The sequence below is a fragment of the Panthera uncia genome, chromosome E1 (assembly GCF_023721935.1).
Source record: "Panthera uncia isolate 11264 chromosome E1, Puncia_PCG_1.0, whole genome shotgun sequence".
Lineage (NCBI taxonomy): Eukaryota > Metazoa > Chordata > Mammalia > Carnivora > Felidae > Panthera > Panthera uncia.
In genome coordinates this window covers 14,736,935-14,874,805 of record NC_064814.1, presented here as the reverse complement: position 1 = coordinate 14,874,805, position 137,871 = coordinate 14,736,935, and the positions used below count along the sequence as shown (strand labels likewise).

The 137,871-nt window shown below is 49.6% G+C and overlaps 2 protein-coding genes and 1 long non-coding RNA gene across 13 annotated transcripts in view; 2 read left to right on the top strand and 1 right to left on the bottom strand.

Moving 5' to 3' along the window:
• KANSL1 (KAT8 regulatory NSL complex subunit 1) overlaps positions 1-33,602 on the top strand; it is a 176,702-nt gene extending 143,100 nt beyond the window's left edge. For 4 of the 5 annotated variants that reach the window (XM_049637560.1, XM_049637562.1, XM_049637559.1 and 1 more), the window contains 11 exons: positions 803-912; positions 1,743-1,938; positions 19,615-19,786; positions 25,837-26,019; positions 26,540-26,728; positions 27,061-27,209; positions 30,685-30,806; positions 31,397-31,454; positions 31,704-31,816; positions 32,693-32,945; positions 33,315-33,602. In XM_049637560.1, the coding sequence (XP_049493517.1) occupies positions 803-912; positions 1,743-1,938; positions 19,615-19,786; positions 25,837-26,019; positions 26,540-26,728; positions 27,061-27,209; positions 30,685-30,806; positions 31,397-31,454; positions 31,704-31,816; positions 32,693-32,945; positions 33,315-33,542 (1,773 nt within the window). In that variant the 3' untranslated portion in view covers positions 33,543-33,602. The remainder of the gene's footprint in view (positions 1-802; positions 913-1,742; positions 1,939-19,614; positions 19,787-25,836; positions 26,020-26,539; positions 26,729-27,060; positions 27,210-30,684; positions 30,807-31,396; positions 31,455-31,703; positions 31,817-32,692; positions 32,946-33,314) is intronic. The other variant, XM_049637563.1, reaches the window with a different exon arrangement.
• Positions 33,603-39,908: 6,306 nt separating this feature from the next.
• MAPT (microtubule associated protein tau) lies at positions 39,909-135,274 on the bottom strand. 7 transcript variants are annotated; one of them, XM_049637611.1, is made up of 13 exons: positions 135,129-135,274; positions 85,811-85,969; positions 81,353-81,439; positions 74,891-74,956; positions 69,330-70,433; positions 66,607-66,662; positions 63,816-64,013; positions 62,677-62,809; positions 58,536-58,801; positions 48,737-48,829; positions 45,288-45,369; positions 43,753-43,865; positions 39,909-40,629 (listed from the first exon to the last, which is right to left on the bottom strand). In XM_049637611.1, exons 2-13 carry the CDS (start codon positions 85,950-85,952, stop codon positions 40,414-40,416), a joined length of 2,556 nt encoding a protein of 851 aa, XP_049493568.1. In that variant the 5' UTR covers positions 85,953-85,969; positions 135,129-135,274; the 3' UTR covers positions 39,909-40,413. The 7 variants fall into 7 exon arrangements, with proteins under 7 accessions (XP_049493568.1, XP_049493562.1, XP_049493564.1 ...); XM_049637605.1 differs by lacking the exons at positions 63,816-64,013; positions 69,330-70,433 and adding an exon at positions 78,741-78,827 and having other exon boundaries at positions 135,129-135,270; XM_049637607.1 differs by lacking the exons at positions 48,737-48,829; positions 63,816-64,013; positions 69,330-70,433 and adding an exon at positions 78,741-78,827 and having other exon boundaries at positions 135,129-135,270.
• Positions 108,871-112,822, top strand: LOC125927351 (uncharacterized). Its single transcript, XR_007459309.1, has 2 exons — positions 108,871-109,436; positions 112,424-112,822. It is a non-coding gene; the product is annotated as an uncharacterized LOC125927351 (long non-coding RNA).
• Positions 135,275-137,871: the final 2,597 nt, after the last annotated feature.

Below are 137,871 nucleotides of genomic sequence, written 5' to 3'. Positions count from 1 at the left end.
ATGTATATGTATATGTATATGTATATGTATATGTATATGTATATGTAGGCATGAAAAAATAGGCTGTTCGCAGCAGTTATCTGTAGGTCATGTGATTATTGATGACTTGTGCTTTTTCTTCAGATTTTTTTTTTTATTTAAAAAAAAACGTTTATTTATTTTTGAGACAGAGAGAGACAGAGTATGAACAGGGGAGGGGCAGAGAGAGAGGGAGACACAGAATCTGAAACAGGCTCCAGGCTCTGAGCTGTCAGCACAAAGCCCGACGCGGGGCTTGAACTCACGGACTGTGAGATCATGACCTGAGCCAAAGTCGGACGCATAACCGACCAAGCCACCCAGGCACCCCCAGATTTTTATAAGAAAGATAAATTTGTTTTAGGACCCCTGGGTGGCTCAGTTGGTTGGACATCTGACTCTTGATTTTGGTTCAGCTCACGATCCCATGGTTGTGGAACCTGCTTGGGATTCTCTCCTCCCTCCTGACCCTTAGTTGAAGACTCTTGTTACTATGTAATTATTTTGCTAAGCTTCTGTTCCATGGAATCATTAAGTCATTTCCTCCTCAGTAGGCACTTACTATTAGTCTGTTAAAATATTTTGGTTCCTTACCCTTCTTCACCCCAAGCAAAAGCCAGTTCTCTTAGTTAATTTTCCTTTTTCCTCATTCATACGAGTTTTTTTAGGTTGATATCAGAAATTTTAGATGTTTCATTTAAGTGATGAAATGGTGCTGCTTTACATTCTGGATACTGTTGGTTAAATGTTATAATGTATTTTTAACTTTCTTCTCCTTATTTAGATCGAGTCTGTTTCTCAGCCACTGGAAAACCATGGTGCCTCTGGTCATTCAGAGTCATTGTCTACTAAGTCATGTGGAGCATTGAGACCTGTCAATGGCGTTATTAACACGTAAGTTTTGTGTCTACTTCCTGTGCTCAGTAGGCTCGTAAATGATGAATTTGGGACTCTTAGTTATCCCTAGCCAGGACTAACCCTGGTTTAAAGTCAGAAACCTTATTGCTTAATAATATTGTGCATGCATCTTACAGTAGCAAGTATATTTTAATTAGCATATTAATGTGTTTCCCTTTTACTTACTGTAGCCTAAAATTAACTCACCATGGAGAAAAAAGAAAAGGTCCTACAGTTATTGTGAGTCGTTATGGTTGGTCCTAGTCTTGGTAGAATTCTTCAGAAGCGTGTACATAAAATCTTTTACTCTAGGACAGATTAGATCCCTAAAGGCTGTGTTTGTAAATCTGTATTTATGAAAGTTGAAGGAATCCCTCTACAAGTGAACAATGTGTATACATCCCTGAAAGTCGAATTTTATAGAAGAACTATTTCTTAGGCAGCCCATTAACATTTGCAGGATTAATCATTTTCTTACCACTTGCAGTTTTTCTACAGCTAATTCTTCATTCATGCTTCTGTTGTAGAAGAGAACTTTATCACTTGGAACCTGAATTTGTCACTTACTGACTTACACTATTCAGACATGATGTTGTTGTCCACCAAGAGTCTTAAAGATCAGCACAGACACTGCATGCGCGTGCACATGCACACATACACACTCACTCACTTAGATTAGCAGATACCAGCATCAAGAAGTGATGTGCATCTGTCCTAGAACTTGTTTGTGTCTGTGAACATGTGTAAGCAGAGGAGGTTGAAACGGTATCAAAGGCTTTGTTTCCTTGTCTTCTGAGACGTGAATATTCTTCCTTCCCCTTGTATAGTCTTCAGCCTATCTTGGCAGACCACATTCCAGGTGACATCTCTGATGCTGAGGAACAATTACAAAAAAAGCAAAGACTGAATCTAGTTTCTTCATCAACTGATGGCACCTGTGTGGCAGCCCGAACACGTCCTGTACTGAGCTGTAAGAAACGAAGGCTTGTTCGACCCAACAGCATCGTTCCTCTTTCCAGGAAGGTCAGTACCGGTGAGACTTGGTCATTGTTAAACAGTGAGCCAGATGCTCAGATAGAATTATTAGTCTTTTGCCAACTTTGGTTCATTTAACTAGTGTTTTCCAAACTTCGCTAACCCCCAAGTTTCCTGGGGAGCTTGACAAAATACTGGGTTCTGAAGTTGCTCCTGGGACCCTTGTTCTCAGAAAAACAACTCCTAGATGGTTCTTCAGCCAGATTTGGAAACCACTGACTTGAACTTGTTAATAGAAATGGGGAAGAAGAGGTTTAAGTGCTGCCATCAACACTTTGAAGGAGGGTAACGTGCTTCCTACTTGTCCTGTTATCACTGAAAATGGCTTGCTTTCCTTTCAAATAAGAGTCTCTCTTAAAATTTTTACATTGATGTGACTAAATGAATGGAGGTCAGTTAAAAGTGTAGGAAACTTTTGATTGCTGCCTCTTCAAATAGCACACACAGTTGGACTTAATTCCAAAACTGATGAAATAATACTTCAGTAAAATTCATACCATGCAGTGGTTAAGAGCATTACCTTTAAAGAGGATAAACTTGGGTTTGAATCATGTCACTGCTATTTAATAGCTTTGTGATTTGGAGCACGTTTACCACCCCCACACTCCTCTCCCCGTATCCTTCCCTTCGCCCCAGGCCTCAGTGACCTCTTCGGGTGGTTTGAGGGTTAAATGAAATGTATGTAACTTGCTCATTGGGATGTCTGGCTGATACGTTCCTGGTACAGAGTGGCTGTTACTGTTAGCACTTGTGTTGTTCACTCATTCAACAAATATTATTGAGCTCCTACAGTGAGCGGGGTCTGTTCTATGCTCTGGGAATACAACACTAAACAAAAACAGATAAAAATGTTTGCCCTCCTGAAATACTCGAGTGGGTAGAAACAAAATAATAAATTAGGTATAATGGTAAGTCCTATAGCGTTAAGTGCCGGGGAGAAAAATGCAACAGATGAAGGGAAACAGGGACTGCCCAGGAGCTCCGAAGGAAGGGGGCCTGGAGGCCTTGCAAGGGGAAGGAAGAGACGGGGAAGGAGTGACTGGTGAAGTGGAAGGAAACTGAAGGGAGTAAGGCACATGGAAGACGAATGAAGAACGTGGGTCAGTGAGGAACAAGCGGGTGGTGTGTGAGGTGCCGCAGGCAGGCCCAGCACAGGAAAGGTGCAAAGTGACCATCGTGTATGGCAGGGTTAGGGTTGTTTGAGGTCCGTGTGAGCTGTCCTGCTAACGGGAGGAGAGCGAAATTCTGCTTGGAGTGGAGTGGGTTCAGGAGAGAAAGGGGGCAAGGAGTTGAGATGTATTCAAAACATTAAAGAGAACTAAATGCTTCAGTTGAGAAACGTTCTAGATAACTCTATTGCTCTATAGGAGAGCGGAGAAATCGCTTATTTGAAGGGAAATGTTAAGATAGAGCTAACTATTACAATACTCTTGCTGATGAGAAAAGTGGTAACATAGAAGAGGGGAGAGAATTGTCAGAACCATTACTGGTTAGACAGCGGATTACCGGTGCTTGGCTTGTTTTGTTATAGTGTGCAGTTGGACCGGATAACCTTGCCTTTATCTTTTTTGTTTGTTTTTAAGGAAAGTACAGTAAAAATTAACTATCAGATTGTACCATTTTTCTCATGTCTGTTCCTTAGAATGCCTGCATTACCAAAATAACAGAAAAGAGAAGGGTATTTGGCAAGTTTCTCACATTGACATTTGTGGTCTCAATTTTTTATGAATAGACCTATAAGTCAGAATTTTTTTCTCAGAGGTTAAAGAGTTGATATTGAGAAAGCAAGAAAACTGTATATTACTGTCAAGTGTAAGAAAGTAGTTTTTGATCATGTCTCTATGCTTTTGACAACAAAAAAACCTCAACCAAACAAAACCAAAAAAAATCTCAAGGGGTAGTAGTGTCCTTTCTTGGGGCAGTTTGCTAGTCTCACTGTGTCATGACATCTAGGGATTTTGTAAAAATTTTCTGTGGTGTAGGGTGGCATCCTGGATTCTTTTTTATCTGTATGGTAGCAAACCTTCCCTGCTCTTGACAATAGCTTCTGGTCCATGCCTAAAATCAAATGTACTTGTGAAGAGACATACAAAGCATACTAAAAGACCCTTTGATTCCAGCACCAGTTTCTATTTCTTTTTCTTTCTTCTTCTTCTTCTTCTTCCTCCTCCTCTTCCTCCTCTCCTCCTCCTCCTCTTCCTCCTTCTTTTTTAGTGTTTATTTTTGAGACAGAGCATGAGTGGGGGAGGGGCAGAGAAAGAGGGAGACCCAGAATCCAAAGCAGGCTCTAGCTGTCAGCACAGAGCCTGATGCGGGACTTGAACTATAAGATCATGACCTGAGCAGAAGTCAGATGTTTAACCGACTGAGCCACCCAGATGCTCCCAAGCGTCAGTTTCTAAAACACAGTCATCCTGACCTGCAAAAGTAAGCTACATGGTAAATAAGACAAAAGAAACCAGTTGAGTTCAGGAAATAAACCATTTGCTGGTTATAGCAGAAATACTGGAGTTCTGCCAGTGTTGGAGGCAAAGGCCATTCTGTCTTGATTGCTCACTATGTCTCCTTGCTTGGTGATATTTGCTGTTGAGCAGACATCTTGTCTTTTACCATTTTGAGGTGCTGGATTTGCCAAGCAAATTTATTCAGCACTGTGTTGAATCCCCACTGTGCTCCAGGTATTCTTGTGGTTTCACTGGTGAACAAAGTGCTTGCCTTCATGGAGCTTACTTTCTAATGACAGAGCCTAGATAGCAAAGAAGGTAACAGATAAGCCATTCTCTGATATTAGTAAACAGCATTGAGTTCATACTTACTGTAATAAGATTTGCTTCCAAGGTTTTTTTAAAAAGAATTTTAATAAAACAGGAACTACATCTCTCTGGATTAACTCAAATTACCCTTGTTATTGCCCTTCCCACCACATTTCTACCTACTCAGGATAGATGGTTACTAGTATATCTACAAGTAGAGAATGTAAAAAACACATGTTTAATGTCAATGTTACTGGCTTATCTACATATTTTAAATTATCTCTAGTGCACGCTAGAACCAAATATAAAACTCACTTTAGGGAACTCATTCAGTTTTACAGAGCAGTCATCTTAGTTGAATCACAGCTGGAATTTTATTCTATCAAGTTTTACCAGCATTTCTGAAATTACAATATATCTTGTAGCTGAGATGTACTTTTAGTGTAGTAGCACATTTCTTTTTGCCTCTAAAAGTCTGTTTTTATGTCATTAGTATCTTAAATTCGGTGACTACAACAAAGGATTTAGTAAGATGAACTTGTTGGAAATAAACAGGAATGAAATCTGTCAGTAAATAATGAAAGGCTTTAAATGACGAAACTGTTGACTTTAGGTTAGAGTTTTGAGCAGTGAAGTATCATAAGCTATTTTTTTTTTTTTTTGTAAAAGATAAATGTACAGATAGTTTATGTTTGGAGTAGATTGGCGGTAAGAGAGACTGGAGTCCGAAAGAAAGAAAGACTAGTGACAATAGTAACCCTAGTGGAAGTAATAGTCTGAAGGCTCCAAAGCTCTTACGATGCAATAGTTTTGAAAACTAGTCCTAAGGAAGAATCACTAGGGTGTTATGAGTATCAGAGTTGGGAGGGCAGAGAGCTTTGAGATTGGGAGAGTGGGGTTATCTTCCATGGAAATCTGTAAAGCCTGAGGAGAATGTGGAGGTTATTTCCTATTATCGTGATTTTATTGTAATATTAGTACATATGATAACAAGTTGCCCTTAATTGCTATTTATTATGTATTTCATCACTTTTGGGGGTCTGGTATGGTAGATGTTAGCAATTAGGCCAGTGAAGAAACACTCAAGTGGCAAATTTTTATAACATGTTATCACTATGTTTATTTCTTATCCTGCTGCTTCTATGAGGTATAGTTATAGCTCAATCTAAAACATTAGTTTCTAATATACTGAAATTTCAAATCAGTAAAAGTTTTAAAAGAAATGTGGGGCCAATATAGGGTTGCTTTTTATTTTGTTAGGTAAAGTTATTTTGTATATTAAGTATATCACAGTACAGATAGTATTTTTTTAATGCTTATTTACTTATTTTGAGAGAGCTTGTGCACATGAGCTAGGGAGAGGGAGAGGGAGAGGGAGAGGGGGAGAGAGAGAGAGAGAGAGAGAGAGAGAGAGAGAGAGAGAGAGAGAGAATGAGAATGAATCAATCCCAAGCAGGCTCTACACTCAGCATGGAGCCCAATGCAGGGCTCAATCTCATAACAGTGAGATCATGACCTAAGCCGACATCAAGAGTTGGACACTTAACTGACGGAGCCACCCAGGGGTCCCAGTACGAATAGTATTATAAAAAAAAATAACATGCCTTGAGATTTTTGGATTGGCCTTAATAGCATTTCTTTTTGATCTCTTTTTTGAGATCAATACAACTTTTTTTAATTCCAGTATAGCTAACATACAATGTTATCTTAGTTTCAGGTAAACGATATAGTGATGTAACAATTCCATACATCACCCAGTGGTCATCATGACAAGTACCCTCCTTGATCCCTGTCACCCATTTCACCCATTCCACCACCCACCTCCCCTTTGGTAACCATCAGTTCTGTATAGTTAAGAATCTGTTTCTTGGTGTGTCTCTGGTTTGTTTCTTAAATTCGACATATGAGTGAAATCATATGGTATTTGTCTTTCTCTGACTCATTTCACTTATTAGGATTATACTCTCTAGCTCCATCCATGTTGTTGCAAATGGCAAGATTTCTTTTTTTTATAGTTGAGTAATATTCCACATGCATGTGTGCGTGTGTGTGTGTACTTACCACTTCTTTATCCGTTCATCTGTCAGTGGACATTTGGGCTGCTTCCATAATTTGGCTATTGTAAATAATGCTGCTATAAACACAGGGGTAGCATTTCTTATCAGATGATTTGGCAGTGTTCTGGTGTGATTTTGGAATTTTATAGTCTGTTGGAGGATAATTATGTAGGAATGTTCGCTCTGGGTTTTATTTTAAAGTTGTATTCTTTAAAGTGGTCCTCTACCACTTCCTCGTGTATCACACTTGAGGACATAACAGGACATCACATATCAGTAGGACATTCTCTTAAGGCCTAGTGTCGTGACATTTGTGGATGAGAACTAAAGAACTAAAGTGATTATGAGTTTGTATTAAAAGTGAGTAATTTGGTATCAAAGAAAATATGTTCTTTATTGACAGGGGCTTCTTGTGATAAATTTTGGAAGCCTAACTTTTCAATACTAGTTGAACTTTTGGGCAGGAGCAAGAGTGCCTTATGGAAAATTGTAGTTTATTATAAAACACACACAAAATAAACTTTGAAAGGCTGAGATAAAATACATAGATGTTGAAGCTCTGATATTTTATTTGTAAACTGTCCTCAAGCTAAAAGAATTTTTTTCAGTGCTTGAACTAATACTCTGATTAACAGAATGATGAGTAGAGAGCTTTGGTACTAGAATTTTTCATGTGCACTGCATTGAGTTTCTAATGGAAATTCCTTCAGAGAGAATTAATATAATTTATAGTATTAAAGGAACAGAATTTCTCCATGTACGTAAGTATCTTATCTCTTCATTCAATTCTTACATATTTCCTACATTCATGTTATTTTGTGATGCAAATGAGATCTTTTCTGTTAGTGTTATTTCATGAGTGCTGTTGAGTTTTGTAATTGAACACTTCTATGAACTCTGTGTTCTGGTTGATTATTTTAATTTTCTACATAGTCTATCTGTCACCAGCAAGCAATGTGATACCTCTTTATACACTTCTTACTCCTTTTCCTTGACTAGATACACTTCAGAATAGTGTTAAGAAATGGTTGTAGTGAGGCATGTCATTCCTTTTAGAAGTTCACTATTAACTTTGATGTAGGGTAGCTTCTTAAAATGAATTTGGATACTTTGCCATTTGCTATGCTCTGGAAAACTTGAACGCATTTTTCTGGGAAGTATCAGTTTCTTTAAAATTTGTTGGAACTTAAGTCAAAAACCATCTGAGACTAACACCTATTTATTGTACAGAAAATTGTCCATCTATCAGATTTTTCAAATAAAGCCATACAGAATTTTATAGAAAGCATTCTTAATTTTTAAATCCTTGTTACCTGTGGTTATGTCCATTTCTCAGTCTTAATTATATTTGTCTTCTCTTTCTTCATTAATCCTGTCAGCAGTTTTCCTGTTTTATTGGTCATTTCAAAGATCAGTTATTTGCTGGTAATTTCTTCTTCCTGTGGTCTTGATTTTTTTTCCCCCCTCCTCTCTGCCTTTATTCAAATGCTTGATTAATTTATTTTCTGTTCTTCTGTAATAATAAAAGCACTTAACTTTTTGAATTTTCTTCTGAGTGTAGTTTTTGGATGGCATTCCACAGCCTTTGATGTGTGAAGTGTTCTTTTTGCTATTTGTAAGTTGCCATTGAGTTTTTGCGTTTTTTTTCCCCAAGAGTTACAAATTGAGTTTCCAAATTCTAAATGGTTTTTCTTTTTCAACCTTGTGTTATTTAATTACTAATTTTTATAGCATTTGGTTACAGTATGGTTTGTATAGTTTCTGCTTGTATTTGTAGTCTATTATGTTGATTTTTGTTTTAATGTCATTAGTGTCTAGTGTGGAGTTCTCTGCAGTCATATCTTAGTGATTTATGGCTTCTATCTCCAGTAGTTTTTGCCTTACATTCTACTTTCCGTGATACTAATGTTATGTAGTATGGGATTTTTCTACCCCATTTACTTTTAAACATTTGTTTTCTGTGTGTTTTTTGAAACATCATAAAAGCAGATTTAGGTGGTGGCATTTTTTTTTTTTTTTTAATCTCAAAAAAGTCTTTGGTTTTAATGGAGATTTTATTAAATAGAAAAGTTTTCCATTTTATATTCAGTTTTAAAACTGGATTTAAAGGCTTATTTAGGTTTATTTTGGCTTATTTTGATTGTAACATTTCATTGTTTATTGATAGTCCTCTTTATACCTTAATATACCCATTTATTGAGTTCTTAATTTGAATTTGTAGTTCTTCAGGATTAGAACAAGTTTGACCATGTTTCAGGTTCTTAGCTCACAACCTTTGTCCCTTAAAACTGTTCCACTGTCTTTTGGCAGTGGGGGTGATTATTTGTTTTGTTTTGGCACAGAGTTCAGATGATCTTATTGTCATTCTTTTATATTGGTAACCAGTTCTGCTCTGTACTGTCCAGTATGGTAGCTACCGTAGCCATATGTAACTACTTAAAATGAAGATAAAACATGTGGCACAGCCACATTGCAAGTGTTCAGTAGTCACATGTGACTAGCCGCTACCATCTTTAAGTCACATAAATATTGAACGTTTCCATCATTGCAAAACCGCAATGGATATTGCTGCGGTTTTTTTTTTATCTCACTCTATCAAGTTTTCTTCTATTATAGCTTTGGTTTGTGGTCCGCCTGAGTTTACAGGTACAAACTGAAGTATTCCAGTTATCTCTGTATTATTTTCTGTCCTGTTTGTTTAGCTCTTACTACTTGCTCCTCAGTGTAATCATTAAATTAAACGTGGGAAGTGATTGGACTAGTTTGGATGCACATAATAAGTATTCAGATGTTAGCTGTTAACATTTCTGTCATTGTTTTCATCTCTTTGGTTCTCCCATAGTGTAAAGAAAGAAAGAAAAGTTTATTGCTCACGTCCCGTTTTAATTCTCCAGATCGTCAGTCTGACCTATAGTACCTCTTAGGTAGGTTCTAGTTCTGCTACCAAGGGTGGTTAAGATTTATTTTTTCTTTTCAGATTTTATATTTCCTTTTTATGTCATCTTATTGCCTTTCATCTTCCCTGTTTCCATGCCATAGAGCCTGTGTTGTCTTTGACTCTGTTGGAGATGTGGGAAGTTTGATTAATTGTTTCACCAAACTTGTGTAATAGTTTTCCAGGGGTGTGTTTTTTCTGAATTTCTCGGATTTGTTTCCTTTTCCCTTGTTCTGCAGTATTCTACTCATAGTCCCCATGCTGAGGATTTTTTTTCTTTCATTATTCTTAAAAAATGAGTCAGTTTATCCAGACTTTGTGTTTATGACTAGAAAAATTTAGTAGCTGGGTGTGTTTCCCATCCTAGTTCTGGAAGCTAGAAGTTTGAAATCAAGGTGGCAGCCCTTGCTACCTCTGAAGGCTCTCTAAAGAAGAATCCTTTCTTGCCACTTCCTGCTTCTAGTGGTTACTAGCAGTCCTTAGCATTCCTTGGCTTGTGGCAGCATATCTCTTATCTCTGCATTTGTCTTTACACAATCATTTTCCTGGTGTGCCTGTGTCTTTGTGTTTTCACATGGTCTTTTTTTTTTATGTTAATTTATTTATTTTGAGAGAGTGAGTGAGAGGGTGTGAGTAGGGGAGAGGCAGAGAGGGAGAGAAAAAATCTCAAGCAGGCTCCGCACTGTCAGTGCAGAACCTGACGTGGGGCTCGATCCCATAAACCATGAGATAATGACCTGAGCTGAAATTAAGAGTCGGATGCCACCCAGGCATTCCCACATAGTCTTATTAAAGACACCAGTTGTTGGATTTAAGACTAATTCAGTATTACTTCATGTTAAACTAATCACATTTGCAAAATCCTGTTTACAAATAAGGTCACATTCTGTGGTTCTGGTTGGGCATGAATATTGATTGGGATGGGGTCTGGGGGTGGGGGGCACTATTCTACTCAGTACACTGGCCATTGGGCCTTGTCTCTGCTACTCATGTGATGGTTGAATCTTTTTCTCAATTCTAAATCTGGAAAGGTGTTATTACTAATTCAATTCCTGGGTTTCAGCAACTTTTCATACTTAGCATACCTGTGCTGTAGTTGGAAATAGTTGGACTTCATTTTACTCCCACTGCCAATTTTCTGGAACTCTTCTGCACCACTGAATTTATTGTGTGAAGAATTTCAATTCCCTGAGTATGGAAAAATTTACCAGATTTAATGTCCTCCTTCCCTATTTTTTTTTTTTTTAATTCTGTAAAGTACAAAGAATGATGTAACAAACATCTGTGTACATAACCACCTTAAATGTTACTAAGCTTGACTTTTTTTCTTTTTTTTAATATTTAAAAGAAAAATACAATAAACATTAATGTTTCTTTTATTTTCTGTCATCTCCTCTACCTGCTTCCTTCCTCAGAGGTAACCATTATCATGAATTTGGTATGTATACTCCCAGTTCAGGCACTTAGGTTTTTACTACACATCTGTGTATCCATGAGCAAAATGCAGTATGTATTGTTTAGTTTAATGTTCACAAAAAAATTTATATAAATACCATCATGGTGTACATATTCTGCAACTTGGTGGGTTTTTTAAAATTCACTGTTGTCTTCTCAAGATCTCCGTGTTGGTAGGCATAATTTCAGTTCGTCTTTTGTAGAGTCCACATTTCCTTAAAAAAGACAGTGTTTGGGCGTGAGTATATCCATAACCTGTTCGTTAACTTCACAGCTCTAAATTTAACTTCTAGTTTGGGCTTAATCATTGTGTTCGTATCTTCTGGGTCCTTTGGTCTGCTTTCTATTTGTCTTTGCAATATATTTGGTATGTAATATTGTATAAGTTTAAGATACACAACATGTTGATTTGATCATTGCTATTGCAGTGTGCCTGCCAGTTGTAGCCTTAGCTAACATCTCCATCATGTCACACAATGATCATTTCTTCCTTGTGGTGGGAATAATTAAGATCTAGTCTCTTAGCACATTTGATGTTTATAATACAGTAGTGTTGTCTCCATAATCACTATACTGTGTATTAGATCTCCAGGGCTTCTTTATCTAGTAAAATACAAATTTATACTTTTAAACAACTTCTCTTATTTCCCTACCTCCCATTTCTTCTTCTTCCTCCTCCTCTTTTTTAATGCCTATATATTGATACAGTTCCAGGATGACTGGTTAGGTACATACAAGTTCATGGTTGTTATTTCTTCTTTGCCATCTTTCCTTTCATCATTATATTGTTCCCCTTTTGGTCTCTTAACAATGCTTTTACTTTAAATAGGGATCTTGGGGGGCGCCTGGGTGGCTCAGTCGGTTGGGCGTCCAACTTCGACTCAGGTCACGATCTCACGGTCCGTGGGTTTGAGCCCCGCGTCGGGCTCTGGGCTGATGGCTCAGAGCCTGGAGCCTGCTTCCGATTCTGTGTCTCCCTCTCTCTCTCTGCCCCTCCCCCGTTCATGCTCTGTCTCTCTCTGTCTCAAAAATAAATAAACGTTAAAAAATAGATAGATAGATAGATAGATAGATAGATAGGGATCTTGGTAAGTACTTGCTAGATACACCTTTTCCCATCTCTTTGTTTTCACTTTTTCTGTGTCTGTTTGTTTTTGATGTGTTTTTAAGAGGTGAATTAAACATTTGCATTTACTCTGATTACTATTATATTTGGAATCTTTCTTCCATAATTTTTTTTTAAGTCTTCTCTTTGCCTTGTTTTTATGCCTTTTCTGCTGTTGGGTTACTTGAATCTTCATTTCTTGCTACTTTGGAACAAGAGGACTTTAGAACTCCTCTATTTATGTCTGTATTTTCAAGTTTTTATTTAAATTCTAGTTGGCTAAAGTATAGTGTAATATTGGTTTCAGGAGTAGAATTTAGTAGTTCATCACTTACATATAACACCCAGCACTCATCACAAATGCCCTCCTAATACCCGTCCTCCACCCATAGAATGCCTCTTTTTAAAACATCTTTTTTTCTCATCTATTATTGATCTTTAATATTTTACCTTGAATTTCAACCCCACCCAAATCAGTCATCTGTAAATTCATACTTAGCATTTACCAACACATTTGCCATTCTTATTTGTTCTGGAGCTTCTTACGTCCCACTCTATCCTTCTTGCTGAGCGCCTCCTTTAGTAGCCTTCCAGCAGCAGTCTAGGAGTTGTAAAGCCAGTCTTTATTTTGTGTCTGAATGTATACATATGTGTGTTTGTTTGTTGCTGTTTTTTAAAAAAAATTTTTTTAATGTTTGTTTATTTTTGAGAGAGAGCAAGCTAGTGCAAGCGGGGGAGGGGCGAAGAGAGAGGGAGACACAGAATACAAAGCGCCCTCCAGGCTCTAGGCTGTCAGCACAGAGCCTGATGTGAGGTTCAAACCCACGAACCGCAAGATCTTGACTGGAGTTGGAAGTTGGACACTTAACTAAGCCACTCATGTGCCCCTACATATGTGTATTTGTAAATATATACAGTTATAAATTGCCTTTATTCTTGAGTGATGGTTTAACTGCATGTAAAATTTTTATATTCAGCAGTTTGAAGATACTTCATTTCCTTCCAGTATTTATTGTTGATGAAAATTCTGATGTCAGTTTGTCCTTCTTTTATAGTTTATCTGTACCTTCTCTCTAGTAATTTAAATTCCCCAACTCCCTACTTTCAGTTTTGTTTTTATGTTTTGCAGTATTAAGGGTATATTTAGATGTATGAATTAGTTTTTAGCCACTTAAGGTCTTAGCTTACACCCTCATTCTCAGTTCTTGTCTGTTCTTGTCTGTCTTGAGTTTTGAAAATTTGAAAATTGTTAATTTCTTTAAACTTTTCCTCTCTTTTTTAATACGGTATTGTATTATTAGATTGTCGTAGATCTTGCCATTCTCTCTTTGTACACTTCCCATTTCCATCTCTCTGGCTTGTTGTGTTTTATTTCTCTCGTCTTCTGGGACTCTTCCGCCTAGTCATCAGCGTTCTCTCCAGCTGTATTTACTTTACTATCGAACCTGTCAGTTTGGATTTTTTTGTATTTTGTTTTTTTACTTGAGTGTGTGCTTTTCATTCAGAATTTGTGGTTACTTTCAGAAACATCCTTTTTTTTTTTTATCATTTCCTGTTCTTTTATGATGTTTATTCCTTCCTTTATCTCTTTGAACAACTTTAATATACTTATTTTAAAATCGCTTTCAAATTATTCCATTTCCAGGGGCACCTGGCTGGCTCAGTCAGTAGAGCATTCAGCTCTTGATCTCAGGGTTGTGAGTTGGAACTCCATGTTGGATGCAGAAATTACTTTTAAGAAAATCCATTTTTAGCTTGTTGAGGACAGATTCTCCGCATTTTTGCATCTGCTGACTGCATCACATCAGTCTGTTTTGTATGATTTGTAATCTTTCACAGTGAGCTCATCTGGGGCAAGGGTTAAGGAAGGCATGTTTTCTGTAGGAGTCTTGTGTTATCCCTGGACTGTGGAAGTGTCCTTAACGCACAGTTTTCCATTGGTCATCTTTTCCTTTTTTTTTTTTTTTTTTTCTTTTTCTTTTTTTTAATTCATTTGGAAATAATCCTGTTTGCTACACAGTAAGCTGTCATATATTCTTTGGTCTAGTTCTCTTGTTTAACTTTTCTGTATCTTAATTACTGTAACTTTAAAATACTTTTAATATGTGGTAGGGCAAATTACTCCCCTCTATCTTTGCTTATCAGAAATTCTATGGGGACTTTTCCCTTTATAAGCATATATTCTTTCAGTTGCAGTTTTTAAGGTTATTTAACTCTTGTTTGCCTTTCTCCTTCCCCACCAAAACCTTACTGAGTTTAAAATTATAGGTTAATTTATAGATTATTAATAGCTGTAAAAGTTAAGCTTTGTGTTTACGGGGCGCCTTGGTGGTTCAGTCGTTTGAGCATCCGACTTCAGCTGAGGTCATGATCTAGCAGTTCGTGCGTTCAGGCCCCACATCGGGCTCGCTGATGTCAGCCTGTCAGCGTGGAGCCTGCTTCAGATCTGCTATCCCCCTCTCTCTGCCCCTCCCCTGCTTGTGATCTCTCAAAATAAATAAATAATAATTTAAAAACTTTGTGTTTACAGGTTTTAAGCTTAGCCAGAGTATTTTTTATTGTTACAATCAAGAATAGAATCTTTTTTTTTCACTTACATGTTTCTAAATAACAGCCATTTTTAAGAAGACCTGAGGTGAGAGGAATGACAGTGGAACTAATAGAAGAGCCAAGTGCAAAGGCCTGTGATTTAGAATTTTGCCTGCCATATTGAGAAAACAGCAAAGCAGTCAGAGGAACTGAGCAAGGAGAGAAGTGGGAAACAAAAGGAAATGCGGTCAGAGAGGCAATAGAGGTGACAGATGGTATAAAGCTTTTGTGTGCACCATCGCAAGAACTTTGGCTCTTATTCCTCATGAAATGACGAGCCTTTGGAGCATTTTGAGCTGAGGACTGGTAAGCCAAGGTTACACCTACTACTGTATTTTGATCAGTTGGAAGGAGGGGCAAGCAGAAAGACCAGTTAGAAGTTATTTAAGAAATTCATATAACAGGGGAGCCTGGGTGGCTCAGTCGGTTAAGCATCAGACTTTGACTCAGGTCATGATCTCACGGTTCATGAGTTTGAGCCCCACGTCAGGCTCTGTGCTGACAACTCAGAGCCTGGAGCCTGCTTTTGGATTCTATATCTCCACCCCTTTCTGCTCTCCCTCGGCCCCCCACCCCTCTCTCAAAAATAAACAAACATTTTTTAAAAGTTTACAATTCATATGAGAACAGATATTGGCTTAGATCAGGGTGATTGCAATTGAGATGGTATATAAAGCAGTTGGATTCTGGATACATTTAGAAGATGGAGACCGTAGGATTACATCATGATTGGATAATGGGGTTTAGTAAAAGAAGGGAGTTTAGGATGAGTCCAAAGATTTAGGACTGAGCAGCAAAAGATTGGGAAGAGTAGGAGCTCAGTTTTGAACTGAGGTGCCTGTATAATAGCTGTGAAGGTATTGAGTGAGCAGTTACATACACGAATAAAATTGTGTTAATTGGTTTACTAATATTGAATAATCTTGATATTCAGAAATCTCCACCTGGTCATTTATATTTGTTGTTTTCTTTAATTTCTCTCTCTTTTTTTTTTTTAAGTATTAAAATACTCTTTTTTTTATGTTTATTTTATTTTTGAGAGAGAGAACAGGGAAGGGGCAGAGAGACAGGGACACAGAGAATCTGAAGCAGGCTCTGTACTGAGAGCAGAGAAGCCAGTGTGGGGCTTGAACTCGTGAACCATGAGAATGTACCTGAGCAGAAGTCAGACGCTTAGCTGACTGAGCCACTCAGACGCCCCTTAAAATTTGTTTTCTTATTGTAAAATATACATTGTGATTAAAAAAAGAAAAACATAAATAGGTTCATGCATATAATTTAGCATCTTATTTCTTTATGAATGTGGGTCTTTGTGTAGTTAATAAGCGTATCTGTAGGATAAATTCTAGCTGTGCATTTATGCAAAGCATGTGTGAATGAAGTAATTTTATTTTTTATTTTTTTAAATTTACATCCAAATTAGCATATAGTGCAACAATCATTTCAGGAGTAGATTCCTTAGTGCCCCTTAACCCATTTAGCCCATTCCCTCTCCCACCCCCTCTCCAGTAACCTTCTGTTTGTTCTCCATATTTGTGAGTCTCTTCTGTTGTGTCCTCCTCCCTGTTTTTATATTATATTTGTTTCCCTTCCCTTATGTTCATCTGTTTTGTCTTTTAAAGTCCTCATATGAGTGAAGTCATATGATTTTTTTGTCTTTCTAATTTCACTTAGCATAATACCCTCCAGTTCCATCCACGTAGTTGCAAATGGCAAGATTTCATTCTTTTCAATTGCTGAGTAATACTCCATTGTATATATATATACCACCTCTTTATCCATTCATCCGTCGATGGACATTTGGGCTCTTTCCATACTTTGGCTGTTGTTGATAGTGCTGCTATAAACATGGGGGTGCATGTGCCGCTTCAAAACAGCAAACCTATATCCCTTGGATAAATACCTACTAGTGCAATTGCTGGGTCCTAGGGTAGTTCTATTTTTAGTTTTTTGAGGAACCTCCATCCTGTTTTCAGAGTCCAGAGTACTCACCCTTACACAGTGGTCCATACTGTTTTCCAGAGTGGCTGCACCAGCTTGCATTCCCATGAATGAAGTAATTTTAAAGTTGTCCAAACCGTCCTTCAAAAGAGTTCAAAGTTTATCTTTCAATAAATTGTATTAAAGATGTTTTTTATACTTCTAGCTTGTGTTTATTAATATTTTACTTCGCAGGTTTTCGTTCAAAAGTGAGATTGATGTTTAAATTACATATGTGCACAAAACTTGAGTCAAATTTTTGTTAGAATTTTATTTTTCTCAAAGGACAATAGAATTCTGATTTCTTTATGTCAGTATCAGCCATTTTAATTGAATAGAAGATTGTCTCTTCTTTAATGTTCTTAAAGACTTCACCAAGGAAATACACTTGTCTGAGCCTCTACCTTTTTATAGGCGTGAGTATGGTATTCCCTTGTTAGATGGAATACAAAAATATGTAACATTTAAACATTATGGAAATGCGTAAGTGTGCACACATATTACATATACACACATGGTTTCCAGATTTTCACTTAACTAGTGCTTTTTTGAGTTCTTATACATATGCATTTATTCCTTTTTCTCTTCGTTAATCCAGTCTTATAGTTAATCCGTCTGTTCCTGTCCACCCCACCCTTCAGGTGGATTTAGGAAGGAAAAAAAAGGAAAGCTCCCAAAGAACAGCTCTTCAATTTGCTGTTTCTAGCATGTATTTCCTCTTTTGGCAATTTCAGCTTTGATTTAATCTTTTAGTGTTACTTTGTTATCCTTGCTATATTCTTTTTACTCTATACCTCACCTATTAGCTGTTGGTTGACTCAAGGGTGAACTGTAGCCATAAAATGAAATGTTCATTTTTCATATAGAGAGCTAATTGGTGTTGTGTGTTAGTTTATGAGGGAAAAAACATACCTCCATTTTAAGACTTGTTATTTTGATTTTGGTATCTTTTTCTCATGTCTTTTTAATGTTTTAAGTTTTGGTACAATTTTTAGATCCTAACTAATTACCTAAATCCTCCCATTCATCCACAGTGTGGTGTGTGGTTTTTGTCTCTGCCAACATATACTCTCTCTCTTTACCTCTTTATCTCTTCCAAAAGCCAACCCTGATTAAACAGAGTGCAAGGGATATTTTTTCCCAAAACAGTACCAGTTAATGTTGTCTACACAGTAGTATCATGCTTGGTTGGTATAATTCCCTTTCAGTGGCATCTGCAGCTTATTATTCTTTTACTTTCGTGCAAGTTACCCAGTCTTACCTTCACAGCCCCTTTTGTTGTTGTTTTTAAAAAAGTTTTTTTAATGCTTATTTCTGAGACAGAGACAGACACGAGTGGGGGAGGGGCAGAGAGAGAGAGAGACACACACACACACAGAATTTGAAGCAGGCTCCAGACTCTGAGCTGCCAGCACACAGCCCAATGCGGGACGCAAACTCCTCAACCGTGAGATAATGACCTGAGCTGAAGTCGGACGCTCAACCGACTGAGCCACCCAAGTGCCCCCACAGCCCCTTGTTTGCATACCACCCATCTACATGGTTGCAAGAAGGGGAGGCGGTTGGGGAATGTTGATGAAGACCACATTGTTCTCATATTTATCTTTCTCCTATACATGTCTGTAAAGGCAAATAGCTTTCGAGAGATGTCTATGTAGTGACGCCTGAGTGACTGCGTAGGTTGAGCATCGACTTCAGCTCAGGTCATGATCTCATGGTTCACGGGTTCAAGCCCCGTGTTGGGCTTTGCACTGATAGCGAGGAGCCTGCTTCAGAGTCTCTGTCTTCCCCTCTCTCTGTGCCCCTCCCCTGCTTGTTCTCGTTCTCAAAAATAAACATTAAAAAAAAAAAAAAAAAAGATGTTTGTCCTGAACCTAAATGCAGCTCTTACAGTTGTTACAGCCTTTTTGCTAACAGAATTTTGATGCTACCCTTGCTCAGAGCATCTCTTCTCATGGTGCTGTTCCACAGGCAAGTCCTTTTCTTCTAGGACTCTATGCTGCCCAAATGACTTTTCATAGATCATGATTTGGCATATGCTGGAGTTGTTCACCCTGATACGAGAGCCTAGGGATCCTGCATTCAGCATGACCTAAATTTTTCTCAGAGCTTAAAATTGTTTAACCCCCGCCTTTTTAAAACAGAATTAAGTCTTTTGAAGATTTAGATTTCATTTCGCTGTGGACTTAGCAGGAGAGGTTATTTCTTATCCTACCCATGTGTGTACAAAGGAAGTTTAATGGAAATAATTTTTGTCCCCGTGGATTTAATAATCTGACACAAAGACTCTGGGTGTCAACACTCACCATACCAAATTTATTTTCATTATTTAGGCACGGACTTTAAAACAGTAGGTCTTAGGTTGGGTTAAATAAAGTAGCTAATGAGTTCTGTGTAGTCCTGGAAAACTTGTCACTTGGTTTGAGACTACCTAAAGTCTTCAGAAGGAGTTGTGAAAAGCACAGGAGACCGTGTGATTGGTTATTCAGGCCCTTAGGTGGATGAAATTGCTGAAGAAAGCAAGTCATGTCCAGTAGCTTTAAGCTCACAAGTTTGGCACCTGGATGAGCACTTAGGGCTGCAAATAATTGGATTTCATCATTGAAGAAGAAACAAGTTCATTACTTTGAAGGTTAGGGTGCAAAAAAGGGAATCTTCTAACAAACGAATCAAACTTCTGTTAGTAGTGTCATACAGGTATCTAGAAAGTGTCTTTTGAATCTTTGGGATAATGAGTGAGAGCTGGGTTTGTATCAGACAACGAATTGTGTTTCGTTTGGCTTTTCGCAGGTTCACCGGAACAGCACAATGCGCTCTGGCTGTGACGTGAACCCCTCCTGTGCGCTGTGTGGCTCAGGCAGCACCGTCACCGTGCCCCCGGAAATTCACTACGAAGCCCCTCTGTTGGAACGCCTTTCCCAATTGGACTCTTGTGTTCACCCAGTTCTAGCATTTCCAGATGGTAAGAAAGGCCACAGAATACAAAGTTTTCTTGAGACTTACAGGATTCGAGTGAAAGAAAGTCAGCCAACATCCTGGTACAACCCGCGTGCCATCCAGAGAATCCATTTCACTCACCAGAGTCCCTTAGAATTTTTGCAAATAGGGTGCAGCAGATCTGCCAGGCCAGAATGTGCTACTGAAAGATTGTACCTTGCCAGGAGAGAGATTTCCCCCCAGCCTTTCAAGTGGCTGTGGGTGGGCCTAAGGACAGTTGCTTCCAGCCACAAGCAGCCTGGTCCATCGTCTGTGTGTGCCGTGGTGTAAGTAGGAAGGGCAGCACTCTTTTGAGAGAATGTCTTCCTGCTGGGGCTGTGTGTATCACTGCGCTTACATGACTGGCTTTCCGGGGTGTGTGTACGTAAAGAGAAGGAACCGTCTTTTATCCCCACTCTGTCCTTCATAACACCCAAAGGTAGTCTGTACAAGTTTTTGAGAGGAGGGTAATTGAAATAGGAGTCTGAGGAATAAGAATTAGTGTGGGATTTTAAGATTTACTTGGTGGTATGAAAAAAAAAGAAGCGTTTAGCATGAATGGTTTATAAACATTTACTTAAAGGGACAGGTGCTAAATAATTTAGACTTTGCAGGACACACTTCCTCTGTATAGCCTGGGTTGCAACTATATGACTGCCACTATAGCACAAAAGCAGCGTTGACAATATGTAAACAAATGGGCATGACTGTGTATCAATAAAACCTTATTTATTAAAAATAAGCATGACTGATCGCTATCCTAGAGAATGCCCTCTTCTATTTAATAGTTGGTCAAACATTGGTTTACTATAATCCCCTTTTCTTTATGTGTTCTTCAAATGACTGAATTATTTTTTGGCTACCTAAATCCTGTAACTACTCCAGGCCATGTTATCAGAACTCCCTTGACTGTAAGGGCATGATCTAATACTCCTGTTACGATAGGACTTCTAATAAGAGTAGAAATGTTTAGAAAACTTGAATCATATGGCTTGCAAGCTAGGCAGGGTTTTATTTAGGTCAGGAGTGGTAGAGCAGTAAATAAACTTTAGAACACAGTGAGTAGAAAACACTAACACGTCTTCCTGTGTACTTCAGACTCCAGGGTCATTGGCTTTTACCTTCTCTTGCATTTGGATTATAGCCCATGTAACTGAAGATTTTATTTGTGTAGCATTTTATGGCTTACAAAGCACCTTTCTCATACTAGTTTTATCTGCTTCTCACACTAATCCTGTAAAGTGCTAACTTCAGTTTGAGAGATCAAGAAACAGGCTTAGAAAGGTTGTACTTTATCTCTTTCAGACTAAATGGCTAATGAGTTTAGATGGTTCTAGAATTCAAACTTGGGTCATCTGTTGCCTGTCCTTTGTTTCACTATGTAACATGCTTCTTCCTAGCTGGGTTATTAAGAGAAATCAGGTTTCTGCCCATTTCTAGATTCTAACTGCAGACAGAGCCACCAGGAAGACCTAGGAATGTTTCTTGGGTTACTGTCTCAGGATTCACAGTACTGAATTGTATTGTCTCATATGTGAGTAAGGAAGCCTGAAGTCCATAGTTATATTATGGTTCCGGTTAGGCCTCTTCCATACTCCCTGCGTACCAGCTTATAAACATGGTGATCTTTCTTTGTCAACAGTATTACCATATACAGTTGTGAATTTCCTTCCCATCCCCCAATCACATGTACTCAATTGCGTGATGTCTCCTGTTCAGTCAACATCTCTACTTGGAGGAACCCATTCCCTTTCGACACTTTCTTTTCCTTCTGACTGGTTCATATCTATAGATCTGAGTGCTGCCCTTGCACTTCCTACTCCATCCCATTTCAAGCAACTGGAGGTAGCATTGAGGGAGAAAGACCTTTCTCTGGTCTTTAGCATCTTCGCTTTCCTGCCTGCCTTTAAATGCTTTTTCGATCTCTTTTTCTCCCTGTCTCACACAACTCCTAACCATGACATTGGAGTTTAGACAAGAGAGATAGTCATTAAGTCTCCTTAGGAGCCTGTAAAGAGGATGTGTGAACATATTTGCCTATGGATGAATTAGACTTTCTGTGGGTTGACCTGGGGGACTCCGTTAGCATTTCTAATGTTGTTCCTGTTGGGATATTTTTGCTTTGATCCAAACAAATAGCATGGTAAAGTTTTCAGGGCCACAGATATGCCCAACTCTAAAGGGCACCATTATTCTATGTGAAAGCACCTCCAAGATTCCCCGTATATCATTGTGTAGAATAATAAGTAACTGTGAAGACTTAGCAGCCGGCCTAATACTGTGAGGGTCAAACATACATGCACCAGACCTGACCTCTGGGCCACCCTTTTACAGCCTGTTGTCTAGAAGCTACTTAGAGATGGCAGGCTTTTCAAGCAGTCTTAGTAATGTTTCCGCACCAGTTTCTTTGTAGTTAGGTTGGGAACCACCTGCACCTCTTCATTTTAGACTTGTCTCCCTTGTTGACCACACCTCCAACATTCCCATTAAGTGTGGTTAGGGATGATAGAATTCTTGTCACCCCACTTAATCAAGCCAGTTAATCCTTAGCTTGAAATGTAGAGGATGTACAAACCCTTGGAGGAAAGAATGTTAACTTGAGTTTGGGCTTCATAAGAGCACCACCTGCTGGCCAGATGATCTATGCTGTTGTGAGAGAGCTTACTAAGACTCTGTGTACAAGGCTACCGCAGTTTTACCAGCAGGAGGAGGAAGGGAGTATTACAAAACAACCCTAGAAAATGTGCTTGAGAAAATGGTGGATAGTAATGAGCAAAACAGTTAAGTGAATCCTGGAATGTCAGACCCTGGCAAGCGTAAAGTCAAAGTCTTTTTTATTTTGTCTGAGGAAATAGTAGCTTAAAATGGTATTCATTTCCTTCTATTTCTTATTTCCTGTCTTAACACTTCTGTTTTCCTGTTGTTGACCTAATCAAGTATCTGCACCCTCTTCTCTTCATCACAGAAGAATTACCTGTACAGGTACAAAATGTGTGAAGTCCTCTGGCCAAATGAGTCCCTGTTGTATTCTCTTCTGTTTCATACCCTTTCCTTGCTCACTTTCAGGTCCTGCATATCTAATCCATTTCAGGGCTTCAGCTTTACATGGATCCTAGCTGTTGTTACTTAACCACTTAGAGCATGAACTAAGACCATCAATCCCTAAGAGATCATTTTTGTTCATTGACTGGGGGATTTAACTGACTTCCTGTTCACTCTTATATGAAAGCAGTTAACACACAGTAAACGTCTAGCAAAGTATAGCAGCCTGAGTTCTTCCAGCAGTTTGTTGTTATCCCTAACTGCCGGTGCAGTCGGGTTGGTTATAGGGGAAATTGCTCTGGATTCTGCTTAATACTTCAACCCTGGGGCACAGGTTGGTATTCTCCCATTGCAGCAGCTTCTACTTCAGAGCATTTAAGTGAGGGAAGGGGATTAGGTGTGGAACTGAGGTGTCTGACATAACATGTTAAGAGCTGAGAGACTCTGGGGGCGCCTGGGTGGCTCAGTTGGTTAAGTATCTGACTTCAGCTCGGGTCATGATCTCACAGTTCCTGAGATCGAGCCCTGCACTGGGCTCTGCGCTGACAGCCTGGAGCCTGCCTCAGATTCTGTGTCTCCCTCTCTCTTTGCCCCTCCCTGGCTCACGTGCTCACTTGCTCGCTCGCTCGCTCGCTCTCTCTCTCTCTCTTGCGTTCTCTCAAAAATGAATAAACACTAAAAAAAAAAAAAAAAAAAAAGCCCGTAGTCATTCTGGTCTAGCGGTAACAAATTCCTCTCCTGTGCTTACTCAAATGGATTCATAGCAGTTTTCTGGGTTTAACTAAGTCCTTTTTTGAGATGGATCCGAGGTCTTGGGATACAGTAGGAAAGAGTATTCTGATTGTTTAGCTTTTGTCTGCAGCAGAGGAGGGGAGAGCTAGAGCATGTGTGCTGGGATGTCACCTGCCCGGCTCTAGGCCTGCTGCCTCTTCTCACAGATGAAGCTAAACGCAGCCAAGTGGTAGGTTCTTGTTTTTGCCTTCTAACTCGGTGTTGGAATTAGGACCTGACTCCAGGCCTGCTTATTTCCAGTCTGTTGCTGTTTGCATTATAAATCAGGTTGCTCGTTTTCCTACCTCCTTTTATCCTGGCTTAATTTTCAGGTTTGGGAGAGCAATGACTAGGGAAAGTAAAAGGAAAAAATGAAATCACAAGGCTTTTGTTGTCCCATCATATAGACTTTGCCAATTCTTCTGTTGACAAAGGGGTGTCCTGGGATATAGAGGAAGTGTTTTCCCCTTTCTGGGGCCTTTATGCATTCCAGTTCAGCTCAGCTTTCAGAATGCCTCTAGACAATGCTTTATTTCCTACACACCCTTTCCCTAACCATTCTGAATTAGAGTAAAAAATATTTGCCGCTATTACCTTAACTCAGTTCTTGATCGTTTATTAATAGGAAATTTTTTGTTTAAACATTTGACCTTTTTTGGGAAGGCAGGGGGAATCAAACCATTTTATTGAGGGGCTTGAGGGAGGAGTGGAAGGGCTGGGAACACCATGACAGCCAATGTCCTTGGCCTGGTTGGGATCTCCCCAACTTTGAAATTGCTGAAAGCTGATCTGTGTCTTTTAACGGTTGGAGTAGGTGAGTTTTTAAGTGTGGGAAAGAATGATTATGCAAAAAAGTTTCAGAAGACAGCACTGTCCTCACAGACTGTATCTCATTACTTGGACGTATAGCAAATACTTATTATCTTTAAAAACTTCAGTAGTTTTCCTAATCTGTTTGGCTGCTATTAACACATTCCACCTCAGAATTAAATCTCTCCATTCCCTGGGCCAAAGAATAGTCTCATGGTGTAGTGGCTAAGAGTGTGGGCTTTAGGGTTATACAAACCTAAGTTTGAATGTCGGTTAACTAATACTAAAGTGTGTAACCTTGAACAGTTAATTCACCTTTCTGAACCTGTTTTGTCTTTTAAAAAGGAGCTTAACGGTGCTTACATCAAAATGAAATACATATTTTAAATTAACTCTTAGGTATAAGACCTCTAAAATGAAAACTGCCAAACCCTGCTGAGAGAGAATTAAAGAAAACTAAATAGATAGATACACCACATTGATGGCTTGAAAGGCTTGGAATTGATGGCAGACAGAAGGCATTTCTCCCCAAATTGACCTATAGAGTCAGTGTAATACCACAATGAGGTTTTTTGTTTTTTGGGTTTTTTTGCAAAGCTTAAAAGAAAAAGCGACTGCCTGCTATTGAGGAAGAATAAGATTCCATCTTGTCTGCAACACTGGGTGTTAGAATATAGTGAAGTAATAGCTTTAAAGGTCTGAGAGAAAAATGGTTTTAGTTCTGGAAATATTTTTTCTAAAGAAATTACTCAAAGCCCCATTGTTAGGAAAATTTAAAAAATGAAACTAAGAAAACGGAAAGGTATGAGAAATGGTGAATCAGAAAATGGTAAAAAATCACAGTTAAGCTTAAGAGATTTATGATACTGAATATTAACTAATCAGGTAAAAAAATAGATCATCCCTAGGTGAGAGGTGAGGAGCTAGGGAGGAAGGAGGGTATAGTACTCAGTAGACAATAAATCTTTCTTGAATGAATATGTCCTGAATAACTGTGTTGGTAGGATCAGGCTTTAATGTTTTAGTCTCCAGGAGGATAGAAACGGGATGCTTATCAGTCTTTCACACCAGTAGTTTAACAAACTTAGCACAGAGTACGTGAACAAGGAAAACTCCATCCATGTAACAGAAGGTGTAGATGGGGTGTTCATTTAACTTGAAAATAAAAGGCAAAAGTGACTTGCTTGTGAGGAAAAGAAACAACCTTCAGTAAAGTTCCGGTCAACAGACCTTCCGTATGACAGTGCTTTTGCCCCGCTGGGTCATCGTGCCGCTCGGCACATAAAAGCAGGGTGTGCTGTAGATCCCTGCCCACTGGAGAGCCAGGGGTACTGGTGAGCACACCTCTCTTCTTGAGACGAGCCCAGAGGCCAGGTGTCTGGACTAACCCGCAGTGTTTCGTGTTCCTTACAGATGTTCCCACAAGCCTGCACTTCCAGAGCATGCTGAAATCTCAGTGGCAGAACAAGCCTTTTGACAAAATCAAACCTCCCAAAAAGTTTTCACTTAAGCACAGAGCACCCATGCCAGGCAGCCTGCCGGATCCAACTCGTAAAGACAGGCACAAGTTGGTCAACTCCTTCCTAACAACAGCCAGTAAGTTTCAGGGCACCAGAGAGTCTTCCTCCAGTTACTTCTCTATTCCTTTTATATTCTTTTATAAAGAATTACTTTAGAATTCTTTATAAACGTTACTGTTTTGCTATGGCAGTGTGTCGGGGTTGGGAGAGGCAACTGACCGATACAAATTCAGCTCACAGTCTACTTCTGCCTGTCTCGGATGTTCTCAGATGGACTCTGAAAGCTATTCCAGACACCATGCATCTCGGGACAGGACCCAGAGTGCTCGAGGAACAGCTAGCAGTGGCATGGCATTGGGTCCATGTGTGGGCAGGCCGTCTTCTGTAGCTGGTGTCAGATTTCTCTGGTTGAGGGCCCTGTGGGCTGCCTGGCCTATCCTGGCCATTGTGCTGTTTGCTAGAAGCTTCGGTCCCAGAGGACTCTCCCGCTGCCCTGAGTGTCCATCATTGGCCTAGAGAGAACTCAAGAGCTTGGAACTCAAATAAGAAAAGATTGAGAGAAGATTTCACAGCTCTTTTTCTGTTCCCCTCTTCAGAGCTGTCCCATCACCAAACCCGGCCTGACAGGACCCACAGGCAGCACTTAGACGATGTGGGGGCCGTGCCTATGGTGGAGCGAGTGACAGCGCCCAAAGCAGAGCGCTTGCTCAACCCACCGCCACCTGTGCACGACCCAAACCACAGCAAAATGAGATTGCGAGACCATTCATCTGAGAGAAGTGAAGGTAGGGCCAGGCCCGGCACCTCTACCTGCATTTGCATCTGCTCAGGGCTTTCTGGGGCAGCCTGGGCATCTCTCAATTGCCCCCAGCTTTGTCCTTCACTTTCTAGGAAGGCAGAGTAGAGGGACCCGACTGCTTCTAAGTGCAGGTCACTTCTAACTGCTACAGCAACCTCTGCCCGGTCCCCTACCTCCCGTCAACCAGTTTGCTTCACCTTTTTATCCTCTAGGCTTAGAATGCATTTTTGCTTTTATGAATTGCTGGCATTTGTAACTTGTGCTGGAAATAGAGCCGTTTGAGGTAGCCACGTATTCCTTTTTTGTTGACTTCTGCAGTGTTGAAGCATCACACGGACATGAGCAGTTCCAACTACTTGGCGGCCACCCAACATCCACCGCACAGTCCCCTGGTGCGACAGCTCTCCACCTCATCGGACACCTCGGCACCCACCAGCTCTAGCCCACAGGTTACGGCCAGCACGTCTGTAAGTACCTTGGGCTCGGCTGCACAGTCCCTCCGCAGCCACGGTTCACCGAGTGGCTCGCTCTGGAGGACGAGGTAGAAGGTGGGATTTGGGGGGAACTCGGCTCGCCGTGATGTGCCATTTTTTGTCAAAGTAGTGGTATTTGACCTGTTTTCCTTGAGTTGTTTCTCATAGTAGGAAGCTTGATGCTGAGACAGACTCTGAAGGCGGTCTGGGCCTATTATTCCAGGTCTGTGGGGCTGGGTTTCAGATGAGACTCCGCCGGGCCGCGGCTCTAATCCTCTGGGTCCGAGAAGTTCCCACGAGAGGAGGAATGGAGGACAGACACTTAGGAGCGTTGGAGGCACTTCATTTCCTTGTTTTCGTTCTGCTGGGGGGGGGTGGGGGAGCTGGAGCACTGAGAACCAGCCCTGACGTTAGGGTTCCTGGAAGGGAGGGAGAAGGCAGAGCCTCGCTTCTCAGGCCCCAGAGCAGAACTACAGGTGCAGTGGGCCCTGCCTGCAGTCCTTCCTATGGTGCGCGCAGGGCGGCGGGCAGCTCTTCTGGCGCCACGCTCTGTCCCGAGTGCTGCTCGCACGGCCGTTGCAGACACAGTCCCGCTGATTGCTTTCTGATACTTGAATTCCTCGGTGTGGGCCTCCTGGAACACCTGCACCTGTAGTTGCTCTCTGCCTGCTGAAGTTCCCTTTAGGTGGTAGTTACAATAGTAATGGTGATAGTAATAATAAAATGCTGCAACTACGACGTTTGTTGTGTCGGTTCTGCCTGCTTTACCTGTGTTACCTCATTCGGTTCTGATCGTGCCCTTTGAGATGTAAGTGTAGGCAGGGAAACTGAGGCTCTCTAAGGTTAATAAGTAAATTGCATAAAGTGAGGCAACTTGTGAGGCTTACAAATGCAGTTCAAACCGAGGCAGTCTGACCGCTCAGCCAGCTCTTAAGTGCAAGCCTGAGGCCAGGTGTCGCGGAGGTACCCTGTGTGGGTGCTTTGGATCCCCTTTAGAGTGGACATCAAGAAACTCCCAAGCCCACAAAACGGGCTCCTGTTGTTCTGTCTTTGCTCTTAAAAGTCAGACAATCTTTTCCGAATGACCTCTTCGTTCCTCCCTTCTTCACCTCCTACACCCACAAGTGTTGTCTAAATAGGTAAGTGGTATCTTAACCACGAACTCCATTATCCTTCAGAGGGTCTCAGACCACCAGAGGATTTCAAAGACAGAGAGTCTGTCTCTGATTCTCAAGTTTGAACTCTTGACCAGTTCTTGGGGGGACTTCAGTGTTCACTCACCCGGCCAGCCCTCCTGTGTCTGGAGGATGTTAACTTAGGCCTGGATCACTTGACAGTTTTTCTTCTTATTTATTGAGTACACATTTTGTATCTGTGCTCACCCTTAAGGCTGTCACTGCCCAATGTTTTCAAAGAATATGGATTTATTCGTAGTAAGAAGAATAGTAGGCCAGATCCTGAAAATGAGGTAGAGAAGCTAGACGACACTGGACAAAGTTGGGGGCGGGGAGGGCTGGGGTAGGTACGGCAGTGCTTTCCAAAAGCCGGTGTATACCTCAGTATCACCTCAGTGGTCAAAAAAGGAAATCTCTGAAGATTCTGATTTGATAGAGGAGGGGCCCCAGACCCGCATCCCCCTTTTTGCCTGGTAACGCACTCCTCCCTCTTGCTTCTGAGGAACCGCTTTCCATCCCCATCACCCGTTCTGCACCACTGGCTCTAAACGGGAGACAGTAGTTAAGTCAGACCAAGTGAGTGCCTGGCGGAGGAGGGCACTCAAGCCTGTTGAACCATTTTTGTTTTTTCATAGTAGAAAGCCTGATAACAAGACAGACTCCAAGGGTGCTGTCTTGGGCCCACTCCCATCTTTTTCCCTTGAAGCTACTAATAACAGGCCCACAAGATTCAGGGAATATACACACCTGTTTCCACCAGCTTCACATTCATTCTTGACCAAGATTTAGGGAAAACAATCTCTTGAGGCTTCCTTAAGGTACACTTCTTGTAGTGGGATGCGTAATTTTAAAAGAGATGGGACGGTGGCAGAGGGTTTTGAGCATGAAGTCACTAATCCTTAGCTGCAGAACTCAGCCAGGCAAGATTTACAAAAGTCTTCGAACATCCTGGTTAACCAGTTACCCTAAATTTGTGAGGCAAATGACAGTTTGTTCTCATTTGATAGAGAAGGATGTTGAGGTGAAAAGACATCGTGGTAACCTGAGATCATAGGTGACCGCAGCCAAAATCCTGGCGCGGAGAACACTGCCTTTCACCACATTCTCTGAATGTCCCGAGATGATGGGATGAATCCATCCTGTATCGCTCTCCAGGAACAGAGTAGTAGACGGGTTAGTTGTAGGGAACAGCTTCTTCCTCATCTTGCTGTTCGCTAACCCCTTCCCTCTGAGCTGACCACACTTGGGGCTTGGGTTTGAGTGCAGCCTCTCGGGTGTTTCCAGCTGTATTGTCACCACGGCAGCGTGTGTGGCATCCTGCCGTTTGCCTCCGGCCCCTCTCGGCTGCCGGTGTCTGTTTCAGGGTGGGGTGTTTGTTATCTGGGCCCAAGCAGCTGGTGGACTTTTTCCTCCATGGAAGAAACCAGGTTTTCCGGCTCCCTGCTTTACTCCTGCCCTGGCCTCCAGGCTGCTGCGGGTGCCCACCTCCTCCTCTGAGAGTGGATCCCTGTTAGTCTTCTTTCTTCCTGAGAGTTTGATCTTCTCAGCCTCCTGGAGAAGCAAATCTCCATTCTCCAAGAAACTGTGGAGCCAGGTCCTCTTCCTCCATTTTCCTCCATTCAGCTCCACTGGTAGAGCTAGAAAGCTCTCCACCCTTCCCCAAGAATAACAGCCAGAAAGAAGGGGAAACCACTTAGGCTGAGCAGATGGTGGGTACAGACTTAGCTGAAGAGTTCAGATCTATGAGGAGGAAGGGCTGTCGTGATGTCCAAGGTTAGAGGATCTGTTGAGCTGGACCTGTCCTTTGAGGTCTTTTCCCGATAAGGGAACTCGCATTTCTAACCTGAAGAGTCCCCACTAGGCCCAGTTAAGCATTAGGAGCCACTATGGGTCTGAGTGACAGATAAGCGGGGGAAACAGAAAGGACGACTTTAAAGGAAGGGGATAAAGGTGTATACAGAGGAGTCAGAACCTCAGCACTAGGTTCGAGGCCCCAGGATGCCCACCCTGTAAAATTCAGCTGAAGTCTTTTTCCACGTGAGCCCATAAAGGAAGAGGGTGACCAGTGAGACTTGTGAGCTGGAGGTGCTCCTCAGGGCCACCTTGCGTTTCTCCTGAGGACCTTGTAGTGGCAGACCACCTCCTTGGTGTAGACGGTGGCTGCTGCAGGGCCGGCCCCCACCCAAGGACCAGGTGCCTGGGGGCTGGTGATCCAATAATGTTTGAAGTCTTAGGTGTATGATTTGCTGTTTGCAAAATTGCGCCTCCCTTTTAAACTTACCTTTGTCTTACAGCAGCCAGTGAGGAGGAGAAGGGGAGAGAGCTCATTCGACATTAACAACATTGTCATCCCGATGTCTGTTGCTGCAACAACTCGTGTAGAGAAACTACAATACAAGGAAATCCTTACCCCCAGGTAGGGGCCCTAGATAATTGGCTCCTCTCCCTGTTCTTCCTGTTCTTGGCCTTTTCCCCTTTTTGTCACAGACCTTGGGGTTCTAGCCTTAGGTTTTGCCTTCTCCTTAAGAGAAAGTCTTAACCTGATAGGAGTGAAATTGTTTCTATATACAGTTCTCTATTATATGAGCACCAGCCAGACCACAGGCCACAAACTGGCTGCAGCTATGTTTATTTGACAGCACTGAAGAGTTCGTTGTCGGCATCAAAGCAGGATTTCACGTATGAATCTTTGTTTCTAGCCTTTGTTGACAACTCAGAAATTGGGCAGCCCCGTACAGGCACTCTCACAGAGTGGCAGTCAGCTGGGACTGAATAGCGGTGGTCCCCTCTAAACAGTCCCTTTGCTTGAGTTTGTCACAGTCTCCCAGCCTGTGTCCTGTTGGGGCATTGGAGTGTGGAGCCTCTTTCAGAGGCCTTGGGGGCTACCAAGGCCGAGCCGTGAGAGGGCAGGGTCGTTCACAGGCGCCCAGCTCTCGTTCTTGCACAGACACACTAATTCTGCCCTGGTTGCCTAGCCCTCACAATTGTCCCTTCTTGATTTTGCAGCTGGCGGGAGGTCGATCTTCGGTCTCTGAAGGGGAGTCCTGACGAGGAGAATGAAGAGGTAACAGCATGGTCGTTCTCTGTTAGGAGATGCGCGCGCATGTGCGCACACACACACACACACACACACACGGGTGCACACATCCCAAGTGCCTCAAGACCCATGGGTGTCAACTGCAAGCTCATTGCATTCCTGTCCGGATGGGGAAGAGCCTAGTAAGGGCTGGGGTTTGTTCTAGAATTGATCCACCCATACTTAAACTCGGCTTCCTGGAGGGGAGAGGGGATCAGTGAAGCTTTTCTCTCGCAGGTCGAGGATCTATCTGATGCAGCCTTCGCCGCCCTACATGCCAAGTGTGAGGAGATGGAGAGGGCTCGGTGGCTGTGGACCACAAGTGTGCCACCCCAGCGGCGGGGCAGCAGGTGACGGGGCAGGCTCAGGCGGCCAGGCCTGTGAAGGGAGGGTGGGCAGGGAGTTGGCCGCTGTGTCTGTGGAACTGCCACTGCCCCACAGGCGCTCTGCATACTCCTCCACTGGCAGTGGCCCTGAGCGCAGAAGTTCCTGGTGTTTGGTGGAACTGAGAGGGCACGTGGTCCCGTGGCTGGGTCCTTGCTGAGTGCCGGACGACTGTCCAGTTGTGGCAAACTTTCATGCTCTCCTGGGCTCCGGGCGCCAGCTGTCTGTGGCATTAGGATCGCTTCTCGGCCTTTTGGCTAAGGTCGAGTGTAGTGTCTGTGGCATGAGGAGGCCATTTGCGGGTCGTGGTGACTTAACCAGAGGAGCTTTGGAGGCCTCACCCAGGGTAACCTTCCTTAGGACGGTGGAACGGGGGGTGGTGGTCGTGCATGAAAGAACTGACCCATCCTGTCTCCATTTATTGTAAACAGTGGCAGAAGCCCTCAGGATTCTCAGGTAGAAAGATTTAGGGCTCTTGTTTTTGCCTTTTTTCCCTTGACTACAGTTTTCAAAGTCTAGACTGATTTCCCTTTCCTGGGAATTCACTGGGCACTGTGCCAGAGAGTAGCCCCTGGCATTGTTCAGCCGTGGCCTTCTCTTGGGATGATGGGCACACAGGGCTCTTACGACTGTCCTGTGTGCCCCCTCCGCCCACCCCGCCCCCTACACGGTGGTGGGAGGAAACGAGAGGACGTGTGGTTTCTGGGAAAGAACCATTGGGTGTCCATCTACCTCGGCTCCTCTGGTTGGGATGCCCTTTTCATGCCTCCTCCCCATCCGCCCAAGATAGACCGTCATCCCCCATTACCCAGGCACTCAGATTTGCACTCGTTGGTGTACAGGTCTTACAGGTCATCAGATGGCCGGACGACCCCTCAGCTGGGCAGTGCCAACCCCTCCACCCCCCAGCCCGCCTCCCCTGATGTCAGTAGTAGCCACTCTTTGTCGGAGTTCTCCCACGGTCAGTCCCCGAGGAGCCCCATTAGCCCGGAACTGCACTCGGCGCCCCTCACCCCTGTGGCTCGGGATGCTCTACGACACCTGGCCAGTGAAGACACCCGCTGTTCCACACCGGAGCTGGGGCTGGATGAACAGGTGAGGGACACACGGCCTTTGCGTGGGGGTTGGCGGGGGGGGGGGGGGGGGGGGATAGAGCAGGGGAGGGGGACAGCCCCTGCTGAAGATGGGTCTGCGTCATAGGACTCCCCTCCCCATTTTATTTTATTTTATTTTATTTATTTATTTTTACTCCCCTCCCCATTTTAAAGGGGACAAGGGGCTGCACTTGAAATTGATCTTCTGAAGGTGCCGTGGAACTGCCTGCTCTGTAAGGGCTCTTCCTGGACCGCTCCAGGAAGTCTGGAGATGGGTCACGGACTTGAATCCACGCGTCTCGGGCCAGGGCCTTGGGGCGGAACGTAGTCTGGAACCGGCTTCTCACCGTGGCGGTTTGTCTCCCCACAGTCCGTCCAGCCGTGGGAACGGCGAACCTTCCCCTTGGCGTCCAGTCCCCAGGCGGAGTGTGAGGAGCAACTGGATGCACAGGAACGGGCGGCCCGCTGTACTCGGCGCACCTCAGGCAGCAAGACTGGCCGAGAGGCAGAGGTGGCCCCCACCTCGCCCCCCGTTGTCCCCCTCAAGAGTCGGCATTTGGCGACAGCAGTCACAGCTCCGCGTCCAACTCACAGATGAGCGGGATACGAGAATCTAAACAGACTCACTAACTATTGGCATTAAAGCTTCAGAAATCTCTGCGTTTGATATTCAAACATCATATGCCGGAAATTTTCACAGTTTTTAGTGAATTTAAGGAATTTAGATTCTACTTTGGTATTTTTGTTTTGTTTTGATTTTTGTTTTGTTTGGTTTTGGTTTCCATGTTTTGTCGTCACACACCTGAGCACTTCCTCCAGTTGGCAAACAGAAGTTCAGGATAAGACCCTGCTGGCCTGGTCCTGGCACATCCTCCGCACTGTTGAATCACTGGACTTAGCGATGTTAGGTGACCGCCCCCCCCCCCCCCCCGCCCCCGCCCCGCACCTGTGGACAGGGTGGGACAGCCACGTGGGCATGGCAGGCTCCCCGCTCAGCGTTGCCGCCTGAGGTCAGGGTAGGGGGAGAACAGCACGCTCTGGACTCTCACCCTTTCTCCTCTCCTCTCCTCCCATCGGCGGCCCGGCCCAGCTCTGGCCCTCCTGGCCGGGTCCCCCTTGGCCATCTGTGCTAGGGCACCCCCACACCCACCAGAGCCTCTTGGCCATAACCGCCACCTGTTCCGAACTCTCAGTCGACAGAACGGCTTCCCTTTGTCGCCCAGATCTTGGAGACCTAGTCTGGGTTTCCGCTGCGTTTGGTCCTCTCTGTTTTGACTCCTTCACTGCAGTAACGTGACTGCGGCTGCTCAGGTCCCTGCCCCGCCCCTTGCGCTCCCTCTCTGCTCCCCGATGCCACCCGCGCACCCACACACACCAGGCCTTCCACCCGGATGTTTTTACCAACTGTGTCCCCTGTCTGTGAAGGTGGGGTTAGGGCTACTTCCATTCCCACTCGCCTGCAAACTGGGGGGTCAGGGACACGAGCAGTCATCTCCCCTCTAGGATTCTGTCGTCGTGGATTCATTTGGTCCCATTTCCCCCACACGCACTTCCCTGTTGGTGTCCGGCCTTTCCTCTCCCACACTCCCCTTGCCTGTGGAACGTTGTCTGGTCCTAGCTGTGGTTCCCATCACTCCCTCATCACCCCCCTTGGTCAACCTCGTGCCTGTCTCATGTATGATCACATCACCAAAAGGGGGGGCAATAAGAACTTCTTTATTTTTATTTTATTTTTTTTTTTTTGTTGTTGCCATTTTGTAATCGTATAAAAATAGTAGACAAACTGCTTAATGGTTGGGGTTTTTTCACAATTTTCAACATTAGTGATTTTTTTTGATTCTGTTTGCAAGTTAAAGGGTTTGTCATTGTTTCTTTAAAAACAATAATGCACCATATCCCTATGCATAAAGTGCTTCTTCTATTTATAAGGTTGAAAATTCTGAATAACCCTTTTAGCATTGTTAAAAAAAAAAAAACAAAAACAAAAATGGAAAAAAAAAACCTTGTATTTTGTAAATATTTTCTTTTCCTGCTTTGAGCTGTGTATTGGCAGCGAAACATGTAGCTGTCTTTGTTCTATAGAAATGCTTTTCTTCAGAGAAGCTGATCTTTGTTAATGTCTTGATTCTGTTCGCAAAGCACAGACTAGTGCTTAAAAAAAAAAAAGGAAGGAAAAATGGAAAAAAATAAAAAAAAAAGTTACAGAACGTTGTGTTGCCAGGCCTTTGTTGACATTGGACCGGGTCCACGTCGGGGGTGGCAGCTTAGGACCCTGTCCCACTGGAGCAGTTAGTTCTCTGGGTCACTGGACTTGCTCTGAACCTTGGGAAGTCTCCGTTCTGTCCTTGGGCACCTGGCAGGGCCACCTGATGGCCACCAGGGAGAGGATGGAGTCGGGGTGGGGGGGCAGTAAGGGGTGCCCAGGGTGTAGGGGGCTCTGTGTAGATAAATTTTTTGTTGGTGTAAGCAGTTGGTCGTTGCCTCTTGATGCTCCTTCTCTAGTGAGGCCAGCAGTACGACACCTTAGAACTGTTCTGAATTGCTCTCAGGGAGATCCCACCTCTCACTGCTTTTTCTGGTGTTGGGGTCTGTGAGAATGTACATACTTCGTAGCATCGTTCTTCTGAGGAGCCTACGGGCTGGGTTTTGTATGTACGAGAGAAAGACGCCGGCAGGCCTCATTCCCTTTTTCCACGGTAGTCATCTGGCGATGAGCGCCGAGTCGTGAGGTAGCCTTTCTCTCTGGCCGCCCTGTTCCTGCGTCTGTGGCTGCACTTAAGACCTTCTCTGCTTAAGCTTCTGCCCGCAGTGGCTAGAGTGAGCACAAGGGGGAAAGCAGAGAAAACCGGTATTTTGAAACTTTGTATGAAAATTGAAGGGCTCCTTCTTAGGACCTTGACCTAATTACTAAAGAACAGGAATTGATATGGCTACTGTTTGGTATTTGTTTTCTTTGTGGCATTGCTAGGGGCTATCTGCTATCTCCGTGTAGCAGACTCCTTCCCCAATCTAATGAGGACCCAAAGGAGAGAGGAATGCGGCTCCGGAAGCCTGGAAGGAATCGAAGCCTTGGCTTGGCGGGCCTAGTGTTCTGCTCCAGCCCCGGGCCACTGGGAGCAAACGAGACCTACACCTGCTGCAGCCGTGGCCCCTCTGAATATGCCGGTGTGGGTCTTAACAGACTCTGGAGTTGGAGTGCAGCCTTGTGAGCCCCTTACAAGGGTACTGGCCTTTCTTTGAGTTGGATCGGGACGGACTCCCAGCACCAGAGTCAGAATCGAGTGGAAATGAACGAGTCTTGAGAACTCTTCCTGCACCTGCAGGCCCCAGAGAGAGATTTTAGCAACCTTGACATTTCCTGCTGGGAGCGAAGTTCTCTAAGGTTGGGAAAGGACTTGCACATCGTACATCCTGAATCATTTTCTTGTCCTTTGAATCCATGCACGGAGACCTTACTTAATCAGTAATAACTTTATTTCCAAATTCACTTTTACAGCAACAATCAGTGTAAATCGTTTGTTAAAACACACAATACACCATATGGACGTTCACAGACAGGAAGCTAAGCTAAGATGGTTTCATGTCCCTCCCCCCACCCTCAAAATTACCAAAGAAATCATGGGACTTGCGAGTGCCAGAGATTGTCCTGCCCAACACTGCAAATTCACGGGGCTAAGTCCATTAGGAGGGGGGGACTCTGGGCCGGTGCCCAGGGTAACCCTTTTCAGAGCTGAAGAGAAACCAGAAGTCTCGAAGCCACAGGTCTGCAGGTGCGACGAGCTGACCACCTCCACCTCCACCCTCATCCCCACCCGATGGCCTGACTTGGGGACAAAGACGAAAGAGGGGGGAAGGAAGAAGGAAGAGCTCTCAGCGGCCGCTAGCACAGGCTGCACGTCCGCAGCAGGTGGGAAAGGTGGCGCGGAGGCTCCGGCGGCTTAGATGGAAGGATGCCGGGGTCTGCGGTAGGCGGGGCTGTGGGCCCGGGGACCCCCGTGAGGGGGCAGCTCTGTCTCCAGACTCCTCCCCAAGCCTCGCTGCCTGCCCCTGGCGGGGAAGGAGACGGGGCCGGCTGGCGGGACCCCAGGGACCTCTAGCAAACGTGGGTGGTCCGAAGAAAAGGGTTACTCGGTGGTTGCTGCCCTCCAAGACTTCCCTCTGCCCATGGTAACTATCTTACAGGTTCCTCCCCCCTCCCCCCAGAAGCACGACAAGCAATCGCAAGCAGGATACAGTCTCCGCGTTGAAGTCCGTTTAAATAGAACTACGGATAAGTGAGTGGAGAGCTTGAAGGAACCAGGCGCGCAGCACAGCCCACCCAGGGGACGCGGACTGGACGTGGGGGGAACGGGGGTGGTCGAGAGTGCCCAGCCTGGTGGTGGCGGGGGGAGGGGGGGATTGTCCTCATTGAAGGTCACAAGCCAGCATCCCTTTGCAATCTCCCTGCCGCACTGACCTGGTCACCCTAGACCGTGATCTCTAGGCCGACCCCAGCAGTCCCCACCCGCCCCCCTCCCCGACGAGGGAGATCCCGGAGCCCTCTGAGCAAGGCCCTCAGGATAAGGTAGGGCAAGTGCAGACAGAGGCGCAGCCGGAGTCCGTGGCAACGCTGCGGGGCCGCGTCTCTAAGAGCTACCAACTTCGAACCACAGTTCCCTTCCCTTCCTCAGAACCCTTCTAAGCAGCTGGGACTCCAAGCGGCAGAGAGCCTCACGGCGGGTTAGTTCTGGGCCCAGATGACTCCTTGCACGGAAAGCTCGAGCTGCAAACGAAGCCGCCAGCCCTAGAGAGGCGGCCCTGGACGCCCACCAGCCCGCAGGGGTGCCTTAAACGGTGCCCAAACCGGAAGTGGCAGAACTGGGCCTGAGGTCGCTGAATTTCTTTAAAATGGCGATTTTCCACAAAGGCTGTCTCCTCTCCCCGTGGCAGCAGACGGGGCTTGTGCAAGGTCGGCGGGGGTCCCCACCAAGGCTCTGGGAACGGCGTCTCCTGACTTGTCACCCTGCTGCAGTCAGGCAGCGCGGGCCCCCGGGGCTCATCCGGGGCGGCCAGTCCATCCAAGCCCTGCTGTGGCTGGAGGGCGCTTGGTGGGGAGGCTGGGGCTCCCCTTCCGGGGGGACAGCTTGCAGTGGGACCCCAGGCCTCTCCCTGGCTGGTCCTGGGTTCCTTTCTCTTGTGACACAGGGTGTCGTAAGACCCTCGTGGCTGCTGGGGGCTTCTGGCTGTGACCGGAGAGGGCCATCTCCTCGCTGCAGACCAGGCCGGCCACAAGATCCACCTCTCTCTGCCCCCACAAAGGGAAGTCCCAGCGGGGCGGCAAGGGGGCGCCGTAGCTTCTGCCCCAGGATCCTGTCCCAGTCCTGTGCTCTGGGCCTTCCTCCAAGCTGAAGGTTCTCCAATGTCAGAACCTGGTCCCAGATGCCCCGGAAGCCTTTCAGATCAGGAGGCTGTGACCGGGTAGAGCCACGCCGGCCACCCGGAGCCAAGCCCCCCGTGTGGGAGGGAGAGACATCTAGGACCCCCGTGGGGTGGGTTAGAAACCTCTTCACAAGCATTTCAAGATACATGCGTCCTTTTTTTTTTTTTTTTAACCTTTTCATTATCAAAGTCACTCTGGTGAATCCAAGCATAAACAGACAAATCGGACTACAACGCGACAGGGTGCAGACGGGGAGGGAAAGGTGACGTCTATGTATATGTTCAGCTGCTCCAGCAGGACAGACAGCACTGCTTCCAGCTGGGCCGGGGGGCGGGGGGGGGGGGAACCATTTCCGAGGGGCGTGCTCCCCTCCCGGGGTATGCAGGGCTGAGCGCTGGCGGGGCTCTCGGAGAGGCTGGCAGTCACAAGCTCGGGTGGAATCGGGGCACAGAGTGTGGCCCTGCCCCAGGGGCCTCGCCTGCCTGACCTGCTGCCGCCTCTGGACCCAGGACGGCCGACCTGCTGCCAGCTCAACTCAGGAAGGGGACCAGGCCTTCTGGGAGGAAAAGGCTCTCCAAGTAGAAACAAGGCCAAAACATCCCGGGTCATTGCTGAGCCCACCCTGGCTCACGTCTGCGAGGAGAGGTGGGGGGTAAGGGACGGAGTACGGTCATCAGGTTCATCGTGAGGGGACACACCGGTTGGGTGAGTTATAACTTAAACCAAGGGACCGAGATCTCACCTTGTGCCTGGGTTTTGCCTTCGCTCAGACACCCCTTTATTTGAGAGCAGGTGCCTCCTGCGTCTGAACAACGTCCAGTGCTGAGAAAGGGGCGTGGTGAGGCTGGGAACTCGGGACAGTGTGACATCGTGAGGGGGACAGGCAGTGACTGGGCTCCGCACAGCAGACACATGGGCATGGTGGGGGGAGGGAGGACAGGTGGCTGCAGTGGCCACGGGAGGGACAGGAGGCTCAGGACCCACCTCCCAGACCCCAGCACGCTCCAGGGATGCCAGAGGCCCAGGCTTGGGAACAGGCGGATGCCCCCAAGAGGCACGAGTCCTTACAAAGAGAACTGGTTTAGCCCTAAAGTCCCAGAACTGTGAGGTGGCCAAAATCGTGGCTGCAGTTCCAACCTTCAGAACTCAGTAAAACAGGGTTTCCGTGGGGCCCCCACCCTGCGGGGAGGGAGAAAGAGGCCAGCGCTCGGGACGTCAAGGTCAGTCTTCTCCGAGGAAGCGATCCACAGGGTGCCCCCCTCCCGCCAACCGACCACCTCCTCCCGCCAACCGGAGCCTTTCTCCCACGGGCCGCCCGCGGGGACGGTGGCACACGGGCCCCGCGGCGGACCCCGGGCCACCGAGCACAGGGAGGCCGCCTGGCGCGAGCGAGCTGTGGGCGGCCGAGGCGGTCTGCCCTTCCCGCTGTCCTTCCAGGCAGAGAGCAGTGGCTCCCCGCCCACCCCCCATCACCCACTCCCACACTGTCCCTTCTGCCCTCTCCCTCCCCCCCTTCCCCTGCCTCAGCCTCTCCGGGGCTCCTCCCCCAACCCCCACCACAAAGTTGACATCCGCCCCCCGCGGCTCCCACACGGCACCCGGTTTCAAATCCGTTGCTGCTGCCGCTGCCTCTGTGACACCCCCAGGACAGGGCGGAGCAGGGGCGCCCGCAGTCCCTTGAGATAACCCAGAAGCAGCTCGCAGAGCCTCTCCTCCCTCTTCTAGGCGGAGGGGGAAAAAAAAAGAATCAAAAGTAATTGCCCAAGGAAATGGTGGGTGTGGTCGTCTTTTTAAATGTTTTTAAAAATATTTTATTATCGCCAGCCCACCCATCAATTTGGAAAGCTGGAATTTGCTCTTTTTCCCGTCACTGATTTTGAAGTCCCGAGCCAGGGCCGAGCGACAAAAGCAGGTTAAAGTGATTAACCGATTAACCGATCTGTGAGGAGCAGCTGGGGGAGGGCAGAGGGCGAAGGGCCAGATCATTATTCTTTTTTTTTCCACACTCTCTCTCTTCTCTCCACGATTACTGACCGCCCCGGGGGCCTGATCACAAACCCTGCTTGGCCAGGGAAGCGGACACTTCGTCGGCTAGCGTGGCGAGCTGGGGCGAGTCTACCATGTCGATGCTGCCCGTGGAGGACACGTTGCTGAGGTGCCGCGGAGACGTGTCCCCCGACACCACGGGCGACTTGTACACGATCTCCGCCCCGTGGTCTGTCTTGGCTTTGGCGTTCTCGCGGAAGGTCAGCTTGTGGGTTTCGATCTGCGAGAGAGGAGGTAGTTGGGGGGGGAGGGGAGGAGGGGTGGATTAAGCCATAGGAAGGGGAGCAAGCCCTGCCTGCCCCCCCCCCCCCCACCACCGGGGGCTGCGGGGACCGTGGTCTGGTCTGGCCACCGTCCCGGAGTGAACACCTGCACGCGGGTCCTCCAGCGCCTGCCTGCCAGCCACCCGCGTCCCTTCTCCAGACACAGTGAGCATCGCTCGTTTCCTGTGCACCCTTGCAGAGATAGCCCACACGTGTGGGATAGAAATGTATATTTAATAGGCGCTTCACACGTTGGTTCTTAGACTTAATACCTTCCGTTACCAGTACTTGCTTCCCTGATGCTTGTTGAGGGCTGTGTGGTACTTCATCACCACGCACCAAAATGTATCTATTCCCCTATCGATGGAAACTCAGGGTGTTCTAGCATGTGCTATCACAAATGACGCCGTGTATGAATATAGCCCTGTGTGCACGTCATTTCACACACGTGTAACCGTATCCTAGGAGCGGAATGGCTGGTAGGTCAAAAGACATGTGCGTTTTATCTTAATAGATATCATCAAACTGCATGGGGCGCCTGGGTGGCTCAGTCATTAAGCATCTGACTTCGGCTCAAGTCATGAGCTCACAGTCCATGAGTTCGAGTCACACATGGGGTGAGCTCGAGCCCCGCTCCGGGTAACACATGAGCCCGGGGGAGGCCCCGCTTCTCTCTCTCTCTGCCCCTCGCTTACTGGTGCCCTCTCTCTAAAAAAAAATATTACCCAATTGCAAAGTAAAGCATGAGGGAGAAGCTGGAGATGATTAAGGGACATCCCCAGAGTCACTGCCGTCCAGCCGTGAGCCACACACACTCCTCCCCTTCGCCTTTGACTGAGGGCTTTGGAGGTGGCAGCAAAGCGTGAACCGCCCTGGAAGGTGTGCTAGAAACGATGGTGCCATAAAGTCCTTTTTCAAGGAGAGAAACAATGACCGGGCCAGGAGTCCAGAGGCACTTAGCTCCAGAGGATGCCCACGACACTCAGAAAGCCTGTGTCACAGATGTGAGCAGTTCATAAGAGCTCCTGACGAGCCCGGAAGTGGCAGACAGGAATTCTCTCCTTTTTTGGGGTCCTGAGACCTTTGTGCATCTGGCGAAGCCAGAAAGATGGACACAAGCGGGCATGCGCTCAGCGACCCACAAGCGTTCTGCACAAACTCGGGAGTCCGTGGACCCCGGCTGAGAAGCCCCCGTTGCGGTGGGGGTGGGGGGGGGGGGCTTGGACGTGGCTATAAGTCCCCAAATCTCCCAAACTGAAGGGCGCTCTGGAGACGGGGGTCCTGCACTCCACCGCTTGTTAGAGCTTCCTGCCCATCACGGAGGAAGTGGGGGACTAGATAGGCAGGGACACTCTGGGGTCAGGACAGTGTCTTCTGAGTGGTGGGCAGGGCCAGGCCCACCCTTTCTCAGCCAGCACAGAGGTGAGTTAAAACAGAAGTTCACACTCTGGCTTGACTCTAAGTCACGTTCTTAGCTGGTTACAAAGTACCAGGAAGCTTCCAGAACACCATCTCCTTTGGGTTTCAGCACCACCCAGGGATGTGGATATTTCGGTCCCAAGTGCTGAGAGCACTTGCCCGGCCTGCCCAGGTCCCACCTCCAAGCAGAGTCAAGCCCAGAGCTTTGCTCAGGACATAGAAGCTTCCAGAGACAGGCAGAGACCTTCCTTCACCCAGGGAATTGCCAATGCCCAGGCCTTAAACCAGGGAGGCGGTCAGGTGACAGAAGCTAGAAGAGCCACCGGGCTTTTGCAGAGAACCTTCTCCACAACCTCAGAGAACTGGGCCCTGCCTCACTTCCCTTGAAGCGCGCGCGGCCTCCCGGCCCCTCTTTTACCAGGGACCAGGCACTGAGATGATATTTCTGCACCTTGGAAGCCCAGTCTGGGGAACCGGGTCCACCCTGCTGTCCGGGGTGGGGGTGGGGGGGTGACAGGGGGTGCTGCGGGGAGCCAGAGAGCGCAAGGCCATCCAAGGGCCTGAGTACCCCGCCCTCCGCGCCCCGGCCTTCGGGGAGCTCGTCTGTGGTCAGGTTTGTCCTGAGGTCTCAGTCTGCGGCCTCTGCTTGAAGTAAGACCACACCAGCCAGTGCTTCTCCAGAACCGCCCCCTTGGGCTTCGGCCTCACACGCGGCACGGGGCCTGTCCGTTCAGAATGAACGGTGTGACGGCTGCCACTTCCAACCAGCTGGGCCACTTTGGCCAGTGCCCCTTCTCACGCTGGGTCGGGTCTCAGAGTCTGTGCCCATTCTGGGACGCCCCTTCTCCTTCCACCACCCCTCTGTCAGCTGCTGGGGGGCACTGCAAACTGGAAAATGAGCCACTTCCAGAAGTTCACGGCCGCTGGAGTGGGTGGGAACCCCCCAGAGAGCGCTTTGGCTGTGTTTCTGCAGAAAAGAAGTACGGCCCTAAGACCACATCCTGTGATGCGCCCGGAGGGAGCCTGCTCAGGGCCACAAGCCCTGGCTTCCCCTTCCCCCAGCTCCCACGGCGAGACCCGAGGACTCCAGACCGCCCGGATCGCCGAGGCCCGGGGTCCAGCAGCCGTCCCCGTGGACGATTCTGTGACCGACAGGCAGGGGCTCTGCGGGAATCTGGATTTCAGCATCACCGTTTTGCTCTGGCTGCCTGGTGACCCACTTACAAAATCAGGTTACGCTCCCTTTACTCGCTCTGGTGCGCTGGGGCTGGCTTTGGGGATGGATGGCCACTTCCTTCCGTGGACGCTTGCCAACCACAGGGCCGACCGCCGTCACGGAGGACAGCGGCGCTCACCTTTCCGGGCATGAAAGCATCACCTGGGGGCTTTACAAACTCCAGGTGCCCAGGCTGCACCTGAGACCAATCAGAATCTCCAGGTGGGGTCTGGGCATCAAATCTGGCAAGGCTCCCAGGTGACAGCAATGGCCGGCGAAGGTGGCTCACCCGATGAGTCCTGGGGGTCGCTGAGAATCCACAGGAAGCCAATTAGTTCAGGCCCCTCAGCTTTCCTTCTCTGGAAAACCGGACCGGGTTCGTGCACCCCACTCCATTAACAGCCGTGTCTAAATGCAGCCTCCTCCCCACCCCGCCCCCTTGTACCTTTTTATTCCCTCCACCAGGGACGTGGGTGATGTTATCCAGGGACCCGATCTTCGACTGGACTCTGTCCTTGAAGTCCAGCTTCTCAGATTTTACCTCCACCTGGCCGCCTCCTGGAACACAACACACACGGGGGCACCAGGCCTTGAAGGAGGGCCAAGCAAGCCATTCCAAGTAGACCCCAATCCTTCGGAGTAGACGAGACGGTCCTTCATTTAGAAGGTAGTCTGGGCCCAGGTAAGAGCCCTTCCCAAGGGCTGGACAACAGTTTGCTCTCTAACCAAGGTGTGCCTCAGTATTGGCTCAACAAATCCTTCCTCCTTCGTTCATGCAAAGGTCAATGACAACTCAGGGTAGGAGAAAAGATTCTAAATTCTAAAGTGGTCGGCTTCCAAAGAGTGAAGTCTCTCTCGGTCAACATCCTGTAAAGCCACAGCCCTGCAAGGCCTCGGAACGAAACTAAATGGCAAAATGCACCCTAACGAAGGAAGGGCCCTGGCCCCTCCCCCTCCTCGGACACTAGGTGCCGCACCCGAGAGCGTGGGAGCCGCGGCCAGAGAGGGAGACAGACAGACATCCTTCCCTTCTGGGGAAGGATAAGGCCGCCCAAGAAAGCTGCTCATGGCGGGAATGGTGGCACAGCTGAGGGACGGTTTTCGCTGGGAGAGACCAGACTCCCACAACAAGTGTAAGGAAGCCGGAACGGGATGAGAGACGATCCGGACTACGTCTCTGCCGGCCCTGTCTCCCCACAGGAACGCTTCAGCAAGTACGGATTCAGCTCCGAACCGGGCCCACGGCAGAAGTCCCCACTCTGGACCCCCGGACAGGAGTTAGAATCTAGATCTACGCTGGCCGCCTCCTGGAACAGTGCGGTAGCCACCAGCCCCATGCGGCTACTTAAATTTTAATTAGGTACAATTAGCTCATTTTGTCCACTGCGCTGGCCACATTTTCAGGGCTCAGTAGCCACGTGTGGTTGGGGGCCACCACACCGGACGGAGCAGGTCTAGAACATTTCCATCAGCGCAGAGAGATCTCCAGATAGCTCTGATTTTCTTGTGGTGTGGGAAGGGGAGCGGGGAGGGAAGCATGGCAGAGCTCCAACGGCATTTACTGTCGAAACAAAGTCACGGCCGGAGCTTGGCAATGGCTGGCGCAGGCGGTGACGTGTCCCCTGTGTGGGCTGGGAACCAAACTGGAACATCCACAAGCCAGCCTTCGGGAGCCAGATCAGGCCTGTCCCCGGCTCTAGAGGCTCTGCGCAGCCTGCTTGGAGAACCAGGTTGGGGCTTAGGACCCCCCCCCCCCCCCCCGCCCCCCCCACCTCGTCATGTTGGCTGGGCCAGCATGGCGCCCTGCTCAGGAGTGAGATGGGACAGCCACCCCTCCCAGGGCCCAGCAAGTTCCACCTTCGATGCTCCCCTCGTCAGCCCATCCCATCAATCCTTCCCAGCCACTTCAGGAGAAGGCACCACCCAGTCCCGTCCCGCACCTCCCCCCGCCGACCTTCCCCCGCCTTCTGCAAGGGCTACCTGGCTTATGATGGATGTTGCCTAGCGAGCCACACTTGGAGGTCACCTTGCTCAGGTCCACTGGTTTGTACACTATTTGCACCTGGAGGCGGGAGAGGACGAGGGAGAGACAGAGAATAAAACAGGATGATTTAATTACGGGTGTAACCCCACGAAGAGCAGCCGTGTAAGTCCAGGCCCTGCTTAGATGGTGTTTCCTGTCCGCCGCGAGGAAGGCACCCGGTCATGGTGGGAAAATGTGTTGTTGGACTTCCGCCAGCCCTGCCCCAGGGGAGGTGGGTCTTCAGAGAATGACTGTGGGATTGAAGTGCCCTCGGTCCCACAGGGGGAAAACAGGGATATTTGTCACTGTGCAGGGCCCACACCGTTCGTTTAAAAGAGTCACTGTTTCCTGAGCTGAAAGTGACACTGCATTCGGTGGGGACAAAGAAAGGAGGGATCCATAGGATCCATTTGTACCGCACTTGGACAATCTTGTTGGACAAGCCAGAAAGCCACATCTGCTGGTCCTCAAAGAGGAGCGGGCAGAGTGGGGTCGGTGGGGGTGCTTCCTCCCAGGAGAGGCTCCCACAAAGCCCAGCACCGCAGCAAGTGTGGGGACCTTCGACAAGCAGCACCCACAGCGGTTTGGCAGCTTGGAGGTAAGAGCCAGCTGGCACCTGGACAACACAGCGTCCTAGACATTTCGGTTCTCGAGCTCAAGGAGCAAAGCGACAGCAGGAGACGGGCAGACGGCACAGAGGACCCAGCAGGTCAGTCCCCGAGAGATGGAGCACAGCTCAGACACACACAGGGCTCAGAACCGGCCCGGGGCCCAGCACGCAGCTTGGCCACACTGCCCACTGCCCACCCTCCCGAGGGGAATGACAGCCACTGAGCGCCCCACCGATCTCAGCCCAAGAACCGACTCCCTGGAGGGGATCCCCCACAGGGACCCCCGCATCGGCAGATGGGTTTTCTGGAGGAAGCCTCTAGAAAGCCGTGTCTGTGAGGGGGTCCCTGGATGGTCACTGAGGGACACTTCCCAGGGCCTCCAGCAACCACCCGTGTGAGGCCACAAGAGGCCAGTCACCACGGAGTGGGAGCCCGGAGTTACCCAGGAGAGAGATGGCCTCCAGCCAGAGAGCCAGACCAAAAAGGAGGGAGATCTACTTCTGTCTAAATCACCTGGAACAATTCCAAATGATTTTAGTTAATTAAAATCATGCTGGCGTTTGCCACTTCTTGATGGAGAGTTGACCGAGGCCAACAGGCGCCCTTGGCCTGTGTCTGTGGAGTGAGGCAAGGGGAGCGCCCAGGTGTGGCAGCCGGCGCCCGTGCAGGTGGACGGGAGGGGGGTGAACGGTCCTGAGGGAACAGGGTCTGGGAGACAGCGCGCTGAGAGGCAGGGAAGGGGCCACGGGAGCTCCTCTTCGCACGAGAGAGAGGGAAGTAAATTCTGTGACCCAGACTTCCCTCTTTCCCCTCAGCCCGGATGAGGTAACCTGGGGAGAGGAGGGTGTGCAGAAGGAGGCAGAGGGGACAGGACTGCCTGAGGGTAGGAGCCAGGGCAGGGGCGGCAGGAGGAGTGGAGGCCCGGGGAGGGAGGAGGCCAGGCCTGGAGTGGAGCCCAGAGCCCGCGGGAGGCAGGGAGGATCCCAAGGTGGACAAGGGAGCTGGGCCTGCCAGCTGGGACATCCCCTCCAGGCTAGGGAAGGGAGGGCCACAAGCCAGAGGCCGGAGGGCCCAGGCCAGGGGTCTAGCACCCCCAAAACACCTGGCTCAAGTGCCCAGAACCCCCAGCCGCCTTCCACCAGGAGAAGAGCTTTCTGTGAACGTTCCTACTGCAAACCAGCAGTGGCCACGCTCCAAGGACAATGCTCAGGGCCAGCCTGAGATATCCCGCGGCTCTTTGCCAGGTCACATAGGTTAGCCGGAGGGGGGCAGAGAGGGCGGGAGCACAGGAGGTGCCCTCGAGGAAGTCCCCTCATGTCCTGGGCACTGCCATCAGCAGTGGGAATGTACCGTCTGCCCAGAGCTCATGCCTGAAGCTACCTCTGGACCCCACAGCCCAGGGCCCACCAGCACAGCCTCCTGCCGGCCGACCAGACAGGAGTTAAACCAGAGAACAGGCCTCGCCCCTCCGGCCAGAGCCAGGGTCTGCAATAGTGATACCAGAGATCCAGGCAGAGCTAACACAGCAACCAGCACTCTGCGCGGAGCCCACGGTTGTGGGTCAGGGTGGGGGGTGGTCCCCACACCTTCCCCTTCCTTCTGGTAGCAGCGGGACAGGAGAGCAGGGTTGGGGACACAGAGGAAAACGCTGAGCAGACACTGGTGAGGAAGCGTTACGGAAGCGCCATGCAGCTCAGGGCGGGAGACAGACTCACATTGCAAGAATAAACCTCGGGGCTGGGCGCAGAGGTGCGGGCCCAGGCTGGGCACGTTCTGGAGAGACAGCCCGCCTGGGGCTACCACTGTCCCCTGCCCCCTGCCACCCTCCTGGCTGCCAGCCAGGAGCAAGGCACCTGCTCTCAGAAACCGTCCCCCCAGCCGGGGGTGGACCTCAAAGGGGCTCGACCCTCCCACTTTGATGCGTTTAAATGTGGTTTCCAGTCAACCCAGAGGCTGGGGTAGGGGCCGCAGAGAAGGGGGGCCCGGCCGCGGGAGGCCCAGTCCGTACCCACGGTGAGTGACCATGGACTGGCCGGGAGGGGAACAGCAGAGCTGATGGAGTGGGTAGGTGAGAGGTGAGGATGCCAGCCCCAAACCTCAGGGACTCCCCCACTAGGGACACCAGGCGTCCCCACGACATTTGGAGGGAGCCTAATGTAAAAGGGTCCAAGGCAGCATTTCTCTGTCAACTCCCAAGCGCCGCAGGCAGGGTCCCCTGTGCAATTTGGGGGCTATTTTTCCCCTGAAGTCTCTGCCAGGAGAGGGGCCGGTTTTACACCTGAGCCGAGTCTTGGGGATCTGCTCGTCCCTGGCAGATGCAGGAGACAAACACGAGCAGGGACTGGACTTTTCCTGCTCTGAGTGAGGACAGCAACACATCGCGTCTGCTCCTCAGAACGGACGTGCCAGCCGTCCACAGGGCTGTCCGTCCACGGGGGACGAGGGGACAGAGCCCAGTCTCAGACGCTGCCCCTTTCCTCCCAACCTCAAACGGGCGGCGGGGCTCCCAGGAGCCCGTGCCGGACGGTGGAGGGGGTGGACCCCGGGTATTATGCCGTGAGGACCTGGCCTCCAGGTTTGGGCCAGAGAGAGGCTCAGCCATCCTCCTGTTCTGCAGAGGCCGGGGTCCCACCCCTCCTAGAACCGTGGACACGGGTGCAGGGAGCCTGGGGGGCACAGACTCTGCCCCCGAGGACGGTTTATTCTCTGCAATGTCTCGCAAGTGTATATTCTCATGCCGCTTGTTACAAACCAGAACCACGGAACGGGCCCAGGGAAAGTGTGACGATACTCACACTGCCGCCTCCTGGCACGTGTTTGATATTATCCTTTGAGCCACACTTGGACTGGACGTTGCTAAGATCCAGCTTCTTATTAATTATCTGCACCTTTGACAGCCAGAAAAAAGGATGAATGTCACATCAGGCCCAGACGCACCTGCTCTGCCCTGACACACTCCGCTTCCTGCCTTGAGGGCGGGGACCAGGCTCCAGGCGGAGGGCAGGAGGTCTGAGTCACAGCTTCCAGGCAGCCCCCCCCAGGAAGGCGGTTCCGGAACCGTGAGTGACTGCGGGCAGGGCCGGGCTCCACCTCACCGAGCTGGGTTTGCAAAGCACAGCCACCGGGAGGCAGCTCTTCCCTTCACCAAAGGGCTGCACCACGGAGGCCCCCCAGAGGGCACATCTGAGGCCTGGAAAGTGTAGCTGAGCGGCCGCCAGGCTGGGCCGGAGCGAGGTGTGCCCGATGACGTGTTTAAATGAATGAATAAAAAGCGCCATCTGTGTCCTCATTCGCACACCCACCAGGCCCGCCAGAACGTCCGCGAGACCTTTCTGTGGCTGTGCTCAAGCCTGTGGGCACTGCAATTACATACAGATAGATCTCCCTCTATTTTAATCCCAGACCCCACCCAGACCTAGAATTAGAATCTCGGTCTCCCCTTGGTGCTTCGGCCGCACGGCGAGGTTTGGGGATCGCTGCCATCACGGGGAAGAGACACAGATGACTCTGGAGAAGACAGATCCAGACACCCCTCCAGGTGAGGGCTTTGCCACCTGGAAGGCAGGGTAGGTGCCTGACCTTCTATCCATCGGCTCGCCCTTGTCCACAAGGCCGCCAGGGGCTTAAAGGGAAGCGGGCACATGTTCCTGAGGAGCTGTGGTCCAGAAAGCTGTGGTCCCCCTGTGTTTCTAAGAGGCTTCTCTCTCCAGGCACCAGGGAGGCGGTGCGGGGATATCACTGTTTTAGCGGTGATTTTTTACCCGATTTGTCTAACAACGGAAATGCACAGACGACCGCGGCACAGAGGAGAGCTGAAAAACCTCCTGGTTACCTCTGCTGGGGCTGGGCGACCTCTTTATCACAGGTGTCTTGCCCCACAGGTGCTCCCTGCTTGTAAACTGTGCCTTAGTTTCCCATTCATCGCTGATAACAGCGGCCAACTGGATTTCCCCATTAAGAGCCAGCGTTGCTCTCTGAAATTGTGGCAATGGCACCGAGATCTCAGTGTGGCCAGGCGGGGGCCGTTGCTCCAGAGATGCAGGATCCGTGAGGACGGCTGTGGCTGGGGGTCGGAGCCCTGGCCCGGCTCCTGCGGGTAGAAGGGTCCCAAACTCTGACCCAGGAGCCACAGTCAGCCATCAAGGGTGCCACAGGTCCTCGCAAAATGGGGAAATGAGGACGTGATAGCAAAATTTTGTCCATCCTACTTTTTGGTGTGAAAATGGCCTTTCCTTTATTAACTTATTAGTTATTAAGTTACATTGATAGTAGGCCATATTTAGCATTTTGAGATGTCCTTAGCCTGACGGAATAAAGACAGAGTAATCTTCTCTCGGACCCCATCCCTTTTTTTTTTTCCCTTCGTTTTACTGGTCTGGATCTAAAAACCTGGTAAGCATATATCTAACCCCCCCATTTTTTCTTTCCTTCTTTTAAAATTTTTAATGTTTATTTTTTGAGAGAGAGAAAGAGACAGCACGAGCAGGGGAGGGGCAGAGAGAGAGGGAGACACAGAATCCGAAGCAGGCTCCAGGCTCTGAGCTCTCAGCACAGAGCCCAGCGTGGGGATCTCACTCACAGACTGTGAGATCATGACTTGAGCTGAAGTCAGACACTCAACCCACTGAGCCACCCAGGTGCCCCCTAACCTCCCTTTTTCATTTTCTTTTATGTTCCTTTAAAATAAAAAGCTATGGGGGAGCCTAGGTGGCTCAGTGGGTTGAGTGTCCGGGTCTTGATTTCAGCTCTGGTCATGATCCCAGGGTCGTGGGATTGAGCCCTGCCTCAGTGTGGACCCTGCTTGGGATCCTTGGGATTCTCTCTCTCCTTCTCTCTCTGCCCTTCTCCCCTACTCTCATGTTCTCTCTCTCTCTCTCTCTCAAAATATAAAAATAAATAAAATAAAAAGCTATGTATTTTTCATTAGAAAAGTAACATAACATTATGATTTTGAAAAATAGTTTAAACAAAGCAAAAAACGGTTTTCCTGCCACCCTACCACAACCACAATTTCATTTTGTGATATTCCCTTGAAGTCACACATATATAAATAAAACTACCATCATGTACATATAAATGGTGGTAATTACATACAATAATGTATCTTGCTTTATCAAGTAACATCATCTCCTAAGCATCTGCCTTGTCTACAGTCATCAGAAGGATTATTCTGGGCACCTGGGTGGCTCAGCCGGTTAAGCGTCTCACTTCCACTCAGGTCATGATCTCACGGTTCATGGGTCCGAGCCCTGCGTCAGGCTCCATGCTGACAGCTCAGAGCCTGGAGCTGCTTTGGATTGATTCTATGTCTCCCTCTCTCTCTGCCCCTTCCCCGCCTGTGCTGTCTCTCTCTCTCTCTCTCTGTGTCTCAAAAATAAGTAAATATTTAAAAAACTTTGTTACGAAATAATAGGTCCTATTCCATTTTGTGATATCTGTGTGATCAGACATTTGTATCGATTCCATTTTAAATAGCAGAAACAGCCTCACCACAAATATCCTTCTGCAAGGAGCTCTTTCCATATTATGGATTATTTCATAGCAGAGTCCCAGAAGTAGAATTTCTGGGTCAAAGTAATAAATACTCTAAAAATTCTCCGTACACCTCTGCAAGCAGCTTCCTGAAGGGGCTGGATCACTCTACCCTGTGAGCACCGCTGAGAAAGTCCGTTTCACTGCACAGCTCCCAGCATCAGGCATGTAAAGAATCGGTTTGCTTTCTTTGACTTAAATAAATGGGGTTGCATCGTTGGCTTATTCTGCATTTTTTTTTTTATTACAGAGTTGCTCCTTTGCCCCCCTTTTGCTCATAGGTGACTTTTTTCCTACAAATGTTTACATCTTTATATATTCAAAGTCTTCCTTTGTCTTCTCTTCTCTGTTGTTTGTTTTAAAGTATACGTATTTTGAGGAGACAGAGCACTGTGAGCAGGGGAGGGGCAGAGAGAGAAGGAGACAGAATCCCAAGCAGGCTCCGCCCTGTCAGTGCAGAGCCCGATGTGGGGCTCGAACTCTGGAACCGTGAGATCATGGCCTGAGATCACGAGTGGGACGTGCAACTGACTGAGCCACCCAGGTGCCCCTCTTCTGTGTTTTTAAATGTAAACACCACCCTCATCTGGGGTGAACGGGTTGGGAGAATATCTAACTCCACCTCATCCTTCGCACCTGCCGTGCCCCTTAGTGACGAGGAGGCCATTGGAGGCCCCGGGAGGTTAAGTAACCTTCTCAACTCAGTGGTACAACCACAGGCTACCTACCTTCGTGACAACAAAGTTTCGCCCCAGCGGTCCTTAAGCCGGGGTTCTCATACACCAAGTACAAACAACACTCTCTTGTGAGCCTCAAAATTCTCTCCTGCCAGCAAGGGGCTGCAGGGACAGTGCCTCGGCCCCGGCCTGTGCTGGGGCAGCAAATGGAACAGGCTTTCTCACACTGCTTCTTAAGGAGCTACCGCTGCCCTCTGCATAGTATCTTTGAATCCCGTCGGGCCACCCTCAGATTTTAAGGAGTGGGACATGAACTCCTTCTGTGGGGATCATTTTTTACTCATCACTTTCCACTGGATAAGTCCCAGAAGCAGGCTTTGCCTTTCACAAAGGAATTGGAGCTGTTTAGTATTAGAAAACACACGCAAACACACGAAATAGTAGAACAACAAAATTAAAAGGATAATGGTAAAAGAAGCAGAGGTCATCAGGACTGACAATTAGACATCATTACATTTAACTCTGAGCTTCCTGGAAGCCAAAGCAAAAAGGGAAACTCGATGGGCTACCTAACTCTCCTTATCTGACAATAAAAACCAGTTTTTCAAGGAAGATAACATTATTTTCTGAACTAATCCATTTAAAGAAATTCATCAAATGAAGCAAGTGACATTAAGCAATAATAAGATCTGCAATATACACACAATTTTTTTTTAATGTGGCTTTTTCTTATTCCAGTCCCACACCAAAAGAAAAAAAGGGCAGCAAGTTTTTTTTGTGGGATTTGGCAATAGACGAAGCAGACCTGAATTACTGTTAGTCGTCAAATTAAGTCAACACCCTTTACAGAATGTTAGATTTACGGAAGGGGGATAAAACAGTTGGCATTACGAAACTGAAATCCTGAAACTTAATTTCTCAGCTAGAACAATATGTGTGATATTGACCCTCAGCCCTGGGCAGACACTGAAAATCCTCATCAAAGGACAGAACAATGTTTTCGAGGCTCCAAATTTTGATCTCGGGGACTCACAGTCAAGGGAGAATTTCCTGTGGTCAGGGTTTGATCCTAGAGGAGAGGCTGGGGTGGAGGGTGACTAAAGGACATGAAGCTGTCTCAAACCCTCACTGGGCCTTGATCTGATTCTGTCTGAGCTCAGAGCTCTCAAGATGCTCCAGATGGCCCAGTCCTCCCCCAGGAGCTCCCAGGCTGGCCCAGTGTCCACTGGCTGTCCCCGGAAAGGCCTGTCTCCAGCATGGCCTGGTGCTTGCTGGGCCCATCTTGGCTCCACTAGGGTCAACATACCCAGTGCATCTTTAAAATGATGGGATTTATACAAGATTGTTCAGAAAGATGCCATGTGCAGGGGGAGATGCCCAGAAGGTCAGGAAATTGCAGGGCTGTCCCAGGGGAGGGTCCCAGCCCTGTTCTGCAGGACCTGGCACCCTAGCTCAGGTTTAGCTTAGTTATAGCTGGTCCTGACCCGGGAGAGGCAGACTACCCCAGGTACAAATTGACTTAATTTACTCCATGTAAAGGTCTGACATGTCTGTTTTTTTAAAAAAAAAAAAAAAATTTTTTTTAAAAAAAAAAATTTTTTTTTAAACATTTGTTCATTTTTTGAGAGAGAGAGTGAGACACAGAGTATGAGCTGGGGAGGGGCAGAGAGAGAGGGAGACAGAATCTGAAGCAGGCTCCAGGCTCTCAGCTGTCAGCACAGAGCCCGAGGTGGGGCCCGAACCCACGAACTGTGAGATGATGACCTGAGCCGAAGTCGGACGCTTAACGGACTGAGCCCTTGCGCCCCTAGACGTATCTGCTTTTTAAAATGAGAACTGGGACTTTGTCACTGAATATAATGAATTTTAAAGATACAGACTTCAGTTCTCCAGGATGGAGACAGACACAGTATTCTGTCGTCATCTTGTGGTTGCCTGGAATATTGCAGCCCAAGGCTTGCAAGGCCCTTCAGCTCCTGCAGGTTTCGGTCCTGCCTGGCCGATCCCAGCCACTGGCCTGAACATCCTCAGAGAACGTGACTTTAGCTCCATCTGCTCAGAACCAACCAGACCACCCCATGTTTGGGCCCCCGTGCCCTTTTCCTGCCATGACTTTGTAATCCTTTCCCACCCTTGGCAGCCACGGGCACTGCCTTGGTTCTCCGGAGCAGGCAGCCTTGGCCCTGAGTGAGCTCCTCCTCTCCCACCCTGGGCGGTCCCTGGGGCCCCTGTGCTTCCCACTGACACAGAAGGGCTGCTGAGGGCTCTCCTCGGTGTTGCCTTAACCTTGCTGGGCCCTCACCCGCCCGGTTATTCAACTCTGATTCTCCCAACCTCAGTCCCCAGGACCCACTGACCATGGAGCCTGAGGCTGGCTCCCTGCGGGCAGTGCCCTCCTCCTCCTCTGTCCTCTCCTGTCCTGTCAGGGCAAACTCCCAGCTGGTTCACCGAAGACCCAGCAGGGACCTCCCTCTATCGGCTGGCAACCCCCCTTAGCTCTTGTGTAAAGGAACAAAACTCCAGCCTAAACCCATGTGCCCCTGGCCACCCCAGCCCTGTCACTTCTAGTTTTATTCTGCTTTTGGTCTGAACATCTCCAGGGTGTAGTTTCTCACTGTCTTCCTTCGGCCCATGTGCCTGGCACTCAAAGACCAACGATGGTTCCAAAACGGGCCTGTCCTGTCTTTTCTGACTTGCTGGTGACATATCACATTGCGGGGGACAGTCCATAACACAGGTGACCCTCAGTGATGCTGGTCAAGTGACCCTCAGTGTGGTGACATTCAACCCTCACACCCTCAGTGGTGTGGGTTTAATTTAATTCCTGGTATTTAAAAATTTCCCCTTTCAGTTACATGGACTTTCTATGTCCTTCTGTTTTTCTTTTAATGTGGGCTGGGACAAACAGGGCTGGGACAAACCCAGGGCGGGGCCGCAGGACACAGGGGCTGGCCTGGGTGCGGAACGAGCCTACCGAGGCAGGTGGAGGGAATATGAAAACAGACAGGGTCAGGACTGAAAGGAAAAACCAGCCATCAGATCCAGGGTGCACAGGAGACCCTAGTAGTGGGGGTTGAGGCCAGAGGCCTGCAGGTTAAGAATCTGGGGACACTGGGCCTCAGCTTGCACATTGGGAACATCTGGGGAGACTCCCCAGGAGATTCTAATGGGGCGGGGGAAGGCTCTGGCACCAAGATTTTTCAAACAACCGACCCTCCAGCCCTCAGGTGATCCTCTGGCAGTCAGGCGGATGGGCTGCTCCCCCAGGGAGCTGTATGCTTGTCTGCGTGGCTGGCCTGCCTTCCCTTCTCCCCCAGCCCCTGGTGGATTCAGCTGGTTCTGTTAAAGTGGCCAAGTGCTTAACTGCGATTTCAAAAATAATTTCGTTCTGGGGCGACTGGGTGGCTCAGTCCATGGAGTGTCCGACTTCAGCTCAGGTCACGATCTCACAGTCCGTGAGTTTGAGCCCCATGTCTGGCTCTGCGCGGACAGCTCAGAGCCTGGAACCTGCTTCAGATTCTGTGTCTCCCTCTCTCTCTGCCTCTCCCGGGCCTGTGCTCTCACGCACACGCTCTCAATAAATAAACGTTAAAAAAAATAATTCCATTCCGGACTCTTCAAGCAATACCTGCTCACAACAGCAAATCGTGAACACAGAGCAAAGTACAGAGCAGTAAACAGGTGTTTTGCATTTTTTTTCCAACCACTGATTTACATCAATCCTCTGCGGTTTTCAGTCTCTGCAGATTTACAAACTGAACCCTTTACCTCCTCCTTCGGTGTGAGCATCTATGCAGGGAGCTGCGTTGTTCTTCAGACTCACAGCGCTGACCTTTTTGCAGCGTAAACACCCACAGAACTTGCTGCATGCAGGACACTGTGGGACGCCACAGGGCCCCCAAAGGTCTCAAGGAGACCTCAGGAGACCTGCAGTCGGGGCCTTTTAAAGGCCTTCTCCGTGGATCCCATGTGCCTTCTTCTTTCCTGTTTCTTTTCCCTTCATTTCCCCGGGAGATTAGTGTTGCTCTTTGTCATGGCTGAAGGTTTCTTTGTTTCAGAAAAATTTCCGGGTTTTCCATGGGATTTAAGAGAAGCTGTTACTCCTCCCTTTGCCACTTTCCTGCCTCCTCCCCCAAAGAGTCCTGGATAGTTGCCCTCTCCCCTTTAACCCTTCGGTAGACGTGGACAGCTTGGTGCCTGCGCCCCAAATTGGGAGCATTTCCACCCTGAGCATCGGTCGCTGGCTCCCTTCCACTAGACTCCTCTTCCCCCACAGACGGGGCAGTCCTGGGTGCAAGGGGCAGATTCCGGCCCTGGAAGGGTCTCCAGTGGGACGTGCTCAGCCCCGGCCCCGAGTTCTCTGCAGAGCTGCTGGAGCCAGGCCAGGAGCACCCACGCTTTCCAAGCCGATGTCGGAGGAACTCAGGGCTGGTGGGGGTGCAGCCTGAGCTGGTGGGGGTACAGCCTGGGCTGATGCAGGTGCAGCCTGGGGCCAGCAGGAAGAGGTGAGTGCTGCTGTGTGACAGCCCTCAGGCTGGAGATGCTGATGGTGACAGTTGCTCTCTTGCAGTGATGAGTCATTGTGAGATGCTGGTCACAGCCACCATCTTCTTGTAGGTGCAGGACTGGCCGTGTGGGTGTTTTGTTTTTCCTTTTTCAAAGCGAGGAGCAAACGGTCACTTTATGCCGTGAGAACAGGGCACACACACCAGACGCTGTCGGCGCTGAGGGGCCTGTGCGACCACCAGTGGCCAACACCCCACCACCTCGGAAACACTGTTCCTGCAGATCCCTCTGCCGAGAACCTCCCGGAGGGGCCAACTTCAAGTCAACACCCCGGCTGCCCCAGCTTCCAGCCCCTTCTGGAAGGAGATGGGCATCTTTACAAGGAGCAGCCAAGGCAAACACTGCAGAAAAGTAAACACGGGAAGTAAACAAGGCCAACTCTGTGGACCAAAGACCAGTGGCCATGAGACCCAGGGCTTTAAGCGGGGAGGCACCCAGGCCTCCCGACTGGGCAGGACTCTACAGCCCCGGGATGGGAAAGGCCAGGGGGAGGCCCTCAGGCTCCATGGGGACCAAGGCACAGGGTTTCAATTAAGGCACCAACATGGACAGAAAGCCCTGAGACGCCCTCCCCTCACGGTGACCCAGACGCCAGCCAAGAGCGATAAATAACGTCAATACTGCAAAGGCTCCCGCAGTGGGGGAGGCGCATGGTTCTAACTAAAAGGGAAACATTGGTTCCGGATGCCGTAATGCTCCCCCAGCACAGCCAGAGGCTCATCGCCCCCAAGACGGCCCAAGCCCAGGAGGCCAAACACATCTGTGCTCCTAAGAGCGGAGTCGTGGTCCTCTGTCCCCCATACATGCCACCTCTTCTTCCTTCTCCACTCCCCTTCCTGGTGCTGGAGGGGGAGACAGGCTGTTACGGGCCGACCCGTGTCCCCCAAAATTCATATGCTGATGTCTTAACTCACAGTGCCTCAGAATGCGACTGTATTTGGAGATGACGTCTTTAAAGAGATGGGCCCCTATCCAGTATGACTGGTGTCCTTCCAGGAAGGAGAGACTGGGACACAGAGGCACCAGAGAAAAGACCACGTGAGGACACAAGAAGGCGGCCATCCACCAGCCAAGCAGAGACCTCATAAAACACCGGTCCTGCTGATAACCTTGATCTTGGTATTCTGGCCTCCAGAACTGTGAGGAAATAAACCTCTGTTATATAAGCTGCCCAGCCTGTGGTATTTTCTACATCAGCCTTAGGACACTCATACAATGGGGGGCAGGGACATGAAGAGGAGGAAGGGGGTCCAGGTCAGTCCCTATCTCCCACCACCTCACGCCCTTGGATGCTCACGTCTCTCCACCTTTAGGAAACCCAAATATTTCATGAGCGCCCACTGGCTCTGAAGAATTGCTTGTTCCAAATGGCACTCCAAATTTCCTCAGAACTGAGGATTTGAGAGAAACCTAACCTAACGTCTAACGGATGCCAGAGGCACTCACCTGTAGACTGCTTGCATCATGTTCTAAATATAAGGTTGGGGAACCTCTGCGGGTGCCTCCACTTTGAGAACCCCCAGGCTTTACCCCATGGAGAGACAACCAACCCTGTCATCTCAGATACTGTCCCGTCAGCACAGACCCAAACAGGAAAGGAAAGAACCAGTACTTTCCCTCCCCTGAGCAGGGAGAGCACTCACGGCTTGGTGGGGACGCCCAAACAGAATGGAACCATGACGTGCCGTCTTTCGTTGAAGAGATCCGGGAGGGATTGGGGTGCCATGTGAGGTGAGAGTCACTGTGGGGGGCACCCACACACCTTCTCCTGGTTGTCCTGGGACGGGCACACACCCAGCCGGCCTCTGAGCGCCCTTACCTTCCCGCCTCCTGGCTGGTGCTTCAGGTTTTCGGTGGAGCCGATCTTGGATCTGACATTCTTCAGGTCTGGCATGGGGACGGGGGCCGTCTGCAGGCGGCTCTTGGCTGAAGATGGCGACTTGGGTGGAGTGCGGACCACCGCCACCTTCTTGGGCTCCCGGGTCGGCGGGGTCGGCAGGGACGGGGTGCGGGAGCGGCTGCCGGGGGTGCCCGGGGAGCCGGGGCTGCTGTAGCCGCTGCGATCCCCAGATTTCCCAGATTCACCTGGAGAGAGAGGAGGGGGTGAGCCCAGTGCTTGGGGTGGGTGGGAGCCAGCAAAGGCCCGGGGAGGGGGGGCTGCCTGTCCTGAGGGCCCACTCCCAGACTCAGAGCCAGTTAGGCAGGTGGGAACAAGGCCAGAAGCTCAGCTAAACCAGCAGGAGGCTGTCCTTGCTCTCATTTCTAGAGAAATGTCTCTTCCTCTGGGCCTTGTTGCTTAGGGACCGAGATTCCCTGTTTCCCAGAGAAGCAAGAGAGTGGTCACCAAGGACCACCCAGTAGCCTTCCCCGAGGGGACCATCTCTGCCCCACGGCCCTGGAGTCAAGAGATAGATTCCAACACGCTGTGTGGTCCCAGACAAGTCATGTTCCCTCTCAGAGCTCAGGGGCCTCGACTCAAACAGGGAGAGAATTATAATGCCGCAGTGAGGGGCGCCAGGCACGGATGCCTGTAGATGTGCTTTGTAAAACTAGCACAATTCTACATGGCCCTTCCCTGAGTAAGGGTGACACGGTGACAGGACCAGGGGGGTGCCCTTGTCTGGGTCTATTAGACCCTTTGCCCACTGGGTGGCGTCTAAGCTGTTCAGCAAGTTCAAAGCCTCTATCCCAGCAGGCCCCTGTGCACACTCCCTGACTCCTCTGTGGTGAGTGGGGTCGACGAATGTACGCCTGCTTCGTGGCCACCCGTCTCTAGCTCTCCAGACAAGCCACGCTGCCTCGTGCCGCCGTGCCCTCCCCAACAGCTCCTTCCCCCGCTGCGCCCATGCACGGTGATCCTTGCACCTTTGCAAACTTTTAGGAAGGCTGCTGGGACTGTTCTCTCCCCGACAGACTCAGTCCCGGGCTCCCTAGCAGCTTCCCCCCTGCACTTCCCATGCCCCTGTCCATTCCATAGTTACTATTCCCCCTGCCCCATGAAGCAGTGTTTCTGCAAGTGTGGCCCAGGGGCCCCTGCATCAGAACGTCCAGAGCCTCGAGTCAGAAATGAGACCCGTAGGATGCAGGTCCCTGGGCCTGTCCAGACCTGGCATGACGGAGCCTCCTGGGCTGAAGGCCTGCACTATGGGTTCTTCCCAAGCTCCCAGGAGAATTCCTTCTTCTTCTTCTTCTTCTTTTTTTTTAATGTTTAGTTATTTTTGAGAGACAGAGAGAGCCCCCACTCGTGGGGGAGGGGCAGAGAGAGGGAAACAGAATCCGAAGCAGGCTCCAGGCTCTGAGCTGTCAGCACAGGGCCACACATGGGGCTTGAACTCGTGAACCACGAGATCATGACCTGAACTGAAGTGGGACGCTCAACCCAGTGAGCCACCCACCCAGGTGTCCCCCAAGCTCCCTGGGGACTCCTGAGCACAATGGAGTCTGACAGCCACGGGGCTGAATGCTGTGCCGGTGTGAGGGCCCGGCTCCCCTCAGCTTTGGGGGTGTCTGGGCTCTACGGCCGCCTCCAAGCTTCCCAGATCCCTTGGCCCCTTGCGCCAGGAACCTTCTGTACCAAACAGGGACCTGTAAGCTCCAGCCTGGAGAAGGATGGCTCTTGGTTGGAAGCACCATGTGGCAGCAAAAAGGCGACTTCTCCCATCAAAAGGACAGCCACCCCCATTTTTTTTAGTTTGAATTTCCACATCTGTTGGATGTTCCTAATGTCGTCAAGCTTTGGCAACAGGACAGATGAAGCTTTTTTTTTTCTCCTTTTCCACATGGGGAAACAACAGACAGGGACTCCGCTCCAGGTTCAGCCCCCTGCCCTGCCCCCCGCCCCCCAACCCGGCCTCCAGGCACACAGGCTGATCACTGGGCTTGGTGTTAGTTACAAACCCTTTCTGCGCCACGTAATTGCACATTGACCGTGAGCAAGCCACTCAGCCTCCTAAGCCTGTATTCCCATCTGGAAAATGGGGAGAGCGGTCACAGCCCACAGTGCTGATTTGAAGGCTGGATGTAGTAACAGCGGGGAGTGTTTAATACATGTGTGTTTAATAAATGCCCTCAGGAATTTCACACCTAAACCTTGGTCCAAGCTTCCAGCACCCACCAGCAGCTGGAGACACATGCTCCCTGCCCCCACCAAAGCCTCAGCTGGAGTAAACGAGAACACGCAGGAATAAAAAGGCCCATCAGACAGACACGTCTGCATATGCCACACACGAGGAGCAGGAGCTCTGACGGTTCTGCATTCAGGTTCAACGTGTGAAACGCACGTTTCAGAAGCAGGTCCTCTCCCCTCCGCTCTAATAACCTAAGCCAGCAAATGGCCACACACGAAAAGCAAAGTGCCCCACGGGGCACTCAAAGCGGCCTCAGAATTACCTCGCTCAGATTTTGCCCCTGCAGGGGGTGGTTTTCTCTGCACTTGCTTGGTAGCTTAAAAAGAAAAATCCACAGGAAGCCTCATTATAATGAAGCTTAAACAGGGCCTCAGTGAGCTCTTCATGCTGTAGGCACCAGCCATGCCCAGCCAGGCCAGACGGCGGAAGCGAGCCGGGCAGGGAATGTGTTCAGGGAGCAGGGGTCCCCACTGGCAGGAGACAGGGCGAGGTGGCCCGCAGGGGAGATGTGCGCACCAGGAAGCTGCCACCCAAAAGCAGGTAAGACCCGAAGAGAAATGCATGTTCCCAGCTGTGTGAGTCAACTAGTTTAAGGCCAAGTAAAGAAAAGCAGGATCAAAATCACTTTCAAAATCCAAACACAATTCTGTGAATTACCCTTGTTATCAAATGAATTACATCCAAGGAGAAACAACCAATGCGTGTTAATGAGCAGCCGTCCTCTTAGGCACCACCCCAGGGCAAAGCAGGCAAACACCACAGCAAAAACACACACACACACACCGAGGGCTCCGAGCTCCCTGCCTGGGCCAGCGCAGGGCAGAGAGACCACTGACCAGTCCAGGCCTCTCGAGACCCGTACAACATCCACAGGCCCCTGAGCACCTCCCTAAAGCCAACACAGGCCAGATGCCCCTTGAATTGTGCAGAATCCAAACCCAGTTGCCTGGGACAGACCCCCGGGGGCTGGGGGAGAGGGGGGCTCAGCCTGGCTGTCTCCCATCCCCCAAAGAAGGCAACTCTACACTTTATAGCACCACTAGGAGCAGAATCGCTCCCTGCCTGGTTCCCCAAACTAACTGGGTTTACTCACACGGGCACAGGGGATCGGGCAGCAGGCAGGTGCACTGCCAAAGGGCCCACCCCCAGCAAGTTCAAGTGTAAAAGGGCCACACCCAATGTGAGGTCACCCATAGTGGGCTATCCAACCTACCCAGAGACACGGAGCCACACGTCTCACTAGGGGGCTGAAAAACACCTCCTGGGGGCCTGGGACTTGGGGGTTAGAGAACCTTAGCCAATCTCCTTTCCTGCCACTGTTTTATTTTTTTAATTTTTTTTGATGTTTATTCATTTTTTGGTAGAGACAGAGCGTGAGTGCAGGAGGGGCAGAGAGAGAGGGAGACACAGAATCCGAAGCAGGCTCCAGGCTCTGAACTGACAGCACAGAGCCCGACGCGGGGCTCGAACTCACAAACCGCGAGATCATGACCTGAACCGAAGTCGGACGCCCAGCCGACCGAGCCACCCAGGTGTCCCATCGTGCCACTGTTAATCACACGGCTGCATTCTCCTCATGCTTAAAGTGAGCTGCTTAGACTTATTCATGCAAATTCTTAGGGTCTTGATTTCTTCACTGATCAAAAGTGGGGATTCAATGATCTACCTCGGAAAATTGTCAAAAGGATTACAAAGAAAATGAGCATCTGGCGGTTAGTGAACTGTAGGTGCCCGTCAGCTACCAGAAGTGGCTAACTGTCAGGGGCCTTCGGAGAGGAGGAGGGCACATGCTGACAGCTGCCCCTGACGTGGATTCCAGAATGTTCTTCTTACCGGTGCCCGGTGGGGTCTTTGGGGAGGGCGTGGTTTTCGCTGGAATCCTGGTGGCATTGGCCTGGCCTTTCTGGCCTGGAGGGGCCGCTCCCCGGGGTGTGGCGATCTTCGTTCCAGCTTTACCGTCCGCCCCCTGTGAACCGAAGCACGGCACAGTGGTTTTTACGATCGGGGAAGGTTACTATCACCTAGAGTCAGTGCCAGTCCCACTCAACCTCCTCGATTCAAAATGAGGCTAAGATCCAAAATGACCCTTCGCCTACTAGGATGCGACAAATGTCTTCTGCAGTCTCATGGGTTTGCCGGTACACCAACCCACAGCCCCACACAAATGCCACATGCCCTGACTACTATTTTCCACAACAGGCATCAGCATGAGTTGTGCTAATGTGTTCTATAAAAAACACAACAGGGCTTATAGTGAGGATCAAGCTCTTTATCCACCCAGGGCCCATCATGGGCAGGACACTCCTATATGGACAGCCACTTTCTGATTCTCCGTAGGGATTTATTTATCTGACTGATGGTGGTTGGTTTCACCAGAGAGCCGCGGAGACACCGATGAACCTGACCTCGAGCGCTAACAGAGCTAAGTCATTGTTTTCTTCTCTCCCAAACAGCCCTCAGGTTTCAGTGACTCCTGAGTGTGCTGAGAGCCTTTGGCAGGGTGAACACCAGCACCAATCAGCCCACCGGCCAAAGGTCGAGAGCCCCCAGGCACAGCCTGCTGACTGCGGGCAGTTACTGGCTTTGACCTTGACACATAACGCAAACTCAAAAAAGAAACGGACATTCACCAAAGACCACAAGACGGTTCAGCAGAGGAGTGACCTTGTGGGACAGGCATTGCTGTGTCCAACCCAAATGCGGGCAATCTGGAAGCTCTCTCCGGTGCCAAAGGGCGGGGATTTTCAAATCAGGGTCCCATGGGGTGCTGTGGGGGCTGCTCTGAGGGACTAACGGAAGCGGAGAAAAATGGTGCCACGCCCCCCTTTCCCCTTTCAACCAGACTTGTCTTTGCTCTACACGGTGCTTCCAGGTAAGAGTTTATCCGAAGGAAGGTCTTTGTGGCTAAAAACAACACACATCTGAAAACCGTATGAGAGCAGCCTGATTCTTTTCAAAGGCGGTTTCCTTACCTTGACTTTCATCTCCTTTGCTCCAGAACTGCCAGTTCGGGGTGTGACAGAAGAGACGTGTTTAGGAGAGGAAGATGACTCTGGGCACACGGCAGGGCTGGAGGGTTTGATCAAAGGGTCTGAGCTACCAGGAGTGGGGCGTTTGGGGCTAAGGCAAGGCCTATTTTTCAGGGTTTTAGCAGAGGAAGGTGTGGATGTCTTAAACATAAACATAAATAAAATCAAAATAAAAGTCAGCACATAGGGGAGGGGAACAAACTGAAAAAGGACAGTAACTAAAAATAAACATGGCAGGTCATGGTTTAAAGCAGTGATCTCCAAACTGTGTGGATCACGTACCCTTATCCACCCTTCTCGTCCCTAAGAACAGAAAGCGGCCACACACCCTAACGTCCTCATACTTATTTATCGATGAAATATGTATACTATGATGCCAACATAGGATGTACATTAAAAAACTTATGTATGACAGAACTTTTAAACGAGAAGAGGAGAAAAAAAACTCAATGGAAGTTCTAGAATGTTCTTTAGCCCATTGGATCTTCTTGGGCCGCCCCCCACCACCCCCACTTTGGAGACCACTGGTTTAAAGGTGTTTCATGCCCAAAGAGTTAATGGAGATTGCCAAAGCATATGATTCTTAGGGTGTTTTTCAAGAAAACATCCCCAATGTGTCATAGGTCAGAAGGGCCCCACTTTCTGCTAAATTCCAGGTGAGGAACTCATGCCGGCCTGCTAACCCTTGGCCGCCTTCTGCCACACTGAGAGTATCATGCTTGCTAAAATCACGATTGTGCTTGCTCCAAGTCTTAAAGATTCTGTCTCATACCTCAGGTCACACACACACACACACACACACACACACACTTTCTGATTAACGTCTCAAACAAAACGTATCTTAACACTATCTGGCGAATCTTCATCTGGCCAGTGTTCACTCTTGAACACACTCTACCTAAGGATACAGCCTGGTCAGTCGAGCAGATGACCTCACGGACGGAGCTGCCCCTTGGAGGAGAGGGAAACTGATTGACGATTGCTTGTCCTAACTGGCTCTGGGGTACTCTGACTGGGAAGCTTGGTCGCCTGGAGGAGGTGAGCTGGGAGGAGGAGGGGTCACACCTTCAGGCATAAAACCCAGAGGCCTAGTCCAGATGTGTTTCAGAGAGGAAGTCAGAACTACCAAGCAGGGTCCTGACCACAGACCTCATTAGGCTTCTCGGTTGTGTTTCCTCATTGGCCTTGGACCCCCATCCCCCCAAATGGCTGAGGCCCTCTGTGCCAGCCAGCCATGGTGAGGAGGCGGCCTGAGGGGTGGGGAAAGGTGTGGGGGGAGGGACACAGGCTGAGGTCCTGGAGCTGGTGACAAGGAAGGTTGCGGGTGAGTACTCCTCCTTCTCCAGCTGCACAAGCCCCCTTCTGCCAACAGCACTCCCCACCTGGCCAAGGTTCCCGAAAGAACTGACCCTTCGGTGTCCAGGGTGGGGATGTCTTACCCAAGTGTGCAAATGCATGAAGAAAGGAACGCATGCACGCATGAGGCTGGGATTCCCCTAATGTGCATCACGACTGCCTAAGAGCTACGGCCTAGGGCAGCACCCAGCTGCCTCATCAGGGGGTCTGGTGATGGCAAACCCTGACTTCCTACAGGGCAGGCAAAACACATGCCACCCAACTCCCAGGGCTACACTCGGCATCTGAAGACCCCATCGAGGCTCTGGGACAAGTTAGGACTCAGACGCTTCAGGCAGAATTTATACTGGAAATTTTAGATGCCTTTAAGAAAACTAAGTCTTCACCCAGAGCCACAGGGGGATTTTCCTGGGGAAACCTTACTGTCCAGTGACAGGAGAATTTTCCAGGATGCAAAGTCATTAAGGGAGGAAACTACAACTGACAGAAAGCCCTGAGAAAGCCAGCATGGCCGTGGATGCATTTTTGGTGGTAGCAGGAGCTTCATTCACGGTTCCTCGGGTTGGTTTCTGAAGACCGACCAAAGCTTACGTCAAACTGGCCCCATGGCAAGATTTCAAGATGGCGTCTACTGCACCACGAGTCCACTTAGCATTTAGGGCGTGTATCCGGTTTCCCTCTTCGACTATCCTTCCCAGCATCCGTCAGCCCCTCCTGGCACTCCACACCAACCAACCAACCCATCTGCTTAGAGTTCTGAAAGCATGCATCATTTCCTCATGCTTCCGGGTTTTGCTGTGCTGTTCCCACTCCTCAGAATGCTGCTCCCACCTCTGCCTCGGCAACCCTCCTTTACCTTTCCTTCACGGCCTACCTCACTGGTCCTCTTTTCTTGGGCTTTTCCAGAACCCTCCACCTTAGGTGAGAGGTCACTTCCTTGATCAACACTCCCTCAGCCACCTGAGTAAATGATATTCTCTATACACCTTAAATATGTGTGTGTGTGTGTGTGTGTGTGTGTGTACATATATGTTTGCTGATCCTAGATTTGCAGTGGGTAGTGTAAGATTCAAACTTTACTGCAGAAAATTCAAATGTATCTTCGTTTACTGTGAACATCGCATTTCAATTCTGCTAATGGCGTTGCAGTTAGGAGCTCTTACTCATGAACCTGCCGACCGCCCTTCCCTGGCAGAAGCATCAAAATGGATAAATGCTGGACCTTGAAAAGTTTGCATGAAACTACAAAGCACTTTTAATGACAGTCATCCTTCAGCGGCAGATGCTCTGTACGTGTTACATATACAAATTAATTCAGACAAGCATGGCTTCTCGATAAACTGGATGTTGGCAGAGGCTCACGGTTTCATCAGCTTACCTTGGCTTTTTTGTCATCAGCTCCCGTCCCATCTCTGCCTTTACTGACCATGCGAGCTGATAAGATACAAAATGAGAATGTAAGTTACCCCCATTTGCACAGCTCCCAGAAAGAGCCGGACGTAGTCAACGCTGATTTCTCGGGATCAGTGCCACGTGTTTGGTTCAGCTGGGCTTGGTGGGCATTCAGTTGATTTTCTTTCCCCTTCAATCTGCCTCTCGTTGTTAGTATCAACACAGCGCACTGGGGTCATTGCTTGGAGCAGGCTGGCCGAGGGTGGGGACATGCAGAGGGGGCGCAGTGAAAACTTGTTCCAGGCACACGCGGACACGGGGGCAATCAGGATCGGAGACAGCGCAGACCCATCTCACGGGCTCCTTTCCTGTCTTAGCCGGGGTCAACCTCCTCCAGCGGGGACCACCTCCATGCCAAGGAGGGGCATGTGGAGGCCCCAGGGCCACAGATGGGGAAGCTCAGCTATGCTCCGACCCCCACACACTCATGCTGTCACCCAAGGGTCAGGATAAGTGAGTTGTCTGCCCAGAGCCTGTCCCTCACTAATGGAGGCTACAGTCGCCAGCCCCAGCTGCCCCCTGACAAGCCCACTCCACACCAGCCCGGGAAGGTCTTACTGCCACCTACAGGCCCTCCCAAGGGGAGGAAAATTTCCATTGTCCAATGGAAATCCTTGCCATTTTCCCAAATTAGCTACAAACTAGTTACTGTCGAACATCTTAGCAGATCATCTCTGGAGTTTGGAAACAAACCACTGCCGGCTTCTGTGTGTAAAAGCCGCACCCCTTGGTGAAACCACACGTCCACCAGCACCATCTCTAACCCATCTTTTCCTTCGGTTGACGTTCTTTGTTGACAGTTGATGATAGATTTTCATCTTTGGTTTCAATATCATAGTCCCCCTGCCAAAAGGTCAATGGGGTCTCTTGGAGGTTCACACTGGCTACTGGAGCCTGGATTTCTAGAGTGACCCGAACCGATGATCTAGCCCAGAGATGTGCACAACGTACTGCTCAGCAGCACCACTGGGACAGGTTGAAAAAACACAGATTCCTGGGCCCACCCAAGACTAGTAAGCTTAAGGCGGGGCTTAGGAATATTCGTTTTTATAAGAGACCCAGGTAGACCGGATTCACATCTTTTGCCCAAATCAACCACGGCCACCATGTCACAACAAAAGCAGCTGCTAGATATGCACTTCCCAAATTGGGTGCTACTGAACGGGTCCTCTTCCAGGAGATGTTAGCAGGTGGGATCACATAAATTTGGGAAATCCATACTCTGTATCTTTCTCAGAGGGTCATAATGTGCAACTGAGTATTAAAGGTTCTGACAAGTCCTGCAGCAGCAAACCTCGCTTCACTTGGCTTAGTCTGTTTTTCCCAGACTAATTGGACCATGGAACTCTTTTTCCCCTGGATACATCTATCGATAGCCAGTGTTCATAAAACACCATTTCAGCAAACGCTCTTATAATCTGCCGCATCACAGGTATTTGTCCCCTAGTATTTTGGAATTTAGGATATTTTAAAATAAGATATATGATTTCTTTTTTTGGTCTTCAACTTTAACACAGGTTCCTTTATCTACAACATTTCTAAGTTCTCTTGACAAGTAAAATCTAATAAAAATCGAATAGAAGTTTGCAATGGATGGCTCAAGTAACACCCATTTCTGAGCCCTCCAAACACGCGAGAGGTCCTAAAGGTATGAATGCGCCCAACTTGTAGCCTGGAGGCCTCCTCTGGCCTCCTCGTCTTCCTGACAGGACACATAGACCCCAACATGGGGGAACCTCCCCTCCCACCTCTCCGGCTCCCCAAGGGCTGCTCTGGTAGAGTGGGCTGGGGCTGAGGCCCCTGCAATCCCAGCACAGGGTTCCCTGGGCTCTGCTGAGGGCGGGGGAGGAAGAGAAGATTCGGGACAGGGTTCCCGGCACAGGTTGTTTCTGCTCATTGTCTCCCCTGCCACAAGGCGGGGCGGGTAGAGGTGGGGGCTGTTAAACCGAAGGCTCAGCACAGGCTCTCGGCTGCCCCCAAATCCTCATACGTGTGTCGTGTGCTGTATGTGATGTGTTGTCTGCTGACAAGAGCAGCACAGGCCAGGCTCACGGCCTCTGTGCCTCTGGGCTCAGAGAACCTTCCAGAAGGTGCTGTGCTGACCAGGGAAGAGTGTGACGTGCACAGCAGACCCGCCCGGATTGTGAATGTGGCTCTGTCACTTACTGCTTGGTGGCCCTCAGCAAGTTACGTTCCCTCTCTGAGCCTCACTTTCCTCATTTGCAGAGCGGGGCTCCTTATGCCCCCTTGGAAGGGCTGGGAGGGTTCTAGACAATGAATTTAGGGCACATAAGTGAACCGGCTGTTATCCGCCCTGGGGAGGGCGGCACGCTGACCAGCTGGGGGCTGGAGGACCGTTGTAATTCAAGTGGCCAGAGAAACGAAAGGGGCGGAAAGCGCTGGGCGGGTGTTGGTGACATGCAACATGGCGGGCAAGCGTGAGAGCAGCACGTGCTACCAGAGCCTGAGGGGCAGGAGGAGGCCACGGGAGGGTGCGCAGCAGTGCCCGGCTGGTCGGTTGAGTGGTTCTCTCTGGGAACCTCGGAAGCAGCAGGACTCAAGGAAGGGCCAGAAGCTTGGTGGCAGTGCCCGCAGACTGGGTGGCACACGAGGTCACCAGGAAGGAGCGAAGGAGCCCAAGACACAGACCTTTGAGTTGAGGGACCCGGCTGATGGGCTTCCCTGGCAGAACAGCTGCAGGCTGCTTTTCGGACGGTTCTGGAAGGTCCGACTTTTTTGTGTCCTCTCCCTCAGAAGGGCCCTGGGGCTCTTCCTCCTCTCCAGGGGGGCCGGGAAGTGCAGCCCCTTCCAAATCCACCTCTGAATGTGCCTGTTCCTTCTGCACGTTGGCTTTGATTTCCACGTGGAAGGTGAACCCGGGGGGCGTGTCCTGCCCTTCCGCCGTGGGCCCTGCACCGGGCCCGGGGGGCTCTGAGGCCTCGATCTCTGTGGAAACTTGGGAGAGGAAATCGACAGGGAGGCGGATGGCACCCTCAGCTGCGAAGCCGGACAAGCCAGTGGCTCCTCTGGAAACTGTCTGGGGGGGTGGCCCGCCTCGGACTGGGGAGCTCTGCAGACCTGGGGCGACGTGGGAGCGAGGGGAGTCCTGGGGCGAGGACTCGTCCACATCGCGGTCTTCATCGACATCCTTGCCCCCCCGCCTCTCTTTGCCATGGTCCCCCTTCAGAGGTGGCCCCTCCTGGTGCAGATCTCCCACAAGCTGGTACTCCAGTGGTTCCACGTCATGACGACTTCCCTCTGTGTCCTCTGGTTCTGTCCCTGAAGGCTGGTGTGTGGCCTCCCTTGGGCCATGAGGCAGGATGGGGGCCCCGGGCACGTGCTGGCGGGGCAGACCTGGGGTGCCCAGGTCGGCGGCCTCACCTCTCTGGTGCCCTGGCTCCCCAAGGAGGATCTCCTGCACAACCTTGACACTCCCAGGCTCCGTCTGGAGATACCCAGGGGAGGCGGGCTTCGGAAAGGCCAGACCCTCCTCGACTCCATCCCCTGGTTTTGGTCCCCACTCCTGGTGGGGCTCCTGAGGGCCACCTGTTGGCGAAGGCGGTTGGCAGACGGGATGATGCTGGGAATGGTGGGAGACCACTAGGACAGGGGCCTCTGGCTGTTTCTCCCCCACAGGCAGCACAGAGGCCCCGGAAGCTTCTCTGCCGTGGTCAGGCTGATCCTGAGAGCTAAACACATTGGCCAAGGGCCTCGAAGGTACCTCCCTCTGCTGGCTGGAAACTCTCAACTCCTCTGGGTTTGAAGAGGCAGCAATGGCAAATGGTTGGCAAGGATGCATTAATTGTTTAAGAGAAGGAACGCGCTCTTGAAATAAGAAAAGGACGTTTAAACAGCATCACGAGGCCAACTAACAAAGAACGAGGAATGCGGGCTCTGGGCTCATCTTTGTTGTTTTCCTTTGCTCAGAATGAAAGCTCTATTGGCTTACCTAACACTGACTCATTGGGTGACACTGGGTGAGCACCTCCCCTCTCTGCGCCTCAGTTTTCTCATCTGCAATAGGGGTGCTGGACCTGGTGACCTCTACGGCCCCGCTGGCACCAGCATTATCCCTCTGTCGCCGGCTCTGGGTGGCCTCGGAGCACGTCAGCATCCAGGGCTGCCTTGTGCTGAATCCACTAGGCCACAGAAGCTTCTCCTTCTCTCCAGGGACACTGAGCTTCCTGAAGATTCTGGCCTCTAGACAGGACCTGGCTTGAGTGCCCCAAGGATCTCTTTTTCCTCCCTCTCTCTGTGTTTCCCCTTTTTGCAAAATGAAACCAGCGGGTGCCCCTAAACCAACCCAGCCTCAAGCTCCACGCTCTGATAGATTTGGAAAATCCAGAATTTATCATCGTCAGGAACCGTAAGTTTCCTATACACAGAAGCACAATTCAGATTTATCTGGCTCATGGGTCAAGTACGGGCCTTTTGCATAAGGTGCAGCAGACCACTGTGGCCGTAAAGGGTCCTGCGTGACAAAGACATTGCCAGCCCACGAGACCACCGCATTCACATGGTCACACAGCTGGCAGTTGGTGGAGGTCACGTCACCCTTTGTGGCTCATCCCGGTGGCGTTCACGCGAACCCTCCTTAAAGAACCTGACCGTGTACTAAGGACAGGAGAGTCATGCTCTGTGGTACTCCTAATAAACATCCTTTTTTTTTTTTTTAATTCCCACCCTTTAATCCTCCCATCTGGTTCCAGCAGGACAAGCCATACAATTCCTCTAAACGAAACCTAGAACGCCAAAGATTCGGGGGACTGGAAGAGCTGAGGGGAGGGTGGTGGAGAATACATGTGCACACACAGGTGTGCGGTTGTGGACGCACAGCTAACACATGCCCGCCTTCTCTCCCCACCCGGGCAGAGTCTGTAGCTGCCTGTTGGCTCGCCTCCACCCCCACCCTGACACCAGGGCCTCGTGATCACGATCTCATTCATTTCCTGTTCCTGCCATCAACCACGGTGCCTGCCACATAGCGATGACCAACAACGGAATGCTGCCTGGTGAACTGCTGTCAGGAAAATAGGCTCATTTCTGCTTTCTGCAGGGTCTGCAGCACCTCACTGGGACCGTTGGTCAGCCGCTGGGAAGAAGAGCCCAAATGACAGAGACGCAGGGACCAGACAACCTGAGCAGGTGCCTCAGCACCATGGCTTCTCAGCAACCAACCAGCTCAACAGACCAGAGGCCGAGGCAGATGCTAGTCTTTACACCTCCTAGACGAGCCATGCATCCTTGCCTTCTGGAAAAAGCTTTCCTCCCAGAGCTTTCTAGAAGTTGCTCTCGGTCAGGACGTTACTGTACTCTAACAGACTGTAAGACCTGGAATGACCTTCATTAAAAAAGAGACAAAGGAGGGGGGTGCCTGGGTGGCTCAGTCGGTTGCACGTCTGACTCTTGGTTTCCGCCCAGGTCACGATCTCATGGTTCATGGGATTGAGCCCCGAATCGGGCTCCGTGCTGACAGTGCTTGGAGCCTGCTTGGGAGTCTCTCTCTCTCTCTCTCTCTCTCCCCCTCTATCTCTGACCTTCCCCCATTCACGTGCTCTCTCTCTCAAAATAAATGAATAAACATTAAAAAAATAGAAAAAGGCCCCCAAACATAAATAGTGAACACGTCTTGAAAAGTCATCAATATTTGATTGTACCGTGTGTGCGTATTGACTGAACCGATCATCGTGCAACTTATATTTCTGGAGGAAGGAGTGAGGCTGGGAGAATATTCTATTCAGTTCCTAGAATACTATGAAGTGCTCAGTCAGTAATAAACATAGCAATCATCTTGCAGCGGGGGGGGGGGCGGGGGGGGGTCCAAGGTAAACAATATTGGGCAAACAGTGTGCAGGCCTCAGGACTCTGGATAAACTTTCCCCCCACATCCCTGTCAGGAGGCCTGGTCTTCATGACACAGGAGAAAGGTCTACCCCTCCGTGTGACAGGACGTGGTAAGGCCTTCCTTTATCTGACACTCTGCTTCCTGAAGTGCCATCCTAAAACGTCCTTGTCTGGCAGGTATTCATGAACATGGGCTACCAGAGGCCTTCTTTCTGCAGCAGAAACTGCAAGGATAAGATGTAATAACTATGCTTTTGTTAGATGGCTCTTTCTAAATCTGAAAATGGACTACAGGCCTTTAGCAAATAAAGTGTGTTTGTGGATCACGAGCATGTCCGATTTCGCTGGAGGGAACAGGGCTCATCAATTTGGACCAGCAGTCCTAATCAAGTCCTCCTTAGGATCAGAGGTAGAAACCACGTTTTCCAGATCTGGTGCCAACTTCCCACTGCAAATGTCTACCTGGTGTTCATCTTCATAGCTACATGATTCTAGGCCACTGCTGGGAAAAAATGTAAAAATTGAGTGAGCACAGGGGCACCTGAGTGGCTCAGTTGGTTAAACATCTCACTTTGGCTCAGGTCATGACCTCACGGTTCATGGGTTTGAGCCCTGTGTCGAGCTCTATGCTGACAGCTCAGAGCCTGGAGCCTGCTTCAGATTCTGTGTCTCCTTCTCTCTGCCCCTCCCCCCCTTCTCACACTCTGTCTGTCTCTCTCTCAAAAATAAATCAACATTTAAAAATTTTTTTAAAAAATTTGAGTGAGCATGAAAACAAAGTTTCCACAAAAGATGTTGGCCTGATCTTTTCATCGCATGGAATATGTTGCAGGGACATGAAGACCTAGCCTGTAATAAATACTTGTAGAAAAAACTCAAATCCACTTCTATGGAAATAAATGGTCATTTCCAGTGGTTATAAAAGCCTCTCATTTCACCTAAGCTTGAAAATCATGACCTGAAAGAAACAGGTGGCAGGGTTCTAGTTATTTAACACACAGACTGGGGTTCTTCCTTACACTGATTATCCCTTCTAATATTTTCTGAAGCTCTCTGTGAGTCTAAGAGTGAAAACACACCTCTCCATGCTATGCGAAATGAGGTTAGCCCACTATGGGGCAATGAACGGGCGCCTGGGTGGCTCAGGGGGTTAAGTGTCCGACTTTGGCTCAGATCATGATATCATGGCTCGTGGGTTCAAGCTCTGTGCTGACAGCTCGACCCTGGAGCCCACCAGAGCCCGGAGCCTGCTTCAGATTCTGTCTTTCTCTGCCCCTCCCCTGCTCATGCATACTAGTATTCTCTCTCAAAAATAAATGCACATTAAAAAAAAAAAAACAACAACAACCCTCAATGAAACACTTCTTTGGGCCCAGAGTCTTCCTAAAGCCAGATGGCCCCAATGCCAGCACTAGATGTTGGACAAATCCCGTATCACTTTCTGGAGAGAAAAAAAGTGTCTTTCTAGCTCTCTGGCAGTCTAGAAAGTTCCACATGATACAGTAGACTCTCCAGTTCATCGATGCAGCAGGTGATAGAAAATGAACCTAGTGCCATATTATATCAGAGGTCTCTATTTCCTGAGATAAGGAATTTTTTCTTTTTAAGTTTTTTTTAATGTTTATTTATCTTCGAGAGAGAGAGAGATAGAGAGTGAGTGGGGGCAGAGAGAGAGGGAGACACAGAATCTGAAGTAGGCTCCAGGCTCTGAGCTGTCAGCACAGATCCCGATGTGGGCTCGAACTCACAGACCGAGAGATCATAACCTGAGCTGAAGTTGGATGCTTAACCCACTGAGCCACCCAGGCACCCTGATAAGGAATCTTTAATATAAAATTAAGTTCTTAAAACATTTGGGCTAAATGATTACAGAAAGTTGGTTTCCTTGAACACAGTTTTGGTCCCTGAGAAGAAAATCATAATAAGGTCTGAATGTTGCACAGGAGAAAGTTAAAAAGAAATTGCTTGGTGGAGATATGGTTGAGGCCTTGCTCCTGGGACAGGGCCAGAGGGCAGCCTGAGGAGAAAATCACCTATCATTCACATGTGAGTTTCTGTTGGACACTCTTTCTTGACTCCCCAGGCTGGACAGGGCCAGCCTCTCTCAGGACACTAAATACCTTAGGAATAACTCAGAAACAGTGTTAGGAAAAAAAAAAAAAAACCAGAGGTGTGTGTGTGTGTGTGTGTGTGTGTGTGTCTAGAGTTCTTTCTATGTCTGATTAGCCCATCTTTGATAAGAACCTCCTGGACCCATGAATTAGGGCCCAGGTGCGAGTTTTCTTTGCAGGGTAGAACCCATCTGAATGCTGCCATCTCCCTTCTCCTGACCCCCAGGTTGTGGCAGGCGATTCTAGCCCACTGACCTTGAGTCACATGTCCGGCAGCTTGGTCTTCCAGGTTGGGGGTGTCTCCAATGCCTGCTTCTTCAGCTGGTTTATGTGTCAACAAATGAAGAAGATATAAGCAAAAACAGTTATTGCTTGCCAGAAACCAAGTTCTTTGCATCTTCCAGTATTTTTCTGAAAACATTCAGGAAAGGCACATCTTACAAGTAAGTACCAAGGGGCTGAACCTCTGGCTTTTTGCAAATATTATTGCTGGGGATGTCTACAAAAGCAGGTTACTAAATGAACCCCACCGTACCCACACACTTTGCAGGTGACCATGATCCTGTAGGAAAGACCTTCTCCACAGTGGGCCCAGGGTCCCGAGTGCCCCACTCAACAAAGACACGCAGGGTGGGTGAGGTCAGAGAAGCAGTTTACTGCTCAACCATCACCACGGGAACCACCACCGAACGGCAGGTGCACTCCCAGCCCCAGCCAGTGCTCTGGGGGCGCTCAGGGTGCAGGAAAGCACTAGGCGTGCGCTGTGGAGTCAGGCTGGGGTTCGCATCCAGGCACCGCCATTTACTTAACCTCTCGGAGCCTCTGTTTCCTCACCTAGACCCCCAAGGTGATGAAAACGGCTTGTCTCGGAGGACGACGGTGAAAACGAGAATTTGAATGACTATGTTTAGTGAGATGCCGGGCGTATGGGAAGTGCCCCACAGCTGTGCAGGTTCTTTTCTCCAAACTACTGGGCAAACCCCTGTAACCACCTGCCAGGAGTAGTTGCCACCTTGTTAGGAGGAGGCCGAGAGTAAGCAGCGTCTAGGGTGTCTTGGGCTCACCCCAAATGAAGAAGATCACATCATCAACAGTGACAAAATCAGTAAGCTTTACTGCAATGCCAATTTCTGCGCAGTGAAAAATCAGGACATTGCTCCAGGACAACAGATACAATTGTGTAGAAGAGAGTTTATAAAGCACGTTGGTGCACACATTGACGTGCACTTGCCTCATGATGCCAGAAGAACCAACATGCATGCCCTGATGGATGGAGACAGGGAAACCACCACCCCTAAGAAATGCCTACAAGTTGCTGGCTGGGCCACGAGTCTTTTCTCCCAGACCTGAGATGGTTACGATTTCATGCCTAAAACAGAAATGCCAAGTCACCAGCTCAGGCCTGCCGTGGAGGGCATGGAGGAGGGAAAAGAAAGATTCTCTGGGTCGCTGGACAGCTGCACGATGGCCTTATAAACACCTGGCCCGCTGGCTGTCCCAGAACAGCGGCTGTGAGGGCCGTGAGGGGACTGGCAGTGGGCTCCCCAACCACCAGATCATAAACACGACCTTGCTCTGGGGCCCCCGCAAGCTGACACTGTGCCACCCACGAGGTCAAACAGTGACAGCTTCAAGCACAGATTTTGTCTGAGTTTCTGACGAGGCTGCGGTAGAAAGGTTCAGAGTGACAGCAGGTCCAGCTAAGTGGCATAGAGTCCTGGAGACGGAGAACACGGGGAAGGGGGTGGGGGACACATGGGAATGACATCACTGCCGTGGCACTGGGAGGTCACTGCACTCACACGCGGGTGCAGAATTGCAATATCCTGGCCCCGGTGCGTGTCAGACACTGGAGGCTGCTGATAACCCTGACGCCCCCTCACTCCCCAGTTCCCAGCAAGGGAGGTGCTCAGAGAGGCCAAAGGGAGGAGGTAGGGTGTGTGGCCGTGGCTGGACCATCACATCACTACACGGGCTTTCCGCATCCCTGAAGCCCCAAGAGGCAGGGGTTCCCATCCCAGCAAGGCAAGGATTCCTGCTGTGGGGCGGCCACACTGCATCCCCAGTAGGCCTCAAAGGAGAAGTTTCAAGAATGTAAGACACCTAACCAAGGACGAAACTAGGTTACACATCATCCAGGTCAACAGCTGAAAAAAAGCCCCCCGAATCTAAATCCTCCCTATCTCGTTGAGGATGTAAAGGGTGGAGAGGGTGGCTTGGGAGCTTAGAGGACGGGCTGCATGGCCACCACCCACCTCAGCCCCAAAGGGAGGGTTTCAAGGCAACACCCGGAGACACTTGGTGCGTATCCCCTGTGGTTAGTGACACGGCGGACCGCTGTCAGAATCCCACCTGGGAAAACCAGAGGAGAGATGGGCTGGCCCCGCTTTGGGGGCGGAGCGAAGGGTGTGGCTGCAGCCCTGTGGTCAGTCTGCACACCCCAAGTTTGCTTGGGCAAAGCATGCCCTTGTGTTTCCCACGGACCCGATATGGACACAGGGAGGCAGCAGCGTGGAGGCGCCTTGGACCATGGCCGGTGGGCTGCCCATAGAAACAAGCCAACTTCAGCAGAAGGCTGGAGGGGATCTGCAGATTCCAAGGGGCTGAAGAGAGCAAAGTGCCTGCTGGAATCAAGGGCAGAGGGAGGGACTTTTGGGGGATGACTGGGATGGAGGAGTCTGGAAGGATTCCAAACAGGTGCCCACAAAAGAAAGAGTCGACGTTAAACGCTGCAGAGAGCGTGAAGCCGTGCCCAGTAGTGCTGATCCAGGACGAACTTTCCTGCCTCCCGTCCCCTCCATCTCCCCAGCCCCAAAGTGGGGGGCTGCAACCCTGAATGAGCTTGGGCTACTGGATGGGACCAGACATTCTAACCGGCACTCGCAAACTGTGTTTTGCGACGAGACTAAGGTACTTTTGATCGCCTAGCAGTGATGAAAAAGTCAGAAGCGGGCTACAGTTTTCACCCTGGAGGGGAAGGGCTCTCCCACTGAGTAAACTATACAGGCACAGGGGTGGGGGTGGGGTACAAAAATCAGGTTATCCAAGAGCTCATCGTTGTTCAGCCTTCAAACGACCTTCACTGTCAAGGACGAGGGCCATCCAGCTTCAAGAACATGCCTCCATCCATCTCAGAAGACCAACTCACAAAGCAGAAACAGTTCTGACGAGTGGAGGGAGGGGCGGTTGCCGCTGGACCTCTGCATGGGGGTTCTCAACGAATGGAGCCCCGAGAAAAAGCTGCAGTTTCCCAAAAAGCTGCCGTGAGCACCGTCTTCAGGAAGGAAACAAGACTCCTGTCTGGGGACGTTTTCCCCATTCTCCAGTGCTGGTGACATCCTGTCTGGAACTCTTCTGCACATCTTCTTCAGTGCCCTCCCAATCCAGAAGCCAACAGCTGAGCGTTTACATAAGCGCAAAGAACGCTACCAGAAGGGGACGGCGGCCAGAGCTCTGGGCTGAGCGAGCCGTTTCCTAAGGGTCCCAGGGGGCTGGAGGCCACCACCATTTCTGGTAGGTGCCCTGTCTGCGCGACCCCCATCATCTGTGCTGACAGGACAGTCTCGTCACGCCTCTTCGATGCAGATACGTTGAAAAAGCTAGTTCTAGAAATGGATGCTAGGTCACACTGCTGAGCTCCCTAGGGGCTGTCCCATTAAGATCCTCCAAAGGCGTGGGTCAGTCATGAGACCTTGCCACACGCTTGGGTGCCCCAGGCGGTAAACTGTCTGTTAGGAGGTGACCCTGTCACTGGGCAGAGCCCCAGCAGGAAGGTGGACTGAGCCCAGGGGTGATCTGCCACCAGCCTGCCTCGGAGGACCCTGCAGAGAGCTTGGAGCTGTTGTGCCGGCTGAGATGGAGGGAGAAGCTGGACGGAATCCAGAAGATCCTCCCTCCTCTGGGAGGCTGGCGGGCAGCCACGGAAGCCATCGGCCATCAAGGCACCAAGATTGGAATGACCCAAGATTCCCAGAAACCGGGAGTCCTCCCACGTTGCTGCCTCGCTGGGAGACAGCATAACCCCTATTCGCACCCACTCCTCCTTGCAGGGCGGCCGGGCACCCGGCCAGGGCCGCCTCCACCCAGCCATGAGAGTCACCCTCACCTGTGGTTCCTTCTGGGATCTCCGTGTGGGGCTGAGCGGCCGCCTGCTCGCCGGGGGCTCCCTCATCCACTAAGGGCGCTGTCGCGTCTGGAAACCGAGAGTCGCCTTAAGGAGGCTAGGAAAGCCAGGCCAAGCCCCTCACCTTACTTCTCGAGTGGGAGCAGGCAGGGGCGGGGAGGCAGGAGGGGACTCGGCGGCATGCAAAAAGCAACACCACAAAGCAACACCCAGAGCCGCGCCCCTGCCTGATGTTTCCCCAGGAAGCACATGAATATCTTGCTTGGTGGCACCGCCTCATGAGATGCCCAGGCCATCTGCCGGGGACAGCCCCGGTGTGGACGCTGCAGCAGAAGAGACTGCCGGGGACGGGCCCAGGTGTTTTAAAGAGGAAATGTCTAAAATCAGATGGCCGTGAGGCTTTGAGCAAGACCTTTGCCTTTTGGGCCTCAGTTTCCTCATCTGCAAAATGGGAATATCATTGCCAGGTGACCTTCAAGTTCTCGTCCAGCTCTAAGCCCCCTGTCCTGTGAGTCCGTGACTCATGGTTAAAAGCACAGACTCCCCCAGGTGGCAATGAACAGGCTGGTCCCGTCCAGAGCTGGGTGCTTGACAATAGGCTTAACAGATGGTCCACCTGCAGAGCAGAGGCCACAGGTAAAAACCCACCACCAGGAGCTGCTGTCAGCCTCTCATCAAGGTGAGCACCTTCCAATTCAGCACTCCTCCCCAAGCAGTGCCCTGGCATACGCCCAGGCTGTTCCAGGCAGACATAAGGAGTTGTCAGCTTTGAAAGCTTTCCAAGAGTCCGAGTCAATTTAGTCAAATGGAATCCATTTTAATCACGGTCGTCTCGGGAGCAGGCAGAGCCGCCTGGCCAAGCCCAGCCCCAGCAGAGTCCCCTTCCTCGTGGGGAGGGAGTGGAAACTCTCGGGGCCCACACATGTACAGGATCCAGAGTGCAGCAAGCCTTGGTTGGAAGATTCTTCCAGAATAATGTTGATGGGGCCACTGACAACCATGATTTAGGAGGCTGCTATGAAGTCTGGCATTAGTGTTTGATGACCTCAGGGAGGTAGCAACTTGCAAAACTGTCCTAACCAGATCAGCGGGAAATGTCTTGCATCAGCAGCTCTAAGAAGGAGCACAAAGAGCCCTTGGCCTGGGTATTCTCTTCACTGGGCTGAGAACCGGGGGGGGGGGGGGGGGGGGGGGGGGGGGCAGGGCCACACCTACTTTCTCCCCCACAGATGGTCCCTTACACCAAGCAATTGACAGGCACTTTCTCAATTCATTCAAAGGTGGACACTTGGGGAGATGCCAGGACACGTTCTCGTCTTGTGACAGCCTCCAAAGTCATGGGCAGAGCCAGGAGGAGGAGAGTACTGAGAAGAGAACCATGAACCTCCCTGGGGATGAATGGGGGGGGGGGGGGGGGGGGAATGGAAGGGCAGATACCTCAGACTGGTTACTTAAGAGCCATTCTCAATGCCCTTATCCCTTGATTTCTCCTACTTATGAGTCTGGAAAGCAACACGCTCCATGTTCCGGCCTCCCCCTTATAGCCAGGCGTGGCCATGAGACTCAGCTCTGGCCAATGAGACATAAGCAGAAGTCGGCTAGGCGGGGCTTGCAGGAAAACTGCTTTCCTAATAAAAAGGAAACACATTTGATTTCAGGGCCCTTTTAGCCATGCTTTGCTACTTTCCTCTTGCTTGGAAGGCAGATGTGATGCTTGGAAGTGCAGCAGCCATCTTGTAACCACGAGGCAATAATCCAACCATTACAGATGGCAGAAGATAAAGACAGAAGAGCACTGATCACGCTGGAGACCTGCTGCCATCCAGACATGTTATTAAGTGAGACCAACAAACCTCTTCATATCTGGGCCCCGGCTAGTTTGGTTTTCCATTACCTAAAACCAAATGCAGTGTTGACTGACTCAGAAGGGAAGCAAGAAAAGGTGGTCAAAATCAGGACCAAGGAGCTCTTCAGGAAATACATGAGGAGCTTTGTAATAACCTAGACACCAAACGTCTAGAGAGGACAGGTCAGAAGGCGTGCTGGAATGCACACCTCGGCCAAGGTCCAGAGCCCTGGACCATGCCGAGAGCCCAAGAAATGAAGGATACTAAACCAGATCAGTCCCAAAGTATGAGCTTGGAGATGTGCACTGACCCGTCCCCTCTCTCACCCAAATGGCTGCACTGGGACCTGGTGGCTCATGAGAGAAGAGCAAGGGGGGCAGGGGCTTCTGAAGGAGTGTGGGGTGGGGGGACAGCTGCCACGGAGCAGGGGCTTTGTGGAGCTCTGCTCAGGCCCCGCTCGGCCACAGACCCAGCCTCTCCAAACGCGGCTGCCTCGAAGCACACACACGATGAAGGTGCCCAAACACGGCACTGGAGAGCGAGGCACCAAAGCAGGGCTTGGCTCCCGTGACATTCCCGGGCCTGAGCCCATCCTGCAAAGCACCGAACAAGCATGGCCATCAGCCAGCGGGAGAGGCAGCAGCGGACGCAGCCGGGAAGGGTGGCACGCGGGGCTCAAAGCACGGCTAAGCACAGGCTGGAGGCACGGAGGAGCTGTCTCAGTGAGGCAAGGAGAGGAGGGCCCACCTTCTGCCGTCGGCGTGCTCTTAGCATCCGAGGTTTCAGAGCCCGGTTCCTCAGATCCATCATCAGCGGGGGTCTGCAGGGGAGACTCTGGAACATACACAATGAGCCCCTCAGAACGGCTGCCGCTCCCCACCCCTCCTTCCGCCTGCAGGAGGAAATGGGGAGCAGTGTCTTTCGGAGCCGAAAACCACCCAGCGCGGGACCCAGATGGATGGGGCGTGGCCACGTGATAAAGTCACAAGGGGGACCAACCCCACCCCCATCCCGACAGGACGGGTGTCCCCACAGCAGGGTCATCAGGCCAAGATGCAGGTGCTCGTTCCCGGACAAGAGGAGAAACTGCCTTTTAATCAGCCCGCGGTTTCAGCAGAGACTCGGCTCTCATGCCGACAAAAGGGCAGCCGACACTAGGAAGCCCGCTGCTGCGTCTTTCCTGACCGAGAGAGGCTCATGGGAGAGCGCAACCCTTCATCGACGACAGGTAGAACGCCTGGAAACCCACTCCGATCCAACTCCTTCCTCTGAAAAGGGCAGACGCAGTGCCTTCTAACTGGACGTCGGATCGTGTGTCTGGACTTCACCCAGCTCGTTTCCTAGAAAGATCTCCAAGTACTGACCAGCAGGACTGGAGTCGCACCTGAAACGTCAGCCACAGTTACCTACGGAGACAACTGCCCTTTCAGAATCCGAAGCCAAGGAGGCTCTGGTGGAGCCCGGGAAAGCCACTCCACCTGGGGGTGAGGGCAGGGTCTGCGGGGCTGCCCTGTGTACAAAGCAGAACCCCAAGACGAGAAAGGGCAAGCGGTGTGCCACTGCACTGAGAGATCCAACACCCACTGCTAAAATGCCGCCAATGGATACCCAGCCCTGGGGGCGACCATCCGGCCAAAGAAGGACTAATTCTAAACAGATTTCCAGCACACGCACAGCTCCCTGGTCCTGGGGCTTACACAAACCTGCAAACTGCCTCAAGAAGGCTTTGGACAAATGGCGAGAAAGCATCTGCAGACTGTGTGCTGGGTCTTGTTATTACTAACCAGGCTTGACTGTCAGAGCACAAGAGCATATGGAGAGCGCCCCAAGCATGCTTGTCCCCCTAGCAGCCCCTCCCCCACTCTGTCCTGGGGCCTGCCATCCTTATCATTTGAATTAGCCTTATTAAATTTCTTGGAGGGACAGAAAGAAGGAGGAAGAAGCCTTTTCCGAACGTCTTATCTGGAAGATCTAACAAGTTAACCCTTAAACACCTTTTAATTCCTTAGGGTGCATTCCTCTATCAGTTAACCACCTGTCACCTCACCCACCTGGAAGCTCTTGGCTGTATCCAGTCCTTGTCCAACTTTGAGCCTCCACATAGATACTCTTTGTTCTAGTATTTTCTACGTGGTTTCTTGTCATGATTCCAAATAGTCTGTCACGTATCTAAAATGTTGCTAGTAAAGTGACACAGCTTCTGCCAAGTTATACCGCTCACGCCCCATATAGAAATACCTCCTAAATCCTTAGAAGCAAGAACAAATTTGATGGGAGTGATGGAAATCTCTTAAGTATCACTTGCTTTCTTGGGAAGTATACTCTTTAGGTAAGCAAACTATCTACAAATGTTTCCCTTTCACAGCAGTGACAAAAAGGCTAGCAACTTAAAATCTGCACACACACACACACACACACACATATCATATATCATATATCATATATCATATATCATATATCATATATTTGTTTTAGCACAGAACTTCTGATCGTGTTTTATGTTAAAGAATTGAGCAGTTTTAGCAAACATACCTTAGACAACTCTGAGACACAAAATAACTTGTAAACTCGTTCTAACTTTACAAATTGAATTTCATTTCTCCCCCCAAAAATATGAATGGTAAAAAACACTTTTTTTTCCTTTTTTTTTTAACGAACTTTTTACTTAAGAACAGTTTTAGATTTATAGAAAAAAAAATTGCAAAGCTACTACAGAGAATATACCCCACACCAAGTTTCCCCAGTTATTAACATCCTATACTATTAGGTATATTTGTGGCAACACTGTATGTATTTTAAATTTAATTTTTAATACCAGCCTACCCTAAACAGAATGTCACTGGCGTAATTCACACCAAGCAGAATTCTAAGTTGGATTCCATCCATGAGGGTTTAATAACGGAAGTTCCAAGGGGACCTGACTGAGTGACAAGGGGCAAAACAGATGACAAGGAGCTAAAGACATCCCTCTGATGGGGCAGCACCGCATATCAGCCCTTGACCTCAGAGAGGAAACTCCGCTTGTCATCTGTCAACCGGGGAAAGTGACATCTGCCCTCAGCAGTTGTGAGCATTGCCTGAGACACTGGTGGTGAAGGCCTTTGCAATCCTAGAGTTCTAGAAAAATGCCCCAATTACCATTTTAAGGAAGTTCCCTTATAAGCAGGGTGGTCATAAACTTTATTACCCAAATTGGGACACTTGACTGTGGAAGCGGCAATGGTCATCATGACCCAGAACAGAGACTTGCACGTGGATGTGTGGGCTCAGGTCCTCAGAAGAAGGAGCTCTCAGGGCCCCAATGAGGGGGTCAAGGGGTCAGGGGATCAGGGGATCAGGGAACAAGGCAAATGCTGGCTCCCACCCCAAGCTGCCTCAGCCAGGTAGGGCTGCAGGGAGAAAGCAGAGTGCCACTAACCTTTGGGATCGAGGTCCTGGGGGCCAGTACCCTTCATTCCATATGGCTGGGGTCGGGGTGGGGAGAGAAAACGGAAAGGAGCTGTAGAGCCACGGGGGTGGAGGGGGACAGCAGGGGAAAGAAAATCAAGGCAAGAAGGGAAAGAGGGAAGGAGGAAAAGGAGACCGTGGGAGAGGAGGAGATGGGGTGCGGGGGTGGGGGGAACGGAGTCGGGGACAAAGGGAGGAAGGGCACCCAGCAGGACTCAAAGGAGAAAGCAGATTTCCTCACTGCCCTCCATGGGAGCTGCACCTTAGCAGCTCTGGCTGGAGCCAGGCTATGGCCTGGGAGAGGTAAGGACGAACATTTCTCACCACCATTTGGAGCCTGACACCCAGAGGGCAGATCTGGCCCCCTGGGACACTTGGCTGGTGTGGGTATTTCCCCCCACTCCCCTCCCCCAGCACCTGGGGCTGGGAGGCCCCAAGAAGGCCAGAGGGCAGCCTCTGAGCTCCCCAGGACAGTATATCCACTCTTCCTTTACCAGCCAGGAGCCCACCTGTCTGATTCCCAGGTTTCTCTGACTCCTACGCTCTCTGCTTCAACAGAGAGACAGAAGTCGCCTTTGAAACCAGGCCCCACAATGAGTCCTGCGAGCAGGGACTATCATTCCTCGTGCTCCCCCAACCCAGGGGTCCTCCTGGTGACCCTACCTCCTGCAGGGAACCTTCCCAGACAGATGCACCCAGAAGAGCACCCTTCCCACTTTGGAGCCCCACCGCCTCCAGCCACTGCTCCACACCTCAGGGTGCAAAGTATTTTTTATTATTTTTAGCACTGAAAGAGAATAGCAGGCTGTTTGCTATTTTGTCTCCTCAGGAATGGGTCTGGAGGGCAGGAATGGAGGTCTTCTTACACTGGGTATCACTTGGCAATGACAGAGAGGACAGCATGAGAAGCAGGAGAGAGGGCTTGGTGCCCTCCATGGGACTCCCCAAACTCCGTGGACATGAAACACAGGTGTTTGGTGGGGGAGAGGAGGAGGTCGAGAAAACTTGGCCCAAAGACTGTATTATAGAATATCTAGGGATTTAGGGGCGCCCGGGTGGCTCAGTCGGTTAAGGGCCCGGCTCAGGTCACGATCTCACAGTTCATCAGTTCAAGCCCTGTGTCGGGCTCTGCGCTGACAGCAAGGAGCCTGCGTGGCATTCTCTCCTTCTCCCTCTCTCTTTATGCCCCTCCCCGACTTGTGCACTCTTGCGCTCTCTCTCTGAAAATAAATAACTAAACTTAAAAATAAAACAAAGAATATTTAGAGGTTTAGAGGATCCAGTTTGTTAGTATAGGTACAGCAGGAATCTCAGCGCTGACCTTGCTGAAAGAGGGCCCAGACAGGCTCTTAAGGAGGAGATAAAAATAACATACAAAGCCCAGTATTTTTCATGTTCATGAATGCTGCTGATCTAAAGGTGAATAGATTGGGCTAAAGACTCAAGAGAGCACCGGGTATAAATCAGACTGACAGGCCCCTTGCAATCTTGGTCATGCCACTGTCCACACACGTGTCAGACTCTTCTTTGGAAGGGTACATTTTCAAACGGCCTCACATTTTGAGTTATCTTGGCCCTTTCAAATTATGAGGCTTCACTCTACTGACAACCCAACACAATCAAGTATTTAAAATTCCTTTCAAGAGCTTGTTGTTTCGGGCCAGCCCCTTCCTGACAAGCAGGTTGGCGGCCACCCACCCACGCCAACCCCGCCCCGCCCCCCAGGCACCTGTTGCGCATGCGTGGCTGCGCACTCACCTTTCAAGCCCTGGTCCACGTCACCCTCGTGGTCTTGCATTAGGGTGTAGCTCCCCTGAGAGGGGAGGTCTTTCCTCTCCCCCATCCCGTACGTCCCAGCGTGATCATCCATCACGGTGAAGTCCTGGCGGGGTTCAGCCATCCTGGGTCAAGGCCCACCTGGGGAAGGGAGATGGGAGGATGAGGGCGGGCAAGCTGAGCTGAGGGGTCGAAGCGCTAGGGGGATGGGGGTAGGGGCGGGGAGAGAGGGCCCACCTCCCGGGGCAGACAGATCTCCGCCCCCCACCCCCTCCCCGAGGGATGCCCAACCTCATCCGCCGCGCCCGTTACGCGTATGTCCACTTTTAATTCGCCTGCATCACATCAGTTCATACTCAGAACCACCAGGTGGGCAGGTTCCCGGGCCTGGCTCGTGATGCCCAGCACTCTTTCCACTTCATTAAAATACAAATGCTGCCCACTAGTAGCTTGCTTACTTATTTATTTTTCTTCCCATTAAAATGTAAGGCCCATCAGGAGAGGGGCGCCATCAGCAAGTGAGGAAAATGACGCACAGAGACGCAATGGGATCATTCCATCACGAGGCAACAGCGAGGCAAACCGACTCTTGACCCTTGTCCAGCCTCCCCCACCCGGAGGTCAGGGCTGGGCCTCCACTCACCTCAGGGTCCCCCACCAGACCTCTTGGGTGTGCGTTCTTGGGGGTCGGGCTCAGAAGTCCCTAACAGCACCATGCACACACATGCACACATCGCCCCCTAGAGCCCCAGCAGGAGACAGTACTTCACGTCCACAGAACCGCACTAGAAAGTCATTTGCTCATACTCTGTTCTCATCTTTATTGAGAATATTTAGTTCTTTATTTTAAAAGTAATTCATAACTGTGAATTCTAGATTTTTGAGTATGCCATTTTGTTCTGGTTCATCCATCCTACTTTGGCTTATTCCATTTTTTTTTTTTCATCTTTATCTCTGTAATTTGAGTCTCCTCTTTTTGTGATCTTCCTTTTAAACTTTTTATTTTTAGGTGATCTCTACGCTTAACATGGGGCTTGAATTCATGACTCCGAGATCAAGAGTCACATGCTCTAGTGACTGAGCCAGCCAGGTGCCCCGATATTGTTCTTTTAAATTACTTATGCTATTATTATTTTTTAAATGTTATTTATTTTGAGAGAGAGAGAGATAGTGCACAGCCCAAACTCACCAACCATGAGATCATGACCTGAGCCGAAGTCAGACTCTTAACCACTGAGCCACCCAGGTGCCCACAAAATGAATTCTTTAAAAAAAAAAAAAAAAAAAAAAAAGAATGAGCTTAGCAGGACCTCTGCTGGGGGTGGGGAGAGGGTGGGTGGCCTGGCCCCACTTAGGCAGCTACCTCCTGTAGAAAAGGGGCATCTTCAGTGGCTGCTCATATTTTAATGTTTATTGTGTATTTATTTTTGAGAGAGAGCGTGGGGGAGGGGCAGAGAGAGAGGGAGACAGTGGATCTGAAGCAGGCTTTGCGCTGACAGCAGAGAGCCCGATGCGGGGCTCAAACCCACGAACCGTCAGATAGTGAGCCATCATCGAGCTGAAGCCGGACACTCAACCGACTGAGCCACCCAGGTGCTCCTGTTGCTCATATTTTAAAATCACAGGTTTTAGAGAAAGCGGTTCTTTCAAAGGAGCCTGGGAGGCGTGAGACACCAGGGACCCACACGCACTATTAGCTCGCCACATTCAGCTCCTGGCTAAGTCGAGAAGTCCCAAAGCCCACCTTCCACTTATGCCCTGAACAGACGGGCTCGCTGACTAAAGTTCTCTTCTTCCAATAAATGGTACCGCCACACATCCCAGCCCTAAGACTTGCAGCCAAGGACAGCAGACTGAAAACACGAAAATAAGCACAACCCCCGAGGTGGGGACACAGCCCAGACGAGACATGATCACCACCCCACGGATCCCTGTAATCTAAGAGGGACACACAGACAGGAAAATAAACACACTGGGAGCTGTTTTCTTAAGGCTGCACTCTGCTTTCTTATTCTTCTAAATCAACCAATTCCCACCACCCCACCACCCCCACCCTCATTTCCTACCTCCTGTTTTCCCCGGCGGTGACTTAAAGGCAGTGGGGTGGGAGGTAGGGAAGAAATTGTAGGAAAGGCACAAAAGTTGAGTTAAACCTGGAAACTAAAAGGGGCCACTTTTTTTTTTTAAGTTGATTTATTTTGAGAGAGAGAGGGAGGCGCAGCAAGAGAAGGAGAAAGAGAATCCCAGAATCCCTGAATCCAATCAGGGCCGCGGTTACTCAGTCTTTTTTTTTTCTGTTTTCTTTTGATTGAGGAGAAAGTCACACAACAGAAAATTAACCATTATATATATATATATATATATATATATACTTTAATTTTTTTAATGTTTATTTTTAACAGAGAGAGAAACAGAATGCAAGCAGGGGAGGGACAGAGAGAGAGACACACACACACACACAGAATCCAAAGCAGGCTCCAGGCTCTGAGCTGTCAGCACAGAGCCCGACGCAGGGCTTGAGCTCACGAACCACAAGATCATGACCTGAGCCGAAGTCAGACGCTGAACCGACTGAGCCACCCAGGCGCCCCCCAAATTAACCATTTTAAAGTGAACAGTCCAGTGGCATTTAGTACATTCACAGTGTTGTGCAACCATCATCTCTTACTAGCTTGGAAACATTTTCATCACCCCAAAAAGAAACCCTGTGCCCACGAAGCGGTTTCTCTTGAACCCCCTACCCCCACCCCCTGCCAGGCACCAATCTGCTTTCTGTCTCCATGGATTACCCTTGTTGGATATTTCAGATAACTGAAATCATTTAATATGTGGCCTTTTGGTGACAGGTTTCTTCCACTTAGCCTAATGTTTTCAGGACGCCTTCATGTTGTGGCTCGTGCTGGGGCTTCATTCCTTAATAAGATTCCGTTGTACGGACATAACACATTGTGTTTACCCATTTATCCTTTGATGGATGCTTGCAGTCTTTTAATAAATTACAAGTTCGGAAACAAGCTAACATGGAATTTTTGTTGTGACTTTTATCGGATAATGGTGAAATTGGGGTGGAGGGAGGAGAAAGGTGTGGGCCGGAAGGGGGGATGGTAGAAGAAAGAGAAGGGCAGGGCCCCCCTGGCAATCTTCAACTTCTTCCTCATTTCACCAAGGCTGGGCCCCCATGGGGCACAGGGATGTGTAGGTGAGACCCCGGGTCCCTTTTGCTCCCAAAGAATGGGGCCTCCGCAGGCCGCAAGACGGAGCAAATTTTCTGCCCGGCAGAATTCACGTCTTCTATGCAGCTTACCTGAAGAGGTACCTTTGTTTTCTGAGCCTCCTAGGCTGCCCTTTGAGGTGTCCGGTGGTGGATGAGGGAACCCCAGGCACCTAGTCCAGATGAAAGGTGACCTCTGAAACGCTGCCAGGGGGCCCTGCTCACTATTTGGAGTTCATCTGCTGTCTTCCTGGACATTTCTCCATGACGACATCGAGGCTCGCTACAAATCTGAGAGGTGGGCAGGACCCAAATCCGAGACAGGTAAAGGGCCCCCAGAGACTAAATGACTTGCCCAAGACCACTGAGGCAGCCTGGGACCTTACTTAGATTCGAATACCGCTCCCTCAGCCCTGCTGCCCTCTGGGACGTGGACTCCTGGCAGTTCTGATGCCTCCTTCCGCTCCCCACCCAGGTCTTTCCTCCTGTACGGTTCCCCCGGGGGTCTGTAGGTTTCTTCTGACCTAGGGTAGTCTTTACCTGATGTAGAGGAGGACGAAATGGCCTTCCTGTGCCTACTGCCATCCTTCCTATGCTTCCTCATTTTCTTACCCACAGCAATGCAGTTTGGTTATCAGCAACTCAGGTTCTAGAAAGCTCCTTGGATAAGCCAGGGCCACACTGGACACCCTTGTGGCAGCTTTGGAGTATTAATAGCATCTATTTATGTGAGCCCTGTCTATAAGCCAGTCACAGGGGCTTCAGAGAGAGGGAGAGTTTCTCTGTAATACAGACACCTCATGAGAGGAATCATTGTCTCCACTCCCTGGATGAGGAAGCAGGCTCAGAGGTTCTGTAACCTGTTGAGGGTCACACAGCAAGCAAGGGGCAGAGCAGGGTCTGAACTTTGATCTTTTGATGATAAAGCCCATCTCGAGGCTACTATATCTTACTGGTTCCTACTGGTGCCTTCCCAACAGTCTAAGGAGCACAACCCTTTTCTCCTCCCCTCCAGGACTGGGCGAAATGACGCTGTCCAGGCTGGAGTAAGAGTGGAGGGCAGCCCTGGCTCTCCATGCTCAGGGCTGGCAGACTCACTACCCGATCCCAACCGAGCTTTGAGAGTCTGAATCTCACCTCCGCGAGCGCACCTCAAGGGCAGGGGTGTTTCAGGCCAAGCAGCAGCCTCGCTAGGGGGCAGCAGACGCCTGGCGGGCGGCGGGCTTCTCCCGGAGCAATGACCGCAGGCCCCGCCGGGGTGCCTGCCGTGACTCAGCGGAAAGCGGAATCGCCCGTCCTGTTCCCTGGCTCCGTTCAGACAAAGGGTGATAGCCCCTGGACCCCCTCGGCTTAAAAATCCCACACTGCCATTAGAGAGTGGTGACAATGCACAATTTTGCAAATATGCTGAAAACACTGAATTGTACGTTTTGAAGGGGGAATTTCACGGCGGCACCGTAGGTATTTCAATAAAGCTGCCATTAAAAAAAAACAAATACCCTAAATGGACCTCTTCTCTCAGATAGCTGAAAGATCAAGTAGAGATAATTTAGAATCTAAAAATAACCTTCCAGTGAACTTTGTTCCTCAAGGTTATTTTTGGCTCCTGCATCCCATTTTTCCTTTGCTCTGGTCCCTTTTTTGTACCATCAGGAAAGAGCCAGTGCACTAGGGTGGAAAACAGGATCCCTCATAATGACAGGAGCCGTGTTTCAAGTGTCTCCAGGTATTGACTTATTTAATTCATACACCTGTCTCTTATTACGCCTACTTCTGCAGATGGGGAAATTAAGGCACAGGGAGGTTGAGTAAGTTGCCTAAGGTCTCAGAGTAGGCATGTAATGGAGTCAGGGTTCAAAGCCCAGGTGGCCTGGCACGGAGTCTCACCTCCTTAAGCGGTCTGTTAACGGAGACTAAATCCAGCAGTGATTGAGATACCAGATTAGGAATACCAGGACACTCGCTCAACTAAATTAAACCTTTCACTTCCCTTGAAAATTGCCTCTTTAGAGGGGGTGCCTGGGTGGCTCAGTCAGTTAAGTGTCTGCCTCTCGATCTCGGCTCAGGTCACGATCTCACCGTTTGTGAGTTCAAGCCCTGCATCAGGCTGATAGCACATTGCCTGCTTGGAATTCTCTCTCCTTCTCTCCTTCTCTCTCTGTCCCTCCCCCTCCTGTGCTGTCTCTCAAAATAAATAAATAAGCTCTTAAAAATTAAAATAAACATTTTTTTTAAAAGAAAATTTCCTCTTTGCATTTACACTCTATTCTTTAGTGCTTATGGTCCAACTGTTTTACTTTAAGACAGAGATTAGTGAAAGGGCAATGCATCCCCATCTCATGGGTTGAGTGAGGTGAAGTCTGGGTCCCAGGTCATTAGGAAATCCCTCTACTCAGGAAGCAAGGAGCCAACTGTACCCAAAGGAAGAGAAAGAGTCTCAAGGGCTTGAATCAACGCGCCCTTCAGGCTGACTCCTGGCAACCATGATGCTTCAGAGGCCCTTCGCTAACAGCCAGTCCCAACTGTGAGGGTCTGAGGGGCCGCGTCTCCTTTTGTGTCGCCTTCACCTCCCCTGCCCCCCATGGGTGGTGCCCAGCACAGAGACAGGCACAGGGAAGTCCTCACTTGCAGGAGGGTAAGACGACATGGCTCCTCCCTCAGAGAAGCACTAAAATGTGAGCTCATGGTCACATCATAGCACAGCGTGCCACAGAATGTTCTAGAACCAAATTTGAACAATAGTAAAAAATACCCAGATTTTAAGCATAACTGCCAAATTAAGAGGAGAGAGGATAAAGGAGCTCACAGTGAGGGAAGACTTAGGTTGGTAAGAAGAAAATGGAATAATCCTGGGCGTCCATCCAAAGAGAACAATCAACAGTTGTATGAAAGCATGAATGAAGGCTGCTTTCTGGGGGGTGGTGGTGCTGCTGTGCACACACAATGTGTCATGGCTGATGTCAGCTGGCTAATGTCCACCATCGTAAGAAAATTCACAGATTGTGTCTGAGAGGACAATCTTAGTGTTAAGCTTAAGGCTTCTGTTTTATTTCATTTTATTTTGCTCACTAAAGCCTTCTCTCCTCCTTTGTAACGGCTGGTATAGTGAAATGGGGCTGTAACATCTGGCTGGGTGATGTGTCAGGCTTGGGTGGCCTTTGTTTACAGAAACGCAGTCTCTTTCCCTCCAACCCCCTTTCTGGTAAGTTTTCGATCAGCCTTCAATGAGGACAGTGCTGTCGTGTGACATCCCGATGGGTGGTAGAGACAGGCTGCTGAGCCTCTGTCCTGTTCAGGAACTGCCAATGTCCCTGGCCACCACTTTAATTCTACCTGAGATGAATCCCCTGAACTCAGAGCACCAAATGGATAAGGAAGAGTTTCTTCTGATGTCAGAGCCAAAAAAATCAGAGCAAAAAAATTGTTTTTCTTGGGAAAACCACTCAATCTTTAGAGAGAGAGAGAGGGAGAGAGAGAATGCATTGTTTTATAAAAGTGATTCATAGTCATCATTAAAAAGTTAAATACAAGAATGTAAAAGAATAAAGCAAAATAACCACTTTTAACATTGTTAGGGAACTTCCTTGCGGACACCTCTCCTGTGCATACATAGAATTTTCCCTAAATGAGACTATGCTCTATAGCCTATTTTATTCACTTAATATGCTGTATTAATAAGCTTTATTTCTGGTTGATCTTTAGTGGATATAATCTGTAGCATCACAGCTGTGTCTGCCTCCCAGCTCCAACAGGCAGCAAACAGTCTACAAACCAACACAAGATTACACTTAAAAAGTGCTGAGGCGGGGGAAACTTTGACCCCCCCCCCCACTTTTTTTAGCCATCCATAATCATCTCTTAGGAAGAAAGGGTATTTCTAGAGCCAGGCACTGTTTACACATTTTTATCTCATTTAATCCTCCCTACAACCTATGTGAAGTAGGGAACATTATTATCTTATCTCCCTTTTATGTATTGAGGCTCAGTTGCTCAGGCTGGGGAGTAGGGGAGGCCGCACGTGGCTTTGAATGTGTAGTCCTAGCCCTCACTGGGTGGGTGTGACATTGGGTGGGTCTCTGGAGACCTCCACCAGGAACCATGAAGCTCCACCGCACAGTCCTGATGTAGGAGGAACCGCCCCAACTACACCTTTGCGAGGTGCACGCGTCCAATCTTAGCTCCATTTTGCAGCTGGGGAAACTGAGACACAGAGAGGCTGAGGCTGAGGGACCTCCAATGGACCTAGAAATCGTGGCAGAGCTGGGGACAGAGTCTGGTGTGTGGCCATTTGCTGGAAAGCTCAGCTCAGGAATGGGAAGTCGGCTGGTATTGAGCACCAGAACTGACCCCAGGCAGGGTAGAGTGGCGTCTCAGACAGGAAGACGTGGCCACATCTGATGAATGGGACTCCTCAGTCAGGCTCTTGCCTCAGCAGCGCCTCGGGTGCCAGGAAGCCTCTCAGAGGCACCCTGGGGCCACGTGCCAAAGAGCATCATGGGTTCTGAAATGCACCTGCTGCACCATTAGCCATTACTGGCACTGATGGATGGCACTCTGGCTGCCCCTTTCTCAAGGCACTTTGAGAACACTGCCCGGCCTCACCCTCACAGCAGGGTTTGGGGAGGCAGCCTCCACCCTGCCCCCTCTACTCTAAGCCCAAATGTGAGCCTGGAGGATGCTTTGCTTCACCGCCCACCCTGGGGCTCTCCATGAAGCAAGGTCTCCCGATCTTAAGATGCTATCTTTGTGTCTCCCCGACAGGTGCACCTAGAGGCCGCTCAACCCCAACTCCTTTTGTGACACACACCGAGTCCAACCTGATCAGTTGAATGAATGGCTGGACTCCCTGAGCCCATGGCTTCTGAGATGCAGGCATCAGCTCCAATCTTCTTGAGGGACGCTTGTTCTCAGCTGAGAGCTCTCCATGGATTTGGGTGGAAAGGACACCTGGTGTGGAGTCAAAAGCCCTGGGTTCGAGGCTGAGTAGGGACCACTAGCTGGTTGACACTGGGCCAGTCATTTGCCCTCTCGGTACCACGGCTTCTTCATTTGGAACGTGGGTATGATGATACCTGTCTCACAGTGTGGCTGTGAAGGTCAATGGAAACATGCCTGAGAGAGAGCACTTTAGTGAACTGTTCTGGACTCATGTAAGATGCTGTTGTCATGACAGGTGAGTTATGAACAGGAGAAGGTACCTGAAGACGAGAAAGAGGAGGCTTAGCCTGAAGGGATAAGATAAGGGGCCAATGTGAGGGCCTTGGGCCGTGCCTCTGCCCTGAAGGAGGGGGAATAATGGCCCAAAGAGGGGAGAGGCAGTGTCGGAGCAGCCCGGGGAGAAGAGGAAGAACGAAGGAGGCCTTCCGGAAAGGTCTCAGAAGTGGTGGAGAGAAGGTAAATGTCAAAAGTAGAACGAGGGGGTCTGTGCCCCCCACTCCTCCCCGTGCAGGTGCCCCGACAATGACAGACAGGCTCAGAGAGGGCGTGCGAACCCTTCGGCACCAAGTCTCAGCTTGCTGGGAGCAGGGCCCAGGGGTGGGGTGGGAGGCCGGAGTTTGCCGGGACATTTCATTAGATGGGAGCCACAGAGGAGAAAGGGAGGCAAGAGAAGAATGAAGGAGGAAAGGCAGTCGTTTTTAAGATATTTTCATCTCTACTGCTTGAGTCTGAGGACATCTCTGAAAGACGCGGGGGAGAGGAAGGTGCCGGGAGGCTGTTGCTAATTAGCAGTTGTCCCTCAGTAATGAGCAGCCTGAGCTCAGCGCCGTCCCGGAAGGGCACAAGAACCACACGCTAGAAATGCCACACCTGGGCAGGCACGCCATCCCTGACTTCCTCCCTTGACAAAGGTGCCCTGACACGGCATCAGGGCCAGAGTCAACGACAGTGTGGTACAGGGGCGTCAAGCACAAGCACACACACTAGGGCCAGGCTGCCACTTACCAGCTGGGTGGCCTTGGATGAGTCACTCAACCTCTCAGAGCCTCCACTGCCTTGTCCATGAAATGTGGGGTTTAAGTGAGTTAATGTGTCAGGTGCTTAGGACCATCACTGGCTCCTGGACAACACTACGTAAGCTCCACCTGTGGTTATTATCATGACAACCTTATCACCCATTAATTTAGCCAAACCTTTCTGTATCCTGTTTGTATTTTCAGACTAAACAGTCTTCATAGGGCACAGAGCCCCACCCCACTTTAGATCTAACGACACGTGGTGCCCCTTGGCCCTCCCGATGCAGCCTCTGGCCAGCCAGGGCAGATGGCGTACCCAGTGAGATCATCCCCTGGTCCCGTGACGCCTGGAGACAGGGCCAAAATCATGTCCTGGAGCACCCTGCATGAAGCTGACTCCTTTGTAAGAGGGATGGGGGAGAGGAACACAGAGGCATGGAGAGAATTCCACCTTGTAATACCAAGTAAAAAAAAGTAGCTTTAGAAATGTGCTTGTGCAGAATTTTTACAAACAACAACAACAAAAATAACACACACACACACACTCACACACACACACACACACACACACACACACATATATGCATACAAGAAGTCCTAAAGGCTATGTGCTGAACAGAGGTCTTCTCTGGAAAGGGAAGTGGAATTAGGGAGACTTTCTCTCATTGGTCTACATTTGTGTTTTATTTTTTATTTTTTTAACATTTATTTATTTTTGAGAGACAGAGCGTGAGTAGGGGAAGGGCAGAGAGAGAAGGAAACACAGAATCTGAAGCAGGCTCCCAGCTCTGCACTGACAGCAGCGAGCCTGGTGCGCGGCTCAAACCCGCGAACTGTGCGATGGTGACCTGAGCTGAAGTCGGACGCTTAACCGACTGGGCCACCCAGGCACCCCTACATTTGTGTTTTATTATACTGTTTTATAGACGTATATTAGGTTTATAATCTGATAAAAAGCAACAAATACCATCCCATTTTGGCAATGCAAACCATCCTTGTAACAGCCAAGGATTTTCCCACAGTGCACTTCTCCTTCGATTCAAATATCACGAATTGCCTGCAGCCACGGGCAAGGCTGGAAGGATGAGGTAGCCAAGACACTTAACATTGATTCTAGGCATCGGGGCCACTTTGTGATCGATCATGGAGACAGAGGCTGTTGAGGGTGACATGTGCATGTGGGGCTCTGACTTGAGGCCGTAGAAGCATCACCAAAGGCGCCTGACAGGGGTGAAGGCCTATGGGGCCAGTGGGGACCCCTGGATGGGAAAGGCTAATCAATGCTGGGAGGAAGGTAATGAGACCAAGAGGTCAGGCTTGCTAACAGCTGATGTGTAGTCTTTCAGGGACACTTTTTTTTTTTAATGTTTATTTATTTTTGAGAGAGAGAGAGAGAGAGAGAGAGAGAGAGAGAATCCCAAGCAGGCAAGCAGGCTCTGAGCTGTCAGCACAGAGCCTGACACGGGACTCAAACCCACGAACTGTGAGATCATGACCTGAGCCAAAGTCAGACACGTAACCGACTAAGCCACCCAGGCGCCCCTGAGGTACGCACTTAATGCGTATGACTCCATGTTATCAGCGTGAAGCAAGAAAGAAGTACAAAAAACTTAGACACATAATGGGAAATAAATTCTACATGGAAAATGAGGAATCACCATACCTTGGGGGTGTAAGCCAAGGGGAGACCCTGAACGCCTGTTGGTCATAAGCGGGAGGCATTCATGTGACTCAGTGCTGTCTCCCCGGCCTGTATCTGAGCTGCTGTTGGGTCTTCCCAGGGTCTCAGGAATTACCATCAGCATCAACATCTTAAAGGAATACCGTAAACCACTGAATTGTAACTTTCAATAGGCAAATTTTATGGTCTGTGAGTTATTATCTTAATAAAGATGTTTTTAAAACATTGCAAAAGAGGCTCGAAGTTAAGCTTATTTTCTTTTCCTAAATCGAAAAATACAGATGCCCTTCTGCTGTGGGCGGGGAGTTGGAGCCCTGGGCCTGAACGGCTCGAAAGTGGTTCACTCCGAGGACCGTCTGAGATTAAGACGCTTGCACACAAACCTCTTCTCTTCTGGGCAATCTGGCTTTGGCTCAGATCCAACCCCCGGGGCAAGTTTTTCTGTGATAAAACAAACCACAGAGATGGCTTTGCAATGTTTGTACCATCTCAGAAGCTTTCACTTCTTCTGTGGGAAGAGCAGAGGTCCTGGCCTTGGTCGGAGCAGGGGTTGTCGCTCCCCACAGTGCAGAGGGGGGGCCCAGGAAAAAAACGCTGGGCCACAGGGCACCGCCCCAGGTGGGTGGGCCAGCAGGGCGTGGCAGGTGAAGACACCTTAGCGGGGGAGGCGCAAGGTCACATCCATTAAAACACAGAACTGGCTACGCGCAGGGAAAGGAGGGAAAATGGATGGGAAGAAACAGACTGCTCACCCGGAAGGCTGTTTTGCCACAGAGATGGGCCTGTCAGAGGCCCTCCGAGCCAGCAGGCCCGGGCTGTATTCACCATTTTGTCCTCCCAAAGCTCAGGGTGTGCAGATGCCGACAGAGGCAGGGATCGCTGGGGAGGGGCTCGTGCACGCACGTGCACGTACACACACACACACACACACACACACGTCCGATGTCTTGGGGAAGGGGAAACACCACGACGCCCTCACTTCTGAAGCCTTCACCACACATGTCCCTGACCCCACGTCTGTGGGATTAAGCTGGAAACCTCCACGTTCCTGAGACACAGGTAGGGATCCTATGACCTCCCTCCACTCCACATTTGGTCCAGCATTCACCGTCATACTTGTCCCCTCATACTCTAATTGTACCCTGTTAGACTCCCCATTAGAGGTTCTCTGAGGGTGGAGACTCCTGCACTTGTCTTTTTAAACCACGGTAAACAGCTCAGTTCTTAGTGCGGTGCTCGGTATACGGGCTAGGTGCTCCACGTACCTTCACAGACTGACGAAGGAAAGAATGCACACTGAAAGCCACAAGGCACACTTTGTCAAACGGCATGTGCCGCCCTCACCACGCCACTCTCTCTCATGTCCGGGCCTTTGTGCGTGCTCGTCTCCCAGCCAGGAAAGCCTTCTACTTGCCCTCCCCTGCGTCTGGCTAACTCCCACTCAAGCTCTAGAAGCCCTTCCTGGCTCCGCCAGACGCCCTCAAGTGTGCCCCAGTAAACGCCTGTTGCACGGTGTTGTGATTCTCTGGTTATTTGGCACTGGTCCAGGAGGGTTAATGCCCTGAGGGTGGGAGGGCTGTGCCACCTTCTTCACCACTGTGGCTTCAGCGCCTGGCCCACACCCGGCCCAAAGAAGGTCCTCACTAAACTGGAGAACCAATGAGTGTGTGGGGCAGGGAGATGGGTTTTGGTGGGATGGAGGGGGGAGATGGGGCAACACGAACTGCTTCCCAACCTCACAGCTCATGCTGTCTTGCAAATCTGACAGCCAGCCTGTTCCCTCGTACGGGCCACCCAGCCCCCTAACAGCCGTACCTCTGACAGCCCCCAGGAGAGAATGTTCCCCTGTGATCGTGATTGGGGAAGGAACTCAAAATCTCCCCACCCCTTTGTAAACCTCAAGTGACCAAAATGAATGGGATATAACTGCTATGTCAGCTGGGTGTCGGGCTTAACCAGGAATGACCTTAAGTTTGTCATCGTTGTCATCAAGGTCTCTTATTTTTGTTCCTTCTCCCCCTCCCCCCAAAGCAGACCTTGTTCTCCAGGCATTTGTCTGGGAGCCCCTGCTTGGCCAGGACAGATTCATATAATTCTGGGTTCTCAAGCTTGGAATGGACCTTAAAAAAGAGGCCCTCGGGACACCTGGGTGGTTCAGTCGGTTAAGCGGCCGACTTCGGCTCAGGTCATGATCTCAGGGTTCGTGAGTTCAAGTCCACGTCGGGCTCTGTGCTGACAGCTCGGAGCCTGGAGCCTGCTTCCGATTCTGTGTCTCCCCCTCTCTGCCCCTCCCTAGCTGGCACTCTGTCTCTGTCTCTCTAAAAAATAAATAAATGTTAAAGAAAAATTTAAAAAAGAAAGGAAGGAAGGAAGAAGGAAAGAAAGAAAGAGCCCCTCTATGGCACAGAGAGGTGAAGTGACTTGCCCAAGGTCACACAGCTAGTCAGCACTGAAGCCAGGATACAAACCTAAGTCAGGGGGACATTTCAATGAGGATACCCCAAGTAAGGCAGAAAACCACTGTTTTCCATAACATCAAACCCATGTGTTTGATACTACAGGTCAGATGCTATTCTGTTTACTTAAAAAATACCACGTCTTTGCTATACAGGCTATCTTTGCCCATGTCATAGATTTTACTTTTCACTGTTCTCTTTGAATCCCCGTCACAATTCTAGGACATCAATCTGTGTTTCCTGTCGGGGAGGAGAGAGATGATCTGATTCCTTCAGGCTATACCAACAACGAACGAAAATACGACAAAGTAAGTTCACTGCGTACAGATCACTGAATGTGCTTCTTTTTACTGAAGAGAAATAAGGACATCAGAATCCGAAATATGCTCAGAGGGAACATGTCATGTTAAGAGAAGCTGTCACCAATGCAGGCCATGCATGAAGTCCACAGCTCTTCTCACATGTGGCCCTGGGGACATTTTGGGAGTAGATGCTCTGTCACTGGGTGCCTGGGGGCTCAGGATGAAGCCACATCATATGATTATCTAAGAACTTGTCACCCTGTCACCCACAGTTCTCAGTTCAAGAGAAAGAGCAGAGTAATTAGAAACCACGTAGAAGACTGTTTACGATTAAACAGCTCTGTGATTTCCTTTTCATTCTTGTGGCTTATTGTGTGGACAGCATTTTCCAGGGAGCCATGAAATGTGCACTTGTAAGTAATATCCAAGGGATCAAGAGTGTCTAAACACCTGAAGCCAGTGATTAAAGGCTTCTTTTAGGTGAAAAAAATATAAAATTAGTTAAGATGCTGTAACAGGATACAAACGGAACTGATTTTACTTAGAAAAACCTCGTTAAAAGAAAAAGTACAATGTGACCAAAGGTATTATCAAGTATAATTTGGATTATTTGTACCCTAATTTAGATACTTATCCCTAGGGGCACCTGGGTGGCTCAGTCAGTTAAGCCACCAACTCCAACCCTGACCAACTTCGGCTCAGGTCACGATCTCGAGGTTCATGGGTTCGAGCCCTGCATCGGCTCTGTGCTGACAGCTCAGAGCCTGGAGCCTGCTTCGGATTCTGTGTCTCCTTCTCTCTCTCTGCCCCTCCTCTGCTCTCTCTCTCTCTCAAAAATAAATAAACATTAAAAAAACTAAAAAAAAAAAAGATACTTATCCCACGTCTTCCAGATCTGGTTTGAAAAGATTAATTATTAAATCTTTTTCTCTTAGGTAAAATTATGCATTTGCCTTTAGTTAATGTGGTAGGCAATAATGGCCTCTCAAAGATGTTCAATGTCCTAATCCCCGGAACCTACGAATCTGTTAATTTTACGTGGCAAAAGGGAAGTAAGAAGGTAGATGGAATTAAGATTGTTGCCCAGCTGAGCTTAAAATAGAGCGCTGATCCTAGATTATCTGGGTGGGCCCAGTGTAATCGCAAGGGTCCTTCCACGTGGGAGATGGAGGGAGGAGAGTCGGCGTCAGAGTGATGTGACATGAGAAAGACTCAGCTGGTCGTCACCAGCTTTGAAGATGGATGGGGCCATGAGCCAAGAAATGTAAACAGCTCCAGGAGCTGGGAAAGGCAAGAAAGCAAACCTCCCCTAGATTCTCCAGAAAGGTGTGCAGTGCCGTCAACACCTTGATTTTAGCCCAGTGAGAGCTGCGTCAGACTTCTGACCTCCAGAACCGTCAGATAAACGTCTGTGTTGGTTTAAGGCACTACGTTGGTAGCAGTCAGTTACCCGAGCAAACAGACAAGTAAGTCTGCTCACTCATATGGACTGGTACTTTAACGACAACTGGATTTGGGGGAAAGGAAGGAAAGAAATGGACTGGGACAGCCCATCTGCCATGTGCCAGCATCATGGGAGACCCTGAAGTACGTGCCACACTCAGTCTCCCCCACCCTCCAGTGAGGTAGGTATTAACAGCGCCATTGTTGACGGCTCTGAATCTCCAAGAGGTTAAGGCGCTTGTCTGAGGCTCCCCCTGCTACAGTGGCAAAGCCTGGGTGTGAACAAGTCTGCTTGCCTCCAAATCAGTTTCTATTCGACGGCATGGCCTTCCTCCACTCAAGCTTAATGATGCAAAAAGCCCACAGGGCTTGCTCTGTCCCACTGAGCACCAGGAGAACCCCAGAATGGTGGCTCTCCACCTGCCCTGCCGGGCCCCCTCCTCCCTTCTCTCCCATATGCCAGCAGGGTTGGGGAGCAGGCCAGAGGTGCAAGAGAGCTCCTCCCCACAGCTCTGGCCCTTCTATGGCCCCAGCCTCTGGACCATCCATTGGAGGGGCCACAAACAAAGTAGTACATTGCCTCTTGGTCTGTGGCGGAGGAAGGAAATAAATCAGGCGGGGAGTCTGACCCAGGAACTGCACTGATGACGGCTAACCAATGTGCTCTCATACCCCGTATGTATCTGCAGACTAGGAGTGGGCCCTTGCAGGAGGAGGGATCTTTTCCCACTGTGGATGGTGAGATGTATGGAAGAGACCTCTTCTCCCAGGTGGGAGGAAATGGGGTGGGAGTCACCCCTCCGGGCTTCTCACACTGATTGCCACACAGCCCAGGCTTGCATATTCTGTGTGCTGAAATGGCACTCATGGCTCTCACAGCGTTCTGGGTGTTCCGCGAACACACCTGGGCTTAGTTCAAAACAGGAGTCTGCTTTGGGAGCTGTCCAGATGTGGGTAGCTAATGATGTGATGGGGGGGAGGGCCTTTTCCTAATCAAAGGATAGAATCCTGTTAATTAAGAGTAATGCTTTGTGCTTAAAAGGCGCAAGTTCAGACCCACCCGTTAGTCTCTTCGGTTAAGATCACTTTTAAATCAAAGCAGCCACACTGAGGTTGTAGGAAGCCTCTATTATTAACAGGCAGAGAGAAATGGGCTCCTAAGTGAGAGGCTCGCCAGTCACCGCACCGTGGAGGGAGGCTTGGGGGCTGATTGAGGCATGTCAGCTGTGTACTGAAGTTTATAGCAGCTTTCTGTGCACACATGCATTACTGATGCTGTGCTTAGAGGCTGTATGTGTGTGTGGTGGGGTACCATGCCCATGCCTGTGCACACATGCCCTCCATTACTGAAGGCAGCCCCAGGATACCTTATGGGCAGCAGAATAGGCCAGGCAGGGAGAGGATGATATAAACAGGACAGAGCAACCCCGGTGGCCTGGCCTTGGCTGAGCAGCTGGGGGGACTGCAGGGACTAGGTCAGCGAGCAGATTATGGGGAAGGCACGTACCAGCCCCCACCAGAGACCCAGAAAAAGGAGCAGATGTGGTTCCTGCCCTTTGGTGTATTCAGTCTGGCCAAGGAGAAACATATACGAATACTAAACGACACAGGGATAGTTTCAGAGCAAAGCGACCCCATGGGCAACTCCATTCTCGGAATGCTGCCTACCACGTGCAGAGGCTCCAGGCTGGACAAAGGGATGGACGGCGTGCTCCCTGCTCTCTCAGATGTGGTTTGGGAGGGAAGGCAAAAAGATAACCACAGTCTCAGACCAGAAGAGAGAAGGCAGATTGGCTTGTCCCCCAAGAGTCTGATTCTGTGAGCTAAGTATGGCGAACTTGGGCTAAGACTAGAAAGGAGAGCAGGCCCAGAGCAACAAACCCCTTCTTCTTGGCTGGAGACGGTGGTGACAGGGTCATTATCAGGCAAAGGGATCATCTCCAGGCAAAGGGGCACCTCTGGTCAAGAGGGTGATGGTTGAGAGGCAAGACGTTTTGGAGAAGCCCAGATCAGAGAGACTTAAGGCCAGGCACCAGCTAAAGGCCCCGAGCCAACACCCAGGAGAACAGTTCCCTGTGCAGCCAGAGCAGCCAACAAGCTCTCTCTGTGACGGTCCTGTTTGCTGGAAATTAACAAAGAATGAAGAGCGTTCTTCCTGCAGGTTTGGTTCCGGGGCTCGTAGTGGAGCTGCTAATTCTTGCAGAGTGCAAATTCCTGCACTGCCTGAGTTCCGGGGGGTAAGTAAACTGGCTCTGGCCGTGTGCCCACCTCTGACCCCCTTTCAAGAGTGATCCTTGAACCAGAAGCAGTGGCAGGTTACATAATTAAGCTTGAAGAGGTCCTGGCCAGAGCTTCCTCATTAGAAAAGGTTGCAGCAGCATAAAGCCTTGCGAGGGAAAGGAGGGCTTGGGGAGGGAAGAAGAGGGGAACAGATGGGGTGGGGACTGAGGGAGGAGGCAGCATCACAGCACCCAGGAGGGGATGCCTGGCATCTCCTGAGGCAATGGAAAGGCCTCTTTGGAGGGATAATTCTCAGTACACCATTAGCTGTCAGAGTCAGCAGACCGACCACAGTCAATTTTCAAATGCCAGTGACAGGCTCCTGGATACAGCAGCCCTCTCCAGAGACGTCTGCCCTAGAAGGCTGTAACTGCAGGCAGTTCCTTCCGCAGTCACTGTCCAGCCAGAGGACAAAAATGTGCATGCTTATCTGAACATAAGTGTTCCCTTTGCTTTTCCCAATTATTAACCCGTGGTTGTTAAACAGCTTGAAGGATCAGAGGTCCTTCTAGGAGGAGAGAAACTCAAAAAGGCGTTCCGCTCAGAGTCCACCTTCTGTCTGGTAAGAAGGTTATTCGACTCTGCAGATGAGGCAACAGAGAAGCTACGCAAGTTGCCCAAAGACACCCAGCTAGTCGACAGCAAAGGAAGACAAGAAATCAGCCTCCTAGAGCAGATGGAGGCACATGGTGCCAGAAAGCAGGTTTCCATTCTCCAGAGAACTGATGACTTTACAACAGCGTGGTCACATGCTCAAGTCCCTGCCTGCTCATAGGCTGACCAGTCTCTAGCCAATGGCGGTCAGCCAGCAAAAGTCTAGTGACCGAAGCACCAGCAGGGGGCACACTCTCAACCGTATGGCTGATGGTATCGTTTGGGCAACTGTCCAAGAAAAGTGTTCTTTTAAATTAATTTAAAACCCACAGTATAAACTACTCTCGGAAAAGAAGAATAAATTCATGCATCATTTAGATCCAACACACTCCTTTTAAATATTCTAATGACCACTAATGATTGTATTTTAAGGAAACAAACCAATAATGCAAAGTGTAAACCAATAATGACTGAATTTCTGAATTCAGTCAATTGATTGTGAATGGCTGGAGAGATCATTCCTCCTAAGAAAAACCTGCAGGAATGTAGTTCAAACCCATTGCTCACTTCAATCTTCTCAAACCTAACCTGTTCTGGTTTATCCATTCATTTTTTTTTTTAAGGCAGTAAATATAACAGAGCAAAAGTTCCACGAGAAGACATTTTAAGGTGCAGATACACTTGAGAGCACTGGGAGAGGGAACCCTCAAGCCAGAGTGGCTTCTTCCTGTCCAGGAAGAAGGTCAAGGGACCTGGGATCTGGCAAGTGGCCTTATCTTCCCCGAACAAACAAGGCTTTGCCTCAGTTTCCTCAGTCCTAGGAGGACTGTCCGCAAAGTTCTATAATCTCCCTTTGGCTCCACCAGGACAAGGGGCTGGAGTACAATGTGGGGACCAAGGGTGAGGTGGAGAAAGTGGCTGCCACACGGCAAGGTAATAAAGGGGTGGACTGTCTGTACAGAATCCAAAATCAATAATAAAACCGACTAACAGCCAGCCTGGTTTTATGAGTGTCATGTGCCTAGAATCCTAAACGGTATTTGTGCTAAAATACTCCTCCTCAAAAATGTGTTCTTGGTCTCTAAGTTATAAACAATCGGTGTCATTGCTGGTGAGTGTTAATAACACGTATGTAAGGTTTACATTAGCACTTTAAAAAACGTACCCTTTAGGAAACCTGGTTTTCTCCATAGAAGTCACTTGGAGAACTCCCAGGTACATAATTGGCCCCAACATATGTGGAGTTGGCTCCACACGGTTGTTGCAAGAGAAAGTTCTTAACAGTTCAGAATTGTGAGCTTGCTTCGGGCACCATTTGTAGCTTCAGTCTCAGTGAGACAGCACGTTCCTGCATTTAGGAAGTAGGTTGTAAGCGTGAACCAAGGTAGTTTGGCCACCTAGGAGCTCACTTACTTTAATGCTGTCCTTTCGTGGGGCCACATGGAGATTTTTATTTGTGTTTAAAATTTAAAAGAGCGACACTGAGTGTGAACTGCCAAGTGTAATATTTGTGCTTGGTAAGTACAACTTTTACTCACACGTGATATATTTTACTGAGTCTGAATAATATATTTCAAATGGAAATGTCTTCTTTTTTAATTGTTGAGTTATCGTGTTTAAAACTAAAAAAATTAAGCAGTAAAGCAGTACATCCGTGGTATGATTTAGTGGTTGCTAAATTACAGGCAACTTCTGTAGATGTCTCACTTTCATGAAAATTCACTTATTAGTAACTGAACAGCGATTTACATAAATTATCATTATATCAGGCTGCAACCAATAATCAAACTTCCGTAGATATAATAACAGTTTAATAAGTACTTGTGCTTTTTTTCCTATTTTGTACCATAATATTTACTTTTCTTTTTTGTAATTGTGGCATAATTATATGTATGGAGTTCAGTCAGAGAAACATTTTCTTATTTCTGTTTCTTTTCTGGCCATTATTACTATCATTTCATTTCATGGTTATTTCTGAAGATCATTCTGTGATATAAAGGAGGGGAAAGTGAAGTGACAAGGTGCCTAGCAGCTCATACCACCGTTCTGCAAAGTGGCTTGTGATGGGTGAGCAAACCCCTTCCACAATCGGCCAGGCTCAACCATCCACAGATCTGCAAGAGAATGAAGGTTAATTTTTCCCTGAACCACCAATTTCCCTGCTAATGTGCAATACTCCATGTAAAACTCAACGATGTGAAGGTTCATGAAGACTTCTCAGGGCCAGGGATGAGAAACCTGAGCAGGGCCCACAGAGGGTGGTGCTGCATTGGGGTCTGGCCCTTGCCCAGCCCCGAAACCAGAGGCCACCCTCACAGCAGCCAGAGCATGTGCTCCCTGTAGCCATGACCTACTTCCCGGTCTCCCAGCGGGGGAACCGGGCAGGCATGACAAAGCAAAATTAAGCAAATTTGGAGTGGGCTCATGCCAGAAAAGCTTCTAACAGTATTTACCTTTTTCTAGGGACAGGAGGCAGGTGTCCCAAAAAGAGAAAGAGTCTGATCTTGGAAATTAAAAAATTGACCAGAGGGAAATGGAAAGAACACAGGCTTTGAAGATGAAAGACCTGGGTTCAAATTCTGATTCTGCAATTTACTGGCTGTGTGATCTTGGGCAAGCGACTTAACCATTCTGAGCCTCAGTTTCCTCATTTGTAATGTGAGTCTATAACCCCACCTTTAAAGGCTGTGCTGAGATGAAGCAAAATTGTGTCTGTCTTCTGATACCTGAGACCATCTCAGCTCTCCTACGTAGTTTTCAACAATGACATAAAATACTCTCCAGGGACAGAGCCAAAACCTCATGGGGCTTAGGCGCCCCTCTGCCTGCCCTGCCTCAGGGCTGCCTTGGTGGTCAGGCACAAGGATTTCTCTATGCAGAGTACGCCACACTTTTTCCAGAAAGGAACTTAGCTTGCCAGAGGGTGGACAGCTTGCCAGCAGGGGCTGGGCACCCATTACCAGTTCCCCTGGGAGTGTGTGCTTCAGAGATCTGTAGCAGCCAACATTGGCCAGGTATTCCTGACATTTAAATAAACACGTGCAGGGTGCCTGGGTGGCTCAGTCAGTTGGGCGTCTGACTCTTGATTTCGGCTCGGGTCACGATCTCACGGTCATGGGATCTAGCCCTACATCAGGCTCCGTGCTGACAGTATGGAACCTGCTTAGGATTCTCTCCCTCTCCCTCTCCCCCACTCATGTTCTCTCTCTCTGAAAATAAAATAAACATAAAAACTTTTTAATAAACACATGCAAACTGTGGGTAGTGAAGAATAAGTCATCCTAACCCCCTGTACTTAGAAGTAAGGGGACCGGATGGCAGGTAGGAGAGAGTAATAAGGAAAGAAGAAAGGCCTAAGCAGTGATTTAAAAAGTAATGGAGATTTTGTTTTTGACTGATGGTGGAGCTAATATTTATTGCAATCCTTTACTGCTTATTTGTGCCCCACTCACCTACAGTAACTTTCCTGGTCTGTACAATGGGTATAATCATACCCTTCCCAGGCACTGAGCCTGCCCCATGTAAGGTGCATAATAAAGCTTGGCTGAAGCGAAATATGAAATTAACATATTGTTACCTAGGAAAATATCTTTCCCATCCTGGTTTTTTTGTTTGTTTTATTTTAGAGAGTGGGGGAAGAGGGGCAAAGGGAGAGAGAATCTTAAATGGGCTCCTCATGGAGCATGGAGCCTGACACGGGGCTCAATCCCATGACTCTGGGATCATAACCTGAGCTGAAATCGAGTCAGATGCTCAACCAACTGAGCAGAGGATTCCCTACAGTGCTTTAAAAATATACCTGCTAATGGCTGGACCCACCCTAGTGATTAGGATTCAACTGGCCTGGGGTAGGGCCTGGGCATCATGTTTTAAAAGCTCCTCAGATGAATCTCATGTGTAGTTAGGTTGGCAACCAGGGTGCAGGTGCTGGGGCCACAGCCCTGAGTGACACAGACACGTCCTTGCCCTTGTGAAGGCACCATTGAGGGAGACAGTGGACAATCAAGTGAGACAAGTGTCACAAGAAAGGCCAGAAGGTCACAGGAGCATAGAAGGGGCACCTGGGTGGCCTGGGGGGTGGGAGAAAACTTCCCTGAGGAAGCGATGCATATGCAGAGGCCTGAGGGATACGGGTAACTTAGCAAGGTGAAGAGAGTGCCAGGGAAGAACATTCCACACAGAGGGGAGACGAGATGCAAAGGCCCCAAGGCAGGAGGCTGCAGAAAATTTTCAATTACCTAAAAGATGACCCATAAGGCTGGAAGATGAGGGAAGCAGTGGCGCCTAATGTGTGAAGCTACTGGAATTTGGGACTTGTTTGTCACTGCAGCATCATCCTGGCCTTGCTGACTGATACAGCAGTTATAACAGAAAGACAGAGGGCCAAGTCCAGCCTGGATTCAGCTAGGAGGGTGGGCACGTTGGGAGAATGTGGAGGTGCCAACCGTGTTGAGGATGCTTTAAGAACAATCTGGCTGGAAGAGGAGGAGCCAGCTAGGATGGCCAGCCAGGCACCCCTGGATAGCAGTATTTTTAAGCCTCTCTATACAGCCTGCCAAACTGCCTCCTGCCACTAGCATCGTATGGGGGCAGACCTGAGTAAATGCTATCTCTGAAGGGTCCGCAAGCAGAGGGAGGTGCGGCCCTGGAGGGGAGGATCCCCACCTCTCAGAGCTTCTCGTTCTGCCTGGCCCACGGCAGGCACTGAAATGGTCACTGCATGCATAAACAAATCTACAAACATGTATGTCTGCACTCCTATCACATGTTCAACACAAGGGACAAGGAGAGGGAAGGAAAAGAAAAAGCAAGGCATCATGGGATGAAAGGCACTAATGGGGTGTGCAGGAGTCACAATTAAATTCGCCCACATACAACGCAGCAAGTTTTCTTAGGAAAATCTGACCCCCTCTTGCACTGAGGTCTGGAGATCGGCCTCCTCTGCAGGCCAGTCTCGATCTGATTCAATTCCAAAATCCAGGCAGCTAGGAAGATGCAGGGGGGACACTGGGTGTGTTATGAAGTGCCGGTCCCCAAGTGTTGCCCAGGGAAGGGCGGCAACATTACCTAAGGAAACAGGGAGGGCTCTCGCAGCTGCTTCTCTGCCCAGGAGCCGGTGGACAAACAGCGGACCTCTGCCACAGAGATGAAGGCAGTTCCCGGGCCCAGCAGTGGGACGTGCTGTCACTCCATTGGGATGATTTTCCCTAAGCGACTCCTGGTTGTTACTTGGATTCTAAACCGGCAGGAGCAGCCCCTACGGGCAGAGATGGGCTGAGCAGGGGCTGCAAGGGGGCTATGGGTGCACAAAGGTCTACAGGCGGGATGGAACTGACGCATCCATCCTGCGGGCCCCAGGGGCTGTGTGACCAGGGATGGAGGGAGGGCATGACGTCACAGTCACCCTGGCAGAAAAGCCAGGTCTGTGAGGTCATGGAGCTCTGGGGCCCTTCTCCCCTGCCTTGGGCACTGTGTTTTGTTTTGTTTTGTTTTTGCTTTTGCTTTTTGGTGTTTTTTGCCTTCAAAGAGGAAGGAATGGATGAACAGGCAAGAGAAGAACAGAGGGGAGGAGGCTGGGAAGCCAGCTCACCACTCTCCCCGTATTTGGGAGTCGATACGCCCTCCTCCACTCCCCGTGACCCTTACTAGTGAGGATGGACTGAGCAAAGGAGCCTTCAGAGTCACAGGTGACTGAAGCTCATGTGGCCCGGTACTGGCATCTGAAGGGGCTTTGGAGATTCCAGACTTTGTGCACTTGATGGGGCCACAGAGGAGGCTATGTCCTGAGGTCACTGTCAAGGACTGGGGCGGGGCGGGGGGGTGTTCTCTCTCCTCTTCCTGCAGATTTGCATAGGCCTGTCTCACACTGGATTTCAAGGCAGACAGGGCTTAGCTGTGAAATGCAAAAAAGGGGACTTGTGAATTCCAGAGAATGTACTGAAGGATCTTTTAAATCCAAACACTCAGCTACCACTTGCTATGTGCAAGTCTCTTTTCTAAGCACATTATAAACCCAAATTCACTTAATTCTTTTCACAGCCCTATGAAGTGGGTATTGTTATTTTTACACCAATTTTATAAATAAGGAAACTCAGGCACAGAGAGGTCGAGCAACCTGCCCAAGCTCATACATACAGCTAGGACATAGCAGGGCTGGGATTTGAACCCAGGCATTCGGCTCGAGTGTGTGCGTAAAAGCTCACTGCCATGTGAGAAGAACTGTAGGACAAGTTGTTTCCCAGAAGTGAGAGTGGAGTTCCACTTCCTCACCGGTTTGTATCATTCAAGAAGAGGACTATTCCTAAAGACTAAAGTGGGTAGGTCAAGGTTCCACGCGGTGGTGACAGTGGCTGAGTCAATGAACAGCTGCGGTTTCCTTAGGTGCTGCAGAGGTGAGAGAAGATTTTAATGAGAAAAACTCAGATTCCCTTTTATGAGAGGAAACCAGAACCACACAGAGCCCTGGAGGTAGGTTGGCCCCCAGCATTCCCTCAGTGCCCATAAGCAAAGCTGCGACAGTCAGACCACATCCAGCTGCCTGTCCCCTGGAGCTGTCTCAAGAGTAAACACTATGGAACTTCTGGGCTAAATCGGCCACAGAGGGGCAATTCTCTCCTGATGGCTCTGGGGACCAGTCCTAGCCTGGTCTGACATCCTGGTGGGGATCCAGTCCCAACATCATTCTCATCTCTGACCCACATTCCCATCCCATGCTCAGTGAAAATCCCTGAGTCATGATAGAGGACAACCAATGCTGGAGAGAAGCCTTCAGGTAACACCTGCTCCAGGCGTCCTCTCTTGTAAGAGAACAGTATGTCAAGACGCCTCAATATAATAACACCTTTACCATACATATAAAACTAATTTATAAAACCCCTGTGTGTGTGTGTGTGTGTGTGTGTGTGTGTGTGTGCGTGTGTTTCTTCCCTAGCCAGACTCAGTTTCTCATGGGCCAGGACTGAGTGGTTCCAAGTAGCCTAGTGCCTGGCACATAGTAGGCCTTCAACTGGACGTGCTGAACGTTTTTAGACTTTTAGACACCTTGGCTGGGAGTTTTGATAAAACGTCCCTTAGTTAAAAGACAGCATCCAACAAGTATCAGATCAATGGAACCCTCAAAGAGCAAAACATAAGGCCTTCGGATCGGGAGGCTGAGTCGTCCAGGGTCAGTCATGATATTGCCCAGAGACAGGACTCGGGAGTATCCGTCAGCAAAAACCATTTGCTGAGGGTCATGGGCTCAGGTGCTTTGGACCTCCTTAAGGGGAATCTTCAGTCCCTGCTCCTCCCTTCCAATAGAATGGCACCAGAATATCCCAAAGTAGACAAAGGGCTGGCCTCTGCCACAGAGATGAAGGCAGTTCCCAGCCCCAGCACTCTGCAGTGGGATCTGCTGTCACTCCTTTGGAAATGACTTTCCATAAGCGACTCCTGGTTGTCACCCCAATTCCAAACTGGCAGGAGCAGGACCATATGATATGCTTCTCCCAAGCTCTCAAAATCCCCATCTCAGGAAGTTCTTCCTGCTGTCTAGCTTGAATCCTTCCAGATACAGTTTAAACCAGACAAACATCCCATGAGTATATTAGTTTTAAATCTTCTAAGTTAGTAACTCACACTTGAAAATGTGACATTCAATTGAAATACAGTTTCTTTTTTGACATTTATTCATTTTTGAGAGATAGAGAGAGCTTGAGTGGGAGAGGGGCAGAGAGAGAGAGAAAGAGAGAGAGAGAATCTGAAGCAGGCTCCAGGCTCTGAGTTGTCAGCACAGAGCCTGAAGAGGGGCTTGAACCCATGAACTGTAAGATCATGACCTGAGCTGAAGTCAGATGCTTAATTGACTGAGCCACCCAGGTGCCCTTCTTCTTCTTCTTCTTCTTCTTCTTCTTCTTCTTCTTCTTTTTGTTAAAGTTGCCAAGAGAGTGGATATTTTTTTCTTTTTAAGATTTTATTTCTAGGTAATCTCCACCCCCAACGTGGGTCTTGAACTCACAATCCGAAGATCAAGAGTCACATGCTCTACTGACTGAGCCAGCCACGTGCCCTGATATCTTCCTCCAGAGTACAATTTCTGATTTATCTTGAGAAGTTGGAATGATCTGGCCATACTGGAGGCGCACTCCCACACGACAGTATCATTGGCTGAGGCCTCCTGAGTGTCACTCCTGTGTGGGCATTTGGTGACCTGCTTCTTGTCTGGGCTCTTCACACCTTGTCCCTCGGGGCACCAAGCAATTCATTGTCAGCCACTTACCTAAGCAATCATGGACCCCCTCTGATTTCCCTCCAAGCCCAGGGACCCTAAGCCAGGCACAGTGCTTCCTCCAAGGTCTTCCGTCCAGAGCGGGTTGCTTTTTTTCGTTTTAATGTTTTTATTTATTTTTGAGAGACAGACAAGAGACAGAGTGCAAGCAGAGGAGGGGCAGAGAAAGAGGGAGACAGAGAATCCGAAGCAGGCTCCAGGCTCTGAGCTGTCAGCACAGAGCCCGACGCGGTCATGACCTGAGCTAAAGTTGGGTGCTTCCCCAACTAAGCCACCCAGGCGCTGCCCAGAGGGGGTTGTTACGGGAAGGAGGGCTGAGTGTCCTGAACTCTCAGAGCTGGCTGGTGTGCACTGACAAGAGTAAGCGGCCTCCATGCTCTGACCCAGCTGACCCAGTTTGTCTTACAGGACACACTCCCAAAACGGATGCCAGGGCATCAGCTCTGGGTCTGGAGAAGAGGACTTTCCTGCAAGGGACACTGGTTGTCCATTCCGGAAGAGAAGACTCCCCACGGCCTGTTCTGCGCTGGCTCTCACCGACTGAGAAGCACTCCAAATTTGTGCCCAAGACTATACGGAGAAGCACGTAAAAGTTCTTGTCCCTGTTCTTTTCATCATAAATCCTACTACAAGGACAACCGAAGGGAAATTATCATACATTTTCATTTAAAAATCTGGGGAGGGGAGGAAAGAGGAAACTCCTTTGCAATCAGATTTTCCCACATTCACATTTATCCCTTATTAACCATTAATGGCTCATTCATCACACTGTAGAACTATTGTGCAAAGATGCATACATTTACCCCATGCCGGCCTTTTTGACGTTCATTATGAATTTAATTAGTATTAAGTACCCACAGTGTGCCAGGTGCTAAACAGCAGATGAGGGGCAGACGCGATGAAGGCTCCGCGTCGCCAGTCAGCTGTCTCTCTAACTGCTGAGGTCTGCAGCTTGCATTCCCTGCAGAGCCGCCCCACTGTCTCAGGACTTCAGATATGTCCTCTGCGGGTTGGTGGGGAGCTGAGGAGTGTGTCTGTGGACTTCCAGGCACTGGGAGGCATTTGCAGGTGACGGGCCCTGTGCAGCCACCCCATACTTTGCCAGAGCACTCCAGTCTGGTGTCCTTGAAGGACAGAGAGGGTCAGGGGGGCAGAGCTGAGCCCCTGAAATCAGGCCCAGTGCTGGAGAGCCAGGCAGGAGGTATACAGCCCGGGGAGAGGAGGCCCCTTGAGGCAGCAATGCTCAGGCTGGAGTGTCCTCCAGGCGGAGGAGGAGGAAGGGGCCACTGTACTGCTGAGCGTCACCCCTAAGGGCTGAGGGACCACGGGAAGGTTACCTAGCCACCCTGAGCCTCAGTTTCCCCCGGTGAAAAAATGGATAGAATCTGCAAATTCAGTGGGGCGATATAGTGATGACTGTTTAGTCATTACTGTTTTTGTTTTGTTGCTACTGTGAACTCCAGCCAGGCGGCTGGTCAACAGCGTCAGGGCACAGGAGAGCACACGGCTTGGGGGAAAGCCCAATCCATCACCGAAACAAACAAAAACAAAAACAAAAACAGGAGGCCTAGGATCTGTACAAAGCATGTGCATTGCAGGTGCATATAGAGCCCAGGAAAAACACTTCCAGCACCTACATTTTCTATCTACAGCCCATCTGGAAGGTTCTCTGGTCTAAGGCATCCAGGTGCCCAGGCTAGCCCACAGAGGCCTAGTAACAGAGTCTATGTCTGCGATAGACCTCAGCAGCTTTGAGCTGCCAGGCCCACCTTGAAACCTTTGAATCTTTCTGAGCTGTGAGCCCACTGACCTCCGCTAGAGCCCAGAAGTGGAGGACAGGGGTAAAGGGAAGGGAAGGGAAGAAACGCGAACAAGGCAGAGTAATTAAGAGTCAGCTCTGGCTAGAACCCACAGGTTCCCACAAGCTCGTCTGTGAGTGTGGCCACAGGAACTAACCCGAGCGGAGCTCTCTACACCGGTCTGAGGAAACCTCCAGGGTCCTCCGCAGGGTAGGGGCAGGTGAGGGGCCAGGATGAGGGGCTCTGGCCTCAGCAGGGGTGAGGGTGCATTGGGAGGAGGGCAGCAGGGGCAGCCCTTTCCTCCAGTTCCACCTTGCCCGGGTGGAGGGGAGCGTGGCTGGGGTGAGGGTGGAGAGGTGATGACAGGCAGGGCTGGAGAGGTCAGCACCGCTGGAAGGTGGACAGAGCAGCAAAGACTCAAAAACACCAGAAGAGTGGAAAATGGAGTCACTGAGGTGAATTTTTTCAAAAATTTTCAAAAATTTTTTCAAAATATTTCTTTTTGATTATAAAAGTAATTCATGCTGCCGTTGGAAGTTTTGATAATGAGAATCATTACTAATATGATAAATTTTTAGCCACACACACACACACACACACACACACACACACACAAAAGAAATACAGACCTATTGGATTTGGGAAAATATGCAGTGCAGAAGGTAGAAAGTGACAGTCCCTCTGTAACCCATCTTCAGTTCCACAACCTGGCCTCCGAGAGCTTAATAACACAGGGGCATGTTTGCAGATTATCACGGTAGGTGTTCAGGAGTATAACTAAGAGCTGGTCGCTCACTGTGTCCCGTCATTTATATGAATCATTGCCGCTCCTTACCACAGCCCGGAGAGAGAGGAGCTAATATTCCCATTTTTCAGATGTGGAACCAGGCTCAGAGAGGTCAAGCTGCTTACCCAACGTCACACAGCCAGGAGGGGACAGCCAAGCGTCAAGCCTGGTCTGCCCTCCTCCCAGGCGTTCACCCTTGCCACCACACCTCATCTGCAATTCAGGAGGGCGGGAAGAAGTAGGTAAATAAATAGCATCTCATGTCCGTTTCTTGAGTACGACATGGTAACGATAAATGATTGAAACAATACTTGGGGAAAACTGAGCTGCTAAGAATAGGCCAGGCAGGTGCAGGGAGGGCTGACCTTCCAGGAGCCCCCAGAGCAGCTTTTGTGCTAACAGGGGATGCACAGACTTTGGAAATGACAGCAAGGTGGCTCCAGGAGACAGCAAGGGAGCAAATGGCCAAAGTGGACAGAAAAATGAATGAGCCCACTCCACTCGCGGGGCTTACCACGTGGGTGGGCGAAATGGAATGGCGGTTCTGAAGTTCTTGTTCACACCGCAACGTGTCCAACCGCAGTATGCCCACTGCTGGGAAGTGCTTCATCTCCGTGGGCAGAAAAATCTCATTAACCTAATGGATATTTTCCAGCAACAAATGTTGCTTCTGTTATTTAAGCACACCAGAGGGGAAAGCCATTCCACCTGGGACACCCAGGCATCCTCCAGGAATTGTGGACTTTCTCTAGGAAAATTAGCAGGCGTTTTTAAGCAGGGTGTATGCTTCTCCTTTCAAAAGGAGTAAACCCAGTTCAGCCTGGCTGCTGTAGCGAAAGGTGACGCCCACGACTGGCCAGGTGGGTCTGAGAGTCCCCCTCTGGCACTCCAGCCATTGCCGGGGAAGCCACGTGGAGCCTGGGAGGGGATGTGCAAGGGGAGGAAGGAGACCTGTGCTAGCTGAGATTTGCCATGGACGTGCTGTGTGGCTCTGGGGAGGTCACTTTCCCTCTTTAGGCTGTTACCTCATTTCTCAAGTGGCTCTGGCTTCTGTTAAAATGCCAAACTCGTGGGCCTTAACACCTTGCACTGGCACCTCTGTGGATTTTTCTCAGTATAACCTCAGAGAGCAGGAGAGGTGTGGGGGGAAAGGTCCCTTGAGAAGGAAAAAAGGAACTGAAGGGAAAGTGGTGATCCATTCTAAGGATGTCACACATCTGGGGCACCTCCCAACACTTCCACCTGCTGGCCCCTTCTTTGTCCTCCCTCCATGCCCCCCCCCCATCTCATCGTCAACAGAGGCCACAAGCCACCATCATGAGAGCACTGGGTGACTCTGTCAGGAAGGCAGCAGGGGAGGTCTGGGCAGTGGCTAGTTGCTGGGGCCAGGTGGCCCCTGGGGGTCCTTCCACCTCCACGTTCTGAGAGTTCAGGGTCCTATAGGCCAAGCAGAGTGACCCTTAACTAACAAACAGTGGGAGATGCTCAGGGCCGGGGGGCACGAACTTCTAGCCGTGGCCGTGCCTGTCAGCATCTCTGGAGAGAGCCAACGGGCAACACGATAATTAAAACTGAAATGAGGCCCTCTGAGGATTGGAAGGTCTCTGAGAATTGCTCTGTTGTACCCGAAAGAGGAGACTAGAAGTGTCTTTCTGCTTCTCTGGGTGCAGGAGACCCCAAAGAGCAGGGTCTCGGGGCCACATTCTACGTCCTTCGAGGAACATGGGGGATTCTGGAGGGACACTGGCAAGGCCTTGGAGCAGAGTGTGGAGCTGCTCACGAAAGTTACTCCACGGGAGACAGGCCGCGGTGCCAGGTCCCCTGAGGCAGGGCTGCGGCCAGAAAGCCCCTCACCTTTGTCCCCACTGCTGAGGTTCTAGAATGGCAGCTTCTGTTTTTTTCCCCCCTTCCAAACGGTAAGTGCCACCCGGCTAGCAGTGGGAGGATGAGGTCATTTGTGTGAAAGCAAGAAGATAGAAAACAGCACTGAAGTTGTTTTTGATATAAAAGGATTGGGCACGAAAATTGTAAAGTGGTGCATCATCCAGCCTCGCCCCAGAGAACTCATCCATGGGCGGCTCACCTGGAACGCAGGCTACCAGGCACTCTGGGGACCAGGGTGGCTCGTGGGGCTAGTTTGGGTTGTCCCAAAGCACAACAAGGCTTGGGCACTGAAATAACACGGTAGCTCACCTCCCCTGTCCTCCTGCCCCATCCACCTCTATCTCAAGGGAGTGCTCCAGCAGGTGCTCTGTGTGTTCAATTACACACTTCAGATATGCTGCACACACACACACACACCCCACAGTGTGTGTGCTCCTGGTAAGTCGGATTCCTGTAACTCATCCGGAAGGCCCTTCGTCGAAGACAATGATGTGCCCAGGCTAGCCTACAAATGTCACAGAGGTTCCATCTCTCTGAAATTAGAGGATGAAGAGTTTTTCCACCAGGGATGTCATGCCTGTCAGCTTCCCCTGGGGGGGCCTTTGAAAGAACCCTCCTTCCAGATATTTTCATCCGTCTGAAGTGAGCATATATATGAGCCTGAGCATATCTATGAATTTAGCTTAAAAAAAAATACACACGATGTAAAACATCAACAGTTGAAAAGAGTTCAGAGTGAGTGACAATGACGTTCCCTGCCAGCACCCACAATCTCTCTCCCCAGAGGCTACATCGAAACCTGATTTTCATTTTCCTCCCAGCCAGGCTCCACATACACGGCCTCATTGACAGGCATCCTCCCTCTTTTTTATTCAAGCGGGAACACAGGACAGCTCCTCCTTGTCGACCACAGCAGTGCATTTCGGGCGGATGGGGGGGACCACACTTTAATTAACCAGTTCCATATCCATTATTTCCAGACTTTTGCATAACAGACGGCTCCCCAGTGCATCCTCCCACAGATGCCTTTGCTCACATACCGAGGATAAATTCTTAGAAGTGGCAATGCTCTGTCAAAGGGCATCTGATGGATCAGCCACATTTCTCTCCAGAGGAGGTGACAGCATACGCCAGCCAGCTGCAGGGTTACCTCCCCTCCAGATCTCTGCTACCTGATCCACGGGACAGTGGCATCTCTCTGTGGCTTTATCAGCGGTCCTTTATAATTGGTGAAGTCGAGCATCTTTTCAGTCCCCACCCTTTTTTTTTTTTTCTTGCTTTTTTCCTGTAAACTATCTGTTTTTCTCTTTTCCCAGGCTTGGTATTTTGGTAAGATGTCTGGGGCAATTCTGAGGTGTCCCAGGACCCCCTGCCTGTTCTGGATGACCCAAGGTCCCTTAAAGCTCTAACAACGTGGATTCTGCGAGCAGGATTCACAACCCGAGGGCCCGGGGACCGCCCGGGTTCTGCGTGGGCCCCGCCACCCCGCAGGAAGGGTGCGGGACTCCCAGGGGCAGCTCAGGTATCAGAAACGTGCCGTGGAATCACCCGAGCTCGGGTGTTATCAATATTTCACGGGATTTATCTGGCAGGATTCATCAGGTATTGGATCAATTCATGTCCTACCCCTCTGCCCTCACACAGAGCTGCTGCTTTATAGGAAGTTGCTCAAGTGACTGTTGAAAGAATAAATCATTAACACCTGTCTAATTGCCCCCCTTTTTTGTCCAGAGTAAAGTTCAAACGGGTTCAGTGGAACTGTGTTCACAAATGCTCACAAAGACTCCTAGTGTAAGGATGTCCACTTCCTGAGAGCCTCAACCAGCTTCCCTGCAAATTACTAAAGCCCCTTTCTTTGGCCCTGGCAATCAGGGTTGCCAGATAAAATAGAGGGCAACCAGCTAAATCTGAACTTTGGATAAACAACAACTGTTTAAATGTAAGTATGTCCCAAAGACTGCGTGGGACATACTTTGTGTGTGAGTTTTCTGGGGCCACTGCAATAAATTGCAGACTGAGTGGCTTAAAGCAATAGGTATTTATTCTGTCACTGTTGTGGAGGCCAGAGTTCCAAAATCAGATCATTGGGACAAAACCATGGTGTTGGCAAGAAGTTCTAGGAGAACATCCTTTGTTTCCCTCTTCCGACTTCTGATGGCTGCTGCGATCGACATCACTCCACGTCGCTCCAACCTGTGCCTCCATCATCAATCACGGGGTCTTCTCGTCTCCCTGCCTCCTTCTTGTAAGGACACTGCATTTACCACCCGCCCAGACAATGCAGTAGAATCTCTCCTCAAGATCCCTCACTGAATGACATCTGCAAAGATCCTTTTTGCCAAATAAGGTCATAGTCACAGGTTCTGGGAATTAGGATCCGATATCCTTGGGGAGCATTTATGTAGCCCATCACACTTATACTAAAAAAAAACACACACAAAAACTGTTGTTTATCTGAAGTCCAAATTTAACCAGGCATCCAGGGTTTTAATTCGCTAATTCTGACAGCCCTCCCTGGGCCTGAGCCTCTCCCCAGGAGGCAGGGACTTAAGCCGCTCACCTTTACCTGCTCACCACCCCTCCCAGTATGAGCTTAGGGACCAGGCCTCACACCCAGTCCTGCCCATCAACATCTTTGGTCTTTGAAGCAGGGCTCATTCTGGTTTTCGGGAGAATCTTAAGGCTTAGACCAATACAAAGTCTTAGCTTTTTAAAAGATTCTGGCAAGTAGTGTACATATTTCCCCTTCTAACACTCAAAATGCTGACCTGCACCCCTCCCCACTCCAGGTCATTTGTGTGAAAGCATTAAGAGAAAAAATAGTGTTGGAATTGTTTTGTTGTTGTTAAAGATTTAATTTTTAGGTAATCTCTACACCCAACGGGGGGCTCGAACTCACAACCCCAAGATCAAGAATTGCACACTCCTGGGTTAAATGAGTGATGGGGATTAAGGAGGGCACTTGTGATGAGCACTGGGTGTTGTATGTAAGTGATGAATCACTAAATTCTATTCCGGAAACTAATATTACACTATATATTAATTAACCGCAATTTAAATAAAAACATGAAAACTACCAAAAAAAAAAAAAAAGAGTTGCATGCTCCACCAACTGAGCCAGCCAGGTGCCCCAGAATTGTTTTGATATAAAATGATTGGGTATTAAAATCATAAAGTGGTACATCACTCACAAATATATGAGTTACATACCTGCAAGTCTCTTTAAGAAAGGCCTTAAGTTTTGGGGTGCCTGGGTGACTCAGTCGGTTAAGCATCAGACTCTTGGTTTCAGCTCAGGTCATGATCTCACGGTTTTGTGAGTTCAAGCCCCGCATCGGGCTCTGTGCTGACAGTACGGAGCCTGCTTGGGCTTCTCTCCTTCCCTCTGTCTCTGCCCCTCCCTCGCTTGCTCTTTCTCTCTCTCAAAATAAATAAATAAACTTAAAAAATATTCAAAAAATAAAAGAAAGGCCTTAGGTTTTCATCAGTACTGAATTCACTCCCTCATCCATTCGTTCATTCACCAAACAATTACCGAGCCTTTATTCTCTGCCATGTGCACAGAATTCATGTGCTAGGCACTGAGGATACAAAGATGAACAAAACATTGGCCAACAGACGGATGTGTTAGGGAGCCTCATTCCCTGGGGGAAGCCCAAAAAAAGTGGAATGAGACAACGTTGTGGAAATTAAACACCAAATAATGGACACTAGTAATGTGAAGGAGGAGGGTTTTAATCAATTTGCTTTGAAACTAGTCGTATAGAGAGAAACCCCATTAATTTACTAATTACCTTTAAATTCTAGCAACCACTTTTAGCCTTTAGTTATGAAAAAAAACTTGTATTACAGGATGTGTTACTTAGGCAGGTCTGTGTTAATTAACACCGTGGAGGTTTTCCCCTCTTTCCGGGTCTTCTGCATCCCTGGAAATGTGGGTGATGACCACAAAGCAAACCATCAGGGCATCCCTACCAGTTTGACCCAGAGCGGGGTTACTTGGACCTTCATCTTCTCCCTTCACCTGCACTGCTCCTTGCTCCCCACTGCTGGGGTGCAGGGAGCACTTTTGGGGGGACACAAATTATGACCACACACCAAACATATCTTATGCCGAATAGACTTTTTTTTTTTAAGAAGGAAAAGCCATCTTTTCATTTATTTATCATAATGTACAAATACTCAGGCTAAAATTCCAGGTCACTGCCATATATATATATATATATATATATATATATATATGTTAATATGTATGTATGTGTGTGTGTGTGTGTGTGTGTGTATATATATATATATATATATATACACACATACATACATATATAAAACTTTTTTTTTTTTTTGTCCTGGGGAGGTGTGTGGGAAGCAGTGAGGTCTCCTCTCCCCTACCCTCTACTCAGGAACCGGCAGTTGGTAGGATCCCTCAGGCTAAAACAATGAGTGGAGAGCCACGGACAGAAAAGCCAGGGGTGAGGTCTGCTCTTGAGAAGCAGAAGTCCTGGGTTCAAATCCCCTGTTGGTCTAAAACTAGCCATGTGATCTGAAGTACCACTTAGCTTTCCTGAACCCCACTTAACCTCCTTGAACCTCAGTTTCATGATTTGTGAAAGGGAAAAGAATTTTTACAGGCTCACATCAAGAACTAAATAAGATCTGGGGCACCTGGGTGGCTCAGTGGTTAAGTGTCCCACTTCAGCTCAGGTCATGATCTCATGGTTCGTGAGTTCGAGCCCCGTGTCGGGTTCTATGCTGACAGCTCGGAGCCTGGAGCCTGCTTCATATTTTATCGTCCTCTCTCTCTACCCCTCCCCTGCTCACTCCCTGTCTCTCAAAAATAATAAATAAACGTTAAAAAAAAAAGAGAACTAAATGAGATCATATCAACTATAAAGTACTATCTGCTTATTAGCAATTTGGGGAATGGGGAGTGCTGACATCACATCACGTAGGCCACCCAGACGTGAGCTCTTCCTCATGCCTATGTGTTAAAAAATGTTCCTACGCTACTTCCCTCTCCCAAATACCTAGATAAGAGTGTTAAAGTAACTCAGGTTTTTAAATGAGACTGACCATTCCCTAATTAGTCCAAACTAGAAAGATATTAGGGCATCCAGAAAGCCTCATCATCCTAAGTGTTCTTTGCAAACTTGGGCCCACGGGGGACAGGGTCTGTTCTACTGGAAGTTCTGGTATCTATTATGTGGCCATAGCCTTTGATGATGAGGTCCCTGCACCCAGAGGCACAGATGCGGCCAGCACACTCTGGCCTGTCCAAAGGGTGACCAGGAGAGCTGCCCTCTGCCCAGTGTTCTCATGCTCCTGACTTTGCTTCCAGGGCTGTGTGCAAACCTGCAGCTCCCACCGGGGTCCACGAGAGCTAAGCGGGCCTGTGCTCAGTGCTAAGACTGACAGTGTTCTTCCAGGTGGCCCCATTTTGGGGTGCTTTTAAGAATTTTCTTGAAGAGCAACTCGTATTACTCACCCTGAATAAAATTTGTAGACTGAAATGATTACTGCTCTGTCTTTCCCCCCAGAAAAATCCAACAAAACAGAAACTAGGGTGGGATCTCACATATGGTATAGGGTTGCCTTTATAGCCAGTGGATTTAAAAAAAACAAAAACAAAAAAACTTGGGGAGGGCGCCTGGGTGGCTCAGTTGGTTGAACATCTGACTCCTGATTTCGACTCAGGTCATGATCTCATGGTGCGTGAGTTTGAGCCCCTCCATTGGGCTCTGCGCTGACAGTGTGGAGCCTGCTTGGGATTCTCTCTCTCTTCCTCTCTCTCTGCCCCTCCCCCAACTCTCTGCCCCTCCCCCCCAAATAAAAAAAATAAACTTAAAACAAATTTGCAGAGTAGGTGGGAGGCAAGAACAGAACTGAGAAATAGCTTGCTGCAGATGCAAGAGTGGCTGTGGGAAATGTATTTCAATACCATTAAAAGTACCTGGTGAGGTTGCAAATCCTAAATATGTAATATGTGTGACCCAACCCCATCTGTGTGAGCCCCCCTTTTCTGTTCCCCATCACTCCCCCTTTTCCTGGTCCTAGAGCATGAACCACAGTGGTGTAGACATGGGGGAAATCAAGTGGATGGTTGTATGAAGGGGATCAGACGGTACACCAAGAGGCTGGGTATTGCAACCCATCTTCCCTCCCTCTCCCTCCCTCCCTCCCTCCCACCTTGACCCTTTTTCCTAACAACAGCCGTCTGCCTGGTCCAGGGAAAATGCCCACTTTCAATGAAATTTCTCCCTGTAGACACTGCCCGGGAACCTGAATGTCATCTCCCCTGAGTTTACACACCGGACCCCTCCTGGCCACCTGTGCCAGCCTTGGGTCACACATACCCCTCCACGGAAGTGTGGCAGGGGTGGAGATTTTTCATGCTTTATGTGAACTGGAAGAAAAACGAGCTGTTCTGTTTGATAACTGTCGACCTGCCCACGACACTAAATTTGGTTCTGCCGTCACCGGCAACATGAAACAACAGCCCAGTTTAGAGGCTAGCTTTCGGTTTAAGATACCTTCTCCAGGCTCAGGTTACATACGACCCATTCAGGGAGGCTGGAGGGCACAGTTTCTCTGGTCATTAGCACTAAAGACATGCCTGTTGGCCTGGAGCGGACCCAGAGGGGAGGCACTGAAGGCAGGAGGCACAGGAGCTGCAGAGAAGTGCGATCTGGCTGTGTCCCCGGCCGAGATCTCTCTGGGCCTCAGTCTGCTGCCCCGCAAAATGGGGATGATGATCCCTGCCTCAGAGGGCGGGGGTTGTGTAGTGAGGGTTAAATAAGGTGATGTTTTTAGTAAAATAAATGCAACTGGCTGGTACCGTTATTATCAGCATCTTCATACAATAAAACCAACTTGGACCAGTAGGGAGTGCATTAAGTTGGTCTGAAGTAGGGAAGTCGGGCTGGGGTTACACACCTGCCCTGAAATACTACCCACCATGCACACGCCTGAGAAACCGGGTTTCTCCGTTCCCTGGGCAAAGACAGCTAGACGGCAGCCCAGCTCCAGTCAGTTCAAATCCCAACAGCAAGCGCTTCCATGAATGAGACTTCACTGCGTTCTTGCCACCAAAGAGCCAACGGAATATTATACCCCCTTGTCAACTCCAACCTTCAATTCAATCACTCTTGCCTTAATCGGTTCCCGACCCGGGCTAACCACCCGGTAGCCGGAAGAGGCTGCTCCCAGGCCTCATTAGAAATAGAAGGTTCTGTAGCAAGTCCCTGTCTGATTAGGAGGAAACTGAAAACCCCCAGGGAAAATGGAAGGGCTCCTAGGATGTTCCATCTGGGGGTGTCAGGAAAGCTCCAGCCCCTCTCCAGAGAAGTCGGCACTGGCAGGGGCAGGATATCACCTGAGGTTATGCTACGGGCACTTCCACCCACTGTCCTGTCCTGCACCCTGGCTTTAGGCCTCCTCTGGGAAGAGGGGGACAGATACAACCCGCAGAGGCTGGATTGCAGCCGCCTGTCCATCCATCCTGGGCGCAGGCCCTGCTGACAGGTGCTCACCCCCGGGAATGAGCCTGCACCGTCTGGCCCGCAAGAGGGGGGCAAGGGGGCCACAGGTGTACTATTTCAGGCATCAGGCTCCACTCAACCCACGAGAGACTTCAGGTCTGGCGCCTGACTCTGGCTCCCGGGAGGGATCCCCACTCCCTGTGGTACCTGTCTTCTGAGAAGCTCAAATGAATTCTCATAGATGGTTTTATTTCAGTTCTGCAACTACCCAGTGAGAAGGGAGCCCACATTATCATCCACTTGGGGCTGGGGGACTGCACAATCCCCATTTTACAGATACAAAAATGGAGGTACAGGAAATCTTTAACTTCCTCACAAGTCTCTCAGTTGGTAAGTAGGAAAGGCTGCAATTAAATTCAGGGTTTGGCAAGCCCACGCAGCGGGTGACAACGGGTCCACAAAATGAGGTGATGGTTAACTTCTGGAATTCATTTTTGCCAGCAATAAATGATAAGGAGATCTTTTTTTTTTTTTTAAGTTCTTTTTCACTTGGCCCAGATTGTCAACTTATAACATGAATCCTGCCAGTTAAAAAAAAATTTTTTCCCGTGCATTTCCCATCAGGCATCAAGCATTGGTTCATAATTATTTATAGCACTTTAGTGACACTGAAAGGGATTTATTTCAATTTATTCAGTCTTTATTAACACTCTGCAGGGAACAGAGTGCAGCCATCACTCCCTGCAGTGTTAAAAAGGGAGGGACTTCAGAACGACAGGAGGCAGAACTGAACCCAGTAGAGATGCCCAGGAGGCACATCCCACAGGATTAACCCTGGGGAAAGATTAAATAGGGTTAAAGCAGGTTCAGGTGAGTCTGTCACTGATAGCTTCTTTATTCAAGCGGATTTAGGGATGTTCTGCGAAATCCTTCATTTCTAACCTGGGCTTGTGGTGACAGCACCAGCTGAAACTCAGCTGCTGCATGTGGGTTGGGGCCAGTGTGGAGTTTCCCTGTTCTTAAGGAAAAGACAAGACGAAAGTGGATGGCAGAAGGGCTGGTGACTTCCAAACTGCTATTCTTGGCAACGGGCAACTTTGAAAGGGACAGGTTCACATGAATCTACACCACAATTATTACTGAACCCCAATACAGCAAATTATATACAACTATCTTACTTGTATATACATCCTTTGCTTGGCTTATTAACATACTTCGACTTAAAAATTTTTTTTTTAATGTTTATTTATTTTTGAGAGAGAGAGAGAGAGGGAGCGAGCGCACATGAGTGAGAGAGGGGCGTGAGACACAGAATCTGAAGCAGGCTCCAGGCTCTGAGTTGTCAGCACAGAGCCCGATGCGGGGTAAGAACCCACGAACAGAGAGATCATAAGCTGAGCTGAAGTCAAACACTCAACTGACTGAGCCACCCAGGTGCCCCAATATACCTTGACTTAAATTCGGATGCGTTACTAATACTAAAGTTGAAAGCTGTTCAGGTGTTCGGCAAACCCAATATATAAAGTCTAGACATACAACAAATAAGGGAGTGAATAGTCACAGTTAAATATACAATTATAATATTTATATGTCTATATACTTTAAACCAAAGAGATTTTTTACATTGTCAACTTCCCTTGGGCATGAAAGCACTTGGTTTTAGATTATTAATTATCCAATAAGCCTCTTTTTTGAGGGGTAGGCTGTGAGAGGGAGTGTGAGTTAAGATAATGGTTTGGAAAAAAGCATCTCTGAAATGACCTTCAAATATATGGCTGAACAGGACAATTCGGCTGACACACAATTTAGAACACTGGTCCTAACTCAGGTCCTTTGCCATGGAGGAGGGAAAGAATTCCACGTTTCCATGAATTAGTCTTTCCCAGCACTTCCTTCTTGGCATTATGTGTCGGCTAGAGATGACATGACAGCAATTATGGACCCAGGGGTCTTCTAATCCCCTTGGTGTCCTGGGGAGGAGGGCATATAGATGAAAGCGCATCCTGGCCTTTCTGTGCTACAACTGCAGACTAATCCTAAAACAACATCATCCAGCCTTCCTCGAAATACAGAAAACCAGGCCACAGGTGGGTAGGAAAACCAGAAGCTGGGACCAGAGATAATTGTGTCCCTCTTCTATTGAATGCCTGATTGAGCAGGACAGCGGACAAGAGCAAAGGAAGGACCATGAATGGAACACTATTTTCACCAGCTTCAGATTTAATTCTAACGTGCTGATTTACAATGGTTTTTAATTGTTGGACCTTGATCTAAAATTCCTTCACTGTGGAGAATTAATATAGTAAGAGGGATTTACGTTTATTTTGAGTCTTATGGGGAGAGTTTTGCAACACTCCCTTAAACCAGGATTCTATGTGAATGGACTCAAAGTGCTGAGCTAGTCCTGGTGGGCAGGGAAAAGATGTGGGGAGAGGGTGGGGGACTGCCCACCATTCACTTAATACCAAAGTCTCCACAGTAGGTCCTGTCCTAGCTGTCACCATGCAAGAAGCAGGAAGAAAGGACTGTAAATATTCAAGGCTGGGTCCACAGGGCCTGATGTCCACAGCCAAGGCCTCCTCCTACCACAGCCAATCTTTCACACTTGTTACAATAACTCCATCATTTAAATAAGATGCAAGCTAATGAGATTCAAGTGCAAAATGAAAGGCAAACTCTTAAAACCATTAACTTGTTTTAGGAAAATCTAGTTGAAGGCTTTGGAAAAATTTCATAAAGATGAGTAATTCTGGGGGCACCTGGGTGGCTCAGTTGGTTAAGAGTCCAACTTCGGCTCAGGTCGTGATCTCACAGTTCATGAATTTGAGCCCCAAGTTTGAGCCTCGCATCCCGTGTGGGACTCTGTGCTGACAGCTCAGATCTGGAGTCTGCTTCCGATTCTGTGTCTCCCTCTCTCTCTGCCCCTCCACAGCTCACAGTGTCTCTCTCTCTCAAAAATAAACATTAAAAAAAAATTTTTTTTAAGAAATTAAAAAAAAGATGAGTAATTCTGGAGGCGCCTGTGTGGCTCAGTCTGTTAAGTGTCTGACTCTTGATTTCAGCTCAGGTCATGGTCCCACAGTTCATGAGTTCAAGCCCCGAATCTGGCTCCCTGCTGACACTGCAGAGCCTGCTTGGGATTCTCTCCCTCTGCCCTTCCCCCCTCCCCTCGCGTGCAGTCTCTCTCTCTCTCTCTCTCTCTCTCTCAAAATAAATAAATAAAGATTAAAAAAAAAAGATGAGTAATTTTTTACTGTCAAACAAAATGTTACAGACTGTGAACAAAATAGTAAAACGCTAGACTGCATTCAGATTCCTCTGTAGTGTAAGCCCTTTTTCCAAGGAACTAAAATCTGAAGTCCTAACCAACGTATTATGAGTGTGGCTTAGGTAAAAAAAGACAAGAAATTCCAACCAGCTGATCCAAACACCAAGAGCATCATTTTGTAATGGTTTTTCTGATGTAATGGCTTTGAAAAACTAACGTATTATGACCCTCAGTTTTCATTTCATAGGTAAGAAGGCTTGTTAAACCAGATTTAGTAATTCAGATATGAACATGCTTATCAGATGCTTGGGAGTTCCCTGGATTCAGAACATGTCCATTTTGTTTTGTTTAACATTTCCTGCTTGACCATGAAGCCTGCTTACCAGTTTACCAAGTTCAACGCATTTGTAAATCGTCTCCTCCACTGCCTTCCGTTACCTTCCCAAGCCCATCCTCGCTCACTTTTTATTCAGTGAGTTACAAGTAAGAGCTCTGAATCCATGCGTTAGCTAAGCCAGGTCACCGTTTCCGGGATGGTGGGAGGGCGTGGTCCGGCTCAGGCTGGCATGTTGATTACACAGTCTATTCCTGGCGTGGAGTGGATTTCAGGAAGGAAGAGGACAGAAGCACGGACAACAGATGACTAGTCATTCTGCTTGCCTGTGGCAAGAGTTCTGTCTGCACATTTAAACACGGGTGTGTGTGAAGTCGGGGAACCCACTTCCAGCCTGGCTCCAGGGGTAGCTGGGCAGTTGCCTACTTGTAGCTCGAGCCTTACTCAATGTAACAATTTATCTGTTACAAGTGATTCCATCAGTAGGGTGGGTAGATGCCTTTGAACATTCATCCAGTCACCAGGGTTGATCCAGAGGCTGCTGCCCTTGAGACCATTCACTGAGCAATTTACTAGGTGCCAAGCCCTGGGCTAAGCACTGCATCACCCCCCACCCCTTTTAAACCTCACAGCAACCAGTGAGATAGGTACTGGCATACCCCAGTTTGGGGACAACACCAAATTCTTGGGGGACAACACAGCTCGGGTCCTACAGTGAGTGGGGGAGCCAGGATTTGCACCCAAGAGGTCTGATCAGAGTCCACACCCTTAAACAACTGACCAAAAGTAATACCTCTCTCTGCCGCCGGCCAGTGCCCTGCACTGAGGGCCTGTTGAGGAAGAAACGGTGTGTGCCTGCAAGGTATTCACAAACCTTCCTTCAACAGCTGAGGCACAAAATACATTTTGGGGGGATTCTTTCAATAGCATCCCTGATTGGAGCAAGTACAGAACCCACTAAAATGTCAACAAAGCAAAAACAAATTCAGATAATCCACCTGGAAGTCATTCATATTTGTATTTTGTGGAAGCCGATTCTAGCCCACATGGCTGCACACCTGCAGAATGCTTCCGAATCAGAGAACTCAAAAAGCTCAAAACCCATCCGAGCTGGCCTCACACTGCTTCCCCACACTCAGGCAGAGGCCATCTGTGCAGAAAAGAAACCTGGAGGTGGCAGGAACATGGCGCCTGGAGAAGGAAACGCATTCTTGGACAGTAACCCTTTTGGCGAGGTAATTGGGGTGAGACTGATGGGTATGGTATATGTCTGACTGCCCACACAGGGTACAGGGGAGGCTGTGGGATTACAGTGGCCTCCAAATTTCTCCCAGGGTGGAGCGGCAGTGAGTCCTGGGGATGAAGGATTCTAGGCAGTCCCTCTAAGTCACAGCATAAAGGAATACTTCCTGCAGAGCTTGGGCCCCAGGAAGCAAGAAGCAGGTAGCACCTTTGCCAAGGGAGCCCCGAGATTCTTGCATGAGGCCCTTTCCATGCCCATCCAACTCAACTCACAGCCACAGGCTCAGAGCTGGTCCCACTGGTTGGTGCCAAAGCTTCAATCTCTCACAGGGGCAGAACCTAAGATGAGAATCTGCCGTCCCTAAAACTTCAGTGATTTGACCCTGACCATAGCGGAATCTATGTCACGAGCCCCCAGTCTTGATTTCTAGCCTCATCTGAGTCAATCAGACCCAGCTGCTCTTTTGTATGATAGAGCGGTCTTGAAAACCTGGGTTTGGGGCTTCCTGGGTTTAAGGTCCCTGGGATATTTTCTCTTTGTTTTATAAACAGAGGCACAGAGGCTGAGTGAAATCCCTTGCTCCACGTGTCAAGGCTAGATCAGAAATTGTGAGCTTTAGATTGTGTTCCAATTACAGACTCTCTCAAAAGCTCATTTTGTGGGGCGCCTGGGTGGCGCAGTCGGTTAAGCGTCCGACTTCAGCCAGGTCACGATCTCGCGGTCCGTGAGTTCGAGCCCCGCGTCAGGCTCTGGGCTGATGGCTCGGAGCCTGGAGCCTGTTTCCGATTCTGTGTCTCCCTCTCTCTCTGCCCCTCCCCCGTTCATGCTCTGTCTCTCTCTGTCCCAAAAATAAATAAAAAAACGTTGAAAAATAAAAATTAAAAAAAAAAAATAAAAAAATAAAAAAAAAAAAAAAAAAAAAAAAAAAAAGTTGAAAAAAAAAAAAAAGCTCATTTTGTGAATCAGTGGCTCTGGAACTTGAATACTCTCACTGGGTCAATGTTACAGAGCACGCTTGGGTTTCCAGGCTAGCCCACAAAGGCCTACTAAAGCCATGTGTAGCTGAGAAGGGGAGGTGGCTAGTGTCAGACATCCCAGCTCTACCATTCACTGGCTGTGTGACCTTTAGTGAGTTACTAAACCTCTCTGTACGTCAGTTTCTCCATATGTAACAGAGACAGTAACAGCACCTACTACCAAAGGGGGCTGCCCGTGAGGACTAAATGAGATCATCTCTGGGGAGCACTTAGAACAGTGCCTCCTTAAAGGCACTTGAGGAACATAAGCTGCCACGTTAAGAGGACCAGAGTAACAATGTTTCAAGTACTAGTGACATTTGGGGTCGGATACTTTGTGATGTGGCAGACTGTCCTGTGGCTTGCAGGACCTTTGGCAACATTCCTGGCCTCTACCCACTAGATGCCACAACTCTTCCCGAGCTGTGAAAATAAAAAATGTCTCTAGAAATGTCAGTGGCCCCAGGAGCTGAGACCCACTGTTTTACAGGAAAACAGCGGAGAGTCCCGGCTGGAAGATCAGGTTTCTCTCTCTGCTGCAGCCCGGTTGGTGAGGCAGGAGTCTTCTCCTCTCACCACTTGCTCAGGTGCCCCTCCATGCGAGTGTTCCTGCAAGGCACTGGCAGAAGCACCTAGGGTGGTGAGTTGGGGGTGACTAGTCAGGTGGATATTTCTGGGGGTGTAGAGGTGTCGGAGGGCAGTTTTTGAAGCGGGATCATGAAAAGGGCTGGGTGGGAGGACGGGGAGTGGCAGAGGCCAATGGGGTTTCCCACCTCCGTCCTTCTGACCTCGGGTACCGGGAGCGCCTACAGTCCCAGAGATGGCAGGGCGGGATTGTGTGGTCTCTCTCCCTTCCTCCCTCTTCAGCACTCTTCTGGCCAACCAGGGTGACATGAGCCGGGAAGTGCTGTACCGAGAAGGGGGGTGGCTCAGAAGCAGGGGAGGGAGGGTGTGGAGGTGCACCAAAGGGCAGAAGCAGGTTGAGGGGTGCCATTTGGACACTGAGCAAGGGACAAACTGGACTGGATTTGTTCCCAAACCTTCCTGATGCCATGACCTTGAGTAGGCACCCCCCTCCCATTCTACTTTCTCTTTGCCACCTTTTTGACCTGCATTTTCCCATTTTACCCATTGATTTGTTAAATGGGTATGGACCAAATACCTATTGGATGTCCAGCACTGTATTAAGCCCCTGGGCATGTTTTTATTTGTTTTTGAGTGATTCTTTTTTCAAGATGGGAGTAAGGACAAAACTATCTAGTTGGAAAACTATTACACGTTTCACTAGAAAACTAACATCCTTTCACACACACAAGCTGTGAAGCCACTCAGACCATATACATAAATGCTGAAGGAAGGGGGAATAAAACACAATTTCTTAAAGTGGTCAACAAATGGGCTTCATGAACTGATGTTAAAAGGGCAGAAAGGAAATCCAACCTAAACAAAGGTCACCACAATCCTGTCATACCTCCAGGCTGGCACTGCCCTCAAAGGGCATGGGGGTCAAAGGTCATGTTCAGTAGAAGGGGCTCTTCTCCAAATGGAATAGATCTGACCCTTTCTCAGTCTAACTGATTCTAAGTTTTCTTCTTGCAATTTATGGGAATAATCCATTTCTTTTGTTCCTGTCAAGGATGCTGAGCCTAATACCAGAAACCAGTTAAAAGCCACGCCCTTCCATCACGGGCAGGTGCGGACGAGGTCTGTGTAGGGCAGGCACACAGTCATGGACTGTCACTCGTCCAAAAAACAGCAAAGCCAACAAAACTCTCCTGCAAACTATCCAAAGGCAACCCCAAGAGTCAAGCCAGGTTACTGCAGTAAACACAACCCGTTACAGAAGCAACTACTGGTCAAGGAATTGATTAGCTCCAGGAGTGACTCCAGACCAGGCACTGGGATGGGGGTGGGGTGGGGTGGGGTGGCAATTTGTTTATTGTTTAGAGAGACAGTTTGGGGATGGAAGAATGGATAAGCAATTCTTCCCTAGCAAACCTAAGTAGCATCATAAAATGCAAAATAATACCTTAACTAATTATGGACATGTCATTTGAAGGGATGGGGATTAAAAAAAAAAAAAAAGCCACCCTACTGAGCCTGAGCACAGGCAAGGTGGCTTGGAGAGCCAGGCGGCTGTCGCAGGTTCCATCATCCATCCCAACTCAGTCCAGCTGGAGCCGGGGGCCTGAAGGTTCCTGGGTGCCAGAGGCTAAGTGAGGTCTCCAGGGACGTAAAGGAGCTCCCGCCGGATGGGGATTGGGGACAGGAGTTGATGGCCCTCGGATCGGTGCATGGACATTTCCTGTCGCAGCGTGGGCACACATGCTGCATCCCTTGAGATCCTGGGGTGGGGAAGCCGTTTAATTCAAGCACGCTCAGAGTCGCGCTCAGAGCTGGGATGGTGTTTTCCGATCTGCGCATGAACACCCAGCCCCTGGCCCCGGTATTTCCTCCATTAGCAGCCCCCCAGGCCTTGCCTACCGACAGCCCCACCAAAGCGCCAACACATTTCAAAATGGAGCAAAATCACGGACGTCTGGACTGCGCTTTGTTCCTAAGCATTGAGCTAAATGTGCTCGCTCCCGGCAAAGCTCCCTTTCCCCCAACCGACAGGAGGCGACCTCTCCGCCCGGGGTCCGCCCTGGGCAACCTTGGCCATGGACTACCAGTTCTCAGGGCGGCTACGAGACCCTCGCTCTGCAAACAACCAGAATTCCGAGCCCAGCTCTAAGGTAGCGGGGGTGGAGGAGGTGGAGGGGGGCGAGCCGAGAAGAGCCTGGAAGCGATCCCTGAGCCTCTACTGCAACCCGCCCGGGGCGGACCCAACTCTGCAGGGAGGCCGGGCACTACCCGGGCTCCGATCTCCGACGCCACAGCGGGAAGGTTCGGCCTGGCCCCAGGTGGACTCTCGACCCTGAGCCGGGCCATTTCCCGGACATTCAGATCAATCTGTGCAGCTCGTGTGGATGATTCTGTTTCAGAGATGCTCATCCCTCTCGGAACTGCGCCCCCGCATCAGTTTTCAGCGATAGAATTAACCAGAAAACCGGGCGGACGAGGCTCTACGCAGGAGGGCGAGGCTCGGACTCCTTTGCCGGAGGTCCGTGCTCCCCTTTCCCGCTCCCCGCTCCCCCGCTTCGTTTCAAGGGTCGCGGTGAACTCGGGCTTTTAAGTTAAAATCTTGCACGTTTCCAAAATAATATTCGGCCACAATAATAAAAAATACATGAGGGACGCTGATTTGGGTGGCTGCGGCCGCCGGAGGCCAATGAGGAAGAGCCACCGGCTCAGTCAGGGATGCGTGTGTGTGTGTCGGGGGAGGGGGGGTGTCTCCCTCCTGCCGCCTCCGGAAGATGGAGGGGCCGCGGCCTCGCCAGTCCCTAGGGTTCTCAATCTCTGCTGGGAAGGGGCGGGGCCACGCCCCAGGGTCCTTTCTCGGGACGCGTGTGGTTTCCATAGCAACCTCCCCTCCGTGCCCCCTTCCCCCAGTCATCTCTGGAAAAAATGGGTGTGGCCCGAAGCACCCGACGAACCCTTTTGCCCACTCCTCACATTCTCCCGCGTGGGAAGCAACAGGGCATGAAGCGGAGAGGGTCTCCGACTGCGCGCTGTCCCCGCCACCTCCTGAGTGTCGCCGGTGCCCCTTGGTGGGCAGCCTGGTGGAGTGTGGTCCCCCCCAGGCCTCTTGGGGTGTAGGGACCCCGCAGAGCGTCCCCCCGCGGCCACCCGCAGAGATCTCGGAGACCTCCAATCCCAGCCCCTCGGCTCGGTGGACGGTTCCTGGCGCGCGGCCCGGCTCCAGGAGGGGGCCGCGCGGGGTCACGCCCGTTCCAGGCATGCCCTCGGGGCTGTGACTCGAGTTCCTTGACCCCAGCAAGCCCGAGATCTAACAAAGGGCTCGAAAATGAGGGGCGGAAAATAGGGGGAGGGGCGGGAACCTTGGTTAAACACCCTCATCGATAAGAGCCAAAAAACTAGGGCTGGCAACGCAGATCACGTAAGCCCTACAAACAAAGCAGCTAGTCCCCGAGAAAGATTCCGGGTGAACGCCCCCAGAGCTCAAGCCCACAGCAAAACACCAAGATTCCAGCTCTGATTACCCCTCTCCCCCTTTAATTACAGTCCTCGCCCTGTCCTCCAAAACCCAGCCACCCGGCTTGGCACGGAACCGTAAAGACGTGACACGCCGCAAAAAGATGGCACCTCGCGTTTGGAGGGGAAAAAAAAGCAGGGGTGGGAGTGGGAGGAGGCACAGCCTACTCCCCCCCCCCCTTGCCCACCCGGGTCCACACCCACTGCCGCAGTGAGGGGCGAGCCCTGCGCGCCAGCCCCGCGCCTCCGACAGGGAGCGCACACGCTGGACGCCAGGCGCAGAGCGCAGAGAAAGGGGCCCGCCCCGAAATGCACCTGCAGCCCCCGCGCGCGTCTGTGCGGGGCTGCGGCTGCTAGAGCGAGCGAGCCGGGATCCGCCGATGCCGAGTCTTTCCACATTGCAAGGCCAGGTGACTCCAGCCTTTCGCCTTTCCGAGCCTCCACATCGGGATCCGCGCACTACCTTCTCTCGGGCACGGCGCTGCTCGCGTCTCGGTGCCAGGCGCGCGCAGGGGGAAGGGCGACTAAAGTGACAGCGCCTGGACCCCTCCCCATCTCCCCGATTCCACTCCCAGCCCCCAAATGTCCCCTGCGGGTTTTTGAAGGAGGAAAACGGGGAGGGGGTGGGCCACCGCCTTAAATCAGGGGCAGCGAAAGCCCCAATGGAATTGCTGCCGGGGAGGTGTAGGGAGGGGCAGGCAGGGAGTCATCTTTTCTAGAACCGGATCCATACCTTCCTGAAGGGTTTATAGCAAACCGAAGCAGAGAAATTGGATTACAGGTTCGGTTTCGGGGGTCGTCATTGGACACTCCCAACACACACACATAGACACACGCCCATTGCGGCAAAAGGTGACGATCCAGAGTGCACAGCAGCCCCCTCCCCCAGGTCACCACCATCCGCGCCCCACCCTTCGCGCACAACCTCTGCCGGGTGTCGCATGGACACCCCCTCAGCACACATACACACACACACACACACACACACACACACACATACACACGCATACGTGCATCCCTTGCATGGGTCCTCTTTCCAAGACGCCCCGGTCCCAGCTCCAGGGCGCACAGGGCGCCAAGGAGGGGCCCCCGCTGTTGCCTCGGACCTATGCTTACCTCATGAAACCCATCTCTGCGCAGGGGGCGAGGAGCTGGCAGCATGGGGGTGCAAGGGGGCGGACGGGGAGGCAGATTTAGGAGCTACGCGCTTACCTGATAGTCGACAGAGGGCGAGGACAGTAGAGGAAAGAGAGGAGAAAGTGGCTGTGGTGGCGGCGGCAGAAGGTGGGCGGCGGCGGCGGCGGCGCTGCTGCTGCTGGTGCCGGAGCTGGTGGGTGGCGGAGGTTGCGAGCGCGCGCACCAGGGAGAGGGCGCGCTCCCGAGGCCGACGGGCGGCGCAGGCGCGAGCAGCGGGAGCGCGAGCCTCCCCAAGGGAGGGGTGGGCATCGAGCGCTCCGTGGGCGTTCTCTCCTCCGGCCACCAGTGGGCGCGCGCGAGCGCCCCACCACTCGGCCCTCCCCCGCCGCCTGGCTCACTGCTCTTGACGCCTCCCTTCCCTTGTCTCTCTTCCCCCCCGCACCTCGGGCCGCGGCGCTGGCAGCCAAGCGCACGCGCGTTTTGTGGCGCACGCGCACCCTGGGTCTCCTCCCGCGGCTGGAGTCTTTGTCTTGTCTGAGGGGTCTCCGCCCTTGGGAGAGTCACTCGGTTGCCCCCTGGGTTCGCCAAGGGGCTGTTGCTCTGTCCCCAGATCCGCTGCCCCTTATCCTTCCTGTCCCGGGGGGTGATGTCCTATTTCAGAAATGTCCTGGGCGTGTTTCCACGTAGCTCCGCAGTCCGTCCAGCCTGGACCTCAAGGCCTCCCCCTGGGCTCGCCCTGCTTTTCTCTGGCCGGGCATCCCGACCCCCCGAGTTTCCCTGAAATGGTCTCCCTCTTGGAGATTTGTTTCCCTGAGTCCGCTTCCTTTCTACCTGCCTTCTTTCCGCCTTTTTTGTTAACTGACCAACGTGAATTCCTAGTAAATCCATTTTAAACAGGCTAATTCAGCCTGGAGCCTGCTTCGGATTCTGTGTCTCTCTCTCTCTCTGCCCCTCCCCCGCTCATCCTCTGTCTCTGTGCCTCTCAAAAATAAATTATAAAGCATTAGAAAATTTTTAAACAGGCTAATGTAGTTGTAATACAGTAGTGTAGGGTTGTTTTTTTTTTTTTTTAATAAGGAGTACTCAAGTCTATTATTTACATAACCTGGATCCTAGAATAAAATTTTAAATTAGACGAAGTTTCCAATGGCGCTTACCACGTTACAAAGCATTTTCACATACACAGTTATTTTTATCTTGTTGGTTGGAACACCATTATACTGTAAGTAGAGCTTAGGGTCTGAATTTCCCAAATGCCTGCTGGAGACTCTCACCTGGATAGCACACCTCAAATTGAAACTGACCAGTGGCTTTTATTCATCCAGTCCCCCAGTCCCCCGACTTTGTTTGGCCTTATTTGGTCTATCAAAACATTTAATTTAACGCCCCCCCTTCCCCGGCAGAGGAGGGCTTTGTATGTTTGGGGCTTGGGTGGCAACCATCTTGTATAGGGGTATGGGCACTTGTCTTGAAGCTTTAATTCACATAGCACTCATATTTTCTTCTTAAAAGCCCAATAGTGTATATTACACATTAATACAAAAAGTAGGCTGTTAAAAATGCTTTATTCACACAAGATTAATATGTTGTTATTAGGAGCAGTGGTAGATGATGGGGGGGGGGGCTAATTTCTTAAACCACTGGTTCTGAGTCTCCAGAACTGACCTTTTTGTTGTTGCAACTGCTACCATTCTAGTTAAACGCTGCTACTTTGTTTCTGGAAATGTAGTCACCTTTCTGGTCTCCCTGTTCTGTTTCTCCCTGTATAGCCCACCCTGCACCCCCTAATCAGATCAGTCTTTAGAAGCAATCATTTCAATCATGGTGCTCTCTTGCTCAAAAATATCTAAAGTTTTCTAACTGCCCCCTAAATGAAATTAAACTCCTTAGCCTTCAATTCCCATTATTCAAGGAGCCCATGTCTCTCCAGTTTCCTTTACTCTGTGGCAGATGGATCTTGTTTGGCATTTTCCCACCTCTACTCTGGGGTTTTCCTTTGCCTAACAAAGTCCTTGCTCTTTCTCCCCTCCTCTTTCTCCCCACCCCGCCCCCAATGTCCTACGTAACCTTCAAACCTTAGCTCAAATTTTACCAAAGCCTCCCTTAGTCACCCTAACCGAAAGGGATATTTCCAACCCCTAGAAGGAGCTTGGAAGAGTTATTCATCTTTCCCAAAGTGAAGAGGGGAGTGGAATTAATAGCTCTCTTGTAGCACTGAAGTTGTGTTATTGTAGCCAATTGTTTTCTTTCCCTTTTTCCCGTATGGGGTTTATTATATGTCCTTGCCTGTTACTGTGTGATCTGCACTGCCTCCGCCTTCTACTTCCCCATTGATGTTTGACTCGGCCATTTGATGTTTTTTGGCTACTAGAATTAATGGACATTATGTAAATTTGTCCCAAAAGAAGCTTTAAGAGGCATTGCAAATTTCTACTACTTTTGCTCTTTCTTTCACCACCAGAATGGCATGTCCTGTAGAGCTGCACCTTCAGCCTAGGTCCCAGAATGGAAAAAACACACAAGGAAGTACATATAACATGAGTAAGAAATGCACATTTATTGTGTGAATCACTGAGATTTTGAGAGCTGTCATCACAGCAAAGCTGATGATACAGAAATTCAATGAGAATCTATATATATAGGGGCGCCTGGGTGGCTCTGTCGGTTAAGCGACTGACTTTGGCTCAGGTCATGATCTCACAGTTTGTGAGTTCGAGGCCCGCATTGGGCTCCATACTGACAGCTCAGACTGTGGACCCTACTTCGAATTCTGTGTCTCCCTCTCCCTCTGCCCCTCCCCTGCTCATGTTCTATCTCT

Excerpts from the sequence above, each read along its gene's own strand:
- MAPT (XM_049637611.1), bottom strand. The coding sequence starts at position 85,952 with ATGGCTGAACCCCGCCAGGACTTCACCGTGATGGATGATCACGCTGGG. Across the intron at positions 66,663-69,329 it reads CCGGGTCCCTCAACTCAAAG|CTCGCATGGTCAGTAAAGGC; the intron begins GTCTGTGTCTTG and ends GTATCTTATCAG. Across the intron at positions 64,014-66,606 it reads CTGATGACAAAAAAGCCAAG|ACATCCACACCTTCCTCTGC; the intron begins GTAAGCTGATGA and ends TTTATGTTTAAG.